We start from the raw sequence: 122819 nt of genomic DNA on the forward strand, positions 1-122819 counted from the left end.
AAATATTTTATTTTTTTATTTTTTCTTTCTGACTTTCAAAAACCTGCATTTTACCCTCTTAAAATTTCAAAAATATTTTCAATATAGTACGATGTTAATGAGGAGAGTAAAATGACCAAATTACTCTTACTTCTTCTATAAGAAAAAAAATATTTTTTTATATATTTTATCATTTTGAAAGATATTTTCGGTATAAATTATAAAAAATGGACAAAATAGTGACGGAACCCTGACAGGGGGTGGCTAAATGTAATAACTTGAAATATTAAGAGAGTAAAATGTTGGTTTTTGATAATTAGGAAGGAAAAAAAAAAAGCAGGTATTTATAATAAGGTTTTCTGTAATTTAGCCAAATTTTTATTCAAAAGTCAAATATATGAGAAAATGAAAATAAAAAATAGTTAGAGGGGTGTGGGCATTTTGGTCAAATGGAATCAGTGCACTCCGGATCAGTCTCCATCCCACGGTTATTATATAGTCTAATTGGATTATATTTGATCTTGCTTTTAATTTAGAAAGCCAATTAGAGATACTTTCTAATCTTACTAGGATAACTAATAATAAATAGATTCGAGGTCTCAAGTTTGAGCTAAACTTATTTTTGAAAAAAAATAAACGAAATGGTTAGTATGCTACTTTCTCTCAAAAGCAAAAAAAACTAACCAATTCGACTTAATCTTCTAATCATTTTTCTAGGACGGCAGAAATCCTTATAAATATATGGGTAATTCTCTCATAAGTTTATAATAAGAATGCAAGAGACGTAAGAAAATTTTTAGAAAATTATGAAAATTCGTGAGTAATTCTACAGTCATCTCGTGAGAGAGAGAATCCACATCCTCCATTAATTTTATTGCTTTAAGAGAGTCTTTAATGATGGAATATAGGCCTAACTCGTTTGTAATTTAGTCTACCGCGAGTTTGCAATACTAGAAGACATTCATCAACGATCTGAGGGCACATGAATCAATTTCTATGATCTGAAACCGATCGCACTCGAAGACAAGCTAGCGCGGGTTGCTTATGCAAAAGTTATAAATAAATACTTCCATTACATTCTACAAATAAACATGATAAAATAGGCTTCTGATTTCTGAAACCTATAATTTTGAATTTTGAGTTACATCTTGCCTCAAAAAAATCATTACTTGAAAAACTTTAAAACAAAAGAGTTAACAATGTGAGAAAAAGGATGCATTAACAAACTAGAAACAAAAACTTATAAACTTGAACTATCCATCAATCTTGAAATGAGAACTCTTTTGTTTTAAAGTTTTTCAAGTTTGAGTTACATCTTGCCTCAAAAAAATCATTACTTGAAAAACTTTAAAACAAAAGAGTTAACAATGTGAGAAAAAGGATGCATTAACAAACTAGAAACAAAAACTTATAAACTTGAACTATCCATCAATCTTGAAATGAGAACTCTCAGTGACCCTATTACTAACTTAGGATCAGTTGGAGAATCCCTATGCAAATCAAGTAAAAGTTTGATGGCTATTATTGAATATTTATAATTGTTTTTAAATTTTTGTTAAATTCTTAAAATGTGCTTGTGTCTGAGCTTTATATTTCCATGTGCATAACCTAACATATGAAAACCATAGTAATTAAATAGGGCATGCAATTCCTTTAATAGAATTATGCCTTGTCAATTACATAGATTTGTTGAAGTAAGCAAAGAAGGTGACCAAATTGCTTCAAATGTGCTTTATGAAATAGAGAGTAATAGATAATGACAAATGTGGGGCCATAATCACATCTACCACTACTTTGTGAGCCACTAATATATATCCTCTTCTATCTATCTAGCTAGAGGCCCCTGGATAGGCTAAGCTGAGAAAAATACCTTTTCTTTCTTTCTTTTTTTTTTGTAACAATTGTAGGCATACAATATATCATAAACTAATTTTTTTTTATAGTGGTAAGATAACAAGTGGTACAATCAAATTATACTTTTGTACTTATGCCTAATGTGGAAGCTACTGATTGAATGTTGTTATTTTCAAACAGAATAATTGTGATGCAGAAATTTTTCGTCAAAGGATAGATCTCGCCTATCACATGGTTTATAAGATAGATCACTCAAATATTCTTATTTCATTAATTTTTTTTATGATTAAGTTCTCAAGAACAAAAAAAAAGCCAACCCTTTTTCCCATGTAGTAATATAAACCCTATTACCATTAAAACAATTTTATAAAAAGCCAAGTTGAAAAAAAAAAAAAAAAAAAAAAAACAGCTGTAAGAAAACTTTATTAGAAACTATTTGTTATGCATGACACATCAATACATCAGTACATAAGTGCATAAGTATCTTTTTATAAATAGTCAACTTATACGAACACACCCACTATATATACTTTTTTTCATTTAATTGCTTGTTTGTCCAAAAGTCATTATATACATACAAACTCAAAATCTAACGACTATCATATTTCATTCTTTTATAGAAAACTCCTTTTGTGCCTATGATGAAACGTGATCTTAAAGCTACCCAGAAGCAGAATCACTTACATCTAATTACCGGGCGAGAGGATAAATCAGTTTGCTTTTTTTTTTACTGCATGCACTTACATTGAAAGTATACGAATACCATAATTTTCGACTTATACTGAAAGTTAAGTTCACCCATTTCGCTTGCGCGGAAACAAACCCCAACTTGAAGAAGGTGGTGGAAAGAGTGCAACCAAGAACTGAACCTACCCCAGGTGGGAGAGAAGGTGGGGGTTGGAAGAGGAGGTAAAACACGCAAATGTGTTGAAGTGGCCTCCACTTCCTCTCCTTGTGTCTCCACATGCACTCTTAGTCCAAAATATGGAGAGAGACAGGGCCACATTAATGTAGCGTGACCTCCATTCTCACCATGGAATTTCTTTCTCCTTTTCTTTTCTTTTTTTTTTTTTTCCGAGTTTAAATTAAATACATGTGGACTCCATTAGTTCAAGGTGTCTTTGGAACTTGTCAACTTAATTTTGACATTCGACCTTTTTTTTTTCCGGAAAAAAACGATGCAGCTATAGAAACTAGGGCACGCTAAGTTTCAGAGATATGAGATTTGGAATAAGAATCAGAATAAGTCATTTTTATTGTTAGAGTTTGGATTGAAGAATTAGCACTTCGATTTTCATTTCCGAAAAATTCGAATCCTCAAAATTGACAACTTAGATTCTGGAGTGATTGAGAAAAAAAAAATCACTAATAATATATTTAAATTCATATATAAATATAAATATAAATTCTTTAGATTCAAACTTTTTTTCCACTAATAATTTCGAATTGGAATTTGAAATGTAAATTTAAAATTCAAATTTTACTTATTAAATTTTAATTTAATAGTTCTAAATTTAGATTTTTTGTTTCCATCTTCAACTTGAACTATAAACTCAAATTTTAAGTTCAAGTTTGGATTCAAAGTTTGATTACGAATTTGAATAACAAGTTAAAATTTTTAAAAAAAATGTAAATTTTTTAATTTTAATTTGAACATGATTCCGATTCCTCTCTAGAACAAAACAAATTACATTTCCATTTTTAGATTCGGGCCCTTGCCTATTCCTATTCCAATTTTGATTCTTATTTTGAACCAGACGTGTTGCGCAAATTTTGGACCCAAATTGCTTCAGGATTTTGAGAGTACACATCTTGTCTCACAAATTTTCAGAAGCAGTGGAGATAGATTATATGTGGAATTTAGTACCCAATCTTTTAATTTATTTGATTTAATTCATTTGATGACTCTTCCGATGCAAATTTAAGCTAATTGATTGTTTTAACGAATTTATAGTTACATGAATTAAATAAAATATACTAGGTAAATTCGTTGAGATGACGCTCATTCAAATTTTAAAATTAAAGAGTCATTGACTTGCTCAAATCCAATAAACTAAAAGGTGAGTTAGAAAAATCAAAATTTTTAATTATTAGATAGTCAGATCAAAATGGTTGATAGTTGAGGTAAGTTTTATACATTTGTACCATTTAAATTTTCCACGGTAGGAGAATTCTTTTGTATTATAATTTATCTTATCATACATCCTTGTGAGGCTCACTCCCTTACATAGAAGCTATTTGGTTTAAGGTTTAGAATATTCCGAAAATATTTTATATCTTATATTTGAAATGACAAGTTTGTTGCTAGCTTATCGTACTGCTTAAGTTAGGAGGTTGTTAAGAAGTTGTATATCTGTATTAATGAACAATTAATGATTCTATCGTAATGTTGTAATCCTACTAGTTAAGAATCTGCAATGATTTCATTACTGCAGCAAAACCTTATATAACTACCTAATTTTAGTTGTATGATAATAATTTAAATATTTTCAATAGAAAATATGAATGATCTGAAATATTACAAAACGTGAATTGGACAAGCTCTTAGAATTATCGTATGTTGTATGACTTAGCTCACAATTCCAAACTACTAATGTGTCTCTAAAGCCAAGAGTAGCAACCCAACCTAGTAAACTAGAGATTTGTTGAGCCCAATCCATTAGTCCAAATAACATAAACTTATTAGCATATGCGTTATAATTACAAACTCAACTTTGTTTCCCACCCCATGAAATCAAACGGTCGACCTCCGTACAATTGTGCGTGGGAGCTTAGGTGATCTTGTGACTTCTGTACTGAAACAAATGCCGGTACTAACGGCTTTCTTGGAGTCACAATTTCAATATTCGAAATCCAAAAAAAAAAACAAACAGGGCCTTGAGCATTACTTGCTAAAATTGAATTCGGCCGAGTTACAATCACGTCAATCCTGGTACTTCAAATGCCGACTTCACCTAGCTTTCGAATGGAGATGCCGACTTCACCTAGGAACTATGGAACACACTAGTGACTGTAAGAGAAGGATACTCGAGGACAGAATTACTAATATCCCTAGCGGCTATGTGATGGGCAATTTGGGTAGAGAGGAACAACATTTTTTTTTTTTTTGTTTGAGAGAGAGATAGGTAGTATGCTACACGTTTCGTGTATTTCATTTAGAAATAAACTTAGCTGGAAGTGTGAATCAACTAAAATTCGAACTTGGGACCTTGGGTACCGACCACCAAGTCCTTTGCCATTTGCGTTAGGAACGGTCGGTGAGAGAAGCAACATTACTTTTCAAAGAAAAGGTAACAACCTCCTAATTGTGCATTTCAGAATACACCGACCGTCCCTATAGCAAGTGCCAAAGGGCTTGGTGGTTGGTACCCGAGATTCCAAGTTTGAATCCTAGTTGATTCACATTTCCAGCTAAGTTTATTTCTAAATGAAATAAACGGAACCCGTCTCTCAAAAAAAAAAAAAAAAATCTAAAGAATACTCAATTGGAGGAACAAATTTTGTTAACATCTCTTTTCATTTTCTTCGCCATTTCATCTCTTACTTGCTTTTTTTCCCTCCTTCATGTCTTTTATGAGGCTCTGCCGCCCCACCCATGATGCTAAATTCATTTTTTTTAATAAATGAAGCAAATAATTTGTTTCGTCCCTCGCAAAAAATTGGAGTTAGCTCTTGTTGCTGCTAGGGGACATTGCTAGTGTGTTTTTTTCCAACAACTGTAGCATTTCCACGTAAGCTCTGACAATGTCATCAAAGAAGCGATAACTATCGAATCAGTGTGACAAAATATCGAGATTAAATCAGGCATACAATACTATCAGTTCAAAGGAATCCAACAATAAAATGCAGAGATTTTAAAGCGCCATTTAGTTTCTCAAAAAAGTATGAGAAATAATTTTATGAGAAAAACAGTATTTATGAAAAACCACTTTTTCATTTTCCGCCCGTTTGTTTCCAAGGAAAACTAGTTTTTTTGAAAAACTTTGTTCCGAATTTCCTTAGAAAACTAGCCTTTTCTTTTTCCTAAAAAAATAATCAAAAAATGAAAACACTAATTTTTCATAAACTTTGAAGAAAAAAAAAAAAGCTTATCCAAAGAGCTAGGTTTTTTCGGAACCAAACCGACGGAAAACTAAAGCAAGATATTTTTCATTAAAAATCTTTCCCAAAAAAAAATTGTTCCATACTTTTCTAAGTAACCAAACATCTCTCTCCTAAGCCATTCAGAATTTAGTCTCTATAAATAAGAGCCGAACCGCTAATAATACATAAATTTGATGCTCCTGTACGGCAAATAATCACAAAAAAGAATATAAAAACATCCACAAGCAATCAAGCATGTTTATTTCAATGGAAATAGAGAGAGGCGAAATTATTTTTAATCATAAATATTCACTTCTGTCATTTGGTTTGTCATATATTAAATTTGTACGTAACTTCACTTTTTCAAAACATCATAATTGACTTCACCCTACGTGGTGCCAAAGTCAATTATGGGAGAGAGAGACATTGAAAGAATTTTAAAAAAATAATTGTTGCAACTTTTATCATTCTCTTATATACTAGTGTAAAAATTTTCAATAAAATAAATAAAATGAGCAAGATCATTACAATTCTAATATTTTGACTTTCTATCGAACAAACAATACTGAAAAAAATATTTTTACCTGAGTTTCAATGCACCTGAAAGTTATTTTCAACCTAAAAATCATTTACGGCCAAACCAAACAGGCCATATCAACAAAACTGGATTTTGGGGAAAATAAAGCCCTATCCTACCACAACAAAAAAATTTTTGTTAGCTCACTTGTAACATGCAACACTACAGTCTCAAGAATTCAAGAAACATCTAAGGTAAAAATGTATATAACTGACCTCAACTATCACCCATTTTAATCTATCTAATCTTTAGATATTTTGATTTTGCTACCTATCCTTCTAAGTTATTTGATTTGAGCCAATTAATGATCCTTAAACTTCAAAATTTGAATGCGTCATTTATCTTTGCAGGTTTAATTAATACATTTTATGCAACTTATTCAACTACAAACATAGAAAAATAAGCAATTAGTTTAAATTTTGTATCAGAAAAACCATCAAACAACAACATAAATTAAACGAATTGAAAATTGGTTACTAAAATAAAAATTTTGAAAGGTTAGGCAGTTGAATCAAAATGACCTACAGTTAGGAATGCAAACGGGGCGGATCCGGGGGCGGGAGAGTTTCCCCACCTCCCGCTCCATTTCTTATCTGGGCGGGGCGGATTCTGAACGGGTTACTTTTCATTTTATTTTTGGCTTCCACTTACCGCTCCATTCGGGGCGGATCGGGGCGGGAGCGGGGCGGGAGCGGATTTTTAACGGATCGAGGTAAATTGAAGGAAGAAAAAAGTTTCCCGCCTCCCGCTCCATTTACTTGGCGGATCGGGGCGGATTCGGGGCGGGTTATATTTTTCTATATTTTTTATTTCCACTTACCACCCCATTCGGGGCGGATCGGGGCGGAGCTCCACCAATCCGGATCCATTTGCATCCCTACCTACAGTTCAAGTAAGTTTTGTACTTTTTTACCAACATCTAACAGAGCAGAACCACTTTATGACCAATCAGCCAAAATAATAAAGGAAAAGCTTATCCTGCACAAGTCAATTGATCAGTATAATCCAACAACAAGCACTCAGCATCTATTCATAGTACAACCTCCTTTCCATCTTTCTTCCAAAGTATCTAAACAACCCAAATTGTGAAAAATCAGCTCATCCCCTTAATGAACATCTATCCTATTAAGTCCCTCTTCCTCAGAAGAAAAAGAATTTCTCCGTAAGATAAACTAAGACTAGATATTACTCCCTTCATGGACTTCTTCAAACTAATTGTACAAAATGCAAGAGCAGTGCTATCTAAACACCAATATTCCGCCCTAAAAATCTAAACTTAGCATCAACACAAGGGTTGGAACTCTCGAGTCGCAGTACAATAGGAGCTCAATCTAGAGCTAATAATGTGATCAGATGGGATATTGCTTTTGTCTGCATCTAACATTAAACCGACCTGCCTTGTGTGTCGGTCCCCACGATAGCCCTTTCTCCATTAAAACATGCAGGACCTTATGCTTGCCTAATGGCAAGAAAGAGATGTCAAGAAAAGCATGTGCAAAAAGTGTACCTTCTGATATGACAAAAGTAGCACTGCAATCTTAGATTTTCTGGCAACAAAATTGGTTAAAGCTAGAAATTAAGTCATGACTAATGACACAGAAAATAGTTAATAATTTGGTTTTTATATATTTAAGAACAAATCATCGACATACAACATACTTCTGCTATTTATGTAGTACAGTAAAAGTGACGTAAACTTGAAAGGAAAGGACACCACATCAACAAAGAACGGTAAAATTTGCACAAATTTTCGGGCAAATAATGTAACATATACAAAAGTTAGCTTTCCCTGTCTCAAGCTTAATACTATCAATTTGTTTGTCATAGTCTACATGATTAAAACTGAGGAAATTTCCACAAAACCAAGCTAACTTCACTACAATTTTGGCAAAAAAGGCCTAATCAACCTACAGACTCTACCAACAACATTTCAAGAAATAGTTCTTCATGCTTTGCTACTGCGACAAAAATAGATCTTCATGATTATAGAATTTTCCAACAATGTACTTAGCTATTATTTCATCACAACTCAGTAGACATTAGGAATCATCATCACAATCAAATTGAAAACACTCAGGCCGTTGAGTATCTTGAGATCACACCATTTGATGGAAGAGAACAATTACATTGTGCAGGTTCGGAGGCCCATCACTTTAAAAGGTAGTTTGAAGATTTCCACTCTACTGCCCTCACAATGCAAAGATTAATGCAAATTCCCAACAAACACACATGTACATGAATACAACAGATGCACATATGGGCTTCTAGCATGAAAGCATATGGAAATGCTGAATCGAAAATACAGCAGGAAAAGCGAACAATAATATTATCACAAGGAGGGAAAGAGATTCAGGACTACATCTACAACCTTAAAGCCTGCGAGTCATCTGAAACATGACCCTTGAATTGCCGACGCATTAGCAACATCCGAAACCATGGGAGTTCCAAAAGCTTCTAAGATCAAGTGATTCAATAGGAACTTGGCGCATCAGAACGGATGCATCTATGAAGAATTAGGACCATTTTCAACTACAGGTCACTCAATTGATGAAATCTTGGAAGAATTCCGAAGGTATTGATGTGGGGCAGTATTTCTTGGCCACGAATTTGTACTGTAGGAGAATAAGGTTCAAGCAACCTTTCATCAATATAATCAAAAATAGGAATAACGGAAACAGAAGCAGAATGAAAAGTTTGCTAGTTGTACCTTATGTTGACTGTACTTCTCTCTGATTGCTGGTAAGTTACTTCCAGGGCTATTGCAGAAAAGACGATGCAATGCCTTTGCACAGTCGCATAGCTCAGAGGGTTTATATAGTGTGTAATGATGAAGTGTCATATTCTGCAAAAATATTCAGAATGTAGTGAACTGTGTTAGACGTATTGTGCAGGATCTAACACGTATGTCTTGTCAAGGTTTTATAAACATGAGGGATGAATCAGACTGTCGCTAGCAAAGTGGAGTAGGCCATGATTCAGCAATTGTCTAGCAACAGATTATGCAATTTAACTGAGAAACAATGATTTGTCTAGTTTCAGAAGGAGACTACATACCCATGGCTTCTTTGTAGGTTGGAGTATAAACCTAGCCAAGAAGATGGATGAAGCAGCTATTAGAGAAGGAGAATAGCAAAGTAAGTTGTACTCAAGAAGTGAGAGCTCTGCAACATAGTTGGTGAGGAACTCAAGCTGCAGCATTGGAACCTGCGGAGAAAAGAAATGGATAAAATAAACTACAAGGAAAATACAGGAACTGCTGTACTCCGACAAAGGAAAACAGAAAAGCACCTCATCACATCCTTGAGCAACTCGAACAAATCGCCTTGGTTTAAAAAGAAAATAAAAGATCAGTCATTGTCTATACCATGATTATTCATAGAAAAACCACATGATGAATAAAAGAAACAGTTAGCCACCTTAAAAAGCATTTCACTGTTGGAGCTGTCATTTCAAACTTCAGATACTTCAAGACAGCCGCTTCCATTTGTAGAACCTGTGCATCTACATATTAGAAACATGAGAAAATACAAAATAAGAAATTTCAATCCTCAGCTGAATGAACACCAGACCTCGTCCTTGAAGTATGTATTGTCAGTAATATAGCAGAACTCTTCCACCTGGGGTGCACATATCTCTTCATATTTACTGAAACAATCAGCATCACGTTGTTCATTTGTGAGAGGAACAAGTGAAAGAGGGCAAGATGGTAACAAAATTATGGTTCAGGTCTTACGCTGCTATAAGCATACAGGAAACACCAAGTAGTTGCAGTCTTTGGCGATTCATCTCATTACCAGAAAGATACCGATCAACGTAGTTGACAGTCAGATATAAAGTATCAGGTACAAGACGATATTCTTCTGCTACCTGTAAAAGCATGAACTTGAGTGAGTTGACAAATAAGAAGAAAAGAAGTTTCTGTTAACTACCATAAATCAAAAATCTATTTACTTCAACAAGCCAATCTATTAGGATTGCTCGCATGCTTGCATTTATGTCCGTTTGAATTCTCTCCATGAAATCTGTCGAAGGCCTTTTCTTAGTCTGTGAGAAGGATAACAAGATAGATGGATTAGTAAGAAAGAACAGGAACACTCAAATGAGGGCCTAAGTCCCATGACAAAATAGTCGCACAAGATTACAATATACTTGACCTACATTTCACTTAATCTGTTGATTCCATGAGTTTAGGAGTTTACATATATCTGTACTGAAAGCACAATGAAAATACTAAACATGTTTCACAGTTTGATCTCAGTTTAAAATCAACCAAAATAAATTTCAAAATATTAAGTATATTCATAAAGGACAATAAACATTATTTGTGTCAAATTCTTTTTCTTTGCAGACATATTAAAGATGATATCCGTGTTTGTGAAATATTTATAATAATATAATAATAATCATAGGTGGCATGGGAAGATTAAGGCAGAAAATCATATGCATAATGTGAAACTAAGATATTATAAATTAATACAAATTAATATAAAGCACTGGCTTGGCAATCTGTGAATTGTAAGTTGAAGGTGCTATCTCATCTCTACAAAGATGTAATGAAAATTTCAAGTAAATAATTATCTATTGACAGTTCATTTGTTTCCTCTCCCTGAGAACTTAAGGTCGTATTCAAGAACCAACGTCAAGAATGTTGCGTGGGATATCTAGGATTGCAGGAACAGCTCTATGAAAAGCAAATTAATCATCACAGCAGATACCACTTGCCAAAAGATCTCTATGAAAAACCCGAGAAATGGAATATATGATGAGTAGAAGATTAGAACATTGTTCATGAAATAAGTAAATGCCACCTCAGCGACACGCAAGTGCTTGTAAATATCACAAGCAAGTGTTGCACACATTTGTGGATCTTCATAGTTGTTATCCGCATCAAAAATGGCATCAGTTTCCATTGCAGCAGGAACATTTCTCTTCCATTTAATTTCTGCAAGACAAAATATGTTGATATTTTCTTAACTATCAAACCAACGGCATACATTTATTAAAGTTCAAGCTTCCATGTTGAGCACTAAATTCAATACTTAAAAAGTTGCATGCATGGATTGATAAATCAGCAGTTAATTAAAGTAAATAATTCTTCAGCAGAAATATGGACTTAAAAAGAAAAAAGGAAAACAAAAGGAACTAACCTGCAGCATTGTCATGGTCAGAGATGTGAAGGTTATTATTTGCTCGCCTCTCCAGAGAAGCAACCATCGAAGAGTCCCCATTGTCTATATACTCAAAATCCGGACTTTTCATGGAATCACATGTAGACATTGTTTCATCCAGAGAAGCAGAATCTCCAGAGCGGCCAGGAGATGCAACATTACTGCACGGTGCAAGGCACGAACCAACAGTAGATAAAGGACCGTCATTTTTTGGAAGCAAGGGATCCTTGGTGGGTAAAGTACTGGTAGGCTTCAGAGAAGATGATGAAGTCAGAGAGCTCCGCCGTGAACTTGTGTAAGGGATGTTAGCAATAGAACTCTTTTTAACAGTTGAAGCCGAACTAGTCACATTCACCTTCTAATTGAACAAAAGAAAACTTGTAAGATAGATATTCAACTATAAAATCCTCTCAAAAATACAAAAGGTCTGAAAACTGCGGAGTTCAATGGTGTATCACGTGAATACGTGATTATAAGAGAAACAACAGTTGGCAACAGTTATAACACATGGATTCTTTTCCGGTACAACAAAAATATGCTAACGCAGAAAAAATCAATCTAACAAAACTACCTAGTAGAAAAAAGCAAAAAGAAGCCAAGAAATGCTTTTTTTTAAATTCACTATAAAATTCTCTAGCAAATTTATGTAACATAGGTGAAAGATAATCGACTGACGAGACTAATGCGGATAATGTTGAAAAGAAAACTAACAGTTGATCTTCAATTCAAGTCAAAATAAAATTGCTTTTTAAAAAAAAAATCACAATCTTCCTTTGGAAAAGGTAAAAAAAAAAAAAAAAGATGAAACCAAAAAGCATTTGTAAAGATAAATGTTTTCACTTTTAAGTATATATAGTATGTAAATGTGATAGCTTGGAAAAGTGAATAACCTGCGAGAGACAAGGACCTGCAACCTACACTTGAACTAAAAAAGTTTCTGATATGACCAATAATAACAGTGGTACAAAAATCATAACCGATTACAATGGTGATCATGTCAACGAAGGTTGTTTCAGAATGGCCGAAAGCCCTAGATATCAATATTCATTAAACCCGCTTTTCCCTAAATGCGTTCAGTATGGCTGTTTTGGCAGTTTCAGCTTCCCTTTGAGTTTCATAGGAAGTCTCAAAACTATTGAAAAAGATAAAATCAAGATAATTTTGATTTGACTTGATGCAGAATCGAATGCAGATAGAATTGATTCATTTAGGTTTTAAATTTTTTTCTAATTTTCGGAATTATTTTATTTGTTAATTTGTTTTAGTTGTTTTTTAAAAGATTTTTAGGATTTATTATGTTAAATAAATCACCTAAAAATTAGAGATACGATTTAGGATTTTTTTTAGATATGTTCTGATTATAAGATCCCTAAAATCGTGAGATTTATTTTAGATTAGGATTATATTTTGACGGCTATAAATATAGCCTACACCTTCTAATTTAAGAGATGAGTTATAATAAGTAAAATTTGCGTTTTGTATTTTGACTGCGGTCATGATAGTACGTCCTTCTTTCTTGCCAGCAAACATCTATTTTCTTCAAGATTCCTTCTTCTCTTTTCTTCATTTGTTTCTTCTCCTTTCTTTCTCGCTTTTTCTTCATTTAATCCTTATTCTCTAATATTTTTAAAATTATTTTGAATTTCTTTAAAAAATTCTAAAATTCAATTTTATATAAACTTGGGCTTATTGCCAGCAAGATAGATTTGTGTTTTCTAATTTGTCGTACATCATGACTAGAATGAAGATCTCTCCTATATGTTGCCTTTTGAATTGCTATGCTGAGAAGGAAAAAGGCAAGTTATTAATATTATATGGGCACATGTCAGAAAGATATGATTCATATTCTGGATGTGCAAGTGAAATCAGGTAGCTTGATAAGGAAATGACTAAAGGAGGCCAATTGGTATGGCGATGATCGAGAAACATTTAGACATTGAATATCTAGGAATACAAGATCTCAAGATAGGCTTGGATGGCAAAGAAGGGTGCATATAATGAGTCTAATTGACATTTTTTTTCTCTTGACGATTTGTACAACCAAGAGCAATTTGAATAGCTAGAAATTAACAAGGATATCAGCACCAGTCTGCACGATCGGCAATTCAGCATGGTCGCACATACCAAAGATGCTAATAAGCCTGTGCTGACTGTACCAACAAAAAAAAAAAAATAGGGTTTCTGCTGCGCAAACTGGCATGCCCGAAACCAATCACATAGCAATCCTTCTAGCCTAACTTGTAAGTTTCGCATTTAAGGATATCAAGTGAATAATGTAGGAGCAGTTATTACAAAGAAAGAATTCTCATTTCATGAAAGGCACATCCTCCATGTTTTCTATCCTATAACATTTTCCATGGTTCCGCCATCAAGTTTAACAGAAAACATCAAAAAGAATGCTTCAAACATAAAGTTTTAAAATTTACCATCAACAAGTTTGAAATTCTGAAACCAAAATCTAAACTTTACCATCATTCACAAGTATCCCTGTATAACTAAAATGTGAATAACTACAGGTGCCACCAAAGATATCACTGAACCAACATAATTCGATCCCTGAATGCTCTCTATCTTCAAGAAAGCAACTAAGTTATCGCAAAATAACCCGTACCACCATCTTTCAAACTAAAACAGATCATAAAGGAAATGCACGGGGCGGGGGGCGCCCCTCCCCACATTGCACTGGTTAGTGATGTTCCCGAGCGCGACCCTCTTCTTGGCCTGCTCCGCCGCGGGCGCGGCCACCTTGGTGGCGTTCTCCGCCGCTACAGGCCTCTTCGCAAGCGACGACGAGGACGAACCCGGCCCGGGCAACGGAGTCGATCCCCGGTTCGAGCTCGCCATCGAGGTGAAACGACCCTAACCCTAACCGTAACCCTCGAGCCGTAGGCCGGCCGGGTTCATTGTCGATCCATTCTTCCCGTTGCGCTGTTTTCTTTAGCGACGCTTCGTTCCTGCTATTGATCGCCCTCCGTTCGTAAAATTGGTTCGGATTCATTCTCCATGCTCCCGTAGATTCATTGAATATCTGTATTTGTTGAATCCGAAGATTCATTTTACGTTGAATGCAATTATTGTTGTTGCCTATATAATATGCCTTCATCAAATTTTAATTTGTAGCAAAAAAATTTTATTTTTCNGTTAGGGTTCGGGAATTGGGGAGGGAGGAGGAGAAAGGAGGGTTATCGTTTTCGCTTGGACAAGAAGGTCGGATTTTTAGAGGAAGGAGATGGAGAGAGAGAGGGGGGGAGGGGGGCGGAGGGAAGGGGAAGGGATTTGAAATCTCGGGAGATCTCGACCGTCCATCAAGCGACCATCTCATAGCGTCGAGGAGCGTGCCGGAGCGTGGCCACGTGGCAGCTTTCCCAGTCCTCCTGCGTTTGAATCGCCCCTCGAGTCCCGTCACCGCAGGTTAGCGGTGACGTGAAGTTTACAAATTGCAGAGGGACCCCTTAATTCTATTCTATTTTGAAATTGGCTCCTAAACTATAATTTTTTTTTTTATTTACATCCTCCTCCTTTGTAATTTTTGTATTTCAGTTATTATAGTAATTTAAGTTTAAATTTTTTATTAGATTTCTCAGCTTATTTAGCTATTAATTAATTGTTAGATCGTCTAATTTTATTTGGCTATAAAAAATATTAAAGCTATTAAATATGATGAAATTCCTAATTAAGCTAACTAAAATTAGTAAATTATAAAATAAGCAATGTAATCCCTACACCTATTTTATAAGTGTAAACTTTACACTCTAATTCTCCTGCTTATATTTTTTTACTTATTTTATCATTTTTTTTACTCAAACGTAAACTGCATTTATTGACTCTTAGATCTAGAGTGTAAAATTTATACAAAAGTGTATAATTAATATTTTTCTTAAAAGTTATAAGCAATGTTATCGTTACATCCAAAACGGAATGTACAACTATGGACACTTCATTCAAGAGCAATTATTTCTTATTTATCAGATTAATTTTTTTTCTCTTTACTAAATAGTATTTGGACTTTTTTGTGAATTCTAAAATGGGAGAGTAAGATCTATATACTCTTCGTTTTTGGTATATAAATATTTTTAAAAAAAATTTAATAAAAAAATTGTATGAAGACCCCTCACCTAAGTCCATTATGAAAACACTCACTCAACTCTTGGTCATTTTACAATTGCATGATTTTTTCCACATAAATTGAGAATTTTATCAAATTCATCAAAAATGTAATTAAAAATGGCAGTTTTAATCAGTTTTAGTAAATAAAATCAGAATAATTAATTAACAAATAACCGCTAAAACTAGAAAATTTTAAATAAATAAAATTAGAGGTTCAGAAGATGCTATAATAAAAATAAAAAATAAAGTCGAGGGGGTCTCCGTACATGCTCATAGTTGTGCGCGGTATGGTTTTTTATTGGAAAAATTTCCTCCATACCCTTATAAAACCGTCTAATTTCATAAATACTCATCTAAAAATTGAGATATCATGTATACCACCCCAAATTTGAAAAACTTTAAAAAATAACCCTACCATCAAGTTTCTATCTAAATAAATTAAAGTTAATGAGTATTTAAATTCCAATTTTACCTCTCTTATGTATTCAATAGTCAATTATTTTATTTCATAAATATCCTCTATTATATTTCAAAATTAACTAAGTAAAATTCAATTAATTTTAATTAAAAAAAATTATTCATTTCAATTAAAAATAAATATTTTTATTTGGAATAAATTGTAGTTAAATTACCAATGAAGCAAAATAAAATAAAATATAACTATAATTTATTGCAAATAGAAATATTTATTTTTAATTGAAATGAATAGTTTTTTTAAACTAAAATCAATTGAATTTTACTAAATTTTTAGTCTAGATAGAGTTTATTAATTTTGAAATATTAGAGGGGTAAAGTTAGAATTTAAATACTAATTAATGTTAATTTGGATGGAAACTTGATTGTAAGATTATTTTTGAAAGTTTTTCAAATGTGGGGGTGTATACATGATATTTCAATTTTTAGATGACTATTTATGAAATTAAATGGTTTTAGAAGGGTATAGAGGAAATTGTCCCTTTTTTTTGGGTAAACTTCAAATACCACCTCTGTGGTTTCGTACTTTCTCACTTTAGTATCCTATGGATCAAGTTAGTGTTTTGTTGTTTTATTTTTATCTTTTCGTCAGTTTTTTCGTTAATATTTTGTTAAATTATATACAAAAAACTTCAGATACTCTACCTATGTTTATCAAATATTCACTTTAGTACCATTTAGTTTTAACTTTGCCACTGATTTAACGAAAATAATTAGTGAAATCGATAATAAAAAGATAAAAATGAAACCACAGGACACTAAATTGATATACTTTAAATTATGTAGAGTATCTGAAGTTTTTTGTATATAATTGAACAAAATATTAACCAAAAAGCTGACGANTTTTTTTTTTTTTTTTTGTTTGTGGAGGTGAGGAGAGAGGGTGGTGAGCGGATACGCGGGGTTTTTAAATTCGAAATGGAGAAGAAGGTGTGAGGTGGAAAAAGCATTTGATCGTTTGCGGAGAAAAGTTAAAAAGGAAGATTTGGAGCAATGAGTTGGAGCGAAACTGCTTCGCGTCCCACAACGTGTACCCCAGATGTTCTCATTTCAAATTTCAACTCTATTCGTCTTTTTGGATGTTAGTACAAGCCCTGCGGCTCTACTCTCATTAAGAATGCAGGCATTATTTAGTCACAGTAACAACGGTTATCCTGTTTAGATGTATATTGATAGTTAGGAGTATTATAAGTAGATAAAAATATATAGAACTCATCTAAATTGTGGATTATTTTGAATCGACTATTCAACTTTTCAAAAAAAAATTTTACTGCTAAGTATGCAAACGGTGCTAATCTAGGAGCGGGAGCCCCGCCTCGAATCCGTGACGAATTAAAAAATATATCCCATAATCTGTCCCACCTTATAACTCACCTCTTGCCGGCGCCACGAATCCCCCCTGCCAATTAATATTTTTTTACAAAATTTATAATATCATTAATATTTTGTAAAATGTAATTAATATTTTAATAATAATGAGTAGTATTACTAAGTTATATATATATAAAATTAACAATATCAATTACAAAAATTAAAAATATCAATCACAATTCAAAAGTTTTAAATACATAAGAAATGAGAGCACCGACTAATTTGTATTTTAGACTTTTTGTAAATATATTATTTTTTANATATATATATATAATTAACAATATCAATTACAAAAATCAAAAATATCAATCACAATTCAAAAGTTTTAAATACATAAGAAATGAGAGCACCGACTAATTTGTATTTTAGACTTTTTGTAAATATATTATTTTTTAGGAATATTTTCTTAAAATATAAACGATTTTCGGAATAGATTCAGAGCGAATCATGGCGGGACGGATTTGAGACGAGTCAAAAAATTTTTACGTTTCCTGACCTGAATCCGTCTCGGATTATAAAAATTATCCCTTTTCTTTGCCCCAAATCCATTTATTTCTCGTCGTTTATTGTCCCATTCGGGGCAGAGCGGGGCGGGAGCTCCACCAACCCAGATCTGTTTACATCCCTATTTACTACCCAACCATTCATTTAAGATATTTTGACTTCAAATTTTAAACTAATATTTATTTTAATAAATTTATAATTATGAAAATTACATAAAATATACTAACTAAATCTGTAGAATAAACAATACATTTAATTTTGAAGGTAAATTACTGTTAACTGACTCTAATCACACAAATTGAAATATTAGTAGAAAAATCAAAAGTTTGAAAGGTTGAATAGTTGGTTCAAAAAAATGTAAAGTCGAGATAAGTTCTATACATTTCTACCTGGTTACTTACAGTTACAAGTTACAAGGTTGAATACTCTTTTTAGATTTGAGAGATGAGCAAAATGGAATTATAGTTTTTTTTTTNTTTTTTTTTTTTGAGAGAGAGAGAGAGAGATAGATAGCACGCTACCCATTTCGTTTTATTTCATTTAAAAATAAACTTAGCTAGAAATGTGAATCAACTAGGATTCGAACTTAGGTCTCGGGTACCGACCACCAAGCCCTTTGCCACTTACTCTCGGGTACCAACCACCAAGCACAATGGAATTATAGTTGATCGAGACGTAATAATAATAATAATAATAATAAAACTTGCATATGCAGGTCCAACTGTTATATGAGATGCAACCATCACCCTAAAAAAATTTGTTTAGCTCTCATGCAGTTAAATATATTATATAAATAGAAGGAAGAACCTTTAAACAACATTTGAAACGGATAGCATGTTATCTTTCTCTAAGGAAAAAAAAATCTGAAACTCTGAGTAATGACCACTCTAGAAGATAGGATATATACTAGCGCAAGGGCACATCTCCTAACTAATAATCTTTATAGAATATTAATATGTTAATATATTATCCATACAATATAAAAAAAGACAATTTCTTGTGTATTTCTGAAAAATGTCGGACTTTCTTACTTATCTATTAAAAGGTTAATATAAACAAAATTCTTTTAATGCTACAAATTCTTTTAAATATGCTAATAGTGTTAAATTCTACTAGTGAACCGTTAGAAACAATTATTATTTCTGTAAAACTACTATTTAGTTTATTCAAATATACTCTTATACCATCATCAATTTTCTTATTTCTTTTAAGTTAGAAGCAAAAGAAATAACTTGACTTTTGCCATTTCAAATATAATGGCTTAACGGATTCTAGCAGAGAGGCTATTTTTGAATAATGTATAAATATACGAAAATATATTGAAAATATAGGAAGTACAAAAAATATTTTAAAAATTTTGAAAGGTATATTAGATAATATAAAAAATTATTTGGATTTGTCAATATGTCAAGAGCCAAACAAAGACCCAAGGCTACAAATAAAGAGTAGCAGAGGCAATGGAAAATTGGAACCAATTAAAATGCCACTCCTCCATGTTTGTATAAAGTCTCCTACAACCAGGGTTGTAGAATAAAGGGAAAACTTCAAAAACACCCCTGTGGTTTCACACTTTTTTATTTTAGTATCTTGTGGTTTAAAGTGTATCAAGTTAGTATCCTGTGGTTTCTCAATTTATCACTTTAGTACCCTGTGGTTTAAAGTGTATCAAGTTAGTACCCTATGGTTTTGCACTTTATCACTTTAATACCCTGTGGTTTCACACTTTATCACTTTAGTACCCTATAGTTTAAAAAATCACAGGGTACTAACTTGATACAAAATTAAAACCACAGAGTACTAAAGTGATAAAGTACAAAACCACATGGTACTAACGTGATACACTTTAAACCACTGAGTACTAAAGTGATAAAGTGAGAAATCACATGGTATTAACTTGATACATTTTAAACCACATGGTACTAAAGTGAAAAAAATTGAAACCACAAAGGAGGTTTTTGAAGTTTTTTCTAGAATAAAATATCAACTTTCCTATTTGAATTGCCCACTTTTGGGAAGGCTGAGACAGGACAAGCATGCCAGCTACAGCAGGCAGCCAAACCCAAGTTTCTGGGACCATCCATAAGATTTGCCCTCTTCTGATGGCTGCATTGATTGAGCCTTTTAATTGGCATTCAATAACTTGGCATTCACCACTATGCAAGTGCCCTTAAAAACCATGAGATGAGAATTAAATGGGATGATCCCTTTGAACTCTGACTGGTTATTAATTTCATTTCACCACCAAGGAGATTGGGTATACAATGTTTTCTTAAATAGAGCACATGGGCCTAACACATTCTTTTTATATGCGTATCTTACTGCATGGGCATATTAATGGTTCTGCTAAATGAACCTTTTTTTTTTTATTTCCGAAGCAAATTGATTAAATTTTGGTTAGATACAACGAATTTGCGCGGTAAATAACAAAAACAGTCATCTTAATAATAATAATTTCCCTTCAAAAAGGCCTGTAGTTTGAATAAAAAGAACTTCTACAATATTGCGGGGCCAAGCATTCTTTTATAGGAGGGTAAGTTTGTGGCTTCTTGCTTTTAATGCATTGTTTTGATAGAAATAGGAGAGGGATCATAAGAAAGACTTAAGAAAAGTAAGTAATTTCTTATTATTATTATTATTTTGGATGAAGGAAAGAAAAAAATTAAAGAAAATAACTTTCTTCTTTTCTATCCACTTTTGGAGGGGGGAGATACAACCGCTGCGAAAAATTATTTTCTCTATATTTCTCTACATCCATTTTTCTTTTCTTTTTTTTTTCTTCTCACGTGTCAATCTGATTGACAGAATATTATTTTCTTTTATAAATTTTTTTTGTTTCTTTTTCTCTTCATCCAAACGGGAAATGAAATCTATGTATGGTTAAATTGTAATTTTATTTGGAGGAACCATAATAGACTTAAAAAATGATATGCACAATTGAGACGAGTTTTCAAGAAAAAAAATTAATTAATGCTCCCTTCATCTTGCTTGTCAAGGTTTTACCTACTGTAGCTAGCACAAGTGGCAACGGGTTTGATGATTGGTACTCAAGATCTCTCGTTTGAAGCTTAGTTGCTTCACATTTTTAATTAATTTTATTTTTTCTAAAAAATGAATGAAACAGATAGCATACTTACATTCTCTTAACAAAAAAAAAGTTTTCAAGGTTATAAGTTTCCTGAACCAAACCTCCCCTCTTCAAGTTGTGACTATGGTACGTCCATACAAATCAAATCCAATTTCAAATTTGAATCTATGAAAATGCAAGATTAAGGAGGGTAGCAATGTCTATGGAGACGTGAGGGGTTGATCAAAGTTATGCAACAAGATGTCTAATAATATATTCAATAACTAAAAGATAATAAAACAATATGAATTGGCATACTCAGCCTAACGTTGTCATCACCACATGGTCCACTATGGGGTATATTTATCCAGTCCTACTGCAATTAATATTAGGAATGGATGATATAATATATTATAATAAAGTAAGTTAAATTATAGAAAAATTTTTTTAAATATTTTTTTTTAACTTTCAAAATTTATATTTTACCCCTCAATATTTTAAGTGTTATATTTAGCCACCTCTCCGTTAGAATTTTATTTCTATTTCGCCTATTTCTTATAATTTATACCGAAAATGTCCTTCAAAATAAAAAATATATTTAAAATATTTTTACCGACTGTCCCTAGAGCAAGTGGCAAAGGGCTTTGGTGTTGGTACTCGAAACCCAAGTCGAATCCTAGTTGATTCACATTTCCAGCTAAGTTTATTTCTAAATGAAAAAAAACGAAGCGGGTAGCGTGCTACATACTCTCAAAAAAAAAAATTATATATATATATATATATACTATAATTATATATTTCTTATAGAAAAAGTAAATGCAATTGGTTATTTTATCTTTTTCATTAACACCGTATCCTTTTGAAAATATTTCTGAAATTTTAACGGGGCAAAATGTTTATTTTTAAAGTTGAGGAGAAAAGTGGAAAGTGAATATTATCTGAAGGTTTTCTATAATTTAGTCTATAAAGTATAATATTATTAAGGATATATATTAATATGAGTTGGGCTAGATCACTATTGATAGCAAAAATGCCTTTTTTATTATTAAGTTTTTAGTCTTTTGATCAATTTCTTTCATCATTTTTAACCATTGGATTAAATATTATAACCCAGTGGAGACCACTCAACCCTAACCCTACAATTTCTCATCTAAGGATTAAAAACTTGATAACAAAAATGACTTTTTGCTCCAGCCTATCTTATATTAATATATATATACATATAAATAAATATCTAGTTCTCATATGAGGATAAGGGGTGAAAATGGTCGAATACGGTGGAATATTTTATAAAACTATATTTACATTCATATTTTTTTTTACATATGCTAATCTAAATGTGAATATATTTTAGATGATAAATTTTCATTGTTATATTTGTTAAAAATTGATTCAGTTTCAGATATGACTCGAATTTGTATTCGGATATTATTTGGATAATAATATATATTAATATGCATATATCAACATAAACTAAAATTAGTGTGAATTATACACATAATATAATTAAACAAGTTCACACTCGTGTTCAAACTTTGTATACTTATATTTATTCAATAAAATTTAATATTTAATAAACATAAATGCAATTTTAACATAAAAATCATAATAAAATAAACGAAGAATACGATAAAAAATTATCTGATCTCTTTATAATAATATATATTAATATTCCTCTTATCTTTTAGGGGTGAAACGGTTGAATATAGTTAGATTTTTTTTTTTCTTGAGAGATAGGTAGCTTGCTATCCGCATCATTTATTTTATTTAGAAATAAATTTAACTGAAAATGTTAATCAACTAGGATTAGAACTTGCGACCTCAGGTACCAAACCACCAAACCCTTTACCACTTGCTCTAGGAACAATTGTTATAATCAGATTTGTTAAAAACCATATTTTGCATCCATTTTTTTTTTCTATTTTTTTTCGAATGCCAATTCGAATACGAATTGGCATGGAATGCTAAATTTTGACATCCATATTCATATCCTATCCAATTCGATATTACATTCGATTGGAGTTTATCCTAACCATTTTCACCTTTGGCGATATATTATAAATAGTATTAATATACACAGTTATACATATAGATATAGCTCAATATATATACTACGTCTTGCTATATATAGTTATAATATATAACTACATATTATATATATAATATATTATTTGTTCATATGAGAATATATTATTCTAATGCTCTAATTAATTGAACATTTTCTATTGATTCACACACTTGATTTTAATTGACTATCTAGTTGTTTATTAGTTTTTATTGATAATACAGATGCCTTTTAGCTAATGACTAAAATTATTTTTTAATGAATGATAATTACAACTTTTGATACTATGAGATATCGAGATTGAGTTGAGTATTGATGATACTTTAGAGGCAAACTAACTTTTTGATGTGATCAAATTTCAATCTTGAATGTATAAAAATAGATATGTTTTACTTTAATTTAATACAATAAAAACATATATGTGTGAGCTTTAATAAAGCCTGATGGATATATTGGACATTAAGCTTGGGCATGGATCGGGTCTTAATTTTTTAAAAAAGATTAGGTTGAAGCTCGACCTGAAGCCCAATATTTTCTTTTTTGTCGAGTCTTGGGCATAGATGAAAATGTACCAAGAATTTAGTAATAGGATATTTAGAAATAAGTCTTACAAGGTATTATATTAAAGCTCTATTAGCTAATAGTGATTAATTAGTATATTTTCATTTGCTAAAAACTAAGAAATTACATCAAAGATTTGTAAGTTATTTGAATGAAATAATGTAAATAAAATAGTTAGAAGTCAGCTAGTATAAATAAAAAAATGAAGTAGACATTTTTAGATTAATTATTTGAATCAATAAATCTTTTTCATTAAAAATTTGATTAAATAAAATCTTATTTATTTGCTAAAGTTTTTATTTGCATCTAGTGGTCTCCTTCGTGATTGAATACTATTTTCAACCCTTCATAAATAATAGAAGTGAAAATTAAAATCTTCATACTTGTTTCATTGAAAGTGGACTTAGTGGAGAGTGAGTAATTTTCGGCTGTAAATATCTACTTTTGGTATTTGATTTATTGTAACTTTATCTTTGGTTGAAACTTAAACTTTCCAAAGTAAAGCAATTGATTTTGACCCACATGAGATCAAAGTCAATTACGAATAAAACATGAGAAAAAAAATAAAATATTAAATTATCCGTCACACCTCTAAATATTACGTCATCCATTTTCTACGAAATAAACAACAAAGCTGAAAAATCTTCAATTTCATAGCTATAAAAAAAAAAAAAAAATCTATTCCAACCTAATCTTCACCCTTTATTGGAACAACAACCCATCAGTCATAAAGGCACGGAAAGGTGTGCTTCAATTCATATTATTCATAAAATCGAATTGATAGAAAATGCTTTAGGCTTCGTTTGGGAGTATAGGAATATTGAGTTATTTGCTATGAGAAAGTACGATTAAAAAATATTTTATTGATTTTCATATATAATATCACGTTCCATATATTGCAATAAGTCGATTATAATATATTGTTTTCTATTTCACTGAAAAATATAGAATAATATCTCTATATGCTTTTGTTGCAACTTTATTTTATCTTGGTAAAAATATAAAAAATTTATTTCAATTATCACCCATTTTGACCTTTAAAAAAATTGATTTTACTATCTAACTTTTTAATTTGATTTGTTTTAGTTATTGATCCTTTAACTTCAAAATTTGAACATGTCTTTTATTTTTATGGTTCACATAACTATAAATTTATTAAAGTAAGCAATTAGCTTAATTGTATATCTGAAGAGTGATCAAATTATTGAAATCAAACAAGTTAAACAATTGGTACTTACAATTAAAATTTTAGAAAGTTAAACTTTCAAATCAATTGGTCTATAGTCTAGGTAAGTTTTATACATTTTTTATCTTTTATCTATTAGCGTTTAATGAACCTTTCAGTAGAAGAAAACTATTTATCAACTTGATGAGCTAACTATCTAACATTTAAAATTTTTGATTTCATTATTTAATCTATTAATTTATTTGCTTTGAGCTAATTGGTGATCCTTCAACTTCAAAATTTGGACGAGTCAATATCCTTAAAGATTTAGTTAATATATTATATGCAATTCACATAACTATAAATTCATCAAAGTAAATAATTTATTTAAATTTTATATCAACAAAACCATCAAATTACTAAAATCAAATAAATCAAAAAATTAATATTAAAAATTAAAATGTTAAATAATTAAATACTCAAATCAAAATGATTTATAGTTCGGATAAATTTTATAAATTTTATATTTTATCTTTAATCTGAGATCGATGCCTCGCTTTCCGGGAGAGTCACTCATCATTGATCTATTCTAGTGCTAACAAGCCTAACCCTCTTAACTTAAGCTTAGCGGCCATCTAAAACACTATAGCCGGGTTTAAGAGGTTAGCCCCATTTTACTTTATATATAAGACTTTTAAATTCTAAAAATATCACATTTCTGTGAGACTCCAGATAGTTCTATATATAAGATATAATAGGGCTAAACTCTTAACCCGGCTTAAACATTTTGGGCGGTGGCTAGACCCAAGAGGTTAAAAGAGTTAAGCGTGCTAGGACGGGAGTAGTCCTAGGATGGGTGACCCCCTGGGAAGTTGGGGCGTCACAGATGGTATCAGAGCTAATTACCAGCCGGAAGTGTGAGATGAGTCTTGGCTGAGCCAGGGTCTGGATGACGGGCTAGCGAGACGAGTCTTACATCGCCTGATACTTGTGAGTCTAAGCCTGACGAGGACGTCAGGGCTTAAAGGAGGGGAGATTGTGAGACCTCAGATAGTTCTATATATAAGATATAATAGGACTAAACTCTTAACCCGGCTTAAGCATTTTGGGCGGTGGCTAGACCCAAGAGGTTAAGAGAGTTAAGCATGCTAGGACGGGAGTAGTCCTAGAATGGATGACCCCCTGGGAAATTGGGGCGTCACAATTTCTCTCCTTTAAATTCTAACGAACAACAGGCTCTCAAACATCCAAGCCTCTATAGATAGTAGAGGAATTTGAGTAGAGTTTCTAGACCTCCAAGATAACCAGAAGCACCTCAAAGGGCATGCACTTATATCTACTCTCTAATGTTCAATCTAGATTGAGCGAAATCATGTGATCTTTTTAATATTCTAACTTTCTCGAGAGTATCAATCAACTTTGAGCTCCTGGGAGGTGGCTTTGTTGAGTTTCTATTTTCAATTTTTTGGAAGCTCGGGCTATCTCCATCACCAATACTAAGTTCATTTCTTATTATTATAGTAAATAAAAAAAAATTTTGATGTCTTCGTCAGACTTACACACACTCACAAATATAAAAATGTGACATCCATCGCGCTAATCTTAGTCAATCTTTTGATGAGCAATCGTGTCAATCTTAGAAAGACAGGCATCCACTACGTTTAACCTTAGCCGATCTTTTGAGGAGCAATCGTGTCGATCGTCAGTCGGAGAGTCACGCTCTGTACTTAGAATCGTTGCTTCTGCTGGAAGCACTTTTTACCCCTTTTTCTCTCTCTCTCTCGACACGCCCTCGAATCGTCGAACGGCCACCCGTTCGGTTCTCTGGAACTCTCTCTCTCTCTCTCTCTCTCTCTCTCTCTCTCTCTCTCTCAACTATTTCTCCCTCATTTCTTAAATTTAGCAATGGTCACATTTTCTCCCGTCGTTTTCGTTCTCCTCCTCCTCCTCCTCCTCATCCTCCTCCCCCATTTCCCTCTCCTCTCCACCCCTTCCTCTTCGGTGCCATTTCTCATTGTCCTTCTCGGGCTCCGGGAGAGTACACCCCCATTCTCGAAACCCGTGTGGGAATTTGGTGATTTGTGCCCTTCTTGGCGAGGCATTGTTTGGAGGGGCGGAGGGGAAGGATTGGTGCCTATGGAACAGGGCTTCAATCGAGGTGTTTCCTTTTGAATCCTCGTTCGGGTTGAGGCAAGTATAATTGCATCGGGTTAATGTTTGTTTTGATTGGAGATCCCTTAAACTTTTGTTTGCTCTTACCAAATGGAAATTGGATTCAATCGGAGTCATTCAAATGAGAAGAAATCATCAGTTGAATTCTACGAGTTCGGCTGAATTTCTCTTCCGTTTTGTTGTTTGGTAAAAGATCGAGAAATCATTTCAATATGATTAGTTTCTCTATTCTATCCTTCGTTACATAGCAAGGAATAAAATGTAACTAATAGTCATTTATGTAGTGTAACTTTCAAAATTTTGATTTTACTATCCAACCTTTCAGTTTGTTTAATTTGAATAAGTCAATAGCATTTTGACTTCAAAATTAGAATACGTCATTTATCGTTACAGGTTTAGCTTGTATACTTCATGCGATTCTCAGAACTATAAATAAATTTAAGTAATTATCTTAAATTTTGAAGTCAAAGTACCCTTGACCGACTAAAATCAAGCAAATTAAAAGGTCGGATAGTAAAATCAAAATTTTGAAATAGTTCAAGTTCTGTATGTTTTTACCTTTTATATATTATAAGAAATTTCACTGATCCTTCCAAATGAATTGAATTCCCATTAACTTATGGTACCAAACAATGGATTTAGGAAAACCACAATTCCAATTCTGTCGCATTCTAGGATGCGAGGAAACCAAACAGGGCATTTGATCTAATGGCTTGCATTTAGCTCATGAAACTGCAAAGTTCATTAACTTTTGACGATTGGTCACCAATTGTCATCGGATCCCGGATTCATATGATTGAAACCAGCTGAGGGGCGCCATTTAAGGAAATCAAAGGTTATAGATCTATGGCAAGAATGGCCTATATTTGAGGTCATCTCTGTACGCTTGTTCTGTATTTGTTATGCTGGTTCTGCTTGGATTAGTTAGGCTAATCCTTGAAATCTCTTATGCATAATATCTGGTCATTTATTTTATTTCCTGATGTATGTAATCATGATATCCTATACAGTTAATGATATTTCAATTTAACTGTAGTGTGGAGATCGTCTCCTTCGTCCTTTAACTTGCAGTTGGTAGATATCGTTATCCGATCGATATCTCCTTCGTCCTTTAACTTGCATTATTTTCGAACTTTTAGTTCAAAAACTTTTGTTTGAGTAATGGGAAATGTTGGGATAGGGAGGGAATGAGATTGGGAAGTTTATCTTATTCAATAGGGAAATGCAGCATAGGTTGTTAGAAGCTCTTCTAATGGAATAATGCTATCCTGGTTGATGATATATTTTATTTAAAGAAACACTACAAGGATTTGTTAAAAATGTTCTTTTTTAGCTCTCTTAATATTAGGTTTTGTTTTTTTTTTTTTTTTTGTGACAATTACCTTCTTCTTTCAATTGATATTAGGGCGCTAAACTTGGGCAATACTCGGATCTACTAGCCTATCGTACTCGAAATGGAAGATAGGGTTTGTTTTGTGGTTGCAATCATTCCTCCTGTTCTGTTATCGGAACCTCAGGTGTTTCAAAGATTAGGAAATTCCATTATTCAAGAGATCTTATGAATATGTTGTTGAATAAGTCGTAAAACTTGCTTGATTGTCCTTCTTTGCACTAGTTCATATTGCATTTTAACCCTTAGGTTTGGTTTATGATTCATTTACTAACCCTTGTGTTTGGTTCATGATTAATTTTTTGCATGCCAATCCATTTCTAATCTCATTCTGATGCACTTCTTCCTCTAATCTGTCAGGAAACTTCCATTGCATCAAACAAAGCATCAATAGAGAACCATAGATGGATTCAAGTATTACTGATGGCACAGAATCAACAAGAAGCTCTGGAGTTGGCTCTAACTCCAGCACACTTCCTAGCCCATGCCCAAGTCCCAAACCTTTTCTAAATACAGAACTTGCTTTGGACAAAACATCATACTGCAAAGAAGAGTTCAACCCAATTGATCAAAACAGTACAAATCATACGAAGAATTTGTGTCCAAGCCCAACTTATAATTCAAGTCCATGCCCGAGTCCTAAATTGCCAACAATCTCAGAAACAACTCCTACCTCACCATCTGCTAAAACTGGTGAAGCCAAGAATAGTGATTCTTGTGCTACTTTTAGTCGAGATAGCTCCGGCAGTGCCAGGAGCGACAGCATTGATAGCAGCTCTTCTGCACCCATCAAGAGGCACACTGGAGGGGATTGTCGGTGGGAGGCCATTCAATTGGCTAATTCACGAGATTCTCCCCTCAACCTCGGCCACTTTAGGCTTCTTAAGCGATTGGGCTATGGTGACATTGGTAGTGTTTATCTTGTTGAGCTTAGGGGAACAAGTGCTTTTTTTGCAATGAAAGTGATGGATAAGGCATCAATTGTTAGTAGAAACAAGCTAATAAGAGCACAAACCGAGAGGGAGATCCTCAGCCTTCTTGATCATCCCTTCTTGCCCACATTGTATTCTCACTTTGAGACAGAAAAATTTTATTGCTTGGTCATGGAGTATTGCAGTGGTGGGAACCTCCATTCTCTCAGGCAGAAGCAGCCTAATAAGTATTTTAGCGAGCAAGCTGCCAGGTGAGTTTTTCCCTACTCGGTCTTTTACTGCAGATGGTTTCTTTTTTGTGTTAACCGCTATGAATTCTATAGTAGGTCTTTTACATATAAGCTGTGTTCTAAATCTCCTGCTAAACTGTAACTTGATTATGCAAATTAATATTCTGCATTTCTAGCTTGACTAATGTTTCCTCTTTCTTGATTTTTATTTGTGAATTCCTTATATTCTTTAGGTATTTATTTAGTGAAAGGTAGAACACTATTCGAGTTTTTCATCTATTGTAATCAGATAACTAGATATCAGCCTAGTCAAAAGTCCTATATTTTGCATGATCAACAAAGTACTATAAAGAGGTCTGCAGAGTAACTCATATGAAATTGAGCTACTTCTATTAGGTACAATCCTAAAGCATCATTATCTACAAGGAGACGAAAGATGTTTGATTCTTTTTTAGCAACATGATTAAGATTCCATTCCAATGCTTATGTAGATTCAAGGAATTATATTTACTAGAGTTAACATAGTAAGCTAAAACTGGATAAAATTGTAAAAAGATATGGTCAAACAACATTTGGGGAATAAATATTAAAGCTCATGCATTGGCTCTGTAAGATCATGGATATAGAAAAATTTGAAATAGTTGCTAATTTCAGAGGCACAACCAGTGAGAGGAAAGTTTAATTTGAACTTTTCCTGAACCTTCTTTCGAAAAAGGGAACAGGAATATTAGTGTGTTGTAATGTATATGAGCAAAGTAGAACAGAACACACAATCTCTTATTAATGGGTTGGTCGTGACCTTCAACCTGACATTATACGGATTGATCAAACTAATTGAATGTCCTTCCAATGGCGTTGATTAGACACCAATCAGAGTCTAAAGATAGATGTCAAATTAATTAGTTAATCAAAGTTAGCTGTCTCTAATTGAGTCTGTGTTAGGGTAATTAGTCCTCTGGATTCAGTTCATTTGAGTAAAAAAAATGTGGCCTTTTTGCCCAAATATCAGTAATTATGGAATGAGACTCAGATTTCATCTGATTGGGAATTGATATGATTAATATTATGCAGAAGTTCACTGCAGCGAGTTGGCCTTATTGATAACTCTCTTCAATGTGCATATAGGGGATTGCGATCATTTTCTTGCAAAAATCTACTATAATTTCCTGCAGTCAATCTTTTCTTGAAAGGATTTCTGTAGTAAATTTTATCCAGTCCAACAGAGTTTTTTTTTTTTTTTTTTTTTTTTTTTTTTTTTTGAGAGAGTTAGGTGGCATGCTACCCGCTTCATTTAATTCATTTAGAAATAAACTTAGCTGGAAATGTAAATCAACTAGGATTCAAACTTGGGACCTCGGGTACCAACCAACAAGCCTTTTGCCGCTTGCGCTAGGGACGGTCGGTATTCCAACAGAGTTAATTCAGAAAAATCGGGAGGGTAGCTACCATCAGAGGAACAGAGTCGGCGAAGAGAGAAATAGTTGAATAAATTTCTGACTCTTGCCTCCGTATGTTTGAATTATTAGAGCATATGAAGAGTCAAAAACTCTACTGCATTAATTTTCTGGAAAACCAGTATGCCATTGTATATGCAATCAAAATTGATCTTTCTCAATTCCTTGAATTATACACGATCTAGAACTAGATAGATTAAAGCTTTGGATGTATAACAAATATTATATCTTTAATGATTCAAAGTATATGAAATTCTTACAATTTTTTTTTCCCATATAGATTTTTTGCTTCTGAAGTGTTGCTCGCCCTAGAGTACCTTCACATGCTTGGCGTTGTCTATCGAGACTTGAAACCTGAGAACGTACTTGTGAGAGACGAGGGCCATATAATGCTGTCCGACTTTGACCTCTCCCTACGTTGCTCTGTGAGCCCGACCCTTGTCAAATCATCCTCCGTCCACTCAGCCACCAATGTTGGCAACAATAAAGCCATCCTCGACAGTGACAGCGTCGTACAAGGCTGCATCCAACCCTCAACATTCTTCCCTCGCATCCTTCCCAAGCGAAATCGCAAATCGAAATCAGACTTTGGCATTGGCAGCCGATCAGCCCTCGAGTTCATGGCCGAGCCAACAAACGCTCGTTCGATGTCCTTTGTCGGCACTCATGAATACCTCGCCCCTGAGATCATTCGCGGGGAAGGGCATGGGAGCGCGGTCGATTGGTGGACATTTGGGATTTTCATATATGAATTACTGCATGGTACGACACCTTTCAAAGGGTCGGGCAACCGTGCCACGCTTTGCAACGTGGTGCAGCAGCCATTGCGGTTTCCTGACGAGCCGGTAGTGAGCGCGGTGGCACGGGATCTCATTCGCGGGCTCTTAGTAAAGGATCCGCAGAAAAGAATCGCATATAGAAGGGGAGCGACGGAAATAAAGCAGCATCCCTTCTTCGAGGGGGTGAATTGGGCATTGGTGAGGAGCACTACGCCGCCGCACGTACCTGATCCTGTGGATTTCAAGCAGTATGCAGGTAAGGATAAGAAGGGTGGTGAAAGTGGTGTTGCTTCTACCGGTGGTGGGAAGGCAACTTCGACCGATTCTTCATATCTTGATTTTGAATATTTTTAGATAGATTATTGAACATTTTTTTTCATTTATTTTTTATGGTAATTTATATACTTTGTGATGTATTGAAAGGAACACTTCATGTAAAGTAGAGGCGAGTGAGGAGATTTTTCTTTTTGATCAATAGAACAATAATATGGAGATATAAAAGCTTCATAAATCATAAAGCAAGTTCATCTGTGGTTTGTGTTGCTAAAATTTTTAACATTATGTTGTAACTGTATGAAGTAATTTTTGCCTTAATAGCCCTTCAAATTATTACAACCTATCAATCTGCATTCAACTTCATTTTGTGACAATCACATGAGTGGAGAAAAAAACAAAAATTCAAAACCCATCTGAATTTTACCCAATTTATGGGTGCCATTTAGTTGCATATAGTTGCAACTGTACTATGTTATAGCTGTAATTACATACAGTTTCAAATTCGGTATTTAGTTTGATGCATTTGAGTTTAACTACGACAATTGCAACTACGTCCAACTGCCACGGCTAACTCCATCTCAAGTCTTTTCACGTGGCTCAAGCTCGTGATCAAGTTGTCCTAAGATTTAGACTTTTTTTTTTTTTTTTTTTTTTTGGAGAGATATGTAGCATGCTACCCGCTTCGTTTATTTCATTTAGAAATAAACTTAGCTGGAAATGTGAATCAATTAGGATTCGAACTTGGGTCTCGAATACCAACCATCAAACCTTTTGCTGCTTGCGCTAGGAACGGTCGGTAAGAGATTGAGCAAAACAAAATACTAGTCTCATTTTCTTCATCAATTTTCAAATCAAGGACCGAAAGCTTGCTCACAATGGAGTTGAAAGCGCCGAAGTACTGTACCATGCCCCATCATTCATCTTTAGATTATATAAGTGCTAACCCAGAAAAATTTTATTCACTAGTGAATTTTCTTCATAGAGATTCCTCAACTTCTCTCAAACTACTTTTGCAGTAGTCTCAGTCTCTACGTTGAATAGCATTGAATCCTTCAGTGTCTCTTCAAATTGCTTATTCATCATCCCTTACTGGTTTATTCTTCTTTCCTTATAGGGCAATTTCATCAGCAACCTTTTTCAGCATTGTTTGCATCTTCAACTTCCTTAGTGCAAAATTTGTATGGTCGGAACGAGTAATCTCATACTTAGCTACCGTAACTTTTCCCGCCATTATTTCACCGTCAATGCCAAACTATAAAGAACGAATGTTGTGATACCAATAGAAGGAGCTGGCCAAGGAGTAATAGTGCACACCTCAAACCCCGTCGACACACGAGCAGAGCGGAAAACCAGGATCTTGTGTAGAGAAAACTTGATGTGAACAATCAAGAACACAAATATGAGAATAACAAAGCGATAAGAGAACGTGAACACAATTTACGTTGTTTGACCAACGGTGTGTCGGCCTACATCCATGCTCCTCAATGTTTTATTCGATTAATCCGCGATATAAAGTACAAGGAGTAGAGTGAATGCAAGATGCTCTTAGGGATCTCTCCAAATTTTCTCTCCCAAGTTGAGTTTTTACAATGAAGCTTAAAACCCTGTACTTAAATTACAAGGTCTATATAACTCCTAAATCCAATACAAGTATGAATATCATTGTCATCCATCCGAGCCCTTCAATCCACTTTTAGCGGTCGATCTCCACTTAAAAAGACTTGAACCATCCCTAATCTCAAAGCACAAGACCATCCAATTTGGAGTCAAATCTAATTTAATTTTTCTAGTATGACTTTATGTTTCGAGATCTAGGGGCTAAACCCTCTTAGCCGGAAACTGGTGGGTCGTGTGGACGGAAAGAAATAATATCATTTTTCGGGCGAAGCTACACAATGTTACCCAGTCATCCAATCGGGTGGAACTTTTGCTGAGCGAGTGGACCGAGCACCTCTGATCACCCCTTTACGCTTTATGCTTTTTATGTTTTTAATGTTTTCTTTTGGTTTTTTTAAATCTTTTCTTTTGTTCCTTCAGAGGCCTCAGCTGCTTCCGTCTTATACGCTTAGTTCATTTTTCTTAATGAATGAAACAGGTAGCTAGGTATCTATTTCTCAAAAAAAAAAAAAAAAAGACTTCGCGTTCCGAAACCTAACAAAGTGTTCCGAAAATTGAAACTTATCAGAAGCTCAGGTTTGGGAGCACATATTCATATTCCGAAACATCAGCCTTTAATCTAGCTTTTGGTGAAAAACTCAAAACTCAAAATTTTAAATTTGAATTTATTTTATTTGAATTTTAGAATTTATTTATTTAATATCTATTGTTATTTATCAATTATTTTATTTATTCATTTATTTTTATTCTCTTTCTTAGCGAGAAATGCTGGGATATTCTCCGGTTCTGTTTCTTGCGTCCGTTCCGTTTCTTGCACCAAATGGAATTCCGTTCCGTTTCTTGTGCGGGTTACGGTTTTTTCTCCTAACAAGAAGAATTCCTCTCTCTTTCTGCTTTATACAATTTCTTTTTCTCCTTTCAGACAGTAGGTGAAAACATATTATAAAAAATATTAATCATCATCGCCTTACTCTTTTATCTTTTATTATTTTTTTATATTCTTCTTAATTATTTACTGGGTGTTGAAAGAATCTCCATCAACCTCCTTCACGATCGTGGTCACTAGAGGAGAAATTCCGATCATACCTGCATGTAAAGGATAGAAATACACCTTAAGGCGGTAACACACGTTTCTTAAAAGATCAAATCTTTTATTTGAATATTTGCGTTTATCTGTAAGTTCAAGCTTATCTTTTAGTTAGATTTTGATTATAATCAGATTTAGATATTAGCTTTCTATCTTTTGAGCTTTTAGGAACTCTCCTGCAGTTCTGGAACGTGATCCATGTATCGGAACATCATTTGTATGTTCTAGAACACACACCAGATGCCACTCTGTTTCTAGAGAACTCCCTCACAAGTTCCAGAACATAGAACTAACGTTTGGTCTTGGCTGTTTGATCGTGAAATCGATTCAGAATGTGGCTTCACCCTATTCCAAAAACTTTCTTTTTTTTATAGAGATAGGTAGCATGATACCCGCTTCGTTTATTTCACTTAGAAATAAATTTAGCTGAAAATGTAAATCAATTATGATTCGAACTTGGGACCTCGGATACCAACCGCCTAAGCCCTCTATCACTTATTCTTAAAACTTGAGGAGAGAGAAGAAAAGAAATGGAGAGAATCCGAGAGAAAATAGTTTTCCATCATAATTATATTCTTTTTCTCTTCAAAAGTAGAGAAAGAGGGAGAGAAAATGAGAAAAAAAATATTTTCTCTTCTCCTCTTTTCTTACTGTAAAAAACAAGAGAGAAAATTGCTTTATTTTCTTTTCTCTTCTCTTGTTCTCTTTTTCTCAAGGGGGATTACACCACCAGTTACTATTTGGTTCTCTAACTTCCAAGTTTAATATTAGATATATCCTAAACTCTTTCAATATAATTCACTTTAATCCTTGTACATATAATATTTGAGCATAAGATTAATGATTACCCTGTATATTGAGTTATTGCTTTTTATGAAATATAACACCCTGCATTGAATTATAATTTTTTATTTTATTGCATAATTGATAAATATATGAGACGGTGGGAGGACCAAAATATATGGAGATACAGATGAACGTCCATATATATATAGTAATAATACTACAATTATAAGGACTAAAATGAAACATTATTCAAAGTTTAAGCCCGGATTGAAAAGAACTATTATTAACAGTTCATGATTTTAAGTATCGAATTTTAAAAGTTTGAGAACCAAAATAAAACTCGAGTTAAAGGTTAGAAACCAGTAGTGCAATTTGCTCAAAAGAAATTAAGATTTTAAATTTATTTTGTTAGTGCATACCTTACTCATCTTCCCGCCCTTATAATTTTTTTCTATATAACTTATTTCTATCGTTCCATATAACATATTTTATATATATTCAAAACTCTCCCCCACGCTGACTTGAATTAAATAGGAAAAAAAAATTAAACGACAATAAGGACCCAGTGAGACTTAAATTTAGGATCTCCTGCTATACTATCATACTAAAATTATATAAAAAAGCCAATATTCTTTACAGAATTTATTTTTCAGAAATAAACTCAACTAGCAATATAAAGTAACTAAGCTTCGAACTTGAGAGTTCGAGTACCAATTAACCATTAAGCTTTTAGCCAACTGCATTAGATACAATTTGTAGTCGTGTTATAAATAGTTGTATCAATATCAACATTGTCGATGTATGTACAAATACTACGACCTTATAACTGATCAAAATATTGACTCATTTTTTCATTCAGAGTTTCAAATTCTGGATTAAACAAATTAGTATATCATGTTGATTTTTTGGATTTCTCTTAGTAACTCTGGGTCATGTTTAATATCTTTTAACTCATATAATAACTAATATCATTTGGAAGGTCAGAAACGACTTGATCTTTAGGAGAACCCAACTGAGCCGAGGGATAGCCGTCCGTTCTCTTAAGCTGCTACTGACGGAGTGGGATTTACTTCACTCATCTTGACCCTTTTTTTTTTTTCTACTTTTTCGGGGCCCAGGTTGCTCCACTCTTGTAGCATTTCTTCAATGAATGAAACGGGTAGCGTGCTACCTCTTTCTCAAAAAAAAAAAAAAAAACTCGTATAACCATGTCCAAAATGGTTATCTCCAGATGCTGCTCCTTGTCCACAGCATAAAAGGTCAGACACCAGAAAGAGACACAATTCTCCTTTGAAATGTGCCTCCAATGCCAACTTCTATAACTACAAAAACCAGCCATGTCCAATCTATAAACTCACATACAATTCCAAACCCATCCAATCTCACTAAATTCCACAAACAACATGCATGATCCAAGAACCCACTTTTTGTCCCACACTTTGTCTCATAGCCAAACACCCAAGCCCAAGCCCTTAAGATCTCCCCAACACTTTGTCTCATTTTGTTCTCTTTGGACCATCCAATTTGTGTCTTATGCTTTGCCTCTTTATCTTCTTTATTAATTCCCCCTCTATCACTCCAATCATCTTAAACATTAATTAGCACAGTGATTAATAGTAGCAAAGAGAGCTAGTTCGATGAATACTAGCTTTAGGGGCTTTGTTGGAGATTCTGTGTTATTCACTATTAGGCCTCGCTCATTCCGGACCAAGTATTTTGGTGCATGTTGCCCTCCTTTGCTATTTAAACCTTCACTTGCATTGGCCATGCATCACCAACCATTGTGATCATAAGGATTTTTAATTTGTTTCGAGTCGAAGAAGCGATCATTCACGATGTGCGTACCGTCGACCGACCCGTGCCCGTTAGTGGTTGAGGTAGGGGATAGCGATCTCGCCTTGTCGACGCATTCGTTATGTGATGAGAAATTTAGAGTTGTATTGGTGGGGCAAAAGGAGGAGCTTCCACTAATCCAAGCTCGTAATCGGGAGACTAATCTGCATCATGAGGTAGTAATCATTTTGCGCTCGCACTTTGTTGAATATAAAATATTCGGACATCGTTCTCTAGTAGTTTAAGTGTTTAGGAGCATTTAACACTAACTTTTAATTACTTAGATTGTTGAAGAGATATTTGCCCTTGGACGAATCGCTGCGCCATCAACCATCACCGGACTACTTAACTACGCTCGCAATCTCGTGTCCATGCTTTTTCTAGGCCATCTCGGGCACGTAGAGCTTGCAGCGGGGGCACTCTCGGTCGGCTTCGCGAACATCACTGGCTACTCGATCATCTTCGGCTTAGCCATGGGGATGGAACCCATCTGTGGCCAAGCTTTCGGGGCTCAAAAGCAGACTCTCCTAACTCTAACACTTCATAGAACGATAGCATTCCTCCTCCTAATTTCCATACCAATTACCTTTCTTTGGCTACATGTTGATAAAATTCTCTTACTCTTAGACCAAGACCCCAAAATAACTTCTCTAGCCAGAATATACCTACTCTATGCTCTCCCTGATCTCTTCTTACAATGTATCCTGAATCCTTTTAGGATATATTTAAGATCTCAAAATATCACCAACCCAATAGCACTTTGCTCCTTTGTAGCTTCACTTGTCCACATTATAGTGAACCACTACTTGGTTCATGTACTCAAAACTGGCATTAAAGGTGTGGCAATGGGGGTGGTAGTGGCCAATTTTAGCCTCACAATGCTTCTACTGTGCTATGCTTATTCAAGTGAGGCATGCAAAATGGCATGGAATACCACATTATCTTTTGATTGCTTTAGGGAATGGGGGACAATAATAAGACTAGCTATACCAAGCTGCATCTCAGTGTGTTTGGAGTGGTGGTGGTATGAGCTCATGATCATCTTATGTGGGCTCTTATCGGGCCCCCAAGAAACCGTCTCGGCCATCGGAGTACTAATGCAAATGACCGCCTTGGTCTATGTTTTCCCGTCGTCTTTGAGCTACGGCGTGTCGACCCGAGTGGCCCAGGAGCTCGGGGCCGGGCGGCCCGAGAGCGCAAGGAAGGCCTCGATGATCGGGGCCGTGTTTGGAGCCGGACTAGGGATCGCGGCGATGGCGTTCAATTTATGGGCCAGAGCTTGGTGGGGCCCCATATTCACTGACCGTGGCCCAGTTTTGAAGCTGGTGTCGATTGCGCTGCCTATAATTGGGCTTTGCGAGCTCGGTAACTGCCCGCAAACCGCGATGTGTGGAGCCCTAAGAGGGAGCGCACAGGCAAATGTGGGGGCCCATGTGAACTTAGGTGGATTCTACGGAGTGGGCTTGCCGGTGGCTCTGCTATTCGGTTTCTGGTTGGGCTTGGGCTTTGTGGGCTTGTGGATGGGCTTGCTCGCCGCGCAGGCTTCGTGTGTGGCGGTGCTCACGATGGTGCTGGTGAGAACCGACTGGGCGGCGGAGGCGGCACGGGCCGAGGAGTTGACTAGTGGTGAGCAAGTGTTAAAATTGGATGAGACAATTGATGACAAAGGAGAGAAAGAGAATTTGAAAGGGAATGGTTGGGCCTTAAGAACTAATACCCTAGTTAACAAAGTCTAACACAAGCAAGTTTTAGGGTTATTAGTTGGTGAGTTAAGATGTTGTTTTGTTCATTGAGGTAGCGTTTGGTTCGGGACCAAGGGGGGAATAAGCCCTTGTTCCCCCTTTGTTCCCAATAAAAAATAGGGTTTTGACAACTAATAAGTCATGTAGAAGCACCGAAATGTTTGGTGACTTGCATTTTTATTTTCTGATTGTATTATCTCTCTCATTGTGCTTTACTAGTTAAAGACCCGCGCTTCGCTGCGGGAAAAAAATTTACAGTAAATATATAGTAATAATTAATAAATAATAAAACAATTATTTATATATTAGAGATTTATTCAAAATTAAGACACAACGAATAGAATAACTTTCTTTTCTCTTAAAAAGTATTTTTTTAGCGAAAAATACATCAAAAATATTTTTTTTAGCAAATCTAATAAGATAATTAGGGAAAAAAAGGCAAAAAACTAAGCATGAGGAGAAGCGGATATCATAGATTGTCCGAGACCCTACACAACCCATCTCTTCGGCACCGCAGAGGCCATCATCTTTGCCTTTTCCTCCTCCTCCATCACCACCCCTTGAGGAGTTGCAGTCCTCACCGAGGAGTGTAGCTGCCCCTCCCTCTTTCCCTTCTCCCCTGCAAAACCCCTAAGCAGATGTTTATATTACTTTCCCAAGGAGGAGGGGGAAGATTTGGTACTTTTCCAAGAGTGGGGAGATTTAAAAAAAATTTGGTAGATTACCAAGGAAGGAGGATTTGGTAGATTTTAAAAAAATTTGGTAGATTCCCAAGGGGGGAAGATTTGGCAGATCCTAAGGAAGGAGCATTTGGTAGATTTTCAAAAAATTTGGTAGATTCCCAAGGTGGGAAGATTTGGCAAATTCCCAAGGAGGAGGAAAAATTTAAGAATGTACATTTTTAAGAGATGGGAGAATTACTTTTTCAGGAATGCGGAGAGGTTGACACGCATGCCATCCTAAATTGTCAAATTATAGTTTGTATAGATGGTTTTGAATCTACTCTCGGAGCACTAGAAGAATCATAGAACCTAATTGTGTCGGTTAAAGTCTAAGAATAATCATTTTTTCAAGATCAACATGTTGAAAATTTGAAATTAATGAAAACTTAGTGGTCTGAAATTACTGTGATTTTTATTATTTTGAGAGAAATGCAGTATGCTATCTGTTTTGTTTAACTTTTTTTTTAAAAAAAACTTAAACTTATTTAAAAATGTGAAGCAATCAAGCTTTAAAGTTGGGAATTCAGATAACAACCATCGAGTTTTTTGGCATATGTGCTAGAGAGGGTCCGCATGGGCCCGAAATTGTCGTCCCTTGATTTCCAGTGCTTGTATTGTATAGGGAATCAAAAATGAGATTTTAAAGCTTAAACGTAGAAGTTCAAATATATCTGAATTTCCCACTTCTATTGTAAAGAAAGAACATATTAAAAGAATTTTATTATAATCCTTAGTTACGTAACACTCCATCTAACAGTCCTAGATCATACGACAGAGCCAAACAAGCCCTAAATGGTATACCATATTGGATCGTTTGTTGTACAATTTTGAAAAATGATGCAAATATTTGTAGTATGTCCTCAAAATGTAGTGTTACAAATGCACAATTGATGTGCAAAATTTGTCCACACCCTTGTCTCTCTCGATTTTCTCTTCTTTTTAAATAAGCGTCTTTATTTTTGTAGAAATACCCTAACATAGATAAACATGTAAATAGTAAAGTTTTCAAGGGCACACATGAATTTATTTGGACAATTTTCTATATTTTAAAAAATAAAAATTCAAAGGCACAAATACTTGGTAAGCATCCAAGGCCTGTTATAATAAACCCAGCTGTACACTGCTCTGGAGGGCAATCCTGATGGTCCCAGGTAGGGCTGTCAACGAGCTGAACACAAGCGACCTGAGGTCAGCTCATGTTCAGATCATTTAGTATTCGAGCTGGCTTATTAAAATATCAAGTTAAAAAATTCGGCTCGTATTCGACTTGTTTATTAACGAGCTGAATATAAATTGGCTCGCGAACAATAAGTTAGATTGTCAATCTTAATCTTATGTGAAAAATTGAAAAAATAAAAATAAAAATTAGAATCTTAATCTAATAATTAAAATTCACAAAATGAATGTCTCTTTGCATTTGAGTTGGCCTAAAATCTAAATAGTAGAAATTTGTAATACAAGCAATATCAAGCCGAATACAAGCAAGTTGACCAAGCTCGTCTTCGGCTCGTTAAGATTTTGAGTTAAAAAATTAAACTCATGTTCGGCTCGTTTATTGAACAAGCGATCGATTTCAGGCTCATTTCGAGCCGAATATAAATTGACGATCGATCTCGAGCTCATTTCGAGTCAAATATGAATTGGCTCACGAATTGTGCGCTTGATTGCTAGCTCTAGTCCCAGGTTCGAATCCCGGATGGGGCACAAATAAATAAAAAAATATTTTGAAGGGCCAAATAACACTTATGGGTGGTCTAGTCAATAATAACAATAAAAAAAACTTATTAGGGGAAAAAAAAAAAAAACATAATGTCGAAGGACTAAACAATCATACCAACCAAGAATAGGAATGATGTATTGATACTAATTGAGCAACACGATGATGCTTATAAAGCAAATTAGTCACTGAATTTAGGGGTGTTGTGCACACTACAAATGTTTGATTCTTAAAACAAAATATGCAATTAGAAAAAAAAATTATCTAACATCTAAATTATAATATAATAACTAAAAATCTGTTTGGCCCAACTGTAGAAATACGAATGTACGCTGAGAATAATAATTGTTTTGTACTCTATCCAAAGATAATGCTTGTACTACACTGTGAAACAGCTGGATACAGGCTTATTATAGCACAAGCCAAACCTAGGACAACTTGGCTATGCAAACAAAAATCTAGGTCAAATCCAAATCAGTAATTAATTAATAATTAATAAATAAATAATGGGTATGGGATTCCACAAACAGAAAATAAATTAAATTTGAGCCTTTATATTAAGAAACAGTTTAATTCATCATTTATCACATTGAGTGCATGAATCTTGAAACAATAACAAAATCCAGGCTAGGGCTACTATACTCTTATGAGTATAAGCCCTTTTGTACTCATAAGTTTTCTACTGTTGAATGAAAAGATGTACGGTTAGAATAATAGTTGTTTTCGGTTAGGTTAATATATAGTGGTTTCCTAGGGTCGAGTGGGCGATTGATTGAATAGTATGATCTAAAGACTGAAAATGATCAAAGTAGTAAACCTAACGGCAAAAAACTTATGAGTATAAAAAAGCCTATACTCATAAGAGTATAGTAGCAGAACTCCAAAATCCATCTCTTGGGGAGATGCTCCCTAAAGTTTTAGTTCTCATTTATCATCCATTTGGATTTGATTAGTGGTTGAAAAAAATAGATAAAAAATGTATAAAACTTACCTTAATTATCATCTATTTGAATTTAACTATATATATCTAATCTTAAAAAATTTAGATTTTATTATCTGATATTTTAATTTATTTATTTTGAGCAAATTAATGACTTTTTAACTTTAAAATTTGAATACATTGTTTTATCTTTAAGAATTTAGTTAGTATATTTTATATAATTTACATAACTATAAATTCACTAAAGTAAGCAATTAGTTTAAATTTTATATTTGAAGAGCTATCAAATTACTTAAATCAAACAAATTGAATGGCTAGGTACAAAGATTAAAATTTTAAAAGGTTGGATAGTTGAATTGAAATGATTTATAGTTCAGCTAAGTTTTTATACATTTTTAACAAATAAATATATAAAACACAAATAATTTCTTAAACAAGGTACTTGTTGGATTTTAACTTGCATTCTACACTGCATGAACATTTCATTCAGTATATTTCTACGGAATAAGATAAATTACCGTATAGAAGAAATATATGATTTTAATAAATTATGAATGCCAAGAACTTTTATGTAACAGAAACTAAATTCCTAACTTTCAATTATATATAAAAATATCCTACCAAATAAGTTAGTACTCGATAATGTTTCGACATCCAAACAAAGCATTAGGAATTAGATTCTCTTATGATGAAACTCTAAACTTCCAACTACATAACTCAAAAATTGACTTCTCCATAAATTTAGTTGCCTTTTTCTTAATTCAATTCCAAGGTTGTTAAGTGGGCAACTTATGTATAAATAATATAGAAAATATAAAGAACTCTAATTCTATCAAGACTAGGTCATAATTGTCTTCTAGCTATATACTAATGTGGCTACCAACAACCCTATGTATGAATAGTAGATATTATTTAAAACTAGTGTAGTAACCAGCGCGTTGCGACGGATAGGTACTACTAAAATAAATTTGATATCTAACTAATATATCAAAAATTTGCTATTATTTTAAAAATAAAAATACTCCAAACATTTTGGCTTCTTGCAAAAGTATATTAATCTGGTGAAACTGATTAGTAACAAAATGTTCATAGATAGAAAATAAGTATGTAAACCTATTTATCCAAAAAGTGACATACTATTTGGGAGAGATTTAGATAAAAAATTCAATAAAAATTAACATTTTATAAATCAAAATAATTAATTAAAGGGTTAAACTTTTTTTGTATAAGCTATATATCCATCCCTTCATTTTCTATATAAGTTATGATATTTATCCCTTCAAGAAAATGAAGACTTCTTTAGGTCATATATCAATTTAATTTTATAAACATTCTTACATCAGTTAATAAAAAGAGTCATGAAAGTAAAAAAAAAAATAAACATATGAAAAATTATACAATAAAATTTTAAGAGACCAAAAGATATACAACCAACACAACCTAATACAGCAAATATAATACAAAATTTTACTTTTGAAAAAAAAATATAAAAAAAATAAAGGATAGAAAAAAAAGTAATAAACTTTCACCACAACAATCACATCAGTTCGAATACCATGTAAATAAAAAGAACTTGAAAAAACTGAATAAAGCTACCTAAAAAATTTCAATATTACAATATAAAGAATATGTAAATCTTTTAAAAGAACTTCTGAAATTTGGACTAAGGCTCGATTTGATGAAGTTGCCAGCACCAAGTTCGGTAATGCAGCATGCAAACTCATCCTCCGTCCACAGTATGCTCGATTTTGGCCTCGAAGCTCATGGATGAGGAAGAGAAAGTAGAGGAGAGAAGGGAGTTTTTGTATGGGTTTCTACGATTTACGGTTTAGATTAGGATTAAGATGTGTGGACCATTAATTAGACGTTACGTGCGGAGGGAAGGCAAAAGGTTGGGTTAAGGTGGATGGACCATTAATTTGACGTTATGTACGGAGGGAAGGCGAAGGATTGAATTAAGGTGGGTGGACCATTAATTTGACGTTATATGCGGAGGGAAGGCAAATGGTTAAAATTAAGGTGGGTAGATCTTTAATTAGACGTTATGGGTGGACGGAAGGTGAAGGGTCGGTTTCCCAATGTGAAGCTCAAAAGTGAAGGAAACACAACCACGTGACATTTCTTTTGGGAATTAATGTATAGGTATAGATATAGATGTGCAAGCAACCTATTAGGGTAGCATGCACTGGAGTCATTAACACTCAAACCTGCTATAAGGAGTTACTCAACCTGATACACCTATCGTAATGATAAACGGCCCGTCTCAACGCGACCTTTATCTTGATTTTGAATACTCCTGTCCTCCACCATGATGTGCATATCGTGTCATTGCTTTTCGTCCTGCTTCTATTTGTCCAGCTGTGACCCAAACAGGTTACCAGACATTCGCTAATTAGTACTGCATCTATACATATTATAACCCTTCCAAGTCATTAACACTTAAACCTCTTATAAGGAGTCGATCCCCTAAAGATTCTCTCATGCCTAATACTACAACTTGACACCTATCGTAATGATAAAAGGCTCATCTCATCGTGATCTTATCTTAGATTTCGAATACTCCTTTCATCCACCACTGTACGCATATTGTGTCATCACTCTTCGCCATGCTTTTATTTGTCTAGCTGTAATCCAATATTACATCTTCAGATATTGTAACTTTACAGAGTCATTAACTCTTAAATCTCAAAAATTCTCTCATGGCTAATACTAGAGATAACCTAGAAGATTCCTACATGACACTAGATTTTAAAATTGAACCATTGCCTAGTTACAATGTTGCAATCGGAGACTAATATCAACTGTTACGTGCAGTACCAACCGTCTCTAATGCAAGCAGGAAACAGCTAATTAATGATTGTTACCTTAGGTGTCAAGTTTGAAGCCTAATTTTTTCACCTTCTCAACTAAGCCTATTTCTAAAAGAAAGAAAGAAAGAAAAAAAAACAGATGGCATGTTACCTGTTTCTCTCTCAAAAAAAAAAAAAAAAAAAAAAAAATAATCGCGCTTGTTGAATGTTTTTAAAAAGGAACTTATTCTATTTTTCCAACCACACCCTTAAAGATGTAAAATTATGTGGCTAAATCTTGTTGGCTGTTAGGGCAAATAAATTAATTCAACATATAAATTTCTTTGTTCCTATAAAATAAGTAGACATTTATATGTCAGGTTCCCCTTGCAAGAAACAATTATATCAGCTACAATTTCGTAATACAATATTTATTTTCTTGGAGGAAAAAAATAGAGAGGAAAACCCCCAACCTGCTTATATTAATTATTGCAGATAATGAAAAGCAAGTACCAAAAATGCTTACGGGGGGGGGGTGGGTGGGGGGGGAGTGGGGGGGAAGAAAACACTCATAACAGGAGTCGATACGCAGTTTTGAATTGATTGGCTTTTTTGGAGTATGCTTGTATATGGCTCCCATAATATTACCCAAAAAGAGTTAAGCATATGGTGGGTAAAATTAGGATACAATATGAGTAACCATAGTATATATAATAACTCTTGTGTTATACATCTCCCCATTACCTGTCTAATAAACATTAGAGTATGTATATATGTGTCCAGATATTTGGATTTTATTGGAAGATAATGAAAGTACAGAATGAGGAAGTTCCCCAATAACTTCCTTTGAAATTAATAATTAATATTTAGCATGAAATTGTGATTGGTTGGGAGGAAAGCATATTTGAGGAGCTTACGCCGCTTTAGAGAGGAAAAAAATTCTCTCATTGAGTAGCATCCAATCTGCTATCATGTCAGTTTTGTCATTATCTATGAAATATAATTTTTCTTCTCTATTGGTTATTTTCTTGGATTTTAATATTGAAAAGTATCTAGCAAATCCTTAGATGATGGCCAAATTAACATGCACAGCGAATCGGAGGCTTTATAATAAGATGTTGTTTGGGAGCTCTTCACTAAAGTTTTATCCTACATTAGAGCTAACAAATCACAGCCCATTTAAGGGTTGATCCAACACCTAGGCACCATGTAGAGCCCACTAAAATATTGTTGTTGGGTGGTCCTCTCCTCCTCCTTTTTTGGCCAGATTCATTACCACCCTGTTTCTGATTGAGGATTGTGGATTGGTTTGGATGTGGGAAGAAATTATTCAACAATAATATATATGCTATGGAGCTCATATTACTTTGTGATTATGATTTACAAATTTGCTGTCTCTTGCAAGGTGTTAACTGTCATAATTTGTTACATTAGGACTGTACATTTACAAACAGGTTTATTTTATTATATGTGAGAAAATAATTTAGAAGTCGCGCGGCTGCAATACATAATTATAAATACCTATTCCGATTCCCCATCTATCTATTACATGTACTCTATACTTTTTGGTCCCGTTTGGTTTGCGAGTAAAATGAGGATAACGAAAGTTCTCCCGCTATTCTACCGAACGAGGTATTATTAGGGGTGGAAACGAGCCGAGCTCGAGCGAGCTTATGTCAGCTCAAATTCGGCTTGAAATTAATTTCGAGCCTAAATCTAGGCTCAAGCTCGGCTTGAAATTAATTCGAGCCGAGCTCGAGCGAGCCTAATTTCGAGTCGAGCCGAGCTCGAGCTCTAAACGAGCCGATTGAAATTCTCGACATTATATAATCAATAGTTTAATTTTTATAGAACATTACCTACAATTTGATGCAACATGTCCAATAGTTCAAAATACAAAATAATTATAAGAAATATGAGCTAGGGTGACTTCCTGACTAGATGAGGGTCTGAGAGAGAGAGAGAGAGAGGAAAAAAAGTAGGGATTTGAAAATTTAAATGTTATCATGTTTTAGGGTTATGTGCAACAGTGAAAGTCTGAAAGAGAGAGTGTGTTATGTAAATTTAGAGTTTGGCTCAATTGCACGGTCGTACTTGTTGGGTTTATTTTATGGGCCAACAATAATGGCCCAAATTAAATTAAAGCCTATATATAATTAAAATACATTATATATATATATATATATATATATTCGAGCTTTTCGAGCCTAATTCGAACGAGCCGAGTAATACTCAAGCTCGGCTTGAAATGAATTTCGAGCCTTTTATTTTGTTCAAGCTCGGCTCATTTAATTTCGAGTCGAGCTCGAGCGAGCCGAATATCGAGCCGAACACGAGTCGAACGCGAGCCGGCTCGCTCGTTTGCTAGCCCTAGGTATTATTTGGTTGGGATAAAATATTCCGATCACACCTAACTATTCCTGGTTATTTAAGAATAGCTTAGAATAGACTATTCCATCCTTTTAGTGGAATAGGGCTATTCTAAAATTTTTCAAATTTTATTTTCGAGTAGATGAAAGAGATATGCAGAATAATTTATTTTTTTTATCCCTTACAGGGTTATGACTCCTTGTTATATAAGGCAATCAACTTACAAGGTGATTTGTTTTATCTTAGAAAAATAACTCAGAGGCCTAATATTGTGTGCCAAGTTAGGAGTGTATATATGTTATCATACTCCCCATCTATTAATTACAATATTTTTCTAGAATAAAAAAAAAGAAAAGATATGCCTAGGCTTTAAAAGGTTGTTGATTTGGTTCAAGATACATGTTAATTCCCACTCATTCATTGGCCTAGCTTTTATATAAAAAAAAAAAAAAAGCTAAAATATAGGAATACTTGCTTGTTGATTTTTTTTTTTTTTTTTGGACCTTCAAAACGTACATTTTAGCTCCTTAACTTTCATAAATATTTTTAAAGGATTATAGCTTTAATGAAAAGGGTAAAATGACCAAATTAGCTTTCTAGAAGAAAAAATATATTTTAAATATATTTTCGTCATTTTTAAGGTACTTTTGAAATAAATTATAAAAAATTGATAGAGTATTGATGATACCATGATAAAGGAGGACTAAATATATCAACTTAAAATTCTGATGGAGTAAAATCTAGGTTTTTGTAAGTCGGTGAGAGAAAGTGAAAAGTATATATTTACTGGAGAATTTTCTGTATTTTAACCTAATAAATTAAAAAGATATGAGACTTAGATCTATTTAGCAAAATGTAATTTTCGTGACAACTAGTTAATTTTAAGAACTTTGTTGTTTTTTAGTTTCAGATTTTTAGTTTCAAATTGAATAAAATTCACCAATAAACTATCAATTTTGATAGTATTAGTAAGATAGAAGATATCTTTTATTTAAAATATTTATTTATTTTCTGAGTTGCAAATTAAGTAGGTGTTGAAATTAATGTGGAGCTACGTAATATTCCAACTTGCTTTAGTGAAGTTTTACAACTTAATTTGTCAATATTTTAAAATTTTCGATCTCTTTAAGATGGTGGAATTGACGTAATTTTTAATACAGATAATTGAGATAGGACTAAAGTGCAAGAAGATTTCTTATAATTTAGCCAAATATTAAACACCTAGTAGGCTCTTGAAATTAAAGAGGAGCAAAACAACTTCATTGTGTGTATGTCACACCGATTACTATACATGTCTTGTAGCTTGTTACATCGCTTCCTGCTTCATTTATTTCATTTAGAAATAAACTTAGCTAGAAATGTGAATCAACTAGCATTCGAACTTGGATCTCGGATACCAACCACCAAACTCTTTTGCCACTTACGCTAGGGACGATTGGTACCTACTTTTGTCTTTTGTGATAGGCAAGTAAAGCTTTCATTACTTAGCTTAGGAGTATAAATTCATAGTTGTTGAGTAGGTTTCAGTAAAACTACTCTCACTCAATAAGAAAAGTTCAACTTGTTTAGAAATGGCATTAAAACATACTTTAAATTTGGGTTACTTGCATACAATTTTATGAAGATACATTAAATTATCAGTATATCCTTCTAAAATATAAGTATTCAAATATATATTTTTTTTTTACTGTTGAAATCTGTTAGTAAAGTTTATTTAACCATAAATAAAATTGAACCAAATACTTTAACCGTGATTAATTGATATGAAAATAATTATTTTGCTCCTTACACATCTAATGAGAGAAAGAAGAGGAGAAAAGAAAGAGATAGAACAAGAGAGAGAACTCGAGAGAACTAGAATTTTACGAGGAGGCAGATGTTTTGGGAGAGTGCGGGTTAGCAAGAGTGAGCACGGTCCTCCTCATCCCTGAGGCGCCATTTCTAGAGGTTGAAAAGAGAAGGAGAAATAGGCGCAGGCGAGGATAAAGAGAAAGAAAAAAATTATTCAACATTTACAAATACGACCGACCGTCCCTAGAGCAAGTGGCAAAGGACTTGGTGGTTGGTACCCGAGACCGAAATTCGAATCCTAGTTGATTCACATTTCTAGTTAAGTTTATTTCTAAATGAAATAAACGAAGCGGGTAGCGTGCTACCTATCTCTCTAAAAAAAAAACATTTACAAATATGACAATTTACAGAGACATATTTATACGAACAATAATATTGTTATTTCATGTAGTAATTGGTAAAAACAACCATATTACAAACTGATATAAACTAGTAGAGGTTCAAATATAAATATATTAACACATTTGAAACCATCCTGACATATTCAAGCATAGCCATTCAGCATAAGTTATCACTAGATAACTTATTCTAGCATTCAAACACAATCTTTTGAATTTTCAAATGGAACTTTATTCAATTGCACTTGTGGTCCTTAAACTACGAGACACGGGATGCTTTAGTCTTCAAATTCTAATTTGTTGTTGCAATTTTATAGCCGAACATTCTAAATTATTATAATTAAGTTATAAAATACAATTTAGCTAATTGAATGATGATGTGTTGCTGTTGTGCTAGTAATATGGCATAGATTGCAAGTTCTCGAATGTACTTTAGTCGGTTAAATCATTATGTGCTGCTGATGTGATAGTGTTACGGCATATTAGTTATTTCATGCTTTACATTATTATCATATTAGCGACAGGTCACTATAATTTGGTTAATTAAAATGTACCGAAAAATTTTATTACGAAAAAATAAAAGGTTCAAGTCAAAAATTATAATTAATAAATTGAATTTGATGATAACAGTGTCATACCCGTGGTAGTTTGAGGACTAAAAGTGCAATTCATTTTATATAGGATAAACTTCAAATATTATTTATGTAATTTCGCACTTTCATACTTTAGTACCATATGGTTTAAAGTGTATCAATTTAGTATTTTGTAATTTTATTTTTTTTCTTTTCGCTAGTTCCTCCGTTAATATTTTATTAAATTACATATAAAAATTTTAAATACTTCACCTAAATTTATCAAATATTTACTTTAATACCTTTTAGTTTTAACTTTTTCACTAATTTAATAAAAAAGATTAGTGAAGGAGATAATAAAAAGAAAAAAAAAACCACGGAGTACTAAATTGATATACTTTAAACCACAGCATACTAAAATAAAAAAAAACGAAATTATAAGTGTGGTATTTAAAGATTTTCCTTTTATATGTATTGCAATATAAATTTTTATGAAGTAAATAAGTTACTGATTGGTGCCACGGTGGTGATGGGGGACATTTTGCGCGGAGCATAGTGAGATGCGGCCACCGCGGATTTTGGCTTGACCGGCCAGCAAAGCCACGTGTTCGCCCGGCTGACCAATAGCCGTAGGGCATCAACTAATAAGAGAAACGCGTTTCCCCGCACTCGTACGACGACTTGGGGTGCGTTTCCCGCTTGAACGGAACGGGAAACGCCACACCGGATCCCGCTCTGATACAGCGAGACAAAACTGTACCCGCGGGTGGGACCCACCAGACAACTCAGCAGCTCTTTCGCCAGCTGTCAACCTCATCAGGTGCTCTAAAATCTCTAGCCCTCATTCTTTCGCAAATTTACGTCCCTGCCATCGCCTCGCGCAGAATGACGATTCAATCCTTCGAACTAAATAAAAAAAATTGAATCGATTTTAACTAAATCGGCAGGATTTTTATAAGTCATATTAAAATAAAGAAAAAAATTCAAATATCACCCCTATGGTTTCATATTTTTTTTATTTTGATACTTTATGATTTAAAGTGTATTAGTTTAGTACCTCGTGGTTTTATTTATTTTTTTTATTATACCTTTCACTAATTATTTTCGTTAAATCAGTGACAAAGTTAAAACTAAAAGGTACTAAAGTGAATATTAAATAGATCTAGATGGAGTGTATAAGATTTTTTTGTATATAATTCAACGAAATGTTAACGGAGGAGCTGACGAAAAGAAAAAAATAAAATCACTACAGTACTAAATTGATACACTCTAAACCATAGTGTACTAAATTGATACACTCTAAACCATAGTGTACTAAAGTTAGAAAATGCGAAATCACAGGGATGGTATTTGAAGTTTACCTTAAAATTAAACAACAAAATTAAGTTAGCTAATTTTATTTTTTATATAATTTTTTAAAAAATTTATTGTTTCATCGGATTTCAAATTAGAATTTTTTATAAAATAAAAATTAAACTAGATGAGGACAAAATGAAACTTTTTAAATCACAGTATGACAAAATAAAAATAAGGTAAACTATATAGGACAATTTGCCATAGTGGTGAATTAGATCTAAATGGTTGTAAATTTGATTCTTTCTTAGCTTATTTATAAAGGAGCAAATAATATAAAGTAATGTTATACTTGGTAAATAAAGGAGGGTATTTAATTGGTGAAAAAAATATAAAAAGTAAGTATAATTTTATTAAATTGTAAAATTTATAAAATATTATAAAATTTATTTATATTAACCCTTATAAAAAGGTATTATTCAATTACTTTTCAGTCTTCACCAGGGATTAGGAATATTAATGGATACGAATATTTGAAATTTTGTCCGAAATCAAATCCAAATCCGAACGGAGTGAATTTATTCGATACTAAACGGATATAGTTTCGAATATGTATATCAAAAATAAAAATCTGGTATAGATTTTGGCTATACCCGACCCAAATCCAAATCTGAATCCAATGAGAACCCGAACAGAGCGGATTTACTGATGCTAAAAGGTTATGATTTCGAATATAGATATCGAAAACAAAAATCCGACGGATATAGATTCGGAAATAAATTTTGACTATATCCGATCTAAATCTGAACCCGACCCGAACCCGAATTTATTTTACATTATATATAATATGTATATAAATAATATGTATATAAATATTTAATGTTATATCTGAATTTATGTTTTAAAATTTAGATTTAATGTAAAACTAGTGTAGAGACCCGCGCGATGCAGCGGGTAGATAATAAAAACAAAATTTTAAAATTTTAATAAAATTTATATTTACAGTTTACTCACATATATGAAGCTATACTATGTTAAGCACAATTAATTTGTATGACCAAATTCAACTGCTAAAAAAAAAATTATAGTTAGAAACTTATATAATTTTTTTAAAATCATCAAAATACAGAAGAAACATATAATTTTATTGTATTATGTGACTCTTGAACATTCCGTTGTGAAAGATAAAAAAGTGCTAACTCCAACGCAGCTGAATCAACCCAGCGGGCACTTATATGAGCCGCGACTCGCTTAGTTGGACGATACTTTTCGAAGGAGACAATGTTCTTTGCATGTTCTTATTCTTTTTCATCGTCCTCATCATCTTTATTAACACAATGAGAGAGAGAGCTAGATGAGTGTGGGCTGGGAGATTAGATAATGATATTCTTTTTTGCATAAAAAATAACAAACCATGCAAAAGAGGATGGGGGAATTAATGGAGTTGGAAGTGGATTGTAGTTATAAATCTCACTCATTGGTGGAATATCGTGTATATAATTAAATATTGCATTTTGGATTGGAATTATAATTCTTGTGATTTCAATGACTGGGAGGTGAAGGGTTTGGTGTTGAAAAGAAATTTGAGGGAGAAGAAATGATCAATATTGAAGAGAAATAACATATAAATTAAAAAGCACATTGAATAGAGAGGAAGGGAAAAGCCAAGATCATTGAATAGGAGGTGATGGTGAAAGGAAACTTGCCACGTGGCAAAAACATTGAAAATTCATATATATTAATTAATAGAGTAATAGATTAATAGATAATAGATTAATAGATATTTTAAAATGGGTTATTTTCATACACGTCCCTGCAAACATAGTGAATTGCAGAAGTATCCCTGCAAAACGAAAATTTCATAAGTTGTCCCTGCAAAAGTCTTAAGTTATGCAGATATGTCCCTACCATTAAGGTCTGTTAAAAAAATTTCGTTAACCACAATTAAAAACTTAACCATGGTTAATTAATAACGTAAATTGACGGTTTTGCCCTTCTTCCTCTTTCTCCTCTTCCTCTTCCATCTTCTTCCTCGCCGACGGTGGCGGCGACGGCGACGGCGGCATCGGCGGCGAACCCTCTCCCTCTTCCTCTTCCTCTTCTCTCTTCCTCTCCCTCTTCCTCTTCCCCCTTCTTCTTCCTCTCCTTTTTCCTCTTCCCTTTTCTTCGTCGCCGGCGAGGGAGAAGATGCGGCGGCGACGGTGGCGATGACGAACCCTCTCCCTCTTCCCTCTTCCTCTTCGCATTTCTTCTTCCTCTCCCTCTTCCTCTTCCTCTTCTTCGTCGCCAGCGAGGGAGGAGATGCGGCAGCGGCGGTGAAAGCAAACCCTCTCCCTCTTCCTCTTCCTCTTCCCTCTTCTTCTCCCTCTTCCTCTCCTTCTTCCTCTCCTTCTTTCTCTTCCCTCTTCTTCGTCGCCGGCGAACCCAACCCTGCGCCGCCGCCGCCGCCATCCACTCCGATGGCCCAAAGAGGGAGAGAAAAAGAAGGGAAAGAGAAATATTTTGGAGGGATATATTTGTGAGGGTAAAAAAGTCATTTCACAAGAAAACTGTTAAAAAATTAACAGTTTCCTAACAGATTTCAACCAGAGGGACATATCTGCATAACTTAGGACTTTTGTAGGGACAACTTATGAAATTTTTGTTTTGCAGGAATATTTCTGCAATTCACTATGTTTGTAGGGACGTGTATGCAAATAACCCTTTTAAAATATTAAAAAGAGAAAAAATTATTTTGGGTTCGGATTCGAATTTCAAATTTTTGGTGAATTCAAATTTGAATATAAATTTTTAAAATTTTTCGGATTTAAATTTGAGTTCAAATTTCGGGTTTGAAGTTTCAGATATTTGAAAATTCGTGCTGAATCCGACCGTTCGCATTTCTACCCGGGATAGAGATAGCCACCCTGGCAGAGTGTTGCATCTACCACGCACCAAATCCAATCATTGGGGTTAGACCCTGGTTTCCTGGTAAATTCCCACAACTTTGGGGTCATTCATTGTTGCAGCACCACACCTTCCTTAACCTAGCGTTTGTATATATATATAACGTTACACATTCCTCTGCTGATCATCAAAGGAAAAATAGAAAAAGAAGAGCTCTCCATTGTATGTTTCGTTCTCGCTTATATTATATATAAATACTTGTTATGTTAATATATAACCCAGATTTAATTTTGAATAATGTAGCACAATTTGCTTTCTGAAAGAAGCTATTAAACGATCGATGGGTTACTGGAAATCGAAGGTTGCTCCGAAGATCAAGAAGATCTTTGACAAGGACGGCAAAAAGGCGGCCGCCGCCGACTTCTCCAAGTCCTTCAATAAGGTGGTTTCATTGCTTCACGATCTTCTTCTCCTTTTAACTATTTTTCATTCTATTTTTTTCATTACTTTTAATTATATATACATATTAGGATGAGATTAGTAAGGAGGTGGAGGAGAAAAAGAGTGAGCTACAACCCAAAGTTGTTGTGGTTTATGAAGCTGCTTCTGCTGAGATCAAGGTCAAGCTAATAATTTCTCTTTTATCAATATATATATATATACATATATATATACACTTAAGCTGTTCTTATATATTTATCATTTTGCATGCATGAACTAAATAAAAGTTGTTACAATATAGACTTTGGTGAAGGAGCGCAAACAAAGTGGAGTCAAGAAGCACTCCCTCGCGGTCGCTAAATTCCTCCAAGAATTAATAACAATCGGTATTTATATTTTTATACAATATTAATTAATAGTCAGTGCAAAAAAAAAAAAAAATTCATCTTAATTTAATTTAATATAATAATTCCAGAGTTCCCTGGAGCCAAGAAAGTGAGTGAGGCGCCGCAGCGTCGGCCCCGCCTTCGTCGCAGGCCCGGTGCTCTTCGTCTTGCGAGAGGTCTCGGGCTTCGTGGTCACGGTATGTGCGACGGCGGCGGCCGAAGCGCCCGTCGCCACCGAGGAGACGGCCTCGAGAGAGGTGGCGGCAGTGGTGATGGGGGAGAAGAAGGTGGAGATCGAGGAGGCTGCGGCCGAGCCAGCTGAACCGGCACCTGAACCGGCCTCTGAACCGGCTGAACCGGCCGAGGAGACTCCCAAGCCTTGACCAGTCAAAGAGGTTGCATGCATGGGCTTGGTTTGAGCCAATTAAACCCTATTTATTATATATAATATTATTTTTAAGAGTAAAGCTAGAATAATCCTCGAAGTAAACAGAGTTATTCACTTCTAGATTGTTTCTGGCGGTAGAACATTCGAATCGATCATCGGCTCTTTAGACATAAGTCGGCTATTTAGACTTTCTGGAAACTGAATTTCACAATTATACCATATCATTTGTCTAGTAATCGAGTGAGAGTTAAAAGCCATTAATTAAAAATTGTCAATTTTTGAACCAGTTGAAAATTAGGCAAATGATATAAAAATGCTATAAAATTTGAAATCTAAAATGTTCGAATATATATTATATATTATGTTTAATGATGTTGATCGTTGATTTAAATACTCTATTGTAGGAAACAACTTGAGACAAATGATGTTGTTTACTTCCATAAAAGAATCTAGCCTAGCTCTTATTTTAATTTACTTGATTTGTTATTCATTGTATCTTCCTTTTTTTGTTCTCTTGTATCTATATTGTTGGGTTTTAAATTTTTTTTGTATTTTGTATTTTTGCATTCTTGTGAAAATGGAAAACATGTGAAATTATTATTTATTTACTACATAAAACTGCGATATGTAGTTTTGTTTGGAAATTCATTCTCATTGTTATTGGTTTGTGAAATACTGAGTAAACAACTGGTCATCTAAAATAATGCAAAATAATGTGATCGAAACAATGTGAAATAATGCGTAAATAATCATTTATTTTTAAAAACTTAAAGATGTATGAGAAAGCTCTTTTAAGTATAATATGTTTAATATAGTCCGTGATTGGTGCCATATTCTTCTAGTTATTTCGAAGAAAGGGGAAAAAAGAAGCATGAAAAAGTAGCTGTGCAAATTTGTTTGCTTTTAAAAATTTGACTAAAATAACCCTCAAAGGTTTGGTAAGCGAAATTTGAACGGTAGAATTTTTTGATGCCCCACCACATATATATATATATATATATATATATATATATATATACTAGGCTTTTATGCTATTAATAGCACCATGGCATTGGTGCTACCAAGTTTTTGGCCATTGGATTAAGAGATGTGTGGTTAGGATGATGTGGGCCCCCTAGGGTTGAGTGGGTGGTTGGTTGAATAGTATGATCTAACGGGTGAAAATGATCCAAAGGGTAAACCTAACGGCGGAAAACTTGGTAGCACCAAGTGCCTTTCGTGTATTATAGCCATAGAGCGGACCCTATATATATTATATATATATATATATAATATATATATATATATATAGAGTGAGGCTACTATGCTATCGCAAGCACGGAGCCTTCGCGTTCCAGCTCATTTTCGATGTTGCGATTTTCGAATCGTCGATCGGCTTCGTTAAATTTGATCTAGAGTATTTGGAGTACCTAGAAAATAAATTTTATTATTTTTCGATATCATTTGCCTAGTGATCGAATAGGCTCAAAATCAACAAATTTCAATGGTCGATAGTGAGCCGTTTGCAATTTTAACGGTGTAGAAATATCCAAATCACGTGAAATTTGATAGAAAATTCTTTATACTATATAAAACAAGATCAATATCTTTGATTTAAAATTTTAATGTCATATTATCACATTTTGTAAGATTTTTATTTTCAGCCGTTGATTTTGAGCCCCTTCGTTCACTAGGCAAATGATATCGTAAAATCATAAATTTATTTTCTAGGTACTTCAAATATTTAGATCAAGTTTAACGGAGCCGATCGACGATTCGAAAGGCGCTCATCGAAAATGAGCTAGAAGCACGGAAGGCTCCGTCTTCCGATAGCATAGTAGCCTCACTCTAATATATATATATATATATAATATATATATTATATATATATATATGTCATGGAATATAGTGATCATCTATTTTTATGTGAATATTTAGGCTAATGGATGAAAAAATTAAAAGCATTCGAACTTTACATTGTGTTTTCCTAAATGCAAGTGTAAGAAAATTTAAAACTACATATAGATAACAAATGTTCAAACAGAATTCGAACACTTATATACCTCGATTGCATGTATTTTGCAAATTCTTTTGTATCTTTCTTCAATGAGAATCACGTCCTCAGAGCTTCTCATTATTCTTTACGAAGAAAATCCAACTACTAGAAACGTAATTGATCATCACTTATCACAACCTAAATATATTAATTACTCAACCTTATAACATATTAATTTTATATATACATATATTTGTTTCTTATATAAACTTTAAAATTGTATTACTTTTCGAGTTGCAACTTCAAGTATGTTTAGAATGTCATTGTACCTATTTATAGATGGAGAAGTATCCTTTTAAAATTTAGTTATGCTTTTTTATGGAAAAAACATATTCCTTCATAAATGGTTACTTAATTAAGAAACGCATCTCTTCATTTAGCACCTTTTGAAAATGTGTCTATGGCATATTTTTTCAACGATTGCGTTCACCTTTTCGTTAAAAAAAAAAAAACTTCAAATAACCCCTATATAGTTTCGCACTTTCTCATTTTAGTACCCTGTGATTTAAAGTATATCAAGTTAACATTCTGTGGTTTCGCACTTTCTCACTTTAGTAACCTGTGGTTTTAAGTGTATCAAGTTAGTAACCTGTGGTTTCGCACTTTCTCACTTTAGTACCATATGGTTTAATATTTCGTTAAATTATATATCCCGAAATGAATAATAAAAAGAAAAAATTGAAACCACAAACTACTAATTTGATACACTTAAAATCATAGGGTACTAAAGTGAGAAAGTACGAAACCGTAGGATAATAACCTGTTACGCTTTAAAAAACAAGATACTAAAATGAAAAAATGCGAAACATAGAGATATTTAAAGTTTTTCAAAAAAAAAAATGATTCATGGGCGGCAACCCTTCAAGGCGCCAATTCCAATAGCGAGAAGTATATATATTGTTGCTTTTGCTGTAGGAAAGAAAATTAATTTAGTGGACATTCGCCACTTAGTTATTTTTTACCTTAAAGTCTTTCTAAATAAGAAAAATGTGAATGATTGATGCTTGTACTTTAACTCCATTTTTTCTTCGTAGGCTAATGACAATACTGCATGCAAATAGTTTATATACTAATAATCCTTTTTTTTATTTTCTATTTTTTTGCTTTCGCTCGCAACAGATGAGAAATTTTTTAATTTTTTTATCATAATAAATATTTGGATGTATAGATTGAAGTATATTAATTGTTGAGGTTAGGAGGAGAAAAAAAACAAGCTGGTAATTAAGGGAGTGTGGTGATCTTATTGAATGTGTTGAGGCCCCATGCATGATGTTGAGAGGATGATGAGTGATCAAAATTAAGTTGAGAGACAAAAGTATCTCTTTCATTAATTACTTATTAGCAACAGTTTTATTTATGTAGGATTATTTAAGTTGATACATCTGTGGAGGAATAGTAATGCTGATAATTAGGGTATGGATTGAAGTTGGGCCAAAAAGATTTCTAATTTTTGGTTGTGAAACAAACAAAAGAAAAAAAAGAAAAAAAGAAAAAAAAACCAACACATGCATATGTTTAGTCCTAACATAAAAATATGTTCAAATTGAAGTGATAGTTTCATGATAAGGTAAATTTGGAATAGACTACATCTACTAATGCAAGTTTTTTATCAACTCACTACCAAATGGAAAAGCCTAAAATGTAGAAGTCATATAGGTGTTGTGGCGTTTCAAACCAATTAAATTATTCTTCTGAAATTTATCCATCACATTATAATTTTTAAAAATATTTTTATTCTATTTTTCTTTCAAACTAAAATTTATGATTGACTGGATATAGATAATGTAATGACGTCACTTTCATATTATACACATGCTCCTACCAAACAACCCCAAAAAGGCCTTAGCTAGACCTACATATTAATGATTCTATACTTTGATTAGTACAAATGTTTTTGTATTCATAAATTATATATCTTCGATGATATTCGATGATAGAGCTTTTGTATCAACAATCCATTCTGTTAAATCTAGTTGAAAACTTTTAAAATATTTAGAAATCAAATTTTATAAATTTTAAAAATTATAATGTCTATCAAGCTGATATAAAAAAAAAAGATCAAAATCGAATGACTTTCTAAAAATAAAAGGCCAGATTCTTCAATTCACAATCAGAATTATGAATTTTAATTTAGGTGGTGCATAGAATTTTTCATCAAAAATTCAGCTTAATTTATTTTTAGAAATGAAGTCTGCTAAAAATATAAACAAATAGGATCGATTCGAACTAGAAACTTCGCATACCAACCATCAAAACCTTAGCGAGCTAGAAACAATCAATATTTCTAAAATTTTTAATCAGCTTAAATTATGTTTAATGGTATGAACTATCGATCCGAAAATTTATTATCGAAAACAACCCACCAGAACGAAGATGATCGTACATATAAAAGTGTAGTAGCTAGATTATATACAAAAATGCCGTAATTTTTATGGTACAAAATATGCACCATTACCTGATTAAAGCAATATATAGGTTGGCAATATTGGTGAACGAATATAAATTGCCCCATGTGACATTGCTCTTCAAATGGGTACTATTAAATGAACAAAATGGACCACCAAAAACCCCGAAATTTGAGGCACCAATCATAAAGAGAACTGTAAGGGGATGTAGAGAGGAAATTGTACGTAGTTGGGACATACAAATCAATGCAATATGTAGCTTGTTATATGAAATGATAGAGGTTTAGTTTTAAAAGAGACTTGTAAGTGGGGTTGGATATGGTTCAGTTTGATTCGGTTTACTAGATAAATTGAAATCGCACCAATCTAAATTGGTCTTACATTATCATAATAAAGACCAAAGTTAAAATCAAACCAAAATTTTTTGTTTTGTTTTGATTCATTTAACTATCGATTTGAACATATGGATCATTTAGACGCAGTTTTTATATGATGCTGACGCAAGTTTTACATGTTATTTGTGTTGGAACAGTTTTGTGATAAAGGTATGAAATAGAAAGATTAAAAAGGCTTCAAGGCGTGTAGCAATGCCACTTTCCTTAAGGCTTAATCCGTCCCCACCGTTCTAACAATTTGGTGTGCACCGGGTCAACGAACAACCTTCCAGGATACAATGAAGCGTAAACCTCAACTGCGTTTGCACACACGAAGTCGAGCCTTTGAGCACTCACTCGATTAAGTTGTCAAAAGAAATAGAATATAAAACAAGAATGGAATTATTATGAATGAAGACTTCAACTCTTCAACTGTTTTCTGTCTGTCTCCTTCTGCAACCAATGCTATGGACTTATATAGGCCACGAACGGGTGCTTCATGAAGTAACTATTCACGAAAGGGTGTTTCGTGAAGTGACCTTTCGATTGTGACTTTTCATTTGATCATAACTACCAAATAGTTATATGAATCAAGTTCAATGAATATAACCATTGATTCCAACGGGCATATGTACGAAGAGACACACTATAAAGATGTGTCTTTTCATATCATATTCTTTCACTAAAAGTCACATCCTTTCACTTTAAGAGTCATACCCTTTGATTAGAGTTGCATCCACTCACTAAGGGTTGCATCCATTCACTAAGAGTTGCATCCATTCACTAAGGATTGCATCCTTTCACGAAGAATCACATCCATTCACTAAAAACAATAAACAAAATATATTATTTTAAAATTTTCCTTACAATTTGAGATTTGATCAAATGAAATACAAGCATGTTAGGCTACGCTTAGGCCCCACTCATTTATTAAAGAAGATAACTACATTATGACTATTCGTAAGCTACGTATGTGAGATATAATTGATGTATGAGATGATGTTCAGAATCTTCTTTTTGGTAGACGTGTATTTTTTTTATAGGCGCATAGTCGTAGTTGTCGGAATAACTCCCCTAATTCTCGACCCTCTTTTCTCAACTGCTTCCTAATTTCTCGTCCTCGATCATGTTCATTCGAATTTCGAATGACTCAATTCAAATGACTGTCTTTTTCTCGCCAAAATTGGTGTATTGAGCGTGATATCGAAATCAAAACCAATATACTTTTCAGCATAACCTTTTACGAAACTCAGGCTCTACGCCGAAATCTCCTTCGCCGCTCCGTCCCTTTCAGAACTCATTTTTTGTGCCAACAATATCTTAACTACATACAAAAAGTGAAAATCTCTAACTGTCTATATGTTTACATGTTAACCCCTTTTTTTTTTTTTCAAATCAAGTGCTAAAATTATAATAATTTATATAAATTTTATGATTGAACTGTCGGCTTGAACGACTCTTAACGGTGTGGACTCCAATGGTCGAAAGACCGTTTTACGGTTTGATTGGTTCAACGGGTCGGGTCGAATCATTTTTAAATCATAGGTTAGATCCAAGGACAGTGGATAGGGTCGGTGCACATTTGGATAGGGTCGGTGCACACGATGACGTGGTGCACCCGGTGCACGCAGTGGTTTAATAGCTCGTCCGTCACTCTCCTACTTCCCCACTTCTCCTCTCGATCTCGATCTCGATCTCGATCTCGATCCATCCATCCATGGCGGGTGTCTACGCCCCTCTGAGGGCTCCCTCCTCATCCTCTTACTCCTCCTCCTCCTCTTCCTTCGCCGGGCGGATCCTCTTCCTCCTCACGGTGCTCCCCCTCGCCCTCGCCGCGTTCGCCTTCGCCCTCCAATGGCGCGGGGGCCTCCGCGACCCGGCCTCGACTTTGTCCCACGACACCCACCGCTTCCCCGGCATGGAGAATAGCCCCCTCGGCTCCTCCTCCTCCTCCTCCTCCTATTTCCCCACCACCACCTCTCACTCCACCTCCTCCGCCTCCTCCGATTGCGCCGAGATCCTCGGTAGGAGCTCCTCCCCCTCCTTCCCTTTCCTCCGCGGGTGGAACTTCGACTTCGATTCGGATCTCTCGCCAAAGGTGCGATCTTTATCGATGTCTTGTTCAAATTCGTCGCTTGCAATGTGAGTGGGGGATCCCGGTCTCTGGTTATTAGAGGTTGATGGTGATTTAGGGTTTAATCGGAANCCGGTCTCTGGTTATTAGAGATTGATGGTGATTTAGGGTTTAATCGGAACCGTGAATGTGACAGAACAATTTCTTTGCTCTCCCTAGGAATGATAAGCTCTTACCAAAGTTGAGATTTTAACGAAATTTCCTTCGATATTCCCTACTTTTCTGGGCTTTCCGATGAGATCTCGGGTAAGTTTTGGTAGTTTAATGCGCTAGGGAAAAAGAGGGGAAATGTGTGTTGAGGGCATTGTCTTTGATTATTAGAACTCGGGGGTTACTGAGACTATTCCAATTGGAATGCGGAAAAGATGCTCAATTGGGCATGTTTTGATTGTAAGCATTGCTAAAACTACCTATATTTTGCTTTTTTAAGCCGGTAACATCATGAATTTATGGAGTATGGACTGAGGGATCTTAAGTCGTGCAGTGAACTGAATCATCGAGTCAATAATCAGTTAAATTATTTGAATTTGAAAATTCACCTGCATGTTGTTGGACTTCTGTAACACCAACAGATGGTATTAACATGAGTTTACCTACATAGTTGAATCATTCCTGAAACAGGTGAGAGCTATGTTGAAATCACCACAAACCCTTCTATAACTCAAAGGGCAAAATCCGTTTGCCATTTGCTTTTGTTCTTGCCTTATGGTCGTTAAATGTCGTATTAGTCGGTACTCCATCTGTACGTTATTTTGTATGGTTCCAAATGCAGATTTGTGTCACAAGTAGCACTGCGGCTGGTCTACAACAAATTCTTCCATGGCTGTATTATCATAAGGTCATTGGTGTTTCCCGCTTCTTTCTTTTCGTTGAAGGGGAGGCCGCAAAACCTGCTGTTTCGGCAGTTCTTGAATCTATTCGTGTAAGTCTTTCCCCTTTTTTTATTTTGCACAGGAAATTCATGTGCACTGAATTTGGATTTTTAGTGAAGTGTGAATTTTATATCTCTTTGACAGGGGGTGAAAGTTATTTTCAGAACTAGGGAGCTTGAGGAGAAACAAGCTAAAAGGTTTGTTTACTTTCTAAATCGTTTGATCAAAACTCTTGGGAAGCAGTTAAAATCTAATCCATAAAAGCTGTAGGCCAATCAGAATGATCAAGTTGTTAACGATCATGACTTTTTGCACAAGACTATATTACATGGGTTAGGCTGACTACTTGTACTAATATTAGACGATAATAGGATCTTAAGATATCAGTACTGCAGCACACTGCTTTTAAAGTTCTATTATCTTCTTATTCTTTTGCTTTCATTGGTGGAATGTTCTTAAAGCTTCCGATGTCATAGATAACATTCCACTCTACTTTTCAATGTATAGCAACTATCCCCAATTATTTCTCTGAAAACAAAAATATACTGAAGGTTATACGGAATAATAATAAAGATCAACTATCAAGCCTTTGATTTTCACTGGTCGAACATTTTAATGCTTGCTAATTTTGTGACCTTTTAATTGCCTGCAGTCGCATATGGAACGAGACTTGGCTATCAGGCTTCTTCTATAAACCATGCAATTATGAACTATTTGTGAAACAGTCACTCAATATGGAGATGGCTATTGTTATGGCACGGGTATGACCTATTATTTTACGTCACCTCTTTTTTACTGCATTTGTCGTAATTTGATATGTTACTCTGCTCATTGTGCGTGAGCTTATACTATTGTTTCTTATTGCTAAAGGATGCTGGCATGGAATGGATCATTCATCTTGACACTGATGAGTTAATTCATCCAGGTGGTGCCAAAGAGTACTCTCTAAGGCGATTGCTATTGGATGTTCCTAGCAATGTTGACATGGTTATCTTTCCGAATTATGTGAGTTGTAGAAAAAAACAACATTTACATAAAATAGTAGGATAACTGTGCATATCTGATTTCTTATCTTGTTGCAGGAAAGTAGCATTGAACGAGATGATATTAAAGATCCCTTTACTGAGGTAAATAAATTCTTAACCCTACTAATTGTATCCTTAAATACTATAGCACTCGATCATTGGATGATCTATTTCAATGCATTTTCCCATTTGTTATACCATTGTATAGATAAATATTTCTGGATTTTATTTGCAAGCCGTTGACGTTTTACGCCCAATGTGAGTGGTTTCTGAATTTGGATATACAGCATGGTGATCCTCTTGCACATGCTAAAGCATAATATTGTTTTTATGGTCATCATTTTGATTCAACTAGCATCGTAGAGAATACATTACTTTATGCTTCTTTGCGCATTTACATTTGAGATCTCTGTAAGTGGGTTTCAATGTGCATACTTGACCAATGCACGTCAAGATGCTCATCAACAAGGCTTATTCGTGCGGGTCTCAAAGCGAATCAAATATGTGAAAAAAACAGAACCATGTTGATTTCTACATGTTCACATGAGTGGGGAACAGTTAAATGTTTGACCACCTACCCTTTGTGTTCATTTCAAGACCTGATATGTTCATAGGCTGAGTTGCTGACTGCAAAATATAATGTTCTCGGACCTAATTTTAGTAAATCTTAGTAAAATCTGGGCCAATTGGCATGTAATCCGGCTGTCTCTGTTATTTGGTCACTAGTAAGAATGTTTACCTGTGAACTCCTCATGCATAATACAGTATCTTCTCTGAACAATGTTACCTTAAGCTATTCTATTTGGATAATGTGAATATTGATGCCACAAAATTTAAGAAATCCCGTTTGAATTATCAAATCTCACATATGAAGGTTATAGACACTTGCAAATTCATTTGAAACTTCACTCTTCCATGTGCCCTTTTCCTTTTCCCTTAGAAAGCTTAACGTGCTGCCATCTGTTGCTAATCAGCCTGAAGTGCAAGTTTGAGAAAGTGAAAACAGTATGGACTAGAAAGATGGCCGCTCAAATTATGGTCTTCCCCCACTGCAAGATAAGGACAACGACAACTCCTGATATGGGAAGTTTAGAAAATTGGGATTGTGCTACATTAGATTTATAATATATAGCCCAATAAGAGAATTTTTCGCATGTAGATCAATTGTAATATCATGCACTGCACATAAATCAACTGATCTCTATTATCTTTCTAATTCGCTAACAGATGTTACATTATCAATCTGCGTCTTATATCATTCCACATTCTTTGATTCCAGGGTTGTATATCCAACTAGTAATCAGCACAAGTTCTATGCATATGCATGTACCTTTATACATTTTCTTACTTTTTTTATTTCTTGGTTGAAGTTTAATGTATGTTATGTATAATGCTCTCTAATGTGTGAGCTTCATTTTGACCTATAGGTTTCCATGTTCAAGAAAAACTATGATCATCTCCCAAAGGACACATATTTTGGCTTGTATAAGGAAGCAACACGTGGTAATCCGAACTATTTTCTTACTTACGGAAACGGGAAGTCGGCCGCACGAATCCAAGAACATCTTCGCCCCAATGGTGCACATAGATGGCATAACTATATGAAAACCCCAAAGTAAGTTAATTCACTTTTAAATTGTGATCATTTTCCTGTTAACAATGTTAATTCTGTTAAAAGTACGCTTAAGCCTACAGTATTAAGCATTGAGTAAATATTTTACTTCTGTCAATGTTAAAAAATTGGTATTGCTGTTTTGTGTTGACTTGTTTTTAGTGAAATCAAGTTGGAGGAGGCTGCTATTCTGCATTACACGTACACAAAATTTTCAGATTTAACTTCAAGACGTGATCGGTGCGGCTGTAAACCTACAAGGGAAGATGTGAAGAGATGTTTTATATTGGAATTTGACAGATCTGTGAGTGTTCTTGCACTAGATATCACTTTGAAACCCATCTTCTTATTCAGTAGGATGTCTCAAGTATCTATCGCACAAGCAATTTACTATGACAAATTGAGAAAATATGACCACCTGCAATTTGAGTAAAAAATGTTACTGTAGTACATGATCCACAGAGAGAAAATGAGTACATACTTTATGTTGTTTAATTATTTTTCATAAAATGCTTTTGTTTGGTTGTACTTTCACTATCGACTTACTATGTGTCACAAAAGAATGCAAGACAATGATATGTTGCTTTTGGCTGAAAATGATTCAAAGTTTCTTGGTTTCTGACTTTCTATAATCCAATGAAGATTGCGTTTATGTTACAGAAATCATTGCTTAAGAATTTTCATGTGCAGTAACTACTGCGTGTGAAACTAGTAAAATGCATATACTGCCTTTTGTAGAATTTACTGTTAGGAAAGAAACGAAGTTAATATTTGTTTAGGAGAGATTTATTTAATCTAATAAACTCTAACGACTATCACATTGGATTGCAGGCTTTCATTATTGCATCAACTGCAACAGAGGAGGAGATGCGAAGCTGGTAATTTTCCGAACTGCAATATTTATCCTATTTTGTTGCATTTTTCTAAAACAACAGCTATTTTACTTTTAGGCCTTTAAGAGTTAAGCAGCTAGCCGACCTCCCTTGGCGTTTCTAATTTTCAATTATTCTCGTAGATAACCCACTGCGAAATGAGAAAGTTTGGTACTACCAAATCATTTTGAGAAATTCCGCAAGGTTTATTCCTTCAGTTATTTCACCTGATGTACTCTTATCTCCTCAGGGTTTCTAGGTTATAATCACAGCTTCGAAACTTTTATGAAGTGGAATTTACTTCGTATCTTTCCTGCTTCCGTTAAATTGCTCAGTCATTTCTATTCCTCAACTTTCGTCTATTCAGGTACCGCGAACATGTCGTATGGACTGACAAAGATTTGAACTTGAAACTTCTGAGGAAGGGTATCCTAACCCGCATATATGCTCCCATGGTAAATTTTCTACTCTTTTAGTTTAGCAAAACAATGTTCTCCTTGCCTTTTTCTCTGAAAAAATCAATACCCGCTCATTTTTTAGGCCATCATTCGAGGTCTTAAGGAGGCCAGCGTCTTTAGCTCTGCAATCACTTCTGCAAAATTGCACTCGAAAGACAAACTTTTACCTTCTACCGAAAATCTTCGTAATGGTTCTTCCGCCCTTCCTAATTCAAGGGCGGGTGATAGTTCTCAAGCGAGAAGCAGAAAGGTTTTGGAAACTGCTAATACATATGAGGATGCTGTTCCGCCAATGTCTCCTCCGGGCTTGTTTGATAATATGCTCATGAGAACAGATTGATCTTTACATTTTCTATTATGCTTATGAGAACAGATTATTTTTTCCACTTCTATCATGTATTTGTATAGTGTCTGACCTGGGGTATTGCCCCCTTTCTAATCATAAAACTTGATTGTTAGGAAGAGAGATTGTTTGTATCTTCATCCAAAGCATTTTGTGGTATTTTAGTGGTATTTTTGGAGACCTCTTGCAGTATCCAACAGCGAACTCCGAGCTCTTACAATGTAAATCTGAAAGAGCATTTGTTACATCTAAGTATATCACTCTAGCGGAGGATATTTCTAAACGGTTCTACCTTTATTGTGATAGTATTGAGTAAATCCGCTTGCATTTTAATTTAATTTCTCTTTATACTATTAGATTATAGTAGGCATTCGTACAAAGGATCTAATATTTAGTGTATCTCTTTGATTTATTTAAAAACGCATGCAGCATTTGATGGGCAAATAGTATAATAAAATATCAAATCTAAAATATATATTATATTCATGCTATCCTATTAAATCACGAATGCTAAAACCTCTTAAGTAGCTAAACCAAACTCTTACTATCAATTACACAAAAAAAAAAAAAAAAATTATATCAATAAATTATTATTAGATATTTTATTCCAACAGTCTAAATTGGAAAAATAGATATTGTAAACTTACAATTTAATTTTCATCTAAAAAAACAATTTATTGGCTGCACCCGACGAATCCATCAGGCATAAGCACTTCATCCGTACCATGCTTTCGATCCAAACATCCAATTTCTAAGGAAAAAAATGTTGAAATGCAGTTAATGGTACTGTTCAAAAAATATAAGAGGAGATTACCAAATGACATATGCACCGTACGCCAATATACATATATTCTTTCGCTCAAACACTTTCAAAACGTTAACACCCACTTAGGCCCTCTTTGAATGTGTAACGAAGAAGTATGATTTTTATTTCTTCAAAAATTTTGTTATTCTTTGATTGAATAACAAATTTTACCTACAAAATGATTCATTTTATTAGGGAAAAAGTAACTTGAAACTTTAAAGACGCAAATATACCGAACAAAACATTCATACATCTAAATCTAAATAGGACCTTAAAAGATTCAAGGATATCTTATTCCGAATATCCATTCAGTTTACTGCAGAAAAAATAATATTTGGCTAATAAGGAGTGATCAAATAACGATAATGAATAACATATTTCGTCTTGAAATCATTTAAAAAAAATAAATAAATCAATCAAAACATAGGAGAGATATTATACCATGCTACCAATTTATGCATACCACAATCTTTTATTAGAGAGCAAAAACCAAACATCTTATTTTCAATCACACAGAATATATATATATATCTTATTTCGACCCCCAAACATGACCTCAAAATTCAAATTAAAAGTTCAATGTAAAGAGCAAAAAAGTTCAAATTGGAAGCTCAATGAAAGTTCAAGTACCAAGATAAAACTAAGCTAACATTTCACGATCAATGGAGTGATCATGATTTGATGTACGAGGCCTGCTCACTCAGTATTTTTTTATTTTTTTTTCCCTTTTTGAATAAAGACCCATGGGCAGACTATTATACTAGAAAGTCTATTAGAACAATCGGAGATCCTTCACAATACCCAAGGCCATCTCCGCTGATGTGAAATGCAAGCAATAAAGATACCTTATGCCTCAGTTTGTGCAGGTGAAGAAATCTCTTCAACAATTTGCGTCATTCATAGAATCGGTTGTGTACTCTTGCCAGCAGCCCAATCCCAATTCCAGCAGATGATGTATAGTCCTCCCATGCAGCATCAACGAAAACGCAAAAGTGATGGAAGATGGCTGCAGGTCGCTAACCATAATAGCTACTAGTCCAGATATCAACTTGATGAATAACAATATTCGATGATGTTTTAGTTTTCCTGAAAAGTAAATTGTCACGAGTTTTCCATAGAGCACAAAGCATGAGTAAAGAATAAGCACTTACCTTCTCATCCCGTAAGTTTTCACATTATGAAATTTAGGGTTGGAAAGCTTCTACATTATCTCATGCATCCACATGCTCCTTCACCTTCAAGTATTCAAGGCATTGTTCAAGACTGCCGGGCAATAGCTTCGTCTATCGATGAAGAGCGGATTGACGGAGCGTCTTAAGCCCCTTCAGCCGCCAATCCTAACCGTCAGTCCTTCTCCTTTATCCCGCCCAGTTCCTTCTGCCTTAGGTTTATTTAGGCTTTATACCGTCAGGAAATATCTCGCTTCGGGTAAAAGCTTTGCCTCTCTTTTTTATTGGATATAGTGGGGCGGGCGTGAACAAGTTATTCTCAAAAAGAAAAACGTGGTTTTCAGGTCTTTATGAGTACTCTACGGGCGGAGCAGATGAAAAGAGTTCATTCTGTGAATATGAGCCAGGAGCAAGGATTCCGGAATAAATCCTCTATGGGACAAACTCAGTCCAGGTCCGTGAACATTGCTTATCTTCCTCCAAGATGCTCTGTGCCATTCACACAAAGCTCCACCACATCTCGGGGATCTGTTTTGAAATTCGAGTAAGAATCTGCATCCAAACCAACAAGCCCGTGCAAAATTACAAAATTAAAAAAATTAAAAAAAATTCTACCGTTTCAGAATAATCTATGCATAAAGGACAATGCATCTCAGTCCATGTAATGGTGAGAAAAAAGATACATAGCGTACAGGTAATGCATCAGAACAAGCCCACCATAACAAGGTTTCAATCTGTGGCATAATTCTTTAGGCGTCCCAGATATTCTTGCAAAGCTAGATCATTAATCTCTGATGAAATTTTCCTGAAAGAATATTTATAAGCAAACCATGTAGTGGATTTTCCAATTTTAGAAGCTTTCTGCTTTCCATATAAAACGCTTATCTTGAGATTCATCGGGATTTAGAAACTTAATTCTTCAGATGAAATTTGTGACTTGCATGTATATCTCACTTCAGGGGATTGCGACAAGGAAATAATTAAATGAATACTCAAAATGGAAAAATCGTTAATGTCACGATACCTGGTTAAGAGGTAGTTCTTGAGATTCCTCAGGATCAGCTTGTCCAGTTGTGACAGAGCTCGCGACGAAAGTGACGCACATCAAACTTCGGAGCAATGCCATTAGCAGAAGACAAGCCTTCTTTTGCCGATTAGTCAAGTTTGCTGATTTGTTGAATGGGCAAGGGCCATTGATACAGGGTGGGCCCACCCGGTAAACAATGTGCCTATCCCCCCGCCCTCACCGGCATGTGCCATCCGAATCGGCATATGCAGATTACTCTAGCAGTGCAGCATTACTCTTTAGCAGAATAGGGAACAACAACCTACTGTACTAATAGGACTCCTAATCAAAATTTTGTATTTCATGATATCCTTCTGTCCAGATCTCCTAGGTCATATTTCTTTCACTTATTGCTCAGAGCACATTTGTTTGCATGTACCACAGGGTCAAACTCACTTGTGATTGCCAACAAAATCACAGATTAATAGTTGGGGCACACGCTTGAAGTCCAGGTTTGCCCTTTAAACCTCATGTTGGTTATGAGTTGAAAGCAGCTCACATAGCTCAATTCATTTCTCTTTAATGCAAAGTTAAAAAGGATTAGGACTTGTGAACACTCGCATCTTACTATGAACAAACAGCCTCATAGTTAGCACTTGAGACCAATCCAACTTTGGCCTAGCTTCAGCTAATTTGCAACAATTTGACTTAGTATGGAGAAAGTCTTCTCTATAACAGTTATTCCATATAAGAATAACAACATCCAATCAAATTCCTTCACGTTAGAAAAAGATAAAATAATATACATTTTTCTCAAAACATCATTTTAATATAAAATTACCATATTGCTCTTGATTAGACTCTTTAACATCTCACATGGGATAATTGGATTAGTTTGTAATATATTCCATGTGGCATAATTGTTACAAAAAAAGGACTCTTCCAACCATCTGAAACAGTGATTGAAATGAATACTTTGGAAGAACCATCAGACAATCACCCCGTGAGCAAAAATTTCCGATCTAAGGAAGAAGAGAGACTTCTCTGCCACAAAGATTCCACATGTGATTTATACTTAACTAATCTGATAATATCATGCGAGTTGAAAAAAATCTAATCAAGAGTAATATGATAATTTTATGTTAAAACGATGTTAAAAAAAAACTTTACTCGTGTACCTTTGTGCAAGAAAGAATATTTGATTAGATATTATTATTCTTACATAAAATAACTGTTACAGAGAATACATTACGTCAGAGAAATTGCTACTGTATTTTTGCGAGGAGGTCACAACACGTGCTCTTTGCTAAACTTGATAGAAGAAAGTACAAAGAGGGGTTGGATGCCCTTCATCCAATCCTTTCTATCAATTCCAACCATCAACTCAATTCGTACTTTTTTATTGTTAAGCAAAAAAAAACACAAGTTGAGCTGATGTTTAAGATTGAAAAGGACAAAGCGAATGAATGACATTCAATCCTTCCTTATAATAACTTCTCTAAGGAGCTCCAAATATTATAAGAAATACTAAAACTTCCTAATCAATATTGCTCAATTTGAGCAAATACTTATGTGTGCTATATTGCTATGGCAAATAGATTAGTATGAAAATTTTTTGCGCCACCGTTGTGCAGTAATTTCCTGCACACCAAATTTCTGACAATTTGTCAAAAGGCAAAAGCTAGTTCCATCATTCGATCCAGCTTTTCGGCCAACTGTTGATCACATTCACTAAGATAAACAGCCAGATACTTTAGTGTACAGAAAATTCCTGCACACCAGTGGTGCAAAAAATCTACACCAAAATACTGCCTTAAAAAAATGATTCCCTCTATTGTTAAGGGAAAAAATTTTCAAACCCACTTAAATTTTTCCGCACCTTAAAAGATCATTATCCGAATTTTAGCATACAATAAATTCGACATAAAATCATCAAAACAAATCATTTTTGTTGCTGTCCTAATCCTAAATAAACTAAAACCCAAAATGACTACAAACACATGATAACGCAATCCAAATAAAAAAATGACCGGCAGCCTCTAGTATTATTACAATGAGCATTCCTTTACAAGGTTTATCGCTTTCTACAAACCATGATGACACAATCCAATAAAAATTCTTTTGACTATGATAACTATCATCCTTTCCATGAATTACACCAACAACCAAAAAAAGTAAATTCCTCGATAGTACTTACTGTTGAAAACAACTGTAGAGAGTGTTAGTTGGCATAACATATGCAATGTGCAAGTGAAAAGCTAGTATCTTTTAAGAATCTAATTTCCACTTTTTGGTTCTTAGAATAAATTGGTTGTTGAGTACGTCAATCTGCTAATAGTACCACAAAAGAAATCCTAAAGTGCAGTTGATGAGTCAGATTTCAATATAGCATCTAAAGTATTTAATTATTGAACAAATACCTGATTGCTACCTTGCAAAAAACTGACTCATCAACTGCACTTTAGGTAAATTTTTAGGTTTGTAACACCACTAGTACCACAAAAGATTCCCCAAAGTGCAGTTGATGAGTCAAATTTTCATATAACATTTCAGGTAAACAACATGATGTTTGAGATAGACATTATTTCAATTATTAAACCAATTTTTAACTGCCACTTGCAAAATTTGACTCATTAACTGCACTCTAGATACATTCTGTGGTTCCTATAGCAAATCATCCATCCAATAGTAGCTCAATTTTTAATTTGAAACAAATTTGGTATCCATTGCCTTGCACATACAGGGTAAACTCAGTCCGCGCGGCAGATCTAATTCACGACTGGTTGGGCTTTCGCATCGGGACATGACAAATTGAGTGAGATTACTTTAAAAGTGAAAGGTAGAACTTGTAGTGTTTCTGCAAGTAATATTATAACCTCTTTACAAATTGGCTAAATTACAACCTCCCTAACACTTTGTAATGTACTAATTATCCCCCCGCATTTATTTTTTGGCTATAATTAAAACCCGTCATTTCCCAAAATGGCTCTAAATCAACCCTTGCATTTTTTTTTACTTTTCTTTTGCCTCAATATCCATCCTACAGTTTGCCATATTCTCAAATTACCACCTTCCATTACATTTTTCATCCCACCAAACAAGAAAAAAGCAAAAAGACAAAAAAATAAGAAGAAAAGATGTAGCAGACCACTGTGGGTACCTGATTAGTATTATATCTAAGGTATTCTCATCAACCACTATATAGCTGCTCCATTCATGATCTCTCTGCTGTTGTAGCCAACAAAACCATAAACACCTCAACAACTCATCAATTATTATCATCGAAATCTTATTCATCATAATCATTTTCCCAATCATATGGAAACCTCTCCGTCTATTTGATAATTGTTGGCATCGAGGGTGTGATAGGCTACAACTTCACACTTACCGCTTTCATGCATGAAGTCTGCTCCACAGCCTCCACTATTGTTTTTGTTGCTTCCATGTATAAGGCAACCAAGGAGAAGCAGTGAATTGGATGACCATGAAAGTTTATTACTATTCTCTCATTTTTTTCCTTTTCTTTCTTTTTTCTTTCTTCTTCTTCGTATTATTTCTCTTCCTTTCGTTTCTTCTTCATTGTCTTCTTCTTCATCTTCGTTTTTCTTTTCCTTCTTTTCTACTACTGCTATAAAAAAGAGGAGGTTTCTTTTTGTGAATCAACTTCAAAAATTTGCTTCATATGATCATTTTATTTTCTGTAGTTCATTTCACAAACAATATCTATTCAAAATCAGTAGTCCTCAATTGTAACCCTCATGTATTGAGTTTCTTCATCCACAATTTTTTTTAAAAAAAAAGCATATGGCAATTTATTAACTTGTTTGGTAATGCTCTTCATCATAAGAACGTTGAAACAAATCCCTCATTAAAGCCTTTGCATCTATCATACTAATGATCATATAAAGCATTCCAAATAACAACAAAGGAAGCATGCAAAGAAATCATGACATCGAACAGTAATTGAAATTTCATGAGACATCATCTTTACCCAATAGTGAGTTCACGAAGCACAAAGTTTAAGACCACTTTACATAAAAATGCTCTAACTTTGCCTTCGACACTTGAAAAGTCGTTCTCAATGCTCCAAGTTTAGAGCCTAGTTAGTAAATTCGCGAATTTTTCGCAAATTATTCGCGAATTATTGAAAATCCGAATTAAACGGTCCGTTTACGAATTTTTCCGAAAGAAAGAGAATTATTCGCGAATTTTTGGGCCAGCCGAATTATTCGCGAATAATTCGCGAATTATTGAAAATATGAATAAAAAACTTATAATATTATTTTTATTTTATATCTTATATTTTATATTTTATACCGAATCCGTTTTTTAAGCCGAATTTTTCAACGAATTTAAAAATTAGAAAACGAATTTTATACGTATTATATCTGTACCGAATTTTTGCTGAATCCGAATTAACTAACTATGGTTTAGAGCAGATGTTCTGAATCATCTAAACCTGTATCTTATAAAACAAAGCCAAGGGCCTAGATGATTCGGAGCACCTATTCGGTGCACCAAATTCGTATACGCCTAGATAAATGAAATAATGGTGGCTGATGGGAAACAATAGATAGGTCAAGACTTCCAAACACAATGAAGTATTAAACCAACCCTTCTCTAAATGGCTGGAGAGGAATAACTACAACATCTTTCTATCTCGATAGTTGATAATACCTAATAGTAATGCACTCATACTCACAGCAATATTGTTTCTAGGACAACTACATAGTATGAATCCGGTTAATAACATTGCACAAAATCTAACCTCAAAGACCAATTATACAAAAAAAAAAGTATCCAAATTGTGGACCAGAATTTATTTCGGTCCTTAAAATTGAATTTGCCTTGTTAGGAAGCTTGAATTCCAATCAATCTAATCCTGCTATCAACTTCAATTCATGCGTAACATAAGTCTGACATGTCATCACAATCATACGAAATAAGGCTATGCATCTCAATCAGCATTCAATTGCCTTATGTATAGGAAAAAATACTTGTCAACTCTGCACATGAACACAAAGCAGTAGTCACATAAGGCCCGATGCAGACGTTGGATTAGTACTTTGTCATTTAAATAGCCCTAATTATATGCTGACGTGAAAAATACCAATAGTTTAAATGACCTTGATGGCACATCATCTGCTTCCATCAACTCTCCTAAACGAAACCTTGCAAACATTGGATTAGTACTTGGTCATTTAAATGGCCCTAATTATATGCTGACGTGAAAAATACCAATAATGACCTTGATGACACATCATCTGAATTTATTTCATAATAAATGTAGATATAACCCAGAGATCTCTGAGGTAATAGCAAAACTTGAAGCTCTTCGCAGGTGACAACAATTGAAAACAAAAAAGACTAAGCATGACCTACTGATACAAAAGGAAGATCTTTTTCACCTCAAAACACAATCTTGATTATCTTCCTTTTTCAACTCAAACTACAATCTTGATTATCTTCCTCAACTCAAAATACACTGTTGATTATTAAAAGCTATCTAACTTTCTAGGATGCGCAAAAGAACAATGTTTCAGCTACTGCAGGATATCTTTTCTTGAAAAAATACCTAATGCATTATATAACCATTTTTAGAAGCAAAAGATTTTTTATTTTGGACCGTAGGAGCAAAAGATTATCAAATGATCAATTACGACAATAAAATAAATACCTATCTATGATACCAAGCAATTGATCAAGAAATTTTTATCTCGACTTACTACTCAAGTTCTCGAATTAATTTACCTCAAAATTGAAGAAAATCCCAAGCACAACCAACCAAATTCCTAACCTGCAAAATCGTCGTCGGAGGAGAAGACAAATAGCTACTACTCTCAGATCCGGAGCTTGGAGAAGAGTTAGCGGGTCCTCCAAGCCCTGATCCGCGCCAACCCGACCCGACCCGACCCGACCCGCGCGAGAACGGAGCGCGGCGACGGCGCAGCGCGAGGGCACGAGGTGAACGGCATTGACGAGCTTCAGGAGCGCCCCCGTGCGCGGCCTCTTCGCCGCGCAGGAGCTTCATCGCAAGCTCGGCGACCCCCGCGACGAGGCGGTGGGCGCCGCCGCGACACCGTCGTCGCGCCCCGCGAGGCGGCCATGGAGGAGGACCACGGCCTTGCTAGGATCAAGGAGGTTCGCCATTGTTGGTGGTGCAGTGGCGGCGGTGGGTGAGGTTTTGATGATGACAGGGGAGAGGCATCAGATAGGACTATAGGAGAGAAAACCCTAGCCATGGTGGGTTTTTATGGGTTGGATTAGGGCATGGGAACAACGGCCGGCCGGACCGTGGCACAGCACCTTATTTCAGAACCGGTCCCGGTCCGGCCCGGTCCGGTTCTTTGGTCTGTGCTGGGGCTGGGCCGACCCTCCGGCCCGGTTAACTACAAAATGTTTGCAAGAGATGTCGGGTCCTAAGCGAAACCAATGTTTTAAAAAAACTAGTGAGACCAAGATGATGTGATAAATATTTTAATTATTATTTTAATATATATATATATATTATTATTTTAATATCATACTTAATTATAATATATACTAAAATTTTCTAGGCAAAATTTAGTATATGTAAGTTTTTAAGTTTTACTTTTTATAAAACTAATTTGTGCTAATAGAAAATAAAATCAGATAAATTGAATTTTAAGCCATTGAATTTAATATGACTTGATTGTTTAATTAAAATCAGACCGATTTACTGGTTTGATAATTGAACTACCGGTTTGAACAATTCAAAGTGGCTTTTAACTTATCCGGTTCAAAGGTTTAGATTGAATCGTTTTATAGATTAGGTCATGGTTAAACAGGTGGATCCGATTTTTAAATCATCGAATTGAGTGGTCGATTAAATGAAAGATTTCTTCTATCAAAATATATATAATATTAATTATATTATATATAATATAATACGTCATTGCATTGAACATCGATTGAAAGGATTGGTCATTGGATTAAAGATTGTAGGGTTGATATGGTCTCTCTTTAGGGTTGAATTGTCTCCCTAGAATAATAATAATATTAATCCAAATGCCAAAAATGATCAAGGAGTTGATCCAAAGACCAAAAAATCAAAAACAATCAAGATCGAAAGTACGGGACTCCCGTGCTTATAAATTATTTTTAATGATAGGACATTCGATTTGACGATCGGCTCAGTTAGGCATAATTTACGTTATTGAAACTATTTAGAAATCAAATTTTATAATTTTTCGACATCATTTATCAAGCGATCACATGGTCTAAAAAATGACTATTTTAATAATCGATATGATACGTTTTTAAGTTCAATGGTATAGAAGCATCCAAATTACATGAAAATTTAATATAAAATTCTACTTAATATTAAGAGTAAGAACAATACTTCCGATTTGAAATTGAAGTCCTTTATCATTGATTTTTATGAGATTTTTATTTCAGCCGTTCATTTTGAGACTACTCGTTTGCTGGGCAAACGAAGTCAAAAAATTATGAAATTTGATTTCTATATATTTCTAATAGCGTAGATCATGTCTAACAAAACCGATCGCTAAATCAGATGTCTCATCATTGAAAATAATTTATAAGTACTAGGCCTCCGTATTTTCGAAAGTACGGAAGCCTAGCACTGTAGACAATTATCCCTTTTTCACTAGTTAAGAATCTTAAGATTACACCGACCGTCCCTAGAGCAAGTGGCAAAGGGTTTGGTGGTTGGTACCCGAGACCCAAGTTCGAATCCTAGTTGATTCACATTTCTAGCTAAGTTTATTTCTAAATGAAATAAACGAAGCGGGTAGCGTGCTACCTATCTCTCAAAAAAAAAAAAGAAAAAAAGAATCTTAAGATTACCTGCTTTCTGAGATTACTGCGGAAAAATTACATTCAGTTTGCTGCAAATGTTGTGGGCCTTATTCTTTTGCGGCCCGTGGGCTAGTGAGGTACCCCAAACCAAAGCCGGTCCACTTCCAAACTCCAACCGGTCCATTTTCGTCCACCGGTTCGAGCCGGCCGGACCGGATTTACCGAGTCGGTTCGGTGCCGCCAAAGCACTTCGTCCCCTTTATGAGCGCCTCCTCTTGATCGGTTCCTAGGGTTTCGTTGTCTCCACGCTTCCGTAGCAGAGAAAGGTACTCCTTCAAACCCTAACCTTCTCTGTCTCTCTTCATCCACTTCTCCTCTTCGGTTGATCTCTCTTCTCTCCTTCTCTACCCCCATAAATTCGCCTCTTTTTCCTCTTTTTCGGAGTGCTCTGATTCGAATCTCCCGCTCTAGGGTTTCCTGCGCTTGATCCGATCATCTAGCGAGGCGAAGAGATGGCGGATCGATTGACCCGTATTGCGATCGTGAGCTCCGACCGGTGCAAGCCCAAGAAGTGTCGCCAAGAATGCAAGAAGAGTTGCCCCGTCGTCAAAACCGGTATAATGATTTGAATTTTGCCTCGCAATGAGTCTTTTGATCCTAAATATGGAAGTTTAAGTCATCAAGTTTGGTTTCGTGGTCAAAATCTAGCTGATTTTGATGACTTTATGATATGTAAGAATTGGGATTTTAGTTAAGGAATCTTTTGTTTTCCTGTTCATCTTGTGTAGTTGCTTGGGTTGTATTAGGTTTAGATCATGTTACGGTTGCTGAAGTTCATTGTTGTTTTCCACTCGGAGAACAACCTTTCTTTGCTTTCATGATTATAGACAAGTCGTCTTTTTTTTTTTTTTTGAATGAGGGTTTTTTTTTTTTTTTAATGTGCTTCCTCTTAATGGTTCTCTTGTTGATTGCTTAGTTTTATTTTGTAGCTATTTTCCTCTAAGTTGATTTTGATATCATTACTGCAGATAAGCTATAAATAGCTGTTATTAACCGAATTCTAATGTGCTAAAGTGAATTTGTGCAAGATTAGATCTTCTGATTGTGTTGTAGATATTATAAACTTGCTTTTTAAATAGTATCATTTTTGCCTGCTTCTGATGTTATCATCGTTTACCGTCTTAGCTTCTGTTGCATTAGTATATTTTTTAGGTTTTAACTTTTTCCTACTTGGTTTTCTGGTTAGGTGTCAAAACCCACGTTTATAGGAAATAAAAACTTGCAACTTGAAATGAGTCTATTATGTTGTTTGCAGTATATTGGTGGTGCATTTTTATCAAACTTACATTGGTTGTGCTTGACACATTATACAGGAAAACTCTGTATTGAAGTCACCCCGGCCTCAAAAATTGCTTTTATTTCCGAGGAGTTATGTATTGGATGTGGTATTTGTGTGAAGGTCTGTTCCGGTTATGGTCACTTCTCTACATGTTGATATCTGAGCATTTTCTTGTCCATGTTAAGGGATCAAGGTTTGCAACCTCACCATATTTTTGTTACTGGTGCAGAAATGCCCGTTTGAGGCCATTCAAATCATCAATTTACCAAAGGACCTGGACAAAGACACTACTCATCGCTATGGACCAAACACATTCAAGTTGCACAGGTTCGCAGAGACCTTGATTCCTTCGCAAAATATGATTTTTCTTTCATCACTTTCTATATTTTACCTCCTCGTACTTGTTCTCCTTCCTCCTCTATCTCTTATGATTGTGATAATATGACCGCTATAATACTAGTATGTCCGGTATCATTATTACATCTAATGAGTTACCAAAAATTCTCATAACAGGTTGCCAGTTCCAAGACCTGGGCAAGTTCTAGGCCTGGTAGGAACAAATGGTATTGGGAAATCCACTGCACTTAAAGTGTTGGCTGGGAAGTTGAAGCCTAACTTGGGCCGATTCAATGTAATGATTATTTTGCCCTTTACGATTATTCCTTGCTGGACATAAGTATGAACATTTATCTTCTATCTTTTTTGCTTCTTTTGCAGAATCCTCCTGATTGGCAAGAAATTTTGACATATTTCCGTGGTTCTGAACTTCAGAATTATTTCACTCGTATACTAGAGGATAATCTGAAGGTGCCTTCACGTACATACTTATTTTCTCACGAATTGATTTCTGATTTTAACAATAGGGAAGAATTCTTATATTATGTAACTTATTGATTGCGGTATATGGTACCATGCTGTGAGCTTTTTATTTGGATGTATACCCATGAACCATACTTATGAATGCTACCTGTGGGAGCTGCTGCTGTTATCTATGGTAGTAATCAATGCAAAATTGCTAATAATAAGCCCTTATTTTCCCAGGCGCATGTTTTTTAATAGCAGTTGATATTATTCGGCACTTGATTTCCTAGTCTTTCAATGTAATATTGACTTAGAATTGTTTGCTCCCAGTCTTAGAATTGTTTGCTCCCACAGTCATCACTGCTTTGATTTTTGTTTGCTGTTACATATTCATGTGTGGCTTGTAATTCAATCTTAGTTTCTGAATGTTGCTGTGCTAGTTTGACCCCGAGATAGTAATAACATAGCATATTCAATTGCCCTTTTTCGCTTGGAAATCTTTTGGCCATTCCTGATGTGGACATCTTTGATAGTGCTGGTGATGTTCACAATTTGTATGCTATATGTCATCATTTGTACTCATATTCCATTAGCTGTACTCATGTGATTGTAACATTTTTCATGCTACAGGCAATTATCAAGCCACAGTACGTTGACCACATTCCAAAAGCTGTTCAAGGGAATGTTGGGCAGGTGCTCGATCAGAAGGATGAGAGAGATATGAAGGCTGAATTATGTGTTGATCTCGAGTTGAACCAGGTCATTGACCGAAATGTGGGCGATTTGTCTGGTGGAGAGCTGCAAAGATTTGCGATTGCTGTAGTTGCTGTGCAAAATGCAGAAATCTATATGTTTGATGAGCCATCAAGTTATCTTGACGTGAAGCAGAGGCTTAAAGCTGCACAAGTAGTCCGGTCCTTGCTTAGACCTAACAGGTCTGAGGATTTCCGTGTTTTACACTTGATATTCTGTAACTATATCTAATTGCATATATCTATTGATGATTTATTCTTTTTCTCCTTTGTTTTGCCTTTTTTGTTAGCTATGTGATTGTTGTGGAGCATGACCTCAGTGTCCTGGATTACTTATCAGACTTCATTTGTTGCTTATACGGAAAGCCAGGAGCTTACGGAGTTGTTACTTTGCCCTTTTCTGTGCGAGAAGGGATCAACATATTCTTGGCTGGTTTTGTTCCTACAGAAAACCTCCGGTTTCGTGAAGAATCACTTACATTTAAGGTAACAGCATCTCGCAGCCAAATATTTGCTAGATCAGGTTTCTTTTGGGTAAAGGTGTATGAAAAGCACCTCCACTTTCGGCCTTTTCGAAACAGAACGCCAAGCTATTTTTTGATTGGTGAATCCTCTGCTGTTTCTTCCATATTGAGTTTTCTCTGTCAGTTAAATGGGGCATTCTGTTAAAATTTCTATAGACCGTAACTTAAAAAGGACCCATGGTTTGTTCAGGTAAAAAGCTAGAAGACTCATTGAACTTGCAAAATTGCCATTGAAGTTAACTGAATCCCTCAATTGTTCTCACGAAAATAATTCAAATCGAAATAAGAAAAAGTTGAGAGGGGTGTTGATCGAAAATAAGTTAAAGTTGTGTATATTCATTTTCACATGCCCATTGGTGGCTTTTTGATTATTTTCTTTTCTTAGGTCGCTGAGACTCCTCAGGAAAGTGCTGAGGAGATCCAAACATACCAACGTTACAAGTATCCTACAATGACTAAAACCCAGGGTAACTTCAGGCTTTCGGTCATTGAGGGTGAATTTACTGATTCTCAGATTATTGTGATGCTTGGTGAGAATGGTACTGGAAAAACAACCTTCATACGGATGTTGGTATGCTACTTTTGCCTTTGCATTTTATTATCTTCGAGGGACTTTTGTGTATATAACACCAAAATATATGTTTTTACATGCGTACCAGTGGAAAACTACAATTTGCATTACACTTAGAATTAGCCCTTTTTTAGTGTGATACGGCAAAGTTTTGCGCCTATACCCTTTAAGATGACTCACATTTCTTGTATGTTCCTCTCTGAATGAGTTGGGTTTCCATGCTAAAAATGTGTCCGTCAATGGAAAATTTCAAGATTACCACTATTTCACCCAAAACTCATATATCCAGTGCGAAAAGTTTCTCAAGCAGAGAGAGAGACACAAATAGGAGTTATTGCAATCGTTGGATGCATAAATTGTGACTTCCATTGGATCCACATACAAATATTGCTAATTAACTTATTAATAAGGTTACGGATGCTTAACTTTAAGGTGTTTACATGGATATACGTGTATTTTGCGGAATATTTACGTATCCAAAAATTCATACTTTTGATTATGCCTCTTCCTAACTTTGGAGAACTGAAGGGGGAAGTTATCACTCAGGCTTTCTTCCATTTCTTTTTGTGTGTGTGTGTGTGTGTGTCTTTCAGGCTGGATTGTTGAAGCCGGATACTGTAGAAGGTACAGATGTTGAAATACCTGAGTTCCATGTTTCGTATAAACCTCAGAAAATCAGTCCTAAGTTTCAATCTACTGTGAGACACTTGCTGCATCAGAAAATAAGGGATTCTTATATGCATGCTCAGTTTGTGTCGGATGTTATGAAACCGTTGCAAATTGAGCAACTCATGGACCAGGAAGTGGTAAATCTCTCTGGTGGAGAGCTTCAAAGAGTAGCCTTGTGCCTATGTCTTGGAAAGGTTTGTATAGCGTTGATATTGTTGTCTTACATTCTTTTACCTTTTTGCTCATGTTTTTTTTTTCATATGCAGTAAAACCTATGATGCAGATTAGCCAAAAAATTGATCATTTAGACATACGCCTTGTTGTTTTATTCTTCGCTGAGATAGTATTTAGGACCTATACTCGGTGGCTTAGGAAGTTGAGTGCACTATAGTGGAAAAACTATCTCATACTATAGAGACGGTAATTTTTTCTTTTTAGGGATAATTGCCTATATACTCCTCAAAACTTCGGAAATATCTCTTTTACCCTTACTTTTTTTTCCTTTCTAATATACCCCTCATATGTTCCTCCGTTATTCCAAAATATCCATGTAGTTACCACCCGTTAAGTTAACTTGGGTTAAACATGATGAGTTAAGTATCTACTAGAGTTAAAAAAATCGAAATAGCTCTTTTGCCCTTAACTTAAGGGCAAATAAGAAATGTTGGTGATGGTAGAAGGGTATATTTGAAAAGATCAAAAATCAAAATATTTTTTATGTCCCTAACTTAAGGGCAAATAAGAAAGTCGGTGATGGTGAAAGAGTATATTTGAAAGGGCAAAATAGTAATTTTATATAGATAACAGTTATTGCTAACAGTTCATTAATAGAATTTAATTCTAGAGATATATTTGAAATAGGTTGGAACGTAAAAAGGGTATTTTGAATATTTTAGCCTTCTAAGGGGAGTAAATCAGAAACTCGGGAACTTTTAGGGGTATATAAGCAAATGCCCCTTTTTTTTAACCTCTTATATTGGGTTAGTTTTGTCTGTAGAGTTGTCACAAGAGGATTCTATTTTACTTTCCTATTATGAAGTACTACTCATCCCATTGTCTATAATATCTCAGTTATCCCGTTTTTCCTAGGCCTTTTTGTGGCTATTAGATGAATCTTCATGGTAAGAAAATAATGCTCTTTCATTAATTAATCAGGTTGCAGCGAACGTGTGCAGTTTGTGTACTAGACACCTGATAGTGTGAATGACCTAGGATAAGCCTTCTACACATTGTAGAATGCTGCTAGAGTAAATTATTTGACCATCTTTTTCCATTTGTAGATTGCTTATCATTGGGTATTGTTTTCTTGTTCTATTTTTTTAACATGGACAAAATTTGTTTCATGACGTTTTTCAGCCAGCAGACATCTATTTGATAGATGAACCAAGTGCCTATCTAGATTCAGAGCAGCGTATTGTTGCCTCAAAGGTCATAAAAAGATTCATCCTTCACGCGAAGAAAACTGCATTTGTCGTTGAGCATGATTTCATCATGGCAACCTACCTTGCTGATAAAGTTATCGTCTATGAGGGGATACCTTCTGTAGATTGTACTGCCAACGCACCGCAGTCATTGGTATCTGGGATGAACCGTTTTCTCTCAGTAAGTGCCAGTCATTTACTTTTGGACCTTCCTTTTTCTTTTGGTGTGGAAGTTGTGTTGATTGAACCTCTAATTTATTTGATTGTAGAGGCGAGTTTGGTGTTTTCAGTTTAATGTCTCTTGTTGGTCTCTAGTTTTTGTTTGTCTGCCTTATTGGTTTCTCGTATTTTATGCACTCAAATCTGATGCATCATTTTCTTTGGTGCAGCATCTTGATATTACTTTTAGGCGAGATCCGACCAATTACAGGCCCCGCATAAACAAGTTGGATTCAACAAAGGATAGGGAACAAAAATCTGCAGGATCTTATTACTACCTTGACGATTAATGTAAAGGAGCATATGCAGGTTTATTCATAACTCTCTCTCTCTCTCTCTCTCTCTCTCTCTCTCTCTCTCATATGATGATGTCGTCTATTTTGCAGGATTATTTAACTGCCCTGCCTTGTCCGGTGATACAGAGCCCCTTTGCCACCACGAATGATCGCAACTAGAGTTATATTTTCTAGAAGGTTGAGGGTTATTTTTCGCGTCTTGATGCTTTCTAATCTTTTACTTGCTTGATCCTCCAACATGTTGAGTCTATTATGACTTACTACAGAAATCAGAAAGAGCTTCTGCCGCCCCTGCTGCCGCTTATGGTTTGCTATTTCCTATTTGATCCTCTACCCTTACAGACTGGCTCGTGCACCAAATTCGCCTGCTTAAGAATCTGTCAGCTGAATAGAGGTTCCTAGGTTTCGAGCTGTAGTCGCATGCGGTTACTGAAATTTTTTGTCGGCAGTTAATACTCTGGTTATTTTACTGTAATAAGTCATCTTGGTCTGAGTGTTGTACGGGTTTATTTATCGCCTTAACTTGAGATTCATTTTAAACTCAGTTCGGATGCACCAGTTTTTTCTATATATAGAGGTTGGGATTGTAATTTATGCGTGCTTGTTTGGTTGATGACTTTGCATCGATATTTCTCCGGTGCATGATACTCTCCTTCGACGACGCAATGAACCTGACCTCTCCTGAGCCTGTTGTTTGTGCGCGTGCTTGTGTGGGATTGTGTTCTACCAGGTTCTGTCGGCTTCCCTTTGGAAACAGCTATTCCTTCATAATTGTTATTTTGTATGAAGATTTATAAAATTTGATAAAAATTATTATTTTTATAATGGAGCAAATTTTTATATCGTTTGAATATAAAGTTACTAAAAAATGTTACTGTTTTGTTGTTACACTGAAAAAGGTTACTGTTTGATTTGTAGAATGATGAAAATATATATTTATAACTTCTTATGTGTAGATCTTTTGGATTTTTTTAGAGCATATAAAATTTGTTAAATTTTGGGTTTCCTCGGGAGTGTGAGTGGGTTTTATATGGTCCGGTGATTTTAGGTTGTGCATGATTAGGTTGACGACTAAACTGTAGGAGTTTGAGTTTGTGATATTTTAATAGTTTTATATCGGATGAAAACAGAATTATAATTAGGTGTATGAAAAATCATAGATGCTAATAATTATAAATAAAGTTTAAGTATTTTGGGTCGATCGTTGGACATAATGAATTATTATTGTTAGTGGATTGAATCATTATATTTTATTTAAAATTTTTTTGAGTTTTTTTCTGTTTGATTCTCAAATTACACTGGGAAGCGATTGAAATAATATAATTCTTTTTGAATGGTGAGATGTGGGTATCCTGTCATCACGTGGTGCTGAGACGATAGATATAAGTTCGTTAGAAATTATATATATTATTATGACGTAAATCTCACATTTATAGATTTATATAGCTTTACCAAAAAGCTTCTACATATCTTTTCTACTAAATATAATTTACAAAAGGATAAACACATCAACAAAAATTCCACCAAAAATTTCACAAGCATCACGGTCAACAAAATCATATGGAAAATGCTATATATATATCTACAAATGAATTTAAATATTACAGTTCACTCACCCTAGAATTTATAATTTTTTTTAAAATTCTAGTATTAAAAAAAAAAAAAAAGACTTTTGCATCACCGCGATGTCAAATTTACATCTTAAACAATAGGTGTACAGGGCGGCATTGCTATAAACATATTTAATAAAGTCAAACCTATAGGCTTACCATCTGTATAAATGAAAATACAAAATAAAAGAAAGAACCACTTGTTCACCTAGAAGCGCTAGTTTTTTTTCTTAAAAAAGAGTCACAAAGCTTCAGCAACCAGATAAGTGACAGGAAATTGCATAACCATTCTGTTGATAAAACCATTTATACCATTACAAAATATAAAACCCTACTTTTCTGATAATCCTCTGCAATAATACTCCTCTACATTGCACAGTAGTAGAATATATATCGACTTGGTTGTTGTTTTGCAACTACTCTCGAGTAATTTACATATAACAAGAACAAATCAAGCTCATGCAAATACTGATCAAAACAAAATGCGACAACAACAAGCACGGTAGCAAACCATGTTAAAGCCCCAGGAACACTTTTATTATTCGCTGTAGAGAATGAACCAGGATTTAATTCTCGAGAAAAAAGAGAAAAAAAGATACAACGACCACCCACAGATATAACCTTCTCCATAATTACGATTCCCAACTGTATCGATGGCAATACAACACAAAACCCGCAAAACAAGTATAAACTCGTGGAGCTTGAGGCATGGATTATCTGTTATTGCAAAAGAATATATAAAGTTCATGCAAGTAAAAGCACCGCACTACTTGCAATCCATTCTGAAGGGCTTCTGTACTATATCATCAACCCACATTAAAGATTTACAGAACTTTCTTCGAACCACGGGCTGCTGCGAGGTGATCCTGCCATGAGCAGAAGCAGAGGCATTATTACTTCGGCCGGTAGTTTCATTTTAACTTAAAGAAGTGTAGATTAAAATAAGGTTAATTGCATACAGTTATCTGTAAACATATCGAATAGCAGATATATCCCCACAAAGTTCAACTTTTTAATTTTATCCTCGCAAAAGTCCTACCGTTTTCAAATATACCTCTGCTGTTAGGATCCGTTAAAAAATTATACTTAACCATGAGTTAAATACTTAACCCTGGTTAGTGAATAAGTTAAATTGATCTTTTTACCACTCTTATAGTATTGGATGAAATACTTTTTTGGGAGGACATTTCTGCAAAATTTTAACAATTGGGACTTATGGAGGGATATAATTGTAAGGATAAAAAGGTCATTTTACTTAATTGTTGTTAAAAATTAAACTATGCTTTAACGGTAACAAACTAGAGAAGCAAATATGAATATCACTAGACTTTTGCAGGGATAAAAATAAAAAATAAACTTTGTAGGGAGATTATCTGTTATTCGATATGTTTATAGGAAGCTGTATGCAATTAACCCATTAAAATAATATGGTTCCATATATGCCACAATGAGTATCATGGACTATCCTTCAATTTTACTGCAAGCAATTTATTATGCTAAATTCAGCTATATAATATGCACGAAAGAGATAAATACTAGTAAGGATCTCAAGTTTCCTCAAAACAGTCTATCAATACAAGTTCTAAGGACTAAGATGGTAAAAATTCATACCGATATGAAATCAAAAGCTTTAGTCTCCTTTTTCGTGCTGCTCATTGCCGTCGAACCATGGCTCTGAACTGGATTATTTAAATTTTGGAAAACATCAGGGAGAGGAGAAGAGTGATGACCGCCCTCCATCACAGGATTCCCAGCTGCCTGTCCAAAACCAGGGTTTAGATTTCCGAGGTTTTGCAATAGCAACTGCTGCTGAGAAGCGATGAAAGCTCCCATTGCACCATAATTCAACGCCTGGGTCGCAAAAGCTTGGTTGTACATAAGATTTGGAGGCACATTATACTGCAAAGGGACCTGAGAGTACAATGAGTTTGAACCAAGAAGGCCATGTAATGCCCCATTGGACCCTTGAACTGCTCCTGCGGAAGTTAAACCGGCCATTATATCATTTGAGTGCTGCTTATCTGTCCCTGCTTCCTGAAAGAGCTTCTCAGAGTTGCCACCAAAAAGATCAAGTAACTCAGAATTATTTGACAAAGGCATGCTGTGCATTTCACTGGACGAATTATCATCTACAGTCAGCCCAGAAAAAAGATCACTTGGGTCCTTGTTTTCTGCCTCATGGAAGGACACATCAGCAAATGGATCGCTATTTTCTCTGTTCCCAGTGGTGTTCAGCTCAGCAACAAGGTTACCGCCGAATAAATCATCAACTTGAGAAGCAGATGAAGTAAGAATGGATGTGCTATGATCATGTTCAGCGATAGAAGCTTCAGATTCGTTATTATTTAGGTCGCCTGTGTCAATTAAGTCAGGCATCTCAACAACAGGGGCTGGCATGTTTTTTGTATTTGAATATGAAGGAGCTGCAGCATTTCTTACTTCAGTATTGGAATCTCCATCTAGGAGACTAAAGACCTAATCAGAAGCAAGAGAAACATGTTTAAGAAAGGAAGATGAATAATGAACATAAAAGAATAAGGAGTCACAGGCCAAAAGGGAAAAAGTCATTTTTAATACTTCAGCATAATTAATAAGCAAATAGAAAATTTGTGAAGAAAGCAATTTATCTGGGGTAACTCTGGACCTGAACTGAGAAACTTACCTTGATAGCCTTTTCCCTCAAAGAAGCTTGGGGTAACTCAGAACACTTAACCACAGAATCCCTGTTTTCACTGAAGTAAGATGTTATGATTAAGTAGGGTTCATCCTCCTTTTTCCTCAGGATTGCCTCCAAGACACAGATAGCCTTCATTCGAACCTGGAAAAAAGTTCGCCGTTGAACACATGCAAACTGAAATAAATAGTTTCCTGAAAAAATTATCATATTTCTTCTGAAATCGAAAACCAACAAGTACAAAATCACGTCATGAAGTCTATTATCTTATTATGATAGAATCTGATAAAAAACATATGGTCATATCATTGGCTAGAAGATGAAAAGGCTCTACAGAAATTGATAGGTTTCTTCAACCGACTGTGAACCTAATATAAATGCTCTACAAGATGGTGCCAAATTCCCAACCAAAACAAGATTATATATATATGCATATAACGACTTGTCATGAAAGCTATAAGGCCAATTAGTTCATAAAGTAATCTTGCTGGTTGCCATTCAGGCCCACCTTACTCGAGCAATCCTGAAAAGAAGTCCTCTAGGTATGGAAAAAGCCTAAACAAGGGAAGAAGATGAGAACAATTTTAGGAATTTGTCATGATTTCATGGAAAAGAGAGGACAAAAGATGTATAAAACTTGAACAGGATCAAAAAGTTATAGCCTAATATCCATCAGTTACAAACCGAACAAAAAGCATTATTCAAACAACAGTTTCTTCATATTTAATCAGAATTCTGTTCTCAATGCTTCAAAATCAATTCGTGTTCATTCTTATGTGCCATTTTAAAGAAATGCAAGAACAATCAGAAAAACTAAAGAAGATATAAGAATATTACAACTCTTTAAGTCAATCATTAGCCACAAATCAACGGACAAATTAAAAAGAGACTATTAAAAATTTAAAATTGCCAAACCAAAAGACTGAATGCTCGCTCAAACGAGAAGACGTAAACTTATCCAGAATGCACAAAGCTCCATACACCATCGTGAATAAACAGATAAGAATAAACAAATATGATGTAAACTAGTAATAGCAGTAGTATAACTGAAATATTAGTAGATTGATCTTAAATGACCTAAAAGGCGACCTCAAGAATTCACAGGCTACAAGATCAAAAAAGAGAAAAATAAAGGCAAAACTTAACCGAAAGACAACTAAGGTAACGAAAAAAGCTTATCAGTCTTACCTGCCATAGAGGAGATTGAAGCTTACTCTCCAATGCACGACTCATTGCCAGTGCATCCAACTTTGAGGCCTCACCGAGAAACACCTGAAGAGCATCACGTGTCGGTTGCAAGCGAACGCCACCAGAGGTGACAATGGTTTCCAAAAGCCTTTCTTCACGACTCTTAACCCCTGACCCACTCGAACCAGTAGTATCATCATTTGCTGCCGAGTCAGCTGTGCTACTTCTTGAGTCAGACCCCCATGTACTAGAACCCACATTTTTCGTGATTCCAGAAGAAACCCAACTTTCACGATGGCCTTCACTCCCTTCATATTTATCATGTCTACCACTTTCATTAGTTAGAGACCTTCTTAGTGTCGGGCTCTTGTACGTACCATTGTTATCATTTTTCATTATTGAATGTGCTGCAGCAAAGGTGTTCAGTCCCTGCTTAATCGTAGCACTACCAAGACCCACCACTTCACTAAGAAAAGACTTCTTGTCTTCGGTTGGCATCTCAAAATTAGTATTACCGAAACCTTGAATGCGCTTGCCAAGACTTTCTGTTGTGGAAGTTGATTTAGGTTCATCAGTGGAGAAGATAGCAGAGACCGCCTCCTGGGCACTTTCACGAACAGCCTTATTGAGGGCATCTCCTTTTAGGGGATCCAGCTGCCCCTTGTAATGAACCAGCTGCTTAATAGCTACTGAGTGGCGTTGCATTTCTCTCCTGAATTCAGGGCCGGATTTTCCAACTGCGTACTTTATTAGCCGCAATGCCTACCAACAAGCATCAATAGAAATTAATAACAAAAACTTCTTAATCTATAAAAAGTTATCTCCTCCAAAAGAAGAGTTAGGTTTATTAGCAGATTTAGGATCTCGAGCAGTATGTACCCACTTTATATCAGGAAAGAAATAAGAAGATATATTTAGGCAAAATTGTATAGAGCCGACCTGAACTACGCAAAGGTTGAAATAGATGCATGAAATATAAAAAAAAATTTATTCTACTGTGTAGCTTTACGCTAATTTTAAATTAATGACCTCTGTCATCTGATGGCATTTTTAACACGATTCAAATAATAGAATATTCTACAAAACTTTTTGATGGGAACCATTAATTCCAAGAAAATTCACTGAAATTAACATAACTATTAAGTTTGAGATAGCCATTTCAAAATGCCCTTAGTTCAGGTAAGCTTTATACATTTTTCCTATAATTTATATCGAGTCAGAGCGACAGTTGAATGCCCCATAAAATAATCATCGATTGTATGCCATTATATGATCACAAAGCGGTTACCTGCATGCACTAATTAAGCAACCCTTTGATGTTTCAATTCAACACATAAACTATTTTAGGAAACAAAAACGACTTACTCATAAAATAACCCAAACCAACGATCAAAACGTTCTCCTAATTGAAAAGTTCCAACTTTTTCACCATCATACGATCACAAAGGAAAGCCTAATCAAATCCATGAAAGAACAAATTTGGATCAAACCTAAATAAGGAATCAAGCCATGCACCTTTTGCTTGACGATGGGGCTCTTATGATCAAGCCTCTTGAGGATACAATCCGACACCTCCTTCACGATGCTCGCCTCCGAGGCCCTCAAAAGCTCACAGATCTCCTCCAATTTGTACACCGGCGCCACCTTGTCTTCGTCCGAGGTCACCCCGTCGACCATGCGAGATCTCCAATATGCCTCCACCGCTCTCCGGCTCGAATCCATCTCCACCGCTCGACAATCAACAGCAAAACCCTAACCCTAACCTCTCTACGATCTGAAGAAAACTCTAAATACAATATCCAATCCTAAAATTAATGGGAAAAAAAAAAAAAGCACGAGCTACCGATCCAAATGGCTCATCGCGCTACGAGAAACCCCGATTTGAAGAGATCACGGAATCTAGCCGAAAAATTACGAAGCACGAATCAAACTGGAACGAAATCGCGAGAGGAGGAGTTGGTTTCTTCGATCTGCGAGGCGCGGGGGATCCGTGTACGAAGCGGGAGCGGAGAGGCGAGATCGAGGTTAGGGTTTGGGGCGAGAGCCTGGAGTAAGTAGATTTGAGGAGGGAGAGGGACAAGAGAGAGTTCGAGAGGTTAACATAATTTTGGGGAGAAAATAAGAATTTTTTTTTTAAAAAAAACAGAGAATTACAGAAAAATTGAAATAAAAAAATTGTTCCCTAGACCACTTTACCACGTCATCCGTGGGCCGGTCATCGCATCTCCGTACACTCGATGCGATTTTTAATACAACTGCATGGAGAGTGCCTTGCAATATTGTTGTTATTGTTTTTTTTTTTTTATTTTGAGGAAAATTGCTCAGGAGCGAAAATTTATTTAAATAAAATTAGGTGATACAGAAATAAAAAAATTCTCAAAAGAAGATCACACAGTATATTTTTTTGCTAGATAGATTCCAATTGATTAGTTGATCAGTTTGCGTAGTGCGAGAAGGCTATCCAAAAGAGAAGGCGTGACATGTGTCGATGAAAGACTGAAACGTTTTAAGCTTTATTTTAGTGTCCCAAGCAAATTGACTAGGATTAGTCAGATCTGAAATGGATAGCGTAGCAATATTGTTGTTATTCGAAATTTAATATTTAAAAATTAATTGTTTCATATTTTGAGCTATAAAATAATTTTTTAGAAAAAAAAAAAAGTAGAAATAGATGGGACTGTAATGTGAATTTTCAAGTTATCTGAATGCCATGAATGACGGATAAAATAGTCTCATGCTAAGGGCTGATTCTACCAAATTTTCTTTTGTAATCATAATAATTGATTAGTTAATGTACACACTCTAAATTGTTATATAAAATTATCTAATATGCTATCATCATGTAAGATTAATATTTTATAAATATTTAAGCATTTCTTCGTATTTATTTTTATTTATTTTTATTTTTTAAAGTTATCATTATGTCCCCGACCTTGATTACCTGATTACAATCAACCAATGAATTATTTTTAATTAAAATATTATTTTTTCAATACATTACTTTTATTTATTTATTTATTTGTTTGTTTATTTTAAAAAAAAAAGAATCCACAAATCATCTGTTGAAATCTAGAAACCCCCCCAAGAGAGAAGGTAAGAATTTGTAACAAGATCCAAATTTGAAAACTTCTTTCCAATGAGAGGTACAAGTGCATTAAAAAATTTAGAAAAACCTTGGAATACCTCCCTTTTAATTTCACATTTTTTTACTTTAGTATTTTTGGTTTAAAATATAACATTTTATTATCACGTAGTTTCGTTTTTCTTTTTCTGTTATTTCTTCCGTTATTTTTTTTGTTAAATCAGTGATAAAGTTAAAACAACAGGATACTAAAGAAAAAAAATCGATAAATCATATAGTAGTAAAGTGAATATTCGATAAGTCATAAGTGGGATATCCAAAGTTTTTGTATATGATTTAAGGGAGAGTTAACGGAGTTGCCGACAGAAAAATAAAAATGAAACAACAGGACACTAACATAATACATTTTAAACCACATGGTAATAAAGTAAGAAAACGTGAAACCACAAGAATATTATTTGAAATTTACTTTTTTTTACAAAATTAGACTTAAGCAGTTCATAAATCATTAATTTTTTTTTTGAGAAAAAGGTAGCACGCTACCTGCTTCATTCATTAAACAGATGAATTAAGCTACAAGAGTGGGGCAACATGGCCCCGAGAGAAAACAAGCCAAAAAAAAAAAAAAAAAAAAAAAAAAAAAAAAAAAAAAGAAAAAAAAAGGTTGGGTCCAAGACTGCTAATTGGCTAGAAGGAGATCCCACTCTTTCAGCAGCAAGCAGAGTCTATGGGTTGCTAAACCGGGGTTCGGCGGGATGTTCCGAAAGATACAATCGTTTCGGGCATTCCAGATGCTCCACCAATAGCCAACTAGGTCTGTAAGTCTGCGACCAATCGTCCACCCCTTAATTTTTAATGCGACCAATCGTCCACCCCTTTTTTTAAAATTTAAATATGGCAAACCGTTCATCTCTTTTTTCAAAATATTAAAATTAATTTTTAATATTTAATACTATACATATTCCGATTGCAGAAAACATATAAATTAAATAAAAATAACAAATTATTTACCGTTTTTTAAAAATAGTAAATATAAAATTTGAATATCTATATTTTTATAATTAAAAAAATTTATAAGCTTACTTGCTCAAATAATTGTCCTGGCAACATGGCCGAAAGTGAGCGGACTGACTGACGTGCCTGCTGCCTTCCGTTTGGTCCTGCAAACGCCCGAACAAACGGGCCCGCAGACTTACAACCTACAAATAAATATGATTGAATGTCGAAATAATTTATTTTGTATAATTTTTTTAAAGTAAGAAATTTGATATATTTTACTATCCATGATTTTATAGAATAATAATATATCTTATTTATGAGATGGTTTATCTCAGTATGAAAAAATAATTTAAAGTCCGAATATAATATCTTATTTCAAGCATTGGATCATACTCTTTATCAACTAAATGTATAAATTTTTGAATAAATCAAAAAGATATATCAAACAAGATATTCATATATTTAAACAGGATCGAAAGAGCAATATTTTGTATACCTATTTGTCAGGTATAAATCTTATGCACTAGGGCATTTAAATACTCATATTTTCTTACTAATCTTATCACTTTATTTTTTAAAAATACTAGAAATCCGAAAGAGATAAACCCTCGAATGGCGGGACATAAAATTTACATACTATAACGGGCCATTCCTAACATAAGTGGCAAGAGGTTTGATAGTTAGTGTTCGAGAACCTAAGTTCAAACCCTAGTTATTTTTTATTTTTAGCTAAGTTTAATTCTAAAAAAAAATATATAGTATTCTACCTTTCTCTCTCTCAAAAAAAAAATAAAAATCATAGAGTAGTGTTTTGCCACATGTAAAATGCTACTTTATCTGGTATAAATCTTAGATCCATTCATAAGTTTAGACACTACTTTCAAATTTTTAATAGATTTACACCCACTTTTTTACACAATAAAAGAGTAGCATTGCTCTCAATACATTGAAACAAATCTGGTGCGCATGCCATTACTTAGGCTTCGGTTGGAATTATATACCAAACAAGTCTCTTATACACAAACTTTGATAATAAGTAAAATATTTCATTTGTACAATTGTAAGTTAACACAGTTTTTACATAAATTAAGATCTAATAGCAGAAGGTTCAAAATAAAAATCTAAGCCATTGAAAATGTTTCATAACATAAACAAATTCATCATAATTTTTGGAAACCTATATTTTAAGGGAAAAAACCCTACACCTTAAGTATTCAATACGGGCTTTTCTTCTCACTTGCTGCTTAGAAAATAGGTCTGCACAACGTGTGAAAGTTTATTTATGAGCAAGATCATTCAGATGTTTCTTCTCACATCTAGTGATTTAGATCTTAGTTTTAAAACCTTCAGGCTTGAACTTCACACTTATGTAGAACTAGTTTTAGGTTAAAGATGTGTAATATAAAGCCTATACATTTTATAATATGGCAGGTGAAAATAACACTGATTTTGGACCTTGCAGTATAGGATTCTTGTGATTTTGTGAGCTTAGAAATCAAAATAAATGCAAATCACAATATTTACAAGTAGATTTCTCGTATTTTGGCCTAAAAGGAAATTCAATTTTATAAGCTAAAAAGATTTAGGTTGGATGATGTCAAGATGTGCAGAAAACATTTTCTTCCATGAACTCCCCTTTTTTTGAATTATACAAGTGTTACAACATAATCACCATTATCTTCTGATATACAAATTTATGCATATCATAAAAAACGAAAAGCAACATTGCAGCCAAAATTTGTTAAATTTGAAAGCACAAAATGGAAAAGAACAATTAAAGAATCAGCGTTACCGCAATCTCGCAGTGCCGTCAGTATAAAACAGACTCCCGAGCACCGTCAGATTCTTCTTCTTCGACTGCCATCTCGTTTCTGAAGAGGACTTTGAGGTAAGGAAAAACCTTAGGAAGCACGGGAAGGTCCGCGAGGTTGACGGTCATCAAATCGAACGCAACACAAGTTTTGTCCATGTGGGTCTCATCGAGGACTGGGATTTTCGGGTACCTCTGGCTGAAGTGGGTGAGGATAATGCGGTACACACCCGCCGATGTGCCGACCCCGATGGCTTCCTTTGTGGTACTATGGTTTCTAGCAATTGCTTCATCCTTCATGCTGTCCTCAAATGTTGCCTGCAAAATTGAAAGCGCAAAAGAAACTTTTAAGCGAAGTTCGTGCTTGATTGATATTATGATGATGATTGAAGACAACCTTGAGAGAAGACGCTGAATCTTCTCCATATTACACTTGATTTTAATGGCAAATGAAATAAATGCACTAAACCACCTGAACAATCATGTTTCCCAGATAGCCACCATGAACTTCAAAAGAAGAAAGAAAGACCACCGCAATGCTCATCTCAATCAACTACTTATTCTTATTCATCAATTTAAGAAGTCTCAATCAACTACTTATTCTTTTCATCAATTTTTCTTAACAACATTTCGTCATAAGAAAGCCACATGACTCGAATGCCACAAAACTCCTCTAAGTATTCCTAAAGAGACGGGGTGAAGCCTGAACTTCTAAGAGTCACATGCTAATCACGTGAAACAAAATTTAAAGAAATAATTGATGAATTCCGAGAAATGGCTGAAATGGGCAGATTTGTTCTTTTTTTTAAATTCTATTTGTAAATTCGAGTCATCATATATGAAGAATGCGATAAGTCAGGGTGGGATATGGATTTTTCCCTGAAAGTAATTACAATCGCAAAAACTAATCTCGGAAAGCAAACAACTGAAATAACAAAACAACAGAAGGTAATGTAATGGGCCACTCACCTCATGTATAAGAATTGTCGCATCATTGGATGCTTCTATTAGAGTTGAGCAGGGCCTCGTGTCACCAGAATAAACAAGCTTCCAGCCGGGAATAACTTTCCCTACACTATTTGCTCTCTCTTTACACTTCAAAACAACACCAAATGCCTCTGGGCAATGCCGAACAGGAACACTATACAGAATCTCCAAACCTGCTTCAGAAAGAACCTCCTTTAATTTAGTTAAAGACTTTGAAGCTTCGATTGGACTTGCCGGTCTCCTCTTATAGCTTTCCATTCTACTACAAGGAGCAAATAATGTATTTTCCAGACGCTGAGATTTCACATTCTCGAATTCCATCCTTATGGAATCATCGCTTTCTAAGTTTCCAGGGGAGAGAAAAGATTCAATTGTAGCCTTCATAGTGTATCTGCAATCCAAAAACTGCATGTTGAGATCTTCCAGCTTCATATATGCTTCGAGAAATCTCTCTAATGGTTTAGGCCCTATTACAATTAGGGGCTCGTGAGGTACATTCTTTGACAACCGATTGCGTAGAGCAAGTATTCTAACTAGACCTGTGTGATGATCAGCATGGATATGGGAAACCCAAATGCACTTTAAATTCTTCACCACCTCATCAGCACCTTTTACACCAAATCTGAAATAAAAAACAAATGAAGGTTGCTAGACTAGAAAAATAGAACAGTCAAGCGCACATGTCATATCATCTAAGTTTTTTTTTTCATCAAATTATATATATTGGCGAAAGGCATTTTGGGATGAACTTATTTCAGTCATGATATTGTTGCTTTTAAGTTGCAAATATTTTGTTTACAGAAATAAAAGAAACCAAAAAGTTACTTTTCCACTGCTTTTATTATTATTATGATTATTATTATGACAAAAACATGGAAATCATTACTTTGCAAACTAGCTGAGAATAGCAAAATAAAAAGAAAATCATTTACAATTGCCTTTAACCATATAAAACTCGACGAAAAGCCAAACCAAAAGACAAACAATATGAAACAAGCTCTAAGAGTGTCAACCATGTTCATTTAAGAAGATAGCACCAACCTTCTTTTCAGTTGTGCTAGAGTTCCTTCACCACAATCAAGAAGCATACATCCTCGCGCAAATAGATTAATAAAAACTGAACTGACATTCCGGTATTTTGATGGCTGAGAAGAACCTGTGCCCAAGAGAGTGATTTCCATATCTTCTCTTGTTATGTTCTCCAAGCAAGAAGGAATATCAAGATTGTCCTTTCTCAATACATTGCTTTCCTCCACACCGTTAGCGACAGGATTGGAGGAAATTTCACTCATCCACGGTTCTTCCACCATTATTATATTCTCACCCTCGGAAGGTTTTACATGTTTACCTTCTATATAAGTTTGAAAGAACTGATTGATCTCTTTAGAAACATTTGTTATTTCTGGAATCTCGGAAAGAAGCTCATTGACAACCTCCTTGTGGCTAAGCACACTTGGAATAGAAGATCTATCTAACCCAAGTTGAGAGTATGGACGCAGGTGAAACTGAAGCAAATGAAAAAAGAAGGAAAAAGGGAGAGATTATGATTATTAGCAAACACTACTAACTTATTAAATGTTGCTCTTCGAACGTGAGAAAAGTGATTTATTAGAAGAAATTGATGTTATAAGCCCCAATTTGTCTAGTAAATATTAACTAAACAAACTGCATTCTATACGGGTATATGTACCTTCAGAAGATTTGCAGCTGATATGTTTTCACAAGATGTTAAAGAAGTACCCTGAAAAGAAAACAAAACAGATCATTCAAAATATGGCCAAAAGTAGTTAGTATCTTATACACGAAAGAAGCTGTGTTTACTACAACTGAGACAAACCTCTGAATATTCACTTTCCTCAACAGGGATATTATCAATTTGCTCACCAGACCAAAATCCGGAAGATGGGAAGAGTTGAGGGCATACATAGTTGAGCCGCGATGAAATTCTTGCACTAGATTTAAGGATAGGAATCTCCATATTCTTTCTAAAAGCAGAATAGTTGACAACATGAGGGAACAAAGTTACATTATACATAAAAAAAGGAGTACACTGCACTCATATAAACCAAACCTCACATTTCATGTCCTGCCATTATGTGCTGTGCACGGCCAAATCTCCTCATCCAGTTCTGATACTCAGCAGCTTTCGTAACATAAGCAGGGCCCAAATGGATCACACAAGTTACATTTTTAGTATTCTCAGTTGACTGATCAGGAGAATTGGGGTAGTAACAATTGAGGGATTGTAGAGAAATCAGTTCGTCCATATGAAGATGTGTAGGGCAGTCCACCAGGAGCACAATTGGGCCAGGGATTGAGGGCCCAAGAACATCACTTGGATTAACCTATGATCCATGGAAATAAGAGAAGCTATTACTGCACAAAGTTAAGCTTTAGAAGATACGTAAAGTTTTTATCTACCGATCAATTGTTTTCAGGTTTTGCAGCTTTTCACATAATATTATTGTCAAAGGATCATGGTCTAATGTCTAAACTTTAATGGCCTATTTGGCTTGGCAGAAGCTTCTGCAACTGATGTTTGGGTAGAGCTATATATTTAACTCTCCTCAACATAAACAAAAGACCAGACTTTTTGATAGCCAAAAACACCTGGTTCCTGATAGCTTCAGCTGTCTAATTTTGATTTGCTCCAGAAGCCAAGCCAAATAGGCACTAGGAAAAAGTTCCCCATTTAAATTTTATTAGTAATTGCAAAAAAATGATAATATATGTTGCAGTTGTACGAAGTGAATCAACCAATGCAGGAACTAAATTTCTACAGATGAGCCCATTAAAAATAACTTTCCAATGACTTACCATTATATTGAGACGATCTGACATGACTGAGTTCCCAAGTTGCAATTCCCGGTATTTCGGCCCGGGCTTCAGCCCAAGAGCAGCAGCTTTAACAGGATCAAACTTCCCCTTTATTTCAGGTAATTCACAGGCATAGACCACTGCTGTATCACCCGGCTTTAGGGTTAGTCCTGTTTCACTGTGCGAGCTTCCATCAGTATAATTTACTCTATCCAATGAATCCATTTTTGGAGCTTCCAAACTATCTATGGATCTTCTAGAGCAGCTCGGCCTTACAAAAATAGCCGATACCCGAATCACTTCATCATCAATAAGTACAATTGGGTCAGAAGATTCACTAGATTTGGAGGGCGACGAATCATCGCCATTTTGACTAACTCCAAAACTGTGTGTATGAAGCATGGCCTTTCTGGGTATAAAGGAGTTCATAGCCTTGACTAATAGATCGAGATCAGACGGGCCCCATATGTTGATCTAAATTACAGATAAACAAAAAGAAACTACATGAGTGAAGCAGATTGCTTCAGGAAACGGAGAGCGAAATGAGTATCTGATTTCTTACCGACATCCCCTCCTCTCCTATTCCTGCCAAAGTTAGCACAAGACCTACGCGTCCAAAAATTTAGACAAAATTATGCATTTTCTGTCTTTATAGGCTAAAGGAAACAACATACAAAAATGAATGTACTTGCTATTTAACCTCTTAAGCAAATAATATTAAGGTAAACACCAATGTTCTGAAAACTGACCAAGTCATTTAATGGGAGAAGAAAGAGGGTCAGGGATAGATGACCAGGTTAGTTAATGGGAGAAAGGAGAGGACAAGGGTCAAAGATGAAACTGAGGTTCAAACTGTCATACTTCACATGTATGCTTACATACGTGTAAATGCAAAAATATGCATGTAAAGGTGCAAATATATATATAAGAAAGAGGATTAGTGATAATCATGATTTAGAAGAATGTAACACAATATATCATTCAAAAAATATTAGGATAGCTATTATTTATTATTTAGAAGAATGTAATAAGAAATAGTTTTTCAACATATAGAAAATGTTTATCAAAGTTTATTTTCTAAAATATTACCAAATAATTTTTCTTTCAGTTATTATTCAGTTAATCTACTCTTGCAGACTATTTATCTACCAAAAAAAAAAAAAAAGGAAAACTCAATATGAAGATAATTATAAATTGACTTTCTATTGCAAATTTATCATATGACAATATAGAGAAATAATTAGTGTGATACATCTAACGGTTGTGACTTGTGTTTGTTGTCTTGAACAGTTAATGCCCTTTTTACCAAAATTGACTTTCCTCTTTTGTTGGTTATTAGCACTGGATCAAACAGGCTAGCAAACAAGGTTCGCGCTGAAACTGGTCCGACCGACGCATCCCATATGAAACATTAGTGAAAAAATTACAGAGCTTACCTGAACAGCGATTGTTATCTGAATGAAATAAGTTTCAAATTTTCATCATAATTTTGCATTATTTCTGACTTTGGGAATCTCTTTAAGGTCCCCCAAAATTTAAAGGTTTTTGTTGAAAATGCTATAGAATATTCAGTCGAGTTAAAGAATATTCATTAAACTTGGAAATGTCATCAAATACCAAGTACTCCAGTCCTACTGTACAGCTAGGTAGTAAAAACTTTATTTCATCAAATGGCACTGCAGTTTAGGCAAGGCCTAGATATTTTCACCTATTATCAATTATAAAGATATAGCAAAATATCATTAATGGTGTTTAGTCATATTATTATAAAGGGATTCTTCCAATATCATCTCATATGAAGCAAACCCTTACCTGGAAGGCCACCTGCAGTCTCTGAGCATACGCGAGTAAAGAAAATATGATCGACCTTAGGAATAGAAAAGTTCAATTAGAGAATGACCTTATACAATGAGAAACACTGTATATAAAGACAAAGAAGGAGAGTTAACAAGTTGACAAATCACACTAAAGGAGAAAGAACAAGATAGCAGTAGATTACCAAAAAAAACTGTACCTTTGATAATTTTATCTTGTGCTCAGTGCAGAAACGCTGCAACCCCTGCAAACAAAATTAAATTAGCTCTTTAGAACAAACGATCGTTCATCAAATAAGTACGAACAATATATATGTCAAGGAGCCCAAAAAAGAGAACAATTGCTGCGACCTGTGAATAAAAATGTAACAAGCAAGAGTGATACTATTTCCCAACTAGAAATCCTCAAACAGAACAGTCTTCAAGCTCTTTTTATCATGAGCTGGCTGTAATGTTTCCAGTGATTATATTACAGATTAAATTGCAACAAGCAAAAAATTAACAGAAAATTGTTGGAAATAACTAGGTTTACATCGTTCATGTAGAAAATTCATCATTCTAGATCCATAGTTCAAAAAAAATTATTCCTGAAGAACTTCAGACAGAGGAAGCATTTTATTGGAAGTCTGAAAAATACTATAATTTACTTACGCAGACTATGAAATACTTGCCTGATTAGAGAAGAAATAAATACTAGACACAACAACGGCTGAGGATATAAGGAGGGAACGACTGGAGGGGGGAAAGTAAAAGGAAAAAAGGAGAAAAAATGAAGGGGAAAAAATACAGGATTCAACATCTCGACTTCTTGTCTCACTTCCTCATGCCTTACAACTGCTAACCCCGTGGTTTGGCAGAAAATCATTAATAAAACTTAGCATTCACAGAATGCAAGTACAGAAATCATTACTCAGTTGCATTAGTGATAAGAACCATTATTGGACATCAGCAAATGTTAGCATAAACATCTGAAGACATAGCAAGCTTCTATAAATTAAAATTTCATACTAAAGATGTAAGTAGGATACTCTGTAGAAGTTTCATATAGACATCCAGATAAGAAAAAACATGTAAACGCACATATTGACCTCTTTAAAGCAACAAAAAATGCAAATTCTAGAACCATTATAGCATAAGTGGCTTGACATAATGAATTATGCCTTGCATTTACCTCACCAGCATTGAATATAATTCTCTGCTTATCAAAGAACAGCAAGATTGAAGGCGAAGTATCCTGTGTATCCATTCCAGTACCCAGTATCTATGGAACAGAAGAAAGGACGTAAAGTAAATGTGGCACCGATGAAGTTAAGACAATGGACTAATATATAAGCTATTAATTTGCCAATATACTACACAAAGAAACAAACTCTCGCATAAATCCAAATATGTATCCGATGCAAGTTCCAATTGTACAACATGTTTTATGTCTAAAATATCCAAAACGTCTTCCAAATACATGTGTTCAATTATCATACACATCAAAATAGAAAGCTCAAGAATCAACAAACTTTACAAGTACCAAAAGTCTTACGATCTTAACATGATTCCTCTAATGTACCTACCTCTTCACTAAAGAAAACCTAGGCAACAAAAGGAATTGTCAAGAAAACTTTAGACTGACTTGTAATTTTGTGCATACATTCCAACCATCTACACAAGTTACACAAAAGTTGCAAAACTGCATTGCAAAAGTTTGTTAACCAAAAGTATTTAAAGATTCGGCCGTCCTCCATCAACCTCTAGTACATGCATATCACAATATAAAAATATTAAATCCTCCTAACTGCAAACATAGATTAAAGATTTACAATAACATCCTTACAAAGTCTTATGTCTGGAATCTTATTTGAGCAGTTATCCCTTACTCAAATTTCTAAGTTTTGACTCAACCATTGGACAAAAACGGAATGTTCTTACAGCACTAGCTTCATAGAAGGTTTCTCATTCTGATATTTAAAAGTGGATAAACTGCTGTTGTTAAAAACTTGACAAAAATAAAAATGAACCTGTAAGCCCCAGTCACCACTTTTTGCTTTAACTATAATTTTGCTCGCCTATATTTATGCAATGGGGCCAAAAGGGTCAGAAATCATAGAGAATTTGATGCAACACACGTTTGATACGGCAATTTCAAGTCAACAGACAGCCGGCTAGGGTTAGGCATAACAAGGAAGTTTTATAGGCATCAAAACAATGAGCAAGCAGCATGAATTGGCAGCAATTAGCATCTAGATTGTGTATTTGTAACGAATGGAACCCCTGAGAAACTAAGAATTTAAAGGGCTGCTTACTACCAATTAATAACTTAAAAACCGAAACTTTTACGAAGAAAAATGAGGAAGAAAATGATTCTATAAACTAACAGTATGTGATTCCTTGAACATAACAAGCACCAATGAAAGATCAATTTTTTTTCTTTATTTACTTAAACCCACGGTCTAAATCCAAAACAAACGACGCTATCAACGATCACAGCGAGGAGAAACCCATCAATCCGACTCGTCCCTCACCTGAACGTAGCAGATGGTGTTGACGGGATTGAGCTTGCGCGTCTTGAGCTGGAGAGCCCTCCCCTTCTCGTTCCGATCCCTCCCCTCCGCCCTCCGCTTGTTGAACGCCAGATCTCCTCCGCCCCCCTGCTCCTCCTCCATCGCCTCCTTCGCCGCTCTCTCCCTCCCTCCTCCCCCGCTCAGCGTGCTCGAACCCCTCCTCCGCTGGTAAACTCCGCCTCCGCCGCCGCTTCGTCGGAGCCGCCGAGCGCCGTAGCAGAGAGGGGTGGTGGTGGTGGTGGTGGTGGTGGTGGTGGAGAGGGGTCGGGGGAAGGGGATGCGGCGGAGGAGGAAGGGGTTGTGGGAGAGGAAGGAGGAGGAGGAGGAGGAAGAGGGGAGGAGAAGCAATCTAAGGGCGGAGGAGACCTGGTGCATCGCGCTGGGGTTAAAAAAAGAAGGGTTTTGGGAGGGATGGGAGGTTTAAGCTCGAGTCCGAGAGGGAGTCGGAGAAAGTAGCCGTTATTAGTTCTTACTCCTTATATAGAGATTGAGCTGCTCCCCAATATTTGGCCTGTTTAAGTTGAGAAGTGAGTTTGGGCTCAAAAATAATGCTAAGTCAACATATATCTTATACTCTATCAATTCAATAAATGGGAGTCACTCATCAGTCACTTTATTTATTCAATGGTTGGATATTTTGTACTTTAGCTTATTTAGACAGGCGTCTGAACTTTTAATTTTAATAAATTTTTTAAAAAAATTTTATCAAATAATTTAATAGATTTATCTCTTTAATTAAAATTATTAATCACACGATCATTTTCTAAAGCTTCAAAAAAATTTAAAAAATTTATTCTAGCATATAAGAAAAACAAAAAAAAAATTTGAAGTTAAGTTCAACTTATTTTTCGATCATCATACTTAATTATCAAAATTTGGAGAAAAATTAGATTTTTTTTATATTTTTAAGTTTTAGAGAATTATGTGCACGACATCCAACCAAAAGGACTGTAGTAAGTTCTCTTTCAGACATTTGTTAATTTGTAAAAAATAGAAGCCAAAATTAAAAGTTCAGACGTTAAAAAATTTATTTATTCTCCAGCTATATCGAGCTAAATATGAGCGAGCTAGGGTTAACTCATCTTTGGCTCATTTATTTTTCGAGCTGCAAAGGTGAGCTTGCGATTGGCTTATTTATTAAACAAGCAAGTTGAGTTGGAACTAATTTTGAGTCAAACATGGATAGGCTCGCGAGCAGTGCGCTGAATTGATGGCCCTCTTTTAAGTGAGAACTTATTTAAAATAAATTTATAAATTATTAATTTGATGAATAATTTCTGTACACAAATTATTTGGACAAATAACTTTATTACTGCCACATAAATCATAAAATGGTGGATCATTTGCCATGCTCATAAAAAATTAACTAAAAAGGATTCACCGTCTTTGAAAAACGCTGAATCATTCATCACATCTCCTTTTTGACATTTATTTGAGTTGGGCATTCTAATTAAAAAAAACAAAACAAACAAATAGTAATGCAAGAAAGCAAGTAGCAAAAACCTAATAAGAAAGTGTTACAGTACATCATGTTGCAACAGAACCATCTATTATCTGTGATACAACCATCATGAATCAACTTCCCAAACCAAATAGATAACTTCTTTACTAGAAATAGATGACACATTGTGGAATGACACCTTTCATTTACTAATAAAAATGCCATGAAAACCATAAGGCACTCTTTGAGGTAAGGTTATTTTGGCCACAGGTTCCTCTGTGAATCTTTTTGCATCAATTATGTACACCTGTGACGTGAGAGTTCAAATCAGATCCATTTAGGAAGAACAAAAGATAAAAAAAAAGCTTAATTTTTTTTCAAAACTATGATAAGATTTGATCCACATTACTTTGGAAACATTTGCTTTCTCATCATGGACATAAGAAATGAGCCATCCATCATCCTCATCGACAGCATCCTTCTTCTCGACAAACTGAACCCCAGAGCAGAAGTGGTTTTCTTCTAGGACATGGTAGTCTACGTTTATAAAATTTTTATCGTCCTGAAAAATCCGCATAAGCGCAAATTAGTTGCATAAAAGGGGGAGAAATTTTCATTAAAATTTTATTTTAGTATCTCCTTTACCTCGTTCTTTATGTCGAAGTGTAGCTTTGCTAACATCTTATACTTTGTTAAGCCTGCATTATTAGATTATGAATATGTAATAGGCACACATAAAACACACTTTTTAACATATAGTGAAAGTTTCGGTTAATTGCACTACTAGTGTTGAAACTTTCACTCAAGTTTCACTTTAGATGTCGAACTTTCTAGTCGAACATTCGAAAAAACCCCAAGCTTCTGGAATTGCTTCATTTTAGCCCTTCCATTGCCTGCACCTTATTCATCTGTATATTTGTGCACTATGAATCTATGAGCATTTCATCCATCTCATACTTTCAATCCAACCATCCAATTTCTAAGTTGAGAAATGGCTACAACTCAATTGTACAGATTGAATAACGAGATAAAAGATTGAGGTATATTATATCCGTGTTTCACCGGTATATGGAATTAAGCACCTTATGAGGTAATGATTTTTCTATAATACTAAATGAAGACAACAATTAAACTGAAACTCTTTCAAATACTTGAAAGTATTGAATGTGCAACTTAAAAATTCAATGATCAAACTGAAACTAGATTAAAAAGTTCAGAGACTAGTTGTGCAACTTACACTTCAAAATGTAATATGTATTATGGACTGAGATTAAGAAGAACCTGCTATAGAGTTAGAGGTCGCTAGCGAATCCACAACTTGGGTATATGCATACTTGTTTCTAATGCCAATAAAGTTGTTGTTGATTGCAGGGAAATCCATTGCAACCTCCTCACATGTTATATATCCTTCTTCAACTTCACCAGTCACCAAGTCAAGCCTCCATTCGTAGGGCCGGGAGAAAAGAATTCCGTCGACGGAAGGATCAAATTCTTTTGAATCCTTCTTTGGCTGGAGAAAAGCTCTTTGATACCACTTAGCTTTGTCGGTTTTATGATCGGGTCCCGGGATTACCGAACAAAGTATTCGACAGCCTCTTACAACAACCTATGTTTTTCAGGTATTCAGTTCACAATTGTTATTTTCTTATTTGTTATTAATCAGTTAAAATATAAGGAACTTATGTGATTGAATCGATCACCTCATGTCCTTCTTCGAAGGAATTGATGAGGTGGTAGCTGCAGTGGTTCTTTACGTCGAACCAAGATGTAGATTTTGCATCGCCGAAACGAGGCATCACTCCGATTCTTGCTCTTGCATTAGTGTCATGTTGGATGAATCTGGAAATCAAATGAATGTTGTTAATTTAGTGAACAATTAAACATGTATATATACATATAAATATACATGTGATCCCCTTTTCTTAATGAGAATAACAAAATTCCTTTTGTTTTTTGTAAAAGGTAAAATGTTGCATGTAACTCACTGTTTACCAACAAGAACTCTATCAATGCCAAACCTAAGCGGGTAGTCCATGATGATATTATAGCTGAAAGAGGAACAAAAAAGAAAGTATGTATGTTATTATCAACATAGCCTTTTTCGTTTGAGTTTAGAAAAGAAAAATTAAAACACATAAATCTATCACTAAGTATATCAGAAAAAGTGTTGCTGTCATCATATGCTAAAGAGGATGAATCCATACTTCTTAGTGATTCCAATCTCATGAATCAGTTTTCCTGATTCATATTCGAGGTTGACCTTGTGAAGCAAATTCTTTCCATCAGCTGTAATGTACCACATGAGAGATGTTGAGACATCTTAAGATATGATGCTTAATTTCTATACAAAGCTTAGTTCTTATATATGAGAAATACTATGGGTAATTCTTCTAGCATAATATTTAGTAGATAAAAATTATCAAACTCTTTTACCAGAAATGATTCCTAGGACAAAGTGAGGCTTTCTGACATCAACCCCCATGGTGACCAACTCTCCTGTTCTTGGAGCTTTCTGCAATGAAAATCACATAGTTTTATCACATTGTGTGACACTTTTTGGAGCCCTTGGCTTAATACTGCAAGCTTAGAACTAGGGTTTCTAAATATTGTAAAGGCTTGTTTGGTTCATCTATTTTAGACTCGGAAATCGAAATGTGATTTAGTGGTCTAAATAATTGTTGTTTGTTTTATAGAAATTGGATTCAGATCATTCCACTATGAAATGGGAATATGATTCAATCCATTTATAGCTCAATCCTATTTTGAATTTTGAATTGACCAATTCTAGAATAAGCCATTTAAAGCTATCTCTCACAAACACCTTCTCCTCCTTTCTCTTTATCACTCTCCTCTTCCTTAACCAAAATCCTCTCTCAAAATCTGAAATGTCCCAATTGTTTATTCCGATTTTTATTTTAATAATGAACTAAATATTTTTGGATGATTCGTCAATCAATTTTTCAAACCCATTCCAATCATGAATCAAATATGCCCTAAATATGGAGCCTTGCCCAAGTGTGGGTGTTCTAGTTACCTTTCTATTTTTTACTCTATTTTAAAGGCTTCTCTGCTTCACCATGAGTTGTCTCACTTTATTGCTAAGTTTATTACTCTTAATGAATGAAACGGGTACCATGCAGCTCTTCTCTCTCTCAAAAAAAGAAGAAAATGAGTTATTTTACAATAAGAAATTATTTTGTAATTGTTAAGTGTTTATTGCTTTTGTTCTGCTTAGAAATGTAGATTTCCTTAGTCCTGTGAAGAGTAAGTTAATTGTTTGGGTGTGTTTGTTCCTTGAATATTCATTTCTTTATTTTGGATCGACCAAATATATACTCATCCGAATACTTGTACTTTTTGGCTTAAATAATTTAAATAAAATGCATAGGAAATGATCTTCAATCTTATAAAGTGAGAGAATTATAGCATATAAGATTTAGTATGACTTTAGTTATATTTATTGTTATAGAACAAGGAAATACATAAATGCCAGAGAGCAAAATAAGCTCTAAAAATGGTTAAACAATCTTGTTCTACATCAGCTATTTGAAGAAGAAAAAAAAGAAGTGTTAAAACGTAAGCTTTTATCTACCTTTGGGTGACCAGTAAAAGGTCGATTCCAAGCTCCATAAACATTATAAAGTCCTACAGTGTCAAGTGTTGCGATATCTATCTCATAAGGTAGATGATTTTCTGTGACAGCATAAGCTCGCCCGGCATGTTCAAATACACTAGTGTTGCTGCTGTCTTTGACTGCTTTGCCAAATCTTAGCTACATATGCTCACAAGAGATTTGAGTAAGAATAGTGCAAGACACATTGGCATATATATATATATATATATATATTGTTATAATCTATAGAACATATTTACCTATGCAATATGCATTTCATATATACACTTATGAAAGAATCAAATTCTATACATAGCCTCAAAACATTTATTAGATGATTCATGAATTCAATGATTCATGACTACCAAACTAAAGTGTTTTTTTTGGCTAAATTACAGAAACCTCCTTATAAATACCCGCTTCTTCACTTTCTCTCACTAACTTTCAAAAACCTACATTCCCCCCCTAAATATTACAAGTTGTTGCATTTAGCCCCCTCCATCAGGTTTACATCACTATTCCATCCATTTCTTATCATTTATATCAAAAATGTTCTTCAAAATGACATAAATATATTACAAATTATTTTTTCTCTTACAGAAAAAGTAAGGGTAATTTGGTCATTTTGCCCTCTCCATTAACGCCATTCCATTCTGAAAATATTTTTGAAATTGTAAGAGGACAAAATGTAGGTTTTTAAAATTCTGGATGGAAAAGTGAAAAAAGGGTATTTACAAGGGTTTTCTATAATCTAGCCTTCTTTATACTGCTTTAAGTGTTAAGGATGTTACTTCTATATTGATTAGAAATAACAATTCTGGCGAGGTTTTTCTTTTTTGCTAATCTCTTAGCTTAAATTTTCGGATTGGTTCGAGTTCCTTAATAATAAGAAAATGCATGCTCCAATAAAATTCTCTAATAGCTGTTGATATGCTGGCATGCCGATATATCATATACAAATTGTATTATATATAATACAGGCCAACAAATCAATCGTAACAGAGGTATCCAAATCATTTACTTAAAAAAATTGTAATTTTGCAAGTTTGTAAAAGAAAATTGTAAGAAGCCCCCAACCTAAGTAAAGTAATCCATTAATTAAGATGGTTACCATATTGAAAACAAAAGCTGCTAGTATTCCATGAGGCTGGCCATCTACAGCAGGAATGAAGGATGCTTTGTTTCTTTCTTTCTCCATCTGGAAAGTTTCTGATACTACATATTTGTTCTTGTATGAGATCCTCCACTTTCCGTTACCGGCTTTGTCGAAATAAGTTGCATGTAGCATACCATCCCCTTCATACCATGTGTAAGCTGTGGAGCCAAAGATGGAGGTTGCTGTTGTTTGAGTTGGGTATTGGGGATTTGGACCTACCAAACCATGTAAACCAATTACACAAGATAATAATATTCATGTTAGTTGTTAAAATTCCATAAAATCATGTTGAGGTTTTATCTCACTGTAGGTGAAAAAAAAAAAGAAGATTGGGGCAAGAAAAGATAATCCACCATTTCTTATGTAGACTCCCTCAGGAAAAGTCTCTGGAATCTCTCCCTCTAAGTTGTGAACTAGCACGACTCCATCAATTTCATCTACAGGTGCAAAATTTTCCTGCAATCACTCTCAAGAAGATTCTTTAACATCTTTCTAAAAGCCAGATGTTTGGTCCGACCCAAAAAGGCCTAGAGCTTTTGGCTATCGTAGGACGTGAAAAGAATACCTTCTAGCCAGTATAGGCTCGAATTAAGGCTGCATTTGGTTACGCTTGCTTTTTTTCCTTTTTTTTTCCTACTCTTCCTAAACTCAACTATCATGCCTTAATGTGGCCGAGTTGATGGATTGTTCGGAATTTTTTTTTTCACCATTTATTGTTGAGTTTGTTGTGAAAAAAAAAAATAGAGTAGCCAATCTCGCAACACATTCAATTGCATAGGCGGTTGAGTTTAAGGTAACAATGAGAAAAGCAAAGCGTATTCAAATGAAGCCAAAAGCTTTAATATCTTTGTCAAAAATTTCTTCAGAAAATCTGAACTAAAGTTGTCAATACTTTTTCAAACAATTAACGTTGCTGAAATAGTATATTTACAGAAGCTCTAACTATGCCAAACAAGTCGTAATGCTCTACTATCAAGACGCTTATACCTCAATTAATGCTGGCAGATCTGAAAATTTGTACATCCAATCTACAAAAGCATCGACGAGATTCAAAGATGCAGCCTTCATGGAATTAGAGACCTCTATTCTCAGTGGAAGCTTCTCCCATTCCTTTAGAAGAGTCTATATACCCATTCAACAAAAACCGAACAAACATTAAATTTTAGTTGGGATTGTTTTACCGTACGTACACCAAAGGTTCCAATTTGTATGATGTAAGTTGTATGGTACTCGTTGTGCATGCTATCTCAATATTGCAACTTAGTCACCAAGGTTTAAAGTGCCGTGGCACGGGGGCGTGCCGTTGTCTGCCTGGCACGGTACGGCACCGGCACGCTTCCGTGCCGACACGTGATACGCTTGCGTGCCGATCGATACGCACGATCTCCTACTGGCATACTTTGGCACAGACTTATTTCAATTTTTTTGGTTTCAATAAGCTCTTATAATGTTATTTTAAAAAATTTAATCAAATAATTATAAATATTTGCTATATATAACTTACTATACTCATCAATTAACATATTTGTAAACTTTTCTGTATGTAAAGTATAATTATATCTTTGCATTTTAAAAATTCTAACATGTAAAAATTTCTATTCTACATCAGATATAATTATACTTTACATACAGAAAAGTTTACAAATATGTTAATTGATGAATATAGTAAGCTANTAAAATTAAGCAATAAATTATATGACAAATAAATTAAATAAATTTAAGTATCAATTGATTTAATTTAGCTTTTAATTTTATCAATATTTTCAATCTTTTGGTACAAAAATAAAATTTTATATTTGATGTGGCTCAAATTTGTTTATTGAGTTCGATTTTGTTCTCTTAATTTGCAAAAAAATTCGCAGTGCGACAAATTTTAATAAAATAATTTGTGAAGGAAAAATAGATATTTATGATAGAAGCAAAAAGTTCGGACAAATCTTTTCTCCGTTTATTGATAAACAAAATAAATTAAATTATAATTTTTTTGACTTACCTCATAAGTAAATTTTCGATTTGCAATGTCATTGAGGAGGGGCGTGGGGTATCTAGAATGCTTTGGATATCCCAAAGAACAAAACAAAAAGAAAAATAAAAATAAAAAGCAAAAAAAAAAGCCAAAAAAAAATAGTATAGTGCTGGACGGCATTGTGCGTGCCGCGGTATGGAGGGGGTTCCAAGACCCCCCCTGTACCGTGCCACCATCTTGGTGGCACGGTATGTGCCGCCCTGTGCCGTACGACACGGGGTGGCACTTTAAACCTTGTTGGTCACTATATTATTTGTTTTACACCGAATGCTCTAATAGTGTCATAATAAATATTTGTTCAAATGTCACGGCCTGGCTTAAGCAGTGAAGCGTGAAAGTTTAGGAACTAAAATCTTTTTAAGTAAATAAGTATATGTGGGACAACGAATGGCGTACATTTCGCCAAATTTACATGCAAAGGAGTAGAACTTTACCTTGAAAGGAGAAGAGAGTGAGGAGATGAAGTTGTGGGGGGTCAGTGTGGAAGTGGGAGGGGACTTGTGTATACTTCTGGCCTTGATCATGCTCATAGAGTTCATAGTCTTGATCATATTGATGTGGAATTTTGGAATGCAAACTTGTGTTTTGTGTGTGTGTGTGTGTGTGTGTGAGAGAGAGAGAGAGAGAGAGAGAGAGAGAGAGAGAGGTGTTTATGAGATATATAATAGAGAGAGAGATAGTAGAACTAACTAGTCTTGGAGTTTTTTTTAGTCATATTAATTGTAGCGCAAGGGGACAAATAATAGAGTTTTAAGTAACTTCAATGGAGTTTTATAAGTCACAAATTGGAGTTTTATAGTCATATATGTTAGTGTACGAGACAAAAGGGTGTATCATTTTGATACTTCCTATGCTTGGAAGAGAATCCTGAGAGGGAAACATAGCAGAACAAAAGTATTCTATGAAAGATGGGTAATTAGTAATGTGAGAAATGCTACCAATACCACCAGAGGATATTTGTTCAAGGAGAAACCAGCATCCTGCTTACATGACGGAGGTCGGATTGGGACATGTCATAATTGAGACTTCACTTGTGGACACAATATCTAATCGTTTTATATAATTTAGTTGTATCTTTCTAATAGTTCAAGCTTTTGAAATTAATAATTAATATCAACGATCCAACAAGATACATGCAACCCATCCAAAGGCTCCTAGTCTCCCACTAGGCTTATCAACTTTTTAATTTTTAAAATAACCGAACGTCTTTAGTGCAAGTGGCAAAAGGGCTTGGCGGTTGTACCCGAGATCTAAGTTCGAAACCTAGTTGATTCATATTTCTAGCTAAGTTTATTTTTAAATGAAATAAACGAAGCGGGTAAAATGCTATCTTTCTCTCAAAAAAAATTTTTTTTTTGGCTAAATTACATAAAACCTCCCTGTCAAAATCCGATTTTTCACTTTTCTCCCTGTCATTTAAAAACCTACACTTTGTCCCCTTATAAAATAAAAAATATTCACTTCGCCCTCTGTCGTTAGTAATCCGTTAGGATTCTATTTATAAAATATTATTATATATATTTTTATGCCAAAAATACCCTCGGCCTTCTCTTCTATGAACATAGTGAAGGGCAAAATGGTGAGAGGCAAAATGATCATTTATCATCACAGTTCACACCGTATCCCCTTGTGAACATTTTTTATTTTACAAGAGGGCAAAGTGTAGATTTTTAAATGACAGGGGGGGAAAAGTGAAAAATCGGATTTTGACAAGAGAATTTTATGTAATTTAGCATTTTTTTTTATAACACTAAAACCTGAATATTTCTATGAACCTTAGGATAGTAAAAATATGTTTGATTGCAGAACAACTCTCTCAAGAATAAAATAAAGTTATACTTAGAATATCTAGCAATTCTGGGATAATTAGGAATAAGTGTAAAATTATGTTTGGTCTAAATTTCTTTTATTCCTGAGAATAGTTTGAAATTATGTTTGGTACTCATTTCGAGGATAGTGGGAATTAATGAAAAACTATGTAGTTAAATAATTAATACAGTTGTGTAGTTAAATAATTAATACAGTTGTGGNTTTTTAAATTTTAAATTTTAAATTTTAATTTTATATTTTGAATTTTTATTTTTAATTTTTAAAATTTTATTTTTAAATTTTGAATTTTGAATTTTGAATTTTGAGTTTTGAATTTTGAATTTTAAAATTTTAAAAATTTAATTGTTATAAATACTGCGGAATTGTATGATATGTATCCAAACAGCTTAAAAATGAAGCTGTGGAATTTTTTTATAGTTACAGGATTCCGTATTTCATTTAGACCAAAACCATAGAATAAAAATTCCATGGAGTTTTTTAACTATGCATCCAAACAGGGCCAAATAATAGAGTTTTAAGTAACTTCAATGGAGTTTTATAAGTCACAAATTGGAGTTTTATAGTCATATATGTTAGTGTACGAGACAAAAGGGTGTATCATTTTGATACTTCCTATGCTTGGAAGAGAATCCTGAGAGGGAAACATAGCAGAACAAAAGTATTCTATGAAAGATGGGTAATTAGTAATGTGAGAAATGCTACCTATACCACCAGAGGATATTTGTTGAAGGAGAAACCAGCATCCTGCAGCTTACACGACGGAGGTCAGATTGGGACATGTCATAATTGAGACTTCACTTGTGGACACAATATCTAATCGTTTTATATAATTTAGTTGTATCTTTCTAATAGTTCAAGCTTTTGAAATTAATAATTAATATCAACGATCCAACAAGATACATCCAACCCATCCAAAAGCTCCTAGTCTCCCACTAGGCTTATCAACTTTTTAATTTTTAAAACAACCGACCGTCTCTAGCGCAAGTGGCAAAAGGGCTTGGTGGTTGGTAACCGAAATCCAAATTCGAATCCTAGTTGATTCATATTTCTAGCTAAGTTTATTTTTAAATGAAATAAACGAAGAGGGTAACATGTTACCTTTCTCTCAAAAAAAAAATTTTTTTTTGGCTAAATTACATAAAACCTCTCTGTCAAAATTCGATTTTTCACTTTTCTCCCTGTCATTTAAAAACCTACACTTTGCCCCCTTATAAAATAAAAAATATTCACTTCGCCCCCTGCCGTTAGTAATCCGTTAGGATTCCATTTATAAAATATTATTATATATTTTTTTATGCCAAAAATATCCTCAGCCTTCTTTTCTATGAACATGGTGATGGGCAAAATGGTCATTTTATCATCACAGTTCACACCGTACCCCCCTGTGAACATTTTTTATTTTACAAGGGGGCAAAATGTAGGTGTTTTAAATGACATGAGTAGAAAGTGAAAAATTCTGTTTTGACAAGAGGGTTTTCTGTAATTTAGCCTTTTTTTTATAACACTAAAACCTGAATATTTTTATGAACCTTAGGATAGTAAAAATATGTTTGATTGCAGAACAACTTTCTCAAGAATAAAATGAAGTTATACTAGAATATCTAGCAATTCTGGGATAATTAGGAATAAGTGTAAAATTATGTTTGGTCTAAATTTCTTTTATTCCTGAGAATAGTTTGAAATTATGTTTGGTACTCATTTCGAGGATAGTGGGAATTAATGAAAAACTATGTAGTTAAATAATTAATACATTTGTGTAGTTAAATAATTAATAGAGTTGTGGTTGGAATTAAGTTTGATTTTAGTTTTTTTTGCAGGGTCTCGACAGTCTTGATTTGTTAGAATACAGCATTTCACTTCTGAGATAATTTATCTTATTTTAAAATATATAATAAAAATTTAATATGATAAACTATTTTAGTTATCTGATTATAGTTTCATCTATCAATTATTACATTTTTTGTTGAATTAACTTAATAGTCCCCAATTTGAAATTTTGTGCTTATGGAACAAAGTACTCATCCAATAGTTCTCACAGAAGGAAAATTCTAATTTGAAAATGAATTAGTGTGACCATTTAATCAATCGGCTGGGGAGAGAAAATGATTTTTCTTTCTCTGAAGCAGGGGAGCCAAACAAAGACTTCAACAATGCAGGGCAGAAAATCTGCTCTTGAGTTAATTCCATTAAATATAACAAAAAATATAAAAACATCGTTCTTCGCAAGCTTAAGTTCTTACAGAATAACGATTGTTTCATGTTATTTAACATATCAGAGTAGAAGCTCGACTCACGCCAGACTCTCAGTATAATTGATTTTCTCTCGTTTAATTTAAATTCATGTCATGAGCTATAAAAAAGTTTCGAGTCCAGACGTTAACCATTTGGAGAATAATTGTTGTTTCACATTATTTAACAAATTTTGTAGCCTAACGAAATTCCTGATTAAAACCTTCATGACAAAATCTTAATAGGCATATACAGTGTAGCTAGAATAATTTGGAGAATAAATGTTGATGTCCATAATTTGGCAAGATAGGGTACTTTATTTACAAAATAATTTATTTTATCTGAAAAAATAATTTGGAGGCTGAATGTAGTATCCTAATTCTAAACATTTGATCACACTACTCATCAATTAAATATACAAATATTTTAAGTAAATTATGAAAATATACCCAACAAGATATTCATGGATCAAAATACGGACTAAATATCTTATTTGTTATAAAGTAATGATATCTCATCATACATTTTGATGCCACATTGCTTACCTAAGTACTTCATTCTTTGCAAAAAAATGGACAAAGCATATATAATAACTCAATATAAACAATGAGTCCATGCAAAATACTTTTGAAAACACGTAACCCTCTCCGTATTCAAATTATTTTCAATGACAGGACATATGATTAGACGATTGGCTTTATTGGACACGATGCATATTATTGGAAGCATTTAGAAACTAAATTTTATAATTTTTTTTATCATGATTTAGGTACTACACAAGTTTTTTATCAAATTTTTACCTCATTTGGATCGTTCTACGCCATTAAACTTATACATGTGTCACAGTGGCAATTAAAATTTACTATTTTGGAATTTTTTGATTAATGCTTCTAATAATATAGATTATATTTAATGGAGTCAATTGTCGATTCGAATGTCTCACCATAAAAAAAATTATCTCCTCTTCTTTTTCTTTGGAGAGAAAGATAGTATGCTACTTATTTTGTTTTTTTTTTTTTACAAATAAATATAATTAAAAATATGAAATAACAAAGCTGCGAACTTGAAATCTCAGATACTGACCATCAAATTATCTGCCACTTGTGCTAACGACTCCTCTTCATATATTAATGGCATATTTAACACTCACTACAAGGAAGCATGGAAGCTTCTAATTATTGAGAATTACATAAAACAAATTGAAGGCATCCTTGGATTTGTTAATTAACACCAACTTTTTTTTACAACCACTCTAAATCTTCTCATGCATGCATTCAAGCGCTTAATGTTTCTTAATTCCTTTTTAATCTCAATGGCTTAGCATTATTCAAGAAGTCGAGGAAATAAGCCTACATGATTAGTGAGATTTAGTGATATTAGACTCATTTACTTCATACTGACGTAACAATAAAGACCTGTTTGGTTCACAGTTTGTGCTCTTCTAATTTTTTTTTTATTTTTTGTTAAAATATTTAAATTATTATCATTCAACTCAAATTAGATAATTGGAAACAATGTTAATTAGTAAATTAATAAAATTATTATAAATTTTTATCTGATAGAAATAGTACTAATTATCATGAATTAGGAGATATCTTCGTATCCATTCTTAAGAATGGAAATCATTAATAGCCGATTAATAAAAATATACTAGTTCGGAATAACCTCTCAAGCCAAGTATTCCGACAAACTGGTAACAAATTTATCATTATTTTAAATATAAAATATGAATATTTTTAAAATATTACAAATAAGGAATCGGGGGCATTTTTGTCTAATATATATGTCACACCCATGTCAACATCATGTACTAATGTTACAAAAACCAATATCTATTCTACTACCACTTGTTGATTTTTAGATTAGATGAAACAAAAGCACAGAACATCTTAAGAATGGAAATCATTAATAGCCGATTAATAAAAATATACTAGTTCGGAATAACCTCTCAAGCCAAGTATTCCGACAAACTGGTAACAAATTTATCATTATTTTAAATATAAAATATGAATATTTTTAAAATATTACAAATAAGGAATCGGGGGCATTTTTGTCTAATATATATGTCACACCCATGTCAACATCATGTACTAATGTTACAAAAACCAATATCTATTCTACTACCACTTGTTGATTTTTAGATTAGATGAAACAAAAGCACAGAACATCACGGGAAAAAAAAATTAGAAACTAATTAGTGGAGTAAAAATAATTCATTAAAAGAGACTTGCTTGGAAAGAAAAAGGAAAAAAAAAAAAAAGAAGAGATGATTGGGTGCATGGTGGTGAACTGCAGAGATATCAACCATTTATCCTTGGCATGCTTAGAATTTATGATGGTGATACTATTATTAATCTAAGGATGAAAAAATTTAAGTGTAAATACCGTTTATCTAGCATTAATAGTATTCCAGCTAGACTTTATATATATACATACAGAGTCAAATTTTACGATTTTACAGCATAATTTGAGTGGTTTCAAATTTAACAATTTTTAATGGCAAATGATAGANCATATGTATCTTTATAAAATAAATTATTATATAAATTTACTTTGCGCATATATCAATTTTAATGACTTTTATTTAAATAGATTTAACTACTAAATTATTTTTATGTAATTTTTGTTTAATTAATAATTAGACTTATAAAACTATATAAAAATATTAAAAAAAATAAAATTTATTATAAAAATAATTTTATATCCGCAGCATCGCGCGGGTAATTCACTAGTAATTCATTAAAAGAGACTTGCTTGGAAAGAAAAAGAAAAAAAAAAGAAGAGATGATTGGGTGGTGGTGAACTGCAGAGATATCTACCATTTATCCTTGGCATGCTTAGAATTTATTATTTGATGGTGATAATATTATTAGTCTAAGGATGAAAAAATTTAAATGTAAATACTGTTTATCTAGCATTGATAGTATTCCAACTAGACTTTATATATATACAGAGTCAAATTTTACGATTTTACAGCATAATTTGAGTGGTTTCAAATTTAACAATTTTTAATGGCAAATGATAGAAAGTGAATTTGAGACTATTTGATCAATGGCAAATAATATTCAAACATTTAAATATTTTTTGGAACTTAAGAAATTTAAATAATCTGAATCAAAGTTTAACGGTATAAATCATCAATTTGGATTCTTTATCTTTGACGACGATGTGGAAGTAAATCCCTCTGTTTCCTTCTAAAAGTATTCTAGTCTAATTCTATATATTAGAGAGAGACTGCATCTTTATTTGTGCAAATAGTGATCGAGGAAACAGCCTATAATAAGTTCTTATGATCAGTTTTCTTTTTCTTTTTTTTTTTGAGAGAGAAAGATTGCAAGCTATCTGCTTCGTTTAATTTATTTTCGAAATGAAACTCAGCTATAAATCTAAAATAAATAAGCTTCAAATTTGCAAATTTTGGTATTAACCATCAAACTCTTAGCCAATTATGCTAGCTAGGTATGGCCAATTAAGTGTTAAATTTATTAGAAGCTTATATTCTTCTTTTTAGTAAGTGCTAAATTCATGCCATTAATTTATTGAATTTATCACTTACAATGAGAGTGAGAGGAGACTATTGTCTATATGAAGGACAAATTATACATGGTTCTTTTTTTTTTTTCTTTTTCCTTTTTTTTGGGGTTGTGCCAAGAAGAAGCATTTAAGTAAGCTATGGAGCAACAAAAATGTATGCTAACATATCCTACATTCCTACCTTTTGCCCCGACTTTTTTTTTTTTTCTCAATAACATTAAATATTACCGACCGTTTCTGACGCGAGTGGCAATGGAGCGCTCGCAATCGGAGACGGTGGGGATTAATTCAGCTAAAATTCAACGGCGGGATCAACCCCGTGCTTAGGATGAGATGATCAAAATAAAAAAATGCATCCATTGGCATACTGAAGACAAAATAAAAGTGAAATAACACAAAATAAGACATTAATAACTTCATATATTCTTTCAAAGGCCAATTTGCATAAAAAATTCACAAGTTTTCAGCTTTTCCAAAACTAGGCCATTATTTTAGATTTTGCAGATTTGGTCCGAATTTTCAGAATATTGACCAAAATATCCCTACTTTATTTTCTCTCTCTTCTTTTGTTTACGCTCTTACTTTTCTCTCCGATCCTCCTCCATTGCCTCCGCAACCTTTCTCAACGGCAACAGAGCGGAACCGACTGTCCCTAGAGCAAGTGGCAAAGAGTTTGGTGGTTGGTACCCGAGGTCCCAAGTTCGAATCCTAGTTGATTCACACTTTCAGCTAAATTTATTTCTAAATGAAATAAACAAAGCGGATAGCATGCTACCTATCTCTCTCAAAAAAAAAAAAAAAAAAAAAAAGATTAATATTAGGATTTTAATCTTTTTGCTTCNCGCGATTCTTTTTTTTTTTTCTCTCCGACTCTCCTCCATCGCCTCCGCGGTCTTCTGCAACGGTAACAATGGCGGCGCCGCCTCCTCTTCCGATGCTGACACCGGAGGAAAAGGATTCAAATCGAATGTAGATGGGAGTGGAACGGACGGAAATGATAAAGTCATAGCCGAGATAGTGCTCATTGTTATTCATCAGAGTATGCTGTGCTTCTCCAACGAGTGCTTCCGGCGAGGGCGATGGTTGAAATAGAGGGCGAGGGAGAGACCGTGACAACAAAAAAAAAATATAGAGAAGAAAAAAAATCAAAATAATAAAAGATAAAAATATAAAAATAAAAAAAAAATTCCTACAAGGAAGACCAAAAGTCATAAAATAAGGAAGAAGAAATAAAATTGCACTAATAGAGTTATATTGTTAAAAATTTTGTTTGCACTGTTTATATGAAAGTTGCATTATTTGAGATAAAAATTATACTCTTTGAGATGAAAATTACACTCTTCAGACAAAAATTATACTCTTTGAATAAAATTTACATAATTTCTCTTTCTCTTTCTCTTCTTCCTCATCTTCCTTCCCCTCCGCTTTCTCGTATCTTTTATTTGTTCATCTCAGGCCGGCGACACGCGAGATAGAGACAGAAGAGGGTGTGGTGACATCGAAGAATGGGGCAATGAAGGCACAGGTGGCGGTGGCCTGGCATGCCTTCGCCCCACAAGAGGTGCACAGGCGGTAGGTGTCCAAACATAGGCAAGGACTCCCCACCTTGCCTCTCCCTAGTGAGGGTTGCATGGGTAAGAACACGACACACATCCCGCCGGCACTTCTTACTCATGCCCGTGCACCCCATGCCTCACCTCCACCCGCACCGACGCGTGAGGGCGTAATGAAGGGTGGAGGCAAGGTGGTGGCGTCAATGNGGGCCGCCACTGCCTCCGCCTCCACCATTGTCTTCTTTGGTGTCGTCGCACTCTCCTCCGCCTCTACCGCGCGCATCGTCGATCCAGGATAGGTGTAGAAAGCAGAGGGGAAGGAGGAGGGGGAAAAAGAGGAAGAGAAAGAGAAATGATGTAAATTTTACCAAAAGAGTGTAAATTTTGCCTTAAAATGTAACTCTAATTTCAAAGAGTATAATTTTTGTCTCAAATAGTGCAACTTTTATATAAAAAC

At 34.3% G+C, this 122819-nt stretch overlaps 7 protein-coding genes, 1 long non-coding RNA gene and 1 pseudogene across 20 annotated transcripts; 5 read left to right on the forward strand and 4 right to left on the reverse strand.

Moving 5' to 3' along the window:
• On the reverse strand, positions 8598-14541 carry LOC109716649 (cyclin-A1-4). The gene is made up of 12 exons (XM_020242188.1): positions 14294-14541; positions 13391-13442; positions 11641-12019; positions 11302-11435; positions 10445-10537; positions 10227-10360; positions 10063-10138; positions 9910-9986; positions 9782-9815; positions 9548-9697; positions 9201-9335; positions 8598-9105 (listed from the first exon to the last, which is right to left on the reverse strand). Exons 1-12 carry the CDS (start codon positions 14503-14505, stop codon positions 9034-9036), a joined length of 1548 nt encoding a protein of 515 aa, XP_020097777.1. The 5' UTR covers positions 14506-14541; the 3' UTR covers positions 8598-9033.
• On the forward strand, positions 26817-32463 carry LOC109716051 (serine/threonine-protein kinase AGC1-7-like). 2 transcript variants are annotated; one of them, XM_020241329.1, is made up of 3 exons: positions 26817-27162; positions 28895-29717; positions 31431-32463. In XM_020241329.1, the coding sequence occupies exons 2-3, from the start codon at positions 28939-28941 to the stop codon at positions 32281-32283; spliced, it is 1632 nt and encodes a 543-aa protein (XP_020096918.1). In that variant the 5' UTR covers positions 26817-27162; positions 28895-28938; the 3' UTR covers positions 32284-32463. The 2 variants fall into 2 exon arrangements, with proteins under 2 accessions (XP_020096918.1, XP_020096919.1); XM_020241330.1 differs by lacking the exon at positions 26817-27162 and adding an exon at positions 27724-27979.
• LOC109716650 (protein DETOXIFICATION 48-like) lies at positions 37531-39384 on the forward strand. The gene is made up of 2 exons (XM_020242189.1): positions 37531-37704; positions 37813-39384. The coding sequence occupies exons 1-2, from the start codon at positions 37531-37533 to the stop codon at positions 39262-39264; spliced, it is 1626 nt and encodes a 541-aa protein (XP_020097778.1). The 3' UTR covers positions 39265-39384.
• Positions 54860-56571, forward strand: LOC109716050 (annotated as a pseudogene).
• Positions 62464-68273, forward strand: LOC109716564 (glycosyltransferase-like KOBITO 1). Its single transcript, XM_020242088.1, has 11 exons — positions 62464-62875; positions 63684-63833; positions 63928-63980; positions 64436-64544; positions 64654-64788; positions 64866-64910; positions 66236-66423; positions 66583-66724; positions 67252-67298; positions 67660-67747; positions 67833-68273. Exons 1-11 carry the CDS (start codon positions 62495-62497, stop codon positions 68088-68090), a joined length of 1596 nt encoding a protein of 531 aa, XP_020097677.1. The 5' UTR covers positions 62464-62494; the 3' UTR covers positions 68091-68273.
• LOC109716123 lies at positions 68659-77284 on the reverse strand. 6 transcript variants are annotated; one of them, XR_002217846.1, is made up of 4 exons: positions 71092-75254; positions 70050-70619; positions 69744-69984; positions 68659-68844 (listed from the first exon to the last, which is right to left on the reverse strand). It is a non-coding gene; the product is annotated as an uncharacterized LOC109716123 (long non-coding RNA). The 6 variants fall into 6 exon arrangements; XR_002217847.1 differs by lacking the exon at positions 68659-68844 and adding an exon at positions 69051-69069 and having other exon boundaries at positions 71092-75255; XR_002217848.1 differs by lacking the exon at positions 68659-68844 and adding an exon at positions 76871-77284 and having other exon boundaries at positions 69450-69984; positions 71092-71351.
• LOC109716387 (ABC transporter E family member 2) lies at positions 79093-86041 on the forward strand. 6 transcript variants are annotated; one of them, XR_002217911.1, is made up of 14 exons: positions 79093-79181; positions 79327-79470; positions 80229-80314; positions 80424-80521; positions 80708-80825; positions 80912-81001; positions 81626-81930; positions 82038-82233; positions 82657-82842; positions 83436-83705; positions 84868-85113; positions 85322-85460; positions 85538-85624; positions 85714-86041. XR_002217911.1 is itself a non-coding variant. In XM_020241801.1 (13 exons), the coding sequence occupies exons 2-12, from the start codon at positions 79368-79370 to the stop codon at positions 85439-85441; spliced, it is 1818 nt and encodes a 605-aa protein (XP_020097390.1). In that variant the 5' UTR covers positions 79093-79181; positions 79327-79367; the 3' UTR covers positions 85442-85460; positions 85538-86041. The 6 variants fall into 6 exon arrangements, 4 of the variants coding, with proteins under 4 accessions (XP_020097390.1, XP_020097392.1, XP_020097394.1 ...); XR_002217912.1 differs by having other exon boundaries at positions 85322-85442; XM_020241801.1 differs by having other exon boundaries at positions 85538-86041.
• LOC109716804 (VHS domain-containing protein At3g16270-like) lies at positions 87561-105085 on the reverse strand. Of its 2 annotated transcripts, XM_020242382.1 has the most exons (16): positions 104942-105085; positions 103600-103689; positions 102629-102673; positions 102427-102481; positions 101177-101220; positions 100615-101088; positions 99874-100142; positions 99635-99782; positions 99488-99538; positions 98839-99302; positions 97780-98419; positions 96835-97128; positions 90920-91681; positions 89720-89875; positions 88669-89532; positions 87561-87923 (listed from the first exon to the last, which is right to left on the reverse strand). In XM_020242382.1, the coding sequence occupies exons 1-16, from the start codon at positions 105080-105082 to the stop codon at positions 87882-87884; spliced, it is 4539 nt and encodes a 1512-aa protein (XP_020097971.1). In that variant the 5' UTR covers positions 105083-105085; the 3' UTR covers positions 87561-87881. The 2 variants fall into 2 exon arrangements, with proteins under 2 accessions (XP_020097971.1, XP_020097970.1); XM_020242381.1 differs by lacking the exons at positions 96835-97128; positions 97780-98419; positions 98839-99302; ... (7 more) ...; positions 103600-103689; positions 104942-105085 and adding an exon at positions 92435-93023.
• LOC109716827 (carotenoid 9,10(9',10')-cleavage dioxygenase 1-like) lies at positions 106624-113764 on the reverse strand. Its single transcript, XM_020242412.1, has 13 exons — positions 113651-113764; positions 112178-112312; positions 111544-111646; positions 111146-111405; positions 110014-110193; positions 108855-108933; positions 108626-108707; positions 108407-108469; positions 108122-108260; positions 107703-108027; positions 107067-107119; positions 106831-106983; positions 106624-106728 (listed from the first exon to the last, which is right to left on the reverse strand). The coding sequence occupies exons 1-13, from the start codon at positions 113753-113755 to the stop codon at positions 106624-106626; spliced, it is 1782 nt and encodes a 593-aa protein (XP_020098001.1). The 5' UTR covers positions 113756-113764.

Source organism: Ananas comosus, linkage group 10 (assembly GCF_001540865.1).
Source record: "Ananas comosus cultivar F153 linkage group 10, ASM154086v1, whole genome shotgun sequence".
Lineage (NCBI taxonomy): Eukaryota > Viridiplantae > Streptophyta > Magnoliopsida > Poales > Bromeliaceae > Ananas > Ananas comosus.

Bases quoted from the DNA above. Each gene is read 5' to 3' on its own strand.
- LOC109716650 (XM_020242189.1), top strand. From the start codon at position 37,531: ATGTGCGTACCGTCGACCGACCCGTGCCCGTTAGTGGTTGAGGTAGGG. The intron at 37,705-37,812 runs GTAGTAATCATT...TTAATTACTTAG, and splicing joins AGACTAATCTGCATCATGAG to ATTGTTGAAGAGATATTTGC.
- LOC109716564 (XM_020242088.1), top strand. From the start codon at position 62,495: ATGGCGGGTGTCTACGCCCCTCTGAGGGCTCCCTCCTCATCCTCTTAC. The intron at 64,911-66,235 runs GTAAATAAATTC...TTTGACCTATAG, and splicing joins TTAAAGATCCCTTTACTGAG to GTTTCCATGTTCAAGAAAAA. The intron at 66,424-66,582 runs GTAAGTTAATTC...ACTTGTTTTTAG, and splicing joins AACTATATGAAAACCCCAAA to TGAAATCAAGTTGGAGGAGG.
- LOC109716649 (XM_020242188.1), bottom strand. From the start codon at position 14,505: ATGGCGAGCTCGAACCGGGGATCGACTCCGTTGCCCGGGCCGGGTTCG. The intron at 13,443-14,293 runs GTTTTAGTTTGA...TTTCCTTCTCAG, and splicing joins GTGCATTTCCTTTATGATCT to CATAGCAATTCAAAAGGCAA. The intron at 12,020-13,390 runs GTACGACAAATT...TTGTTCAATTAG, and splicing joins ATCTTCATTCTAGTCATGAT to AAGGTGAATGTGACTAGTTC.
- LOC109716827 (XM_020242412.1), bottom strand. From the start codon at position 113,755: ATGAACTCTATGAGCATGATCAAGGCCAGAAGTATACACAAGTCCCCT. The intron at 111,406-111,543 runs GTGGATTATCTT...ATGGTTTGGTAG, and splicing joins GGGAGTCTACATAAGAAATG to GTCCAAATCCCCAATACCCA. The intron at 108,934-110,013 runs GTAGATAAAAGC...TTTTCATTGCAG, and splicing joins CTTTTACTGGTCACCCAAAG to AAAGCTCCAAGAACAGGAGA.
- LOC109716387 (XM_020241801.1), top strand. From the start codon at position 79,368: ATGGCGGATCGATTGACCCGTATTGCGATCGTGAGCTCCGACCGGTGC. The intron at 82,234-82,656 runs GTAACAGCATCT...TTCTTTTCTTAG, and splicing joins AAGAATCACTTACATTTAAG to GTCGCTGAGACTCCTCAGGA. The intron at 83,706-84,867 runs GTTTGTATAGCG...GACGTTTTTCAG, and splicing joins TGTGCCTATGTCTTGGAAAG to CCAGCAGACATCTATTTGAT.
- LOC109716804 (XM_020242382.1), bottom strand. From the start codon at position 105,082: ATGGAGGAGGAGCAGGGGGGCGGAGGAGATCTGGCGTTCAACAAGCGG. The intron at 101,221-102,426 runs GTAAGGGTTTGC...TTGGACGCGTAG, and splicing joins GACTGCAGGTGGCCTTCCAG to GTCTTGTGCTAACTTTGGCA. The intron at 101,089-101,176 runs GTAAGAAATCAG...TCTGTAATTTAG, and splicing joins TAGGAGAGGAGGGGATGTCG to ATCAACATATGGGGCCCGTC.
- LOC109716051 (XM_020241329.1), top strand. From the start codon at position 28,939: ATGGATTCAAGTATTACTGATGGCACAGAATCAACAAGAAGCTCTGGA. The intron at 29,718-31,430 runs GTGAGTTTTTCC...TTTCCCATATAG, and splicing joins TTTAGCGAGCAAGCTGCCAG to ATTTTTTGCTTCTGAAGTGT.